Source organism: Perca flavescens, chromosome 9 (genome assembly GCF_004354835.1).
Source record: "Perca flavescens isolate YP-PL-M2 chromosome 9, PFLA_1.0, whole genome shotgun sequence".
Lineage (NCBI taxonomy): Eukaryota > Metazoa > Chordata > Actinopteri > Perciformes > Percidae > Perca > Perca flavescens.
In genome coordinates this window covers 33,874,353-34,018,531 of record NC_041339.1, presented here as the reverse complement: position 1 = coordinate 34,018,531, position 144,179 = coordinate 33,874,353, and the positions used below count along the sequence as shown (strand labels likewise).

Below are 144,179 nucleotides of genomic sequence, written 5' to 3'. Positions count from 1 at the left end.
AATCGTTTTGTAAATATTTTAGGGTCGTTTAATTGCTGTTTCAACATTATTGCAGCTTTTTTTCAACGTTTTTGTTGCTTTTTCTGAGTTTTGGTTGCCTTTTTCAAGGTTTTTTGGCAACGTTTATGTAGCCTTCTTTGTTTGTCTTTTTGCTTTTTCCGAAGTTTATGGCACTCTTTCCAACATTTGTCGTCTTTTCGCTCCTTTTTTGACAATGTTTTTTCAATACATGCATGCATGTCTCAGGACCTTCCCTAGATAGTTGGAGATCTCAACCCCCCCCAATGTTGAAGCCAAAGTTACACCCTTGATAAAAACTATTAAAAACACAACAGTGTTTTTGTAGAGCAGCTCATTTCCTTGCGCCTATACTTGCCCTGACCTTTGCCGCCCCTTATGTCTGTTTATGTGTTAGCTTTTAAGGAACTATGGAAATGAGGGGTGAATAAACACTCCTGCGGTGTTTCAAACTTTTTTTTTTTGTTATACAATTGTATATGGGATTTGAAAAAAAATAATTTAAATGGTTTCAAAAAAGTATCCTGACTAAACTTTGACATATAGCAGTCTGTGATTATCCACTCGACATTCTCTGATCTTAACTATTTGTCAAAATTATTTATAATTTCAGCAATTTGTAACTCAAAAATTAGATATAATTTTATATAAATGAGGTTTATTGACCATGAATTCCAAAAATAAGTGGTAATAAGTTGGTTTGAAAAAAGCAACAAAAATGTCTTCCTTTTTAATTTTGACATAGACGAGAGTCAAATTTGATCAGTTTTCTAAAAGTCTATATCAGAAACATGGGTTTCTTTTTAACTACCTAATTTTGATTGCCCAAAAATAACATGGATGATTCCATACAAAGTGCTTCTCAAGTACAACAAAAGATAGAATCTCTACTTTCAGTGAATTTGGGGTGTTTTATTAAATTTTTTAGCATTAGATTTATTTTATTTTTTTATGTTTCAAAACAGTATCCTCACTGAACGTTGAAACATACCCTTCTGTGATGATCCTTCCTTTAATATTAGTCTAAATAATTCATAATTTCTGCTTTTTTAACTCAAGGATTAGATATGATTTCCTATAAATGAGGATTATTATTGACCACGAATTCCAAAAATAATTGTAAAAGTAGTGGTAATAAGTTGGTGTTTGTGGTGTTTATACATGGTAATGAAAAGAAGCATTAAATGCAAAAAAAAAGCGCCAAAAACATTGACAAAGGGTGCACGGATTGCTCAGTTGGTAAGATTGGGCGCCCATATATAGAGGTTTACTCCTCGACGCAGAGGGCCCAGGTTCGACTCCGACCTGCGGCCCTTTGCTGCATGTCATTCCCCCCTCTCTCTCTCTCCCCTTTCATTTCTTCAGCTGTCCAGTCAATAAAGGCCTAAAAATGCCCAAAAAATAATAATAGAAAGAGACCTAGAAAAAGGTTTTCAGTTTTGACCTGGGAGGACGATGCAAGACAACACAAGGGTTAAATATCTCCATCTATAGAGGGAAAACGGAACTAATTTGTACACTGGAGCGAAAGAACTGAACGGAAAAAATGTGACCCAAAACAGAACAATAACGCCGGCAACAAAAGCAACAACTACCACAACAGCAGCAGCAGCAGCGGTGGTGGCGGTGGTGAAGGTAGAGAACATTATCAGTTAGAGACACAAAGACTGGCCCCAAACTGCCAACATCTCTCACCACAAAAAAACTACCTCCGAATGAAAAGGCAACATGTCAGACAAAGTAGCTCCTCTCTTTCACTAACTCCCTTTAGTTTCTCTCTGTTTCTATACCTCGTCTTCTCTGTGACGGCTCACACCTCTCTGTCACCGAGCGAGGGCTGCCATGACAGTTGCAGCACTCCGTCTGTGTCTCTCCTCCGCCCGCCGCCGCCGCCGCCGCCGCCACCGCCAGCAGCAGCGCTGAGTCTGCACTCCTTCCCCACAAACACTTCTTCATTCTGTTTATTTCTCCTCATCTCTCTTCTCTTCCCGCAGAACGATTCCTCCGCTCGGTATTAAACAAGCTAAATGAGGACATGCTTTTATAAGGCGGGAGCTTTGAGTGTACCCCAGTTTAAGTTACATCGCAGAAGAAAGAGGACGTTGTACCGCCGCTTTCTGTTACTCCGGCAGTCTGTCAGATACCGCTTCCTCTGTCTCTCTCTGTGATACTCGTATTGTCAATTTAATTGAGGAAAACTTTTAGGAGCTACATACACCAAACTTCTACCAACACATGTAGAACTTTACTATACCGAGCCTTGTCCTTAATAGGAGAACCGGCAATATTGGACATTTGGGTAACACTTTACTTGAAGGTATCTACATAAGAGTGACATGACACTGTCATGACACATGAACTCTCACCCTAACCCTAACCCTAACTTGTCATGACAAAAACCGAATGACACGTACTAAAAGAAGCGTTATGTCACAAACGTTTATGACTTGTTTATAATGTTTATGACACGTTTATGACAGTGTCATGTCACTCTTATGTAGATGCCCTTCAAGTAAAGTGTAACCAACATTTGTTTAAATGGTTAAAACAACAACGTGTTTAAGTTTTAACAAGCAACCAGCGCAAGTCATGTTTGTTCCGTCTTATCCAGACTTCTGATTGGCTGTTTACATCGCAGATGTTTCTTAGTAATCCAAATAGGTTAGGTACTCATTGATGGAAACCGATCAAAACTTTGTTGGAGGGAGTGAGAATGAGAACGTCATTCCCTGTGCAAGAGCCGGAACAATGGCAACGGAAAAGTTCTCGCAAAAAGATCGACAGGCTTGAACTAGGTTGATGCAGTCGGTTGTTTTAAGTCAACTTGGAGAAATAGTTTAAAATCGAAAATCGTCTTTGATTGACATGACAAAACGTTAACTCAGAATAAGCTGTAGCGCAGCTTCTGTAGCAGCTGAAAACTACGCTGTCAGTCACTACTGATTGGTTTAGACACAATAACCCCCTCCCAAACGGAAAATAGCTAACATGAATACAGCACCAGACTTAAAAACAAAATGTCAATTTGATGCCATAATCAGGCTAATTCTGATTACATACTTCCGCTCAATTTTCATTTTCCTTGAGTACTCCGTCTGGGTTTGCGGTATAGTCTTGGGTTTTCTGCGGTCAAAGTTTTACCGGTCCAATCAGTGAACAGAGGGAGTGGCTGAGAACGCAACCCGGTCTCACGGCAGTTTGTGTAAATGTCAATGTCTTAATCTATTGATACTTGTTAACGGAGACGTTTTTCTCGTTTTTTGACGTGTAAATGTCACGTTATTTTTCTTGTGTTCACGGAGACGTTTTTCTTGTTTTTTACGTGTAAATGTCACGTTATTTTTCTCGTTTTTTACGTGTACATGTCACGTGAAAGTCCTGTGTTGTTTGACCCATCCACCACCCCAACCAACCTCCGTACGGCTTTTTATATTACTCCCTACCATTTTCGTGCTGTGGCCACAAAATATGCTTCTCATTGAAATACATTACTTCACATTTTCGTGTTGTCCGCCACGTAAAAAAAACGTCAAAAACGTCTCCGTGAACACGTATCAATAGATTACAATAACGTCACATTTACACGAACTGCCATGAGACCGGGCTGGAGAACGATGACATTTTGAGTTGTAGTTCCGTAATGGCGGCGGAGAAAGATGCGAACGAAGCCATTTGGTCCGTTATGGCAACGCTGCCAAATATCCAGAAGTTAAAGCCCGAGCAAGAACAATCTTTGCTGAGTTGTTTTGGTGGTTGATGTTGTGGGCCTCCTCCCCACAGGGTTCGGGACAAGTTTGGTTTTCCAGCTTGCTCCATTAGTGGTGAAGGAGTTGGATAAGGCTAACGCTACCGATGCTAAGCCGATAGTTGTTGTTGTCTCCCCTCTTGTTAGCCTGGTCCTACCAGACAGTATGTAGAGGGCGGAGCCAGGCTACCAGAGTGGCTCTGGGCAGATGCAATAGTTTTAAACTTCAACAGAGTACCCGCCTTCAAGGAAGTTAACACTTGTCAATGGAGAGTGGCCAGACTCTCTGGACAGATGAAATGGACCAGAGTCTGGTAGGACCAGGCTAGCTAATCCCTCTGTCCTCGCAAAGGTGGAAATAGCGTGATGTTGCTATGTGCACATAAAACCATATAAACCATTTGGCACCAGTGAAAAAGTGCGTGACTTTAACACCAAAATCTCTGATGGCTTCCAATCTCCAACCAACAGTAAGCGTTGGCTTCATGTAATCAGGAAGGTGATCTTTCATTAACCTAAACCAAGTGAATTCAGTTTTCTAAATTAACCAAAGCTTAAAAAAAAAATGTGACCGAGGAAAAAGCACACATTAAACAATTTTTGTCATATGGGTCACTGAAGATCATTGAATGCAATGACAAATTATCCGTTTGGCCTTTTAATGCCTTTATTCAATCTAGACTTTGTAGAAATGTAGAAGCTAGTCAAGAATTTAAATACCTATCTTTCAGTGTGTATTATGAAGTCCTAACTGAAATGTGCAGAGGAGAAAAACGTGCGTCAAGGATCTAGACTAGGTTAGCTGTGACGTGCTATGTGCTACAAGTAAATGAAATATTTTATGGACCGCAGATGACGTGAAGTGACGTAAAGGCTTGCGAAGGAGGAATTTTGTCTGTCCATACTCTGCCTGCACGTCCTCCTGCATGACAAACAGGACAAACAGTTAACATACATTACACACACACACACACACACACACACACACACACACACACACACACACACACACACACACACACACACACACACACACACACACACACACACACACACACACGCACACACACACTTTAAAACTTAGAACCACATTCATGAAAACTGTAAATATACACATTTGTCCATCATAACCTGCCAGAAATGTTTCACCTGTTTCTCCCATGAATAATCTGCATTTTAAGTGTCATTTGTTTGCACAAAAGCAATAAAAGTTGACCAATAACAGCTGATATGAAAAAAACCTGCATACTACCCAAATCATATTTTTTTTGACATTCAGAAACCAAGTTTGACCACATCGCCTACATCTACAATCAGTATTGTATATGTAGAATCTGTATGAGGGCACAGGTACTGAACACTAACACCCACACAGACACACACAGACAGACACACACACACACACACACACACACACAGTCCCTCTGTCTGTGGGGGCTACCTTTTAGATGTGCATCAGTCCGGACAGTGTGTGTCTGCCTCTGGGTCCAGGCCCTGAGTGTGTGTGTCAGGCTCAGTGACACCTCAGTCACTTCGACTCTGCAGCTGCAACCGTCGTCGCCACCGTGAGTGCCTGCGCGGCACTTTGCGGGTGCAGAGGGTGACAGGGTGACAGGGTGCGTGACAGGGGCGGCGTCATCCTGGCACTCCCTCTGTCAGCTGTGAGAGTCTGTTTGGCGCAAAGCAAACAGAGATCCCCCTCCATCCCCTCAGGACTTAAGAGGAGTAACTCAGACAAAAAGAAAAACTGATCCTGGGCCACGCGTGACAAGACCTGGTCCGGCTTCATGAAGTGTGACGTTCATACAGCCATGGTGAGAGTAAAGGACAGACTGAGGGACTGAGGATACCACTGGCTGAACTCGCATACTGATCTGAGAGCCCAAAGGGTTTTAAAGTTACGGGGGGGAATAGTTCATCATTGCATCAACTTTTTAGTGGCAAATTTGGACCCATTGAGCTTCAGTCAACAAGCCATGAAAGCACATGTACACTGATAAAGCTGCAGCAGGTATAAGAGCGCAGTGTTTGTGATGTCTTCACCTGTAATGCCCAGCTAATGGTAGCACACCCAACGCAAGTAAAACATAGAAAGCAACGCCCTATATCCTAGAAATGATGTTCAAATTGGAAAATTCTGCACATTACAGTTTTCGTTGAATGCCAACTTTCAGTGCCAAAGCAGTGTAGACATCCTTACAGACTTAAAGCTGGGGTAGGCAGGTTTTTTTAGCGTCAACAATTTCATAATAACCTTTTAGCGTATTGTATTTCAAATTGTCTGAGAGAAAAACAGACTTTTGCACCTGGTCTTGGCGGTGTTTTCAGGCTGTAGAAAATCTTTTTGCCAATCACAGGTCATTTCAGAAAGAGGGCAATCCGATTGATCACGCGCGTCCCTTAAGATGGTGATGATGGTGAAAGCCTGATTCAATGGTGACATGTGCATGCACAACGCAAAGCAGTAAACACAATAAAACACACGTCAGTATCTGCGAAGTGTTTCAGTGATGGAGACAAAGTGTTAATAGTTTAGCCTTCTTCTAACCAAAATCAAAGACTCACGGCTGGGGCTAATTCAAGTTCACGGTAACAGTGGTGGAATACACCAGTGTGGTGCAGGAAGTGAGCCTGTGGTATGGCTGCAGACCAGGCTGAGTGGAATACATGATTGCTAATTGAACCCTCCACTGCCACTGAGGACTGTCCTCTCCACTGCATTGGTGTGTGTGTGTGTGTGTAATCCCTCAACAGCCACAAACCAAAAGATATTATCAAAACATAAATGCCTGTGTGAACTGTGTTGAGAAATAATGACTGGTTGATTCAGACAAAATGCTCAATCACTCTCTTACACACGCACACACACACACACACACACACACACACACACACACACACAGGGATGGGGAAGTGAAACATGAATGGAAGTGATAGTGGTGGTTTGGGGGACTCAGCAGGAACTCGACCCCTTGTTAAAAGGTTGACTCAGTAAATCGCCTCGTGACCACCGTCAACAGGAAATGGAACGGGACGTGATGGAAATTCTCTTCGAGCGAATTCCTGCAGCAAAGACAGTAATGAGCTAAAACTGCACCAAGAAGATATAGAAAACACAAAAACAACCTGCAGCACCATAAACATAGACGTATAACAGCACTTCTTCACTTATTTGTGATGCTGCAAGTGACTTCGATAACAGTTATTCAGCTTAAATACTGGACAGAGAATATCTGGAGGTAATTTTGCCTTTACGGTTCATTTTACCTTCTTTCAGGCAATTTTGTGTGATTCACCCCTCCCCCTCCATCGCCTCGTTGTTTAGAGATCAGCACATCATCCAGCTGGTCTCATTTATTTGTTTGTTTGCCAGTTAGGTTTGTTTATTACTGTATTTTCAAAGCACGGGACACGCTTAGATTTGCTGTTTGGGCATATTTTCTCCTGTGATAGCATGTTTGAATTTGTCTACTCAGCATGCGGCGTGTCAGAAAATGTGTGTGTGTGTGTGTGTGTGTGTGTGTGTGTGTGTGTGTGTGTGTGTGTGTGTGTGTGTGTGACAGTACGGAGCCGGTGTAGGCAGGGCATGCATTCAGGGGTCGCAGCAGCAGTAAGCCACCAGTGCCAAATTGCTTTCCTGGTTGCGTCGGGCAGGGACCGCCGGTGTGGTGGCCCCACAGTCCCGGCCCCCCCCCCCCACCCCCATCCTGGCCCCGGGTCACTAACTCAATCACCAGATCAGGAGTAATAATTATTAATACCCTGTGAGCATTACCAGCACGTAGGTGATTTATCAAATATGTCGATTACATTTTGCGCAGGCTGACAACTTTTTGAAGCTGAACAGGTCCCTGGGGAGGGGGCCTAACTGGAGCACCACAACACTTCTGCAGCACGAACCTGTGTGGGTTTCCGCTAAATGAAAAGGCCTCCATGGCACCAGGGTGGATTTTAGTTATACAGTAGCCAATTCTTCCAAATAAAAGCATTTATCACTTTCCCCCTTCTGCTGCTAAATGAGACAGTTTGGATCATCTGAAGTTTGGATCAAAGACTTCTGGCGATGTAGGCTGGAAGAGAACAAGATGGGGGCCGCCGGGGCAAAAAGCTGCTGTTGGTGTCTGGAGCGCTGGAGCATGGTCTGGCTACAGGGATGGTGCCATGGCTAAATAGATAGCGAAAGGAAAGGAAGATCCCGCACGTGAGAGATGCGCCCGATGTCAGGCAGCACATGTACATCTGTTAAACCAGACTAGAGCCCTGCACCACCTCTACCTCTGGTTTTGGTCTACAGGACCAAATTACTGGATTGTCTTTGTCTCAGTGACCCCTACAGACTGGAACCAGAGTCAATTGAGAATGTAAAAAAGTGGCTGCACATATGATATATTGATTCCAAAAAGTGAATTCAGTGTTCTTTAAATATATTGCACACAAGCTTCATTATTTACCCAAAAACCAACCAATACTCCTGTGCATGAACGCAGTCACAATTTGTGTGTCAGTCAGTTTGTAGCGATTTGATTAAACACAACTTTATTTCGGAATATGCACCATGCAGTGATGAAGTACTCAAGTCCTGGACTCTGACTTGAGTCGCTATTCTCTGGACTCGTGATTCGACTTGGACTCGCGCACTGATGACTTTGACTTCAGAATTTAGAAATCAGACTTGAGCAGACTTTCCGGGGTCAGACCTATGTTCCCACAGCCCAATGTTCCCACATTTCTAAGATTTTTTTTTTTCACTGAAAATTAGGCCCTATGTTCCCATATTTACTAAGATTTTTCTTAAAATTAGGCCCTATTTTCCCACAGCCATATGTTTCCACATTTCTAGGACATTTTCAAAATTAGGTCTTGTGTTCCTACATTGCCCTTTAAGGGTTAGGGGTTAGGCGAACATAGGGCCTAATTTTGGAGACAAAAATCATAGAAATGTGGGAACTGTGGGAACATAGGGCATAATTTAAAAAAAATCTTAGAAATGTGGGAACATAGGGCTGTGGGGACTTAGGACCTAATTTTCAGTGAAAAAAAAATTCTTAGAAATGTGGGGACATAGGGCTGTGGGAACATAGGGCTGTGGGAACATAGGCACGCTCCCGACTTGCCCCCTACTACATGTTCCCATTTGAAAGATGCAGAGGGATGGGGGACTGCGGACTCAAACTTAGGTCACGGTGACTCAACTCACACTCACTCGGACTTGACTGCAACACTGGCACCATACAGGTACAATACAAACTAAGATCATGAATGCTTTAGAACTAGATTTTGACACAGGCCTGTCTATAAGAAAAGGGCCACAACATACGTGGGTAATAATATGGGACCTGACTTTGCTATTGCACTTAGGTTTTGGGGTTTCGGAGGGCAGTTGCCTGTTGTGCCTGGTCGGTAATAACCCAGCGCTGACAACGAAAACAACAGGTAAAGGATGTGGAGGCTGAGGTTATAATCAGTCTTATTAAAAGGATGGGAATCTATGGGCTGCAAGCTGCTTCCACAGTGTTTGTCTGGAGTGTGTGTGTGTGTGTGTGTGTGTGTGTGTGTGTGTGTGTGTGTGGGGGGGGGTTACTGTAGGTAAGCTGAGCCGAAGAGACGCTGACTGTGTTGAATCTCAGCAGCAGCAGCAGCTCCAGACGCCAGAGACACACTGCACCTCTCTCTCTCTCTCTCTCTCTCTGAACGCTATCCTCTCTTTCGCTCCGTCTTTCCATCCTTCTCACTGCTTCACTTGTTTTGTTTCTCAGATGCGGCTCGGATGGACTCTGCCCTGATTTATGAATAGAAAAGCCCACAGTGTAGTCATGGTGATCTCTCTCTCTCTGTCACACACACACACACACAGAGCACATGCCTGCATCCCATCTCACACTCTCAGTGAGGTGATGGCTGTCACACTGCCTGTTTCCTTTTGAGTCAGCAAAAACAGGAAGAGGAGGAGAGGGATGGAGAGGCTGAAAGGAGAGAGAGAGAGAGAGAGAGAGAGAGAGAGAGAGAGAGAGAGAGAGAGAGAGAGAGAGAGAGGAGGAGAGAGATATTAAGAGGAAATTTTAATTTGAGGTGAGAGCTGTGTTTCACCCCAAAAAAAGATTTCATCACTCTGCAATTTTTGAAGTTGGTGAACAGAAACATTATAGAGAGACAGATGGTCTGACTTTAATGTGCTTCATGCAAATTGCACAGATGAGTGTTATGAATAACTGCCTAATGAGTATGCACAGGTAAGCGATAGACATGTGACTACAATGTTTCACATCTGTATTGACAAATTATTTTATGGGACAAAAGTTAGAATGTATGTGTTGCAAGGAAACACATGGGAGATTTCATTAACCACATTTCTGGTAAAGAGGAAAAGGAAATAACTAAAATGCGCCTGTATATCTGGCTCTTTCAGTCACACATACACACACTCAGAGCAACAACTTTAAACAAATAAAAAGATTAAATTTGACAGTTCGGGAGGGTTTCTATATTGAGCTAATCTGACAGCCTGCAAAGTTAGTCATTTTGACATCTCATTTTGACACCTTTTTTTGTGACAGCCTTGCTGTTAAAATAAAAATAAAATAGAAAGTGTTTTAAAGTTTAAAGTGTAAAGATTTCACACACACACACACACACACACACACACACACACACACACACACACATAAACAAGCCTTAAATGCAAATATAATGCTGTGCAGATCAATGACTTTCTTTTATTGACGTCTAACCGTCTACTGGCCATGACCCCCCCCACACACACACAGTGAGTTTTGTGTGCTGGAATTGAGCCGCCACCCACCGGGCTTGACGGCGGTGTCACATCAGCACCAACGCGGTGTGGCATCTGTCTCAATCCGCGCTGCTTCCACCCGGAGAGGAGGAAGGAGAGGACCACTTAATGCAGTTTAGGCCGCGTGCACGCACGCACGCACGCACGCACACACACACACACACACACACACACACACACACACACACACACACACACACACAAGAATTGACATCGAGGGTATCATGCAAAGCTGCCCTATGGAGACACTCAAAACATCCAGTGAGTGAGAAAGGGTTTAGCTCAGCTACGGTGTTGGCAGGAGGAGGCAGAGAGCAGGCCAACTTCATCCATCCATCACCGGCTGATGGGGCGCACTGAGGCCCGCTGACAGGCGGCCAAAGCCGGGGCAGCGGAGCAGGGCGCCCGATGCCTCTCACAGACAATATACAGCCGGCGAATTAAAGAAGAAAAACTCGCAGAAGGAAAGGCGAAAATAAATTAGCGAAATAAGAAAACACAAATTAAGGGTCAAATGAGGACAGGAAATGAGTTATATTTCTGCGTCGCCTTTAATAATAATAATAATAATAATAATAATAATAATAACAATAATCATATTATAAGTAAAGATTCACTCAGCTTTATTAGGCTAAAATATGATTCATAGTAGTCATAATACTGCTACAATGAATATAATATAATGTGGCATATTTAACAATATAATATTATTAGGCTATAGTACATTAATAGGCCTATATAATATTTTCACACTAAATTAAGTTTTATTTTTTTTAAATGTGTCTTGAGTAACTGCGTCAAATTGCTTCGTACTTTAGATTTACCTTTCACAAATATGAACAAAATCATTTATCTAGCTATGAATAATAATTCATAGGGCTATGTTATAAATAAAAAGGTTATTTAATGGGCTGTTGGGCTTTTATTTTTATTTATTTTTTCATAAAGCTGCGATGAAAGTCAGCTGGCCTAAAATAAGAAAAGACATTTGTGAGATTCTTACATAAACCCACAGCTTCAATTATTTAGCGGCAGGAAGCCTTTTTGTTTGTTTCAAAATAAAACCTTTTTTTTTCTTTCCCTGTAACAATGACGGCAGCAGGCAGTGTGACAGAGTTGGGACAGAACTTTTTATTAAACATTATGAAAACAAGATTCTCAGTAACGTTCCACTTTGTAGGTTTTTCACTTGTTGACACGTTAGGACACGTTCATTGAATAAATATAGAAATCATATGTACAGATATACATTAACAGCACTGTGCAGAAGTTTACTCTCCTGTTTATGTCTCGCAGTAATTCATGATGTCATTGATTTTGTAAAAATGACTCAAATATGAAGTCACATCAAACCAAAAGAAATAAAAAAAAATTAAAACAGAAAGTTACTGAAGGGAAACTGTTGTTGCCTCATTTTTTCTTATTTATTTTTTTATTTTGAAAGATAAGATCAGATGGCGTTGCAAGATGCATTTTGATCGTTTTTGTTCTTCTGGCTCACATCATAGATGGAACGTTTTGGAGAGCAATACAAAATAGGATTTGCGGTTGTTTTTTCTGTGGCATTTGGATCTAAATTTGGATCTTTCCAGCCTCTCTCTTTCTCTCTCTCTTCCTGCAGCTTTTCGCCATCCAACAGGTCCAGTCTGAGCATCGGACACTTCTGCACAATATTGCACATATATCTAGGCAGCAGAAACACACACGAACCAGGGATTTCTTGTTAGAATAATTGCATCCAGTTACTCCAAGAACAGTCAAGCTCTACCAGCAGACAAAGTCTCCTCTTTTCAAAAACAACCAAGCATCCTCCTATCAGACAAAAGATCCTATTAAGACACCGGGCTGCAGAATGAACCCGCAGGCCCTAAAAATTCTCGTCTACAAATATCCAAAGTAAAAAAAAAAAAAAAAAACCATTAAACTAAGTATTTTTAATCATCGGGTTGGTGCATAGAGTTTTAGCAGCGAATGCAATCCATGTCCATCTAATAAATGAAGCTTTTCGCTTCATCCCAAATTTACATCCAGGTTTTTAGAGAGTAACAGATCAAAAGGTCCTATCAGTAGAAAACAAAACGCTCGTCCAGTTTGATCTCTTCTTAGTGCAGTATAGGCTCGCTTTTGACATTACACATGTTCAGTAGGAGGAGGATACCATAGACGATTTGCATGCTGTAACATACAAACATTTTGTATTAAGACATTTTTCGAATAATCCAAGCAACGAAAGCGGTTTTTCATTAAAAAGAGAGAGAAAAAAAGGGGTTAAAATAAGACAAGGTAACTGGTTTTCTCTACACATTATGTACAGGTGGAAATAAATACAGTCTAAAATCTGGCTCAGTTAATCTCTTTTTGTCGTTTTTTTTTCTTTTCTTTTTTTAAAACAATAGAAAAATTGATTGAAAATAGCAGTTAAAGACGCATCCATGTTTCGCAGTAGCAGATTGTTTTTCGTCCGCAGTCCTTGCACCTCTCCTGGGGGGGGCTTATGGGGGAAACATTTTGTGTGTTTTTTTATTATTTTGTTGTAGTTGCATATACCCAGGCCTTATTGATGGTACGGAGGACGGAGGAAGAGGAGAGGGAACCGTGGGCCATGCTTTCCATACATGTGGGAGGATTCTGGGAGATGAAGGAGGTTACCATACATGTCCTGCATGCAGGGTTGCAAATAGGGACGGGGAACTATAGACTTGCAATATTGAAAAGGTCTCTTCTCTGCATCACAGCCCGCCTCGATGTCACACAAACAGTCTTGTTGATCTTTCTGGAGCCAAAAAGAGAGGCGGGGGGAGGATGGGGGGGGGGAGGAGGGGGTATTGCTTTTTCTGCTTCTATTTCAGTCCAATCTGATCCTTTAAAAAAAAAAAAACATCTTTCTTTCCCCACTTTTAAGACAAAAATCATCTCTCTCTCTCTTTCTCTCTGAATTAAGACAGTCATTTGAAATGTCAGAAGACTTCTGACCTGCAGGTGCTGTTGCACCAGAGAAAAAAAGTCTACGCAGACTAAGTGATCCCATGTGCCCACCTGACAGGTGAGCGTGTACAGAAGTTTAGCCAAAACATATTTAAGACTCGACAATGCTCACAAGGATTACTTTTGTGCGCATCTAATGCGTTATTTGTTTGCTTGTGTTATTGAAGTCTTTGTCAAAGGGAAGAACTGTAAACAAAATACAAAAACGCAGAAAAAAATATATATAAATTAATGCAACAAGGACGTTTAGGTGGGATTGTGTAATTCAGAGTCTATGCTACCAATCGTCCAGTCTCTCACATGAAGAACTCGGCCTGTTTCCCGGACGGATCTCTCGTGTTCGCGGCTCCGCCGACAGAGTAGGTCCGGCTGGCCAGCTTCTCGTATTTCTCCTTGTAAAGATCCCTCTCCTTGGCGAGGCGCACCACGTCCTGCTTCAGCTGCTCCACCTGGGTCTGCAGGCTGCACTTCTCCGTCTCCAGCATGTGCCTCTGCTGCACGCGTTTGAAGCGGCAGGACTGCGCGTAGCCGCGGTTCTTCAGGGTGCGCCTCTTCTGCTTCAGGCGGATCACCTCCTCCTTGCTGAAGCCCCGCAGCTGCCGGTTCAGCTCCCGCACCGTCATGCTGACCAGCTGCTCGTCCGAGAAGCGGTCCTCCAGGCGCGCGTGGTGGCCGTGGTGGTGATGGTGGTGGTGGTGGCCCTGGTGGTGGTGGTGCGCAGCCGAGGCCGCGGACAGGTCATCCCCGACCGCGTACTGCTGCCCGCGGAAGCCCTCGTAGGCCTGGTGGTGGTGGTGGTGGTGGTGCGCGTTCCCGATGAGGGCCTCCACCGCGTCCTCCGGGGTCAGGTTGAGCGCCTCGGGGTTGATGTGGTGCTGGTAGCTGGGGATCCAGTACAGGTCCTCCAGCTGCGGCTTGCCCGCGCCGCCGCCGCCGCTGTGATTGTTGTTGCCCCCCCCGCCGTTGCTGCTGCTGTTGCTGCCGCCGCTGCTGTTGATGCCGCTGCTGGTGAGGCTCTGGTTGGGCTGGGCGCCCGGGCTCGGGGCGCAGAAGCTCGGCGACGAAGGCACGGACGAGCAGGGGGTGCTGATCGGGGTGGAGGACAGGGAGCCCGACGGGAGGCGGTGGCAGTAGCGCTCGGCCTCCGGGGGCTCCTTCTTCACCTCGAACTTCATGAGGTCAAAGTCGTTGACGTACTCGATCGCCAGGGGGCTGTTCGGCAGCTCCGCGCTCATGGCCAGGTCGGTAGCCATGTCAGTCCATGCGACGACTCCTGCCCTCACAGCCAAACCGACGGCGGGCTGCCCTCTCGGATACAGATTGCGAAGAGTAATAACAGCCTGTACGGTGTGTATGTATGTGTGTGTTTATATATATATATATATCTATATATATATATATATATATGTATATATATAGACACGTGCACAGAGCTGCTGCAGGTCCGGCGGGTGGGAGGAGAAACTTATTAAGGCTGCTTGTCCCAACTTCTATAAATAGTGGCGTGAATATACGTATGCATGTACATGAACTTGTACACCTGCCAGTTTGCCTCCGCTCGCTGCTCTTGTTGACAACGTATCCCCAGGTCAAATGCACGCAGCTTTAATACCAGGAGGAGCCCCCCCGGGGGTCGGCTGAAACTCGAGCGCGCGGTGAATTTGGAGACACCAACCTGTCTTGTCCTCGGTCACCCCTGCAGCCCCCCTTACTTGCCTCCTTGTGATTGACTGTCCTCGGTTTCTAATCGGTCGAGTGACTCGAACAGACCCCCGTCTCCTCCGCTCGGTGTGTTGTTATAAATATTTTCCAAGCATCCTTCTTCGCCCTCCCGCTTTTTATAGGCTACAACTTGATCATGAAGTCCAGAAGCAGAGCGGGTGGGAGAGGGGGGGTGGGGGGTGGGGATGAAATCACTGCAGCATGGCACCGGATTCAAAGTTTCTCACACAATCAGATCACAGCGCACAGGCGTGCGACAGGCGTGCGTAAAAAGTGTGCCAGAAAAAAAGAAATGTCCCAGGAATCCAAATATCCAAAAAATTAAAAATGGAATGACATAAGTTTTCAAAGTTCACATGCATCTGAGATGAATCAGAAGTTGCAGGTAGTGCTCCTACTTTGAGAGACAGGAGAGCGAGGTCCCCCACCGTTGTGGTGCTCGGTCCAGATATTGTATTCAAAGCAGCGGGTTACTGACAGCTTCGGTCCCCACGGTCCTGGTCCCCCTCACCGGGGCGCGCTGTTGACCTCACGTGTTGATGTGTGTAATATTATGCAAGAGGTGATAAATTCCAGTTGGTTTTCTCTCTAACGGGCCCCCCTTACTTTTCTAAGAGCTCCACGGTGCGAGCAGAAAGTGACACTGAGACGCTGCGAGGCAAATGTGCTCTTATAAAGACGGCGTGGCCCGCGACCCTCCTACACAGAGGTGCGGCGGGCCAATGGGAGGACATCACAGCATTTGCGTTCTCCTATAGCAAAGGCTCCGCTCGGGCACCGGGCCGTCCGAGCGGAGCCGAAGGGAGCGCGCAGGCAAGGGGAGAACAGGTGCAGCAGATCCCCCCCTCTAGTGACCGAGCACATGCTACTGCACGGTCCCGAGTAAGATGAGAGCTCCGGTGGTTTACCCAGAGAAGGAAAGGTTTACTCGGAAACAGAGAAACCGTTTTCACCGTTTCAGAACTGCGTGTCAGGTGCGTAATAAGGATGCGTTTAGTGTTTAGACTACACCACGAAGAAAGAAAAGGACTCCAAGGCTGTTCATTTATGGTATTTATCAATGAATCAATTCATAGGGACTTAGAAGTGAATATATTGTATATATATTTGAGTATTATGCAACTTTATTTTTTCGAATTCTGTATTTAATTATCTATGTTAGAAGCTTTTCTATGTTATCATAGTCCACACATTGTAAAAAGTTTTATAGCAAATTCAAGTATTATATAGCCTACTTAGCATAAGCGCAATATTTAACTTACATTAGGAAACTTTTTCAGAAAGTTACATAAATCCAGGTTATTATTATTATTATTTTTTTTTTGCAGTAATATGTTGGTGTATGAGGTTCATGCCTCGACGCAGAGGTCCAGGTTTCGACTCCGACCTGTGACGATTTCTTGCATGCCCCCCCTCACTCACCTATAGCTGTCCTGTCCATTAAAGGCGGAAAAGCCCCCCAAAAATAATCTTTACAAATTAAAAATTAAAAAATTAAACCATGATCAAATTAAGTGGCCAAATATGCATGCCACATGAAAAGGAGAAGGAGTAGCTGTCACTAATGTGGTCCTGTGTAGTAATACAAGGACAAGCTATGTAGGCTACAGCAAATATATACAAATATAGTTATAAACTTGTTAAAGATGAACTAGCCTACTAGAGCCCGCTACTACTACATGTTATTAATGTGAATGTATTAAGGCAAAAGATTAAACGTGGCTCCAAAATCAACCACGTTGCGCCTTATTAGCTTTATTAAAAACAGCTTAATGTATCTATCGGACTCATGGAGGTCTCGGAGAGGAAGCCCGAGGAGGCTTCTGACACCACAAACTACCAGATCTATCAATGCGGATCGATTTAAGGCCGCGCGCCCCTTCTGCCAAAAATCAATCGGCATTTCCGCGAGGCTGAGGAGGCCGCGCTGTGGCTGCGCGCGGGTTAAGTATGATTGGATAGTCCTGGCGGTGGTCTCCGGGCTTTTCATTAGCAATTAACCACAGATCGCATCCCGTCTCATCTCCGCGGAGCGACGGGTAATTAAGAGAGAGAGAGAGAGAGAGAGAGAGAGAGAGAGAGAGAGAGAGAGAGAGAGATGGAGAGATAAAGACAGAGAAAGAGACAGAGAGATAGAAAGAAAGAGAGAGATGGAGAGTCAGAGAGACAGAGAGAGATAGAGATAGAGAGAAAGACAGCAAGAGAGAGAGAGATAGAGAGAAAAAGACAGAGATGGAGAGATTTTTTTTATTTATAATTTGTACAATTTCACAACTAAATAAAGTGCTAATGCATTAAAATCTCAGTTTGTTTACCAATAATATCATCCAGTAAAAACCACAGAACAAACTATATCATCAAAACACCAAGGCTCTTTAAAAGCATCGATGTCTCCCATGGGTTTATACAATCTGAAGAGATGGAGAGAAAGAGATGGAGACAGATGGAGAGAGACAAAGAGAGAGAGAGATGGAGAGAGAGAGAGACATGGAGAGAGAGGGAGAGAGAGAGAGAGAGAGAGAGAGAGAGAGGAAAGGACAGAGGTTTGGATTGGAGCAGAAGCTTGAGCAGGATGTTGATGGTACCATGGGACACGGCTGCACCTGACCCGTTTAGCCTTTTCAGCAGCACCCCCCCCAGAGTCCCATCCACCCACCGATATATGAGTGATATATCTGCGTTATAAAGCGCCTATCTGCGGGGACAGTAAGTTTAAGTTGGTCAGATGTGAACAGGAAAACCTTGCACAGCTGCTGAGCTTAACTTCCAGTCCGAAATGGCCATGAAATACGCTCCTCAAATCTGCTGGCGAGGATGAAAAGAAGAGTAGCCTATAGAGATGAAGGGACGGAAATCATATCGAGGTATTTTAAGTTTAAGTCATAAAGAGGGGTATTTCTTTTTTTTTTTAAATCAAATAAGCAGGAGCTGGCCCTCGAACGCCAAGCTAAGCAGTCTGCATTGAAACGCCACCTTTAAGAAGATCTGCTGTGGTCCATTCATTGTCAGGGGAAGGGGAGTGTCTGCGGCCGAGGGCTCCAGGCATACATTTTTTGAAGTCAGGGTTTTCATTGTGCCTTTGCATATTGGGACTTCGCTTGCAAGTGCACTTCTACCGATTTAAGCAAAAACGGACATCAGCAAGGTGGAGGATCGACGGCGAGCTTTGAGCCAAAGGTAGCCATCATCCATCCCCCTCCGAAACCAAAGAGGGGACCGGCTCCACCGAGGTGGCTCAGGGTTATCTGAGGCCTGGAGTTTTTTTTGTCCCTGGCGTTAAGTCACTAATGCCGCTGTGGAGGAATCAGCTTTAATTGTGTGCAGGGATGTGACACGCACGCACGTATGCATGCATGTGCACGGACAAGCGAAGCTAACAGGAAGGCTTAGTTTAGAAAAGCAGCAGTTTCACCACATGTAGGAGGCCTCGCCTGAATAGAAATCCCGTTTGTTCGCCGGGGCGATGAAAAGACTTGCGGTCTCAAAGAAGCAGGGGAATGTGACGGCACAGAATCTGGGCTGAAAGGAGGCAATGTAGAAAAGTGAACTTAACTGGTGTATCACACAACGGGTGTTACTTTGGTAGTTTCGATCACAGTTTGTTTCGGCGAGGACAGCACTCACCGAAGATCAGGGAACAGGGTGACATCAGTGAAGCTGGGAGACGGAGACTAACGTGAAAACTACAAAGACTGGACAACAACAAAGGTGAAGTTCCCACCATCGCACACAGATGGGTTCCGCTTCGACTGTCCGAAAACGAAACGGGAACAACTAAGTAACACAAAGACAACAGGGTGATTTGCAGGGGATGGGACACACAAACCCATTCTTCATAAAGACCATCTCTTTTATTTATACTGCAGTCCACTCCGAAAGAGGAAAGACGCGAAGGGAAAATGGGAAACTTGGATGAGATGTCTTTATATAGGCTACACAGGGTTCAACGTTCAAGTTCAGGGCTGCAACTAACGATTATTTTCATAGTCGATTAATCTGTTGATTATTTTCTCTGGGCTATAAAACATCAGAAAAATGGTGAAAAATGTGGATCAGTGTTTTCCCAAAAGCCCAAGATGACGACATCGAATGTCTTGTTTTGACACAACTCAAAGATATTCAGTTTCCTGTCACAGAGGAGAGAAGACACTAGAACATATTCACATTTAACAAGCTGGAATCAAAGAATAAAAAAATAAAAAATGACTCAAACCGACTAATCGATTATCAAAATAGTTGGCGATTAATTTAAAAGTTGACAACTAATCGATTAATCGTTGCAGCTCTAGTTTATTTATTTTTTTACTCGCCCCGTCAGACAAGTGACAAAAAAACTCTACTCGCCCGAAGTCCAATTTTTTTACAGGCAGTGTGGTGGCCCAATGGTTAGCACTGTGGCCTCACCGTCTTTCCGGGGCCTTTCTGTGTGGAGTTTGGATGTTCTCCCCATGTTGGCGTGGGTTTCCCCCGGGTGCTCCAGTTTCCCCCACCATCAAAAAACATGTACTAGGTTCTCCAGTCAGTTCCCTTGATCAAGGCACTGGCTCAGATCTGGAGTTGGTCCCTGGGCCCCGGCGCTGTGATTGGCTGCCCACTGCTCCCTTGAGAGATGGGTTAAATGCAGAGAATAAATTTCGCTCCATGTATGTGTATGTGACAATAAAGTACCTTTACCTTTTTACTGGCCCCTAAACGAATTGTGGAGGAGAGGTTGTCGGCAGGTCCTCTTAGCTGCCACGCAAGCGAGATGCTGCTTGCTTTTTATCGTGGCACTCCGGCATTTGTTTTCTGAATGAATGAGTTCCTTTAAAATAATAATCCTTGTACTCAAACTTGCGGCAAACTTCCCAAAACACTGTAGTTTGTTTTTCATCGACACCCTCTACCGCCACCCGAGAAAACTCTCTTCCACGATGCTTGAAACACTCTCTCCCAATGGTCCCAAAGCTCTACGTTCCCACATCCAAAGGGTCCCACAGCTCTATGTTCCCACATTTCTAAGAATTTATTTTCACTGAAAATGAGGCCCTATGTTCCCACATTTCTAGGGTCAGGGGCAAAATAAAGATCAAATCTGATACAAATTCGTGAAAAAGGAAATGTGGGAACATAGGGCCTAATTTTGGAAAAAAATCGTAGAAATGTGGGAACATAGGCCCGCTCCCGGAGAGAAAAGGAAAAGATGGGCTGTAAACTGTGCAGAGGGTTGGAGGAGAGAGAGGTGGACTTCAGGTGAACTGTTTTTGATCAGTTTAGGTTTTACACGTGTTGTTAAAGGTAGTGATTCTAAAATATATGTTTAAAATAATCTCAATAAGAAAATCAGGGGGGTTTGGGATAAATCCTTGTGGGTCTGTACTGGTCCGATGGGGGTTAACCCTTGTGTTAAAATGTTGTTTTAAAAAAATATCTCAGAAATATAGGGTTCTTTCAACCAAATTGCCCCCGAAATGACATGGATGCATGCATGTAACGTTGTGTGCAACCCATGCACAACTCTTCGCAGGTAAACTGAATGATTACTTTCATTGAATTTTGGGTGTTTTGTTAACTGGATGCTTTGTCCATTAATAATTCCTGGATGGGAGGAAAAACCGATCCAGGAATGCTTTAAACCAATCACAATCATCTTGGGCGGCGGACAGAGCCACGGTGCCTCTGCAAAATAGCCTCGGAAAGGAACTTGTTTTGGTGGAACGTGTGTACGTTCAAAAGTAGTTTTAGTCGTGCGACAGAAAACTCCGATTGGACAGATAGTCTAGCTAGCTGTCTGGATTTACCCTGCAGAGATCTGAGGAGCAGTTAACCACAGTCCTCACAAATCCACCGCAGTTTAAACACACACACACAAACCGGTCTTTATCAAACTCTCCAACACACACACACACACTCTCACACAAACACACACGATGAAGAATCACAGTTGACCTTTCTTTTTGTCTCTCCGAATCTACGTGGACAGATGATTTCTCACCTTCTGTCTTCTCTCCGTCTCATGCGTTCTTACTAAAAAATTGAAATATTGATCTTAATTAGAGTTTGCCGAGCTCAGCAGCTCGCGTTGAGGGTTTTAGACAAGAGGCAGCAGACATCTGTCTAAGGCACTTACGCCTTCAGCGCAGGAGTGGAGCAACGTGGGTGAAGAGGAGGAAGGGGGGAAAAAAAAACGTGTGGTGAGAAGAGTGATGGCTCCCTGTCTCCTGCCTTTTCTGAGAAACATGTCGAGCTCTCCATCTCCGCTCGCTGCTGTCAATACATCTGAGAGAAGAGAACTGAACAGTCGCCAACACACACACCCACACACCCACCCACACACACACACACACACACACACACACAGTATGTATTCAAGTGGCAGTATGTGACCATCTCTACATGAACTAAAGTTTTCAGAGTTGCTGCACAATCCTCAAGCCACTGATCTCTCCCTCATGTTAGAGGTCAGGTTCTCAATAAGGCTGATGCATTCGGAAATGCATACACCGCACAAGCATTTTTATTCTTCAAAAGGAGCTTTGTGAAAACAAACTGGATCTTACTACTACTTCCAAAAGTAATGAGAAACTAAAAGGGCACTCGAGAGCACAGACCTCTGTCAAGGCCACCCAAATGAAAATGAAGTTGTGTATCCTCCCTGGGACTCGGATCCGCTCCAAACGGTAATGGCTTCTTCCTTGGCCCATGCTTCGCCCTTCCACCGAGTTTCATGAAGATCTGGCAAGGAGTTTTTCCGTAATCCTGCTAACGGACAAACCAAACTGAACCGACTGCTTTCTTTCTGACCCCACAGTCACATTAGCTTCAAAAGAGAGCGACATGCACTCGCTTGTGGGCGCTCCTGGGCGTGCCTAGCCTACTCCTGGTTGCTTGGCAACAGTAAACAGAAATTCTCCGGTTCTACCTTCGAGCACGTCTTAAAAGTTACTTCGGAGGTATTGTTAAGTCACCAGAACGATGCTTTTGGATTTAAAAGTATTTATTTCTCGATAAAAGTAACAAAATAAATGAGATAAAATGCCAAGCATATCATAAATACAATGTCCTGAAGCGTTTTCCGCCATCTTGAATTAGTTTCCCTCGACTCGAGCCACTGACATACGTCACACTGCCCTCACGCTACCTTTACTCCGATTGGCAGTCGCTTTGTCGCATCGCTCAGCATTTGCATAAAATAGACTTCTTGTCTATTTTGGCCTGTCGCTGGTAAACAGCCACTCCCATTGAAAATGAATGGCAGCCTGTCGCCTTGTCTCGGTCTCTTGTAGCTAATGTGACTGTGGGGTGAGAGTGAGGTGAGAGGACTGATGTCCGTCTCATATCTGGATGTATAGCCTAACTTAACTTATCGCATAAAGACTGGAAGCAAGGGGAAACAGCTAGCTCTGTAAAAACGTGACAACGAAAAATCAGCTGTGTGCAGTTATTGTGTGCAGCTTCCCTTACTGTAAGTCCTCATGTTGCCAGGTTTGATACCATCGTCCCTGCACACAGACCAAAAACCAAAACTTCACAGAGCTGGCAACTAGCCTTTAACACGGTTGGACCCCAGACTGACACGTAAACCATTTCTAGGCATTAGGGTGGACGTAACATCACAATCAGATGTGCCATATTCATAGACTGAATATGAAGAATGGCCACAGCATCGGTGACGTCACCCATTGGTTTGTGGACTGCCATGTTGGCGCCAGGAGTTAGCATTTTGGCCATCGCCATCTTGGTATTTTGGGGCCAGAAGTGACCTTATTTAGGCAAAAATGGGGAGAATGGTCAAAGTTTAAGATAAAAACACGTATAACATCCTAAAACAATTTCAGGTGTATTTTAATGTGCACGGTGTCATGGTTAGCATCGCTAAGGCCGCGTTGAGACTGTCTGCATCGGCTGGCCGACAAAAACGCAGGTCTTTTTATTCATTTTGAATGGCGGAAGTGTGTTTAGGCTGCGGCAAATCGCCACACAAACAAAAGTTAAGACCGACCATAGACTGTATAATATTAATGGACAGAGCATGTGTGGAGGAGCTGCTCACACTCTCCGCTAGGTTACACACTTTCACTGGCAATCAAATCATAGCCACGCCCTAAAACACCCCCTGCTTTATCGCCGATTTTAAAATCGAGACCATAATTCTAAAAATTAACATAATTCTGTATTGCGGAAGACTTGAAACTAGCGATTGAGACCATAAACTCATTATGTTAAAATCCACGTCATGCTGCGGTGGCCAATCATATAACCGGAGATCTAGTCTCGCTTTGCCAGACCATCCGCACGCAGAGGAGGGTCTGGCTAGTCCACACAGCATTCTGGGATGGGAGGAAAAAATGCTCATGTTTATTGGCATTTCTTTAAACCAATCACAATCGTTTTGGGCGGCACTAAGCTCCGCACGGAGCCGTTGCAAAAATAGTTGTGCGAGAGAAAACCGTTGTCTACATCCATGGAGAAAACACAACATGGAGAACACAACAGATTGGACAGATAGTCTAGCTGTCTGGATTTACCCTGCAGAGATCTGAGGAGCAGTTAACCATAGTCCTCACAAATCCACCGGAGTTTAAAATTCCAACACAAAGAAAGCGGAAGGAAACGGAAAATACATGCATCTGGAGGAATTTCCTGCAGCACCGAAGCAATCCCGGAAGTGGAACGTCGAGGATATAGAGTACCGGCGATCAGACTTGTCAGTGTTTTGAGCTATGGTTTGAGGCGGTGTGAGAGTCCCGTAAAGGAAACCGGGAACATCACTGTCTTTATCGCTGCCACAACAAAGTTTTAAAACACTATGAGGGTAAAAAACCCGAATCACAAGCACTGAACTTGTAACAGCCGAATGTTTCCTCACTACGTCTCGCTCGTCTCCTTTCTCTCTCTCGCTCTACTGTGAAATGAAGCTGCCTTCAAGTGCGGTCCGATACGTCATTATCAATAAACGATCTAACGGAAAACTGTGCTTTGTGGTTTGTTACACGACACAACGTCACACAAATGGGCCGTTTCATTGACACCCGCCCCCGCTGCACAACCCCAAATCGCAGATGGCTTTTTGTGGTCTGAATGCCCCGTAAGCCTCGGTCCTGACTGACAGGTCCTAAAGCGTCCCCTACTTTATCGTGTATTTTAAAATAAATGGGACTATATTTTATAAAATGAACAACATGCTGTATTGAGGGAAGACTTGAGCGATTGAGACAATAAACTCATTATGAAAATGTTTACTGAGGTAATACATTCAATATAAGAGTAATACAATCAACTGAGAAGTAGACCCATTTTCCCCATAAGCATCTTATGGATGGAGCCAGTAGAGTCGCCCCCTGCTGGACATTAGATAGAATGCAGCTTTAAGGCACTTCAGCATTGGCTTCACTTTTCAGGTACAGAAGTTGCCGCTTGGTCAACACACACAGACACATGCACACATTCACACATGCACACACACACACACACACACACACACACACACACACACACACACACACACACAGGTACTCTGAAGCACACATCTGTAAATATACAAGGAGGCAGTACATATACATGTTTGTGTGTATCGTGAAGTCCTAGCTGTGTATTAATGCTTAATTATGATAACTGTAACATCTTAATTTTCTTCACTTTCTCTGTGCAGTGTATGATAACAGGTGGCAAATGTGCTATACACCAATAAGTTAATTACAAAATAAAAAAATATGTTTTAGGAGGAGAATTAGTGTCCCCGTTTGGACTGGATTAATTTCTCGAGGGGAGGTGGGGGGGATTTTAACATTACGTGTCAGTGATCTGGGGCGTGTTTGGGTAAATTGTCTCTCCGACCCCGGTAGGGTTAGTGTGATTTTCAGAAAAAAAAACTTCAAGTCAAAATGTTTTCCCTAATCACATAGATGGAAACATATTAAAGGGGAACTATGCAGGTTTTTTAGCTTAATTTACCTTAACTCAGGGGTGTCAAACTCATGTTCACTAAGGGCCATGCTGGAAAAAGAGAATCACACCAAGGGCCAGGGGTTAGGGTTACAGTTCATTGATGTGCTTTTGTTACTGCATGTCACTTTTTAAAAACATTTTGGTAGCTTTTTACCTCATTTTTGTTGCAACTTTTTTGTGGCTTTCTCAGACATGTGTCACCTTTTTGTAAATTGGTTGCTTTTTCTGACATTTTTGTACGCTTTTTGTCGCATTTTTGTTGACATGAAGCCCTACAAAAGTCATCAAAAAGAGTTCCTTAGCCATCATAGAATTTAGCAAATCAATTTTTTTAAACAACAACCTGTTTCTCAGCCTGAATATGAAAACTCTAGCTTCTGGGGGGATTTCTGAGTCTCAGAGTTGGCAAGTCTGCCATATGTCTGCTTTGAATGTCAGGTAATTGCAGTTTAAAAAACACTTTCCTGTGTTTTTGGTTTGGCGCACAACTAGGCGGGCCAAAATTTATTGTGAACCCAAATTGATATATACGGGCCGGATCTAAATCTGTAACGGGCCGGATTTGGCCCGCAGGCCTTGAGTTTGACACATGTGCCTTAACTGAACAGCTTTGGAGTCATTGGAATGGTTATAGGACTTTTTTCGAGTTGAATGGTGGCCGTCTCGATCCCCCCTAGCACCTGTGAGCGAAAAAACACCCTTGCAACTTTCGGCTGGCAAGCCGGTGGCCTCAGCATCCGGAAGTATGGCGTGATATCAGGTCTTGCAATTTAACAAATTGCTTCAAGGAACTGCACACATACGCCCATTCAGGAACCGCTAACAAGGTAGCGATTTTTCACACTATCGTCATGGCTGAGCCAACAAAAAAAGAAGCAGAAAGCTAGGAAACAGAGAAAGAGGAAACGACAGACTGAGCGAGCGAGGAGTCAGACACAAGTAAACATCGGACCTGCTTTTTCAGAATGGCGAGAACTGAGACAAACGGAAGCCTGCTAATCCGATGCTGACCTGGCGTTCCTGCTGTTGCACTTGTAAGTATCTTTGATCAGAAACTTTATCTGCCAGAGTTTCCTGTCAGCTTGATGTTGGCAAACGCAAGTTGCTTCTGCTCCGACAGCGTTCTAAGGCCATTGTAGGAAAAAAGAATAATGTTACGGACCCGGGAGAGAAGGGTAATATTTGTAGAAAAACCTCAGTGGACATGGCTCTGTGTGTTCGCCGGCTTCTTTGAAAACAAATGCACATGACCAGAGGGAGAAGATGGGAGGGCGGGGGGAAGAGTCGCCAACAAGTTTTTACGACAGCGTTGCCAAATATCTATTCTGAAGCTGTAGGTGGAGCTCTATAGAGAAACCTTCGAGCAAAAAATGAGAAAAAATTGCCAAAACTGCGTAGCGCCTCTTTAACGCCAAAGCATAGGCCTATTTGGGAAGTGTAAGCCATAAGGAGAGTAAGAGCTCATCAAGCAGAGGAGAGAAAATAGGTTTACAAATAAACAGTTTGGTTCACTTTTAAGGTACATAAAGTAAACATTTCCAGACTCTCCAAGCTGTTGTTATCACATCCTGGGATTGTTACATTTCAAATATTAAAAGATCGTTTAACATGTGTGATTGTGTAGATGGAATACCAGATTATTATTTCAATTAGCCTATTTCTAACTTTAAAAACCTTGTGATCTGCAAGTGTCTTTATCATTTCAAGTGTTAATTGTAAAAATAAATGTTAGGACTAGGGTTGGATACCGAGACCCGGTGCTAATACGGCACCAGTGCCTTAGCGACCGGTATCTACCGGACCGAATAGCAACGCAGATTTCGGTGCCTCATTTCGGAGCCACCGATATATCTGCGCTGCTCTCTGATGCTCCGAAACAGACGTTAGAGACAACAGACACATCGCTGCACGTAACGCTAGTTAACACTACACCTGACAGCAGCTAACGTTAGCTAGCAAGTAAACACGGTTACATTGCTGACAGCTGAACGGTGTAAAGAGTGACTGTATTTCACTGGAGAGGATTCCCACAGCGGGATGTTAAGCAGTGTGCAGCTTAGCAGTCAGAAAAACAACATAAGGAAACTGGTAGCCTCGCGGTGCATTCAAAGTTATTGTAAAATACCCTTTTCCCATCTGGTGGTTGTTTTTGTCGTTCAACAGCAATTTACTGGTGAAATACGTTATTGTTATAAGTTATAGTTATTACTATATTATTAAATCATTTAATTTTGACAATATGGCCTTAGCAATAACTGTCTGTTGTTTAGTACCCTTCTTTTTTTTTTTCTTACTTTCTTAAAAAGTATCGGTTTAGGCACCAGCACCGTTTTAAAAGTATTGCTTTAGCACCGGTATCAGAAAAAACCCAAACGATACCAAACCCTAGTTGGGAAATAAAATTCCCCCATCTGGGATTAGAAAGTCTAATAATAAGACTCATTTCTGTGTGTACGCACAGTCACATGCACACACACACACACACACACACACACACACACACACACACACACACACACACACACACACACACACACACACACACACACACACACACACACACACACACACACACACACACACACTCGCAGCATGGTGAGGATGAAGTCACCGTCCACTCGTGTGTCTAGTCCTCCAGGCTTTAAAGTGAGTGGCACTGCTGTCCTGTCACCACCTTCCAAATGAAAACTCTCACAAACACGCTCGGCTAATGTGACGACACTGCCGATCCCCAACAGAAACGTATAAACACTCTCACAGCACTGATTTCACATGTCAAAGAAGAGGCCGTCAAAACAACACACAGTTAAGAGTTAAGATATTTTATTTGTCTTTTAAAAAATGTACAAAACCTGATGAGGAAAAACAAATCTGTACTGTAAACACCCAGATTGATAATGTAAAACAGATGTATATAGTATAGGTATAGAAAAATAAAACTTTCAAAGCCCTGAGTGAAGAAATTCAGACACAGATACACCTGTCAGGACAAACCTGGAGCACTGAAATCATCGACCATCGAGCGTTTTCCACGTCCAGTGCTGCGGCTCTCTGTAGTCTCACAGCCGAGGCTTGATCTGCAGCTTTTTCTCTACCGAGAGAAAAGAAGAAATTAAAAATGAAAAGAAAAAAGTATTGGCAGAGATGAAATGAACAAAAAGACAAGCGGGGTGTGTGTGTGTGTGTGTTCAATCAAGTGTAACGGACTCAGATCTTCTGTGTGTCGAATCGTGCTGAAATGCTGAGTGATGACATCTCAGCTGATGAGTAAATGAGGAAGAGAACAGGACAACAGGGATGGATCAAGGTGTGTGTGTGTGTGTGTGTGTGTGTGTGTGTGTGTGTGTGTGTGAAAGATGGCAGTCTGGCAGTGATACATTGCGTCTGAGCTAATTTATGAAAAGTGAGGAGAAGCTTGTTTGGCTGAGTTCCACCTGTAATGAGGCTTTGGGCGCTGCAGTGTGTTACTGGAGGACCACAGTGTCATTAGTAATACTTAAAAGCACAAACCAACCGGACAGAGCGGCTGGAAGGACAGCGAAATGATCACACGTGTGTGTGTGTGTGTGTTTGGGAGTATGTGTCTCACAGGGAGAGAACATGTAAACCAAAAACGTAAAGTAACGCTGCAGCCTGCCAGCTCCAGCTCGGTCGGGTTCAGAGGCGGAAAGTAACAAAGTACAATTAGTCTTAAAAAGAAAAAGATGCACGGTAGAGCTGTAATCGGGCCTTAAAGGTTAGGCCCGACAAGGCCCGAGCCCAACCGAATTGGGCCAGAGCCCGACGAGTACATTTTGATTGACAGCTTATTAAAAGCCCGAACCCGTTTACAGCCCAACATTATTCAAATGTGCGCAAGCACACAGCTCTTTTGCCTTTTGTCAAAGAACGAGTCATTTATACATTTTTTAACATCATTTATTCATGACTAACGGAGGCTATAGGCCACCTGGAAGAGTCCAAAGTTTTCCACACCTCAGACTTTGCTTTCTTAACTAACTTTCTCTACCTCCTCAGCATCATTATTTTTTGGGCATTTTCAGCCTTTATTTTGATAGGACAGCAGAAGACATGAAACGGGAAAGAGAGGGGGGAATGACCTGCAGCAAAGGGCCGCAATTCGGAGTCAAACCCGGGCCCGCTGCATCGGGGAGTAAAATCAAAACGCATCAGCTGACCGCTCCTTTACTGCGCAACCCTGAGCGCAAGGCCGAGCCCGTGTAAAATGCTAGAAATGAAGACAGGCAAAGATCGTCAGCTCTAATGCATGGACCTCAGCTGTCTTTTTCTTTCTTTTTTTTCCCACAACTCTGTAAATAGTGCCATTGTTCAACCACTTTCTTCTTTGCTGAGGCAATTTCAATCTGTAACAACACATCTCGATCTGTCGAGCTGAAATAACACTCATCTGAAAGTAAGAGATAAGCGAGTGAGACAGGCATTTGCAATTGATGTTCTGTCATCAGAATAACAAGATGCATAAGTGCCCAAGAGTATTAAGCCATGTGAGATAGTCATAACTTTAACAGAGAGAAAAAAATGGAGCACTCATGTTGTCATACAGTAGTTTTTCTTTGAAGGCTTCTGTATGTTTCCGTGTCTTTATGGATTTTTTTTCCCCAATTCAAATTTCATCGTAGGAAAAAAATATTAAATAATAAAATAAATAAAAATAATAAAATTACAATTACTCATGTCTGTACTTCTCCTTTTTAAAGTAGTATTTTTTTATTTACTTTTACTCTTACTTAAGTGTGTTTTGTTTGAAGTATTGTTATTCACTACATTTGAAATCACATCCGTTACCGAGTTAAAAAAGAAAAACGCTTGGAAAAAAATGTCACTGCAGTGAATGTTGGCAAGGGTGGGCAGTTTGTGTTCACTAACCCTAAAATCACAAGCAGGATGGAGACGGACGGGTCAGAGACAAGTGGTGCAGACTGAGCTACAAGCAAAACGGCGTTAAATTCTGACGAAGATGAACTTGAATGAAAAGCATTTTACTAAACTATACAAATGTCTTTCTAACTACCACTGCAATGGTACAAGCATTATTTAACGGTTACCTCTACATGTCAGTTTTTATAAGTTGCTAGTTTGGTCTCTCTGGGGAAACACAGCTTGCACTGCATTATAAAGCTGTTGCCTTTCTTGCACTTGAAGCCGAAGTACGGGCAGGGGTTCCCATACTTCGGCTTCAAGGGCAAGAAAGGCAACAGCTTAATAATGCAGTGCAAGCTGTGTTTGCCCAGAGCAACATGGCATCATGACTTTGCGTAACCATACACGCCACTTTCCTAAAGCCAAATGGCGTGCTATCTGTACGCATTTTGAGCTATCCACGTGTATGTCTACGCTGTATTCGGTGAATGTAAACATACACACCACGTGGCGTCACGAAAACGTGCCGTGCTATCGCGAGAACGTCACACGCATGAAAAAAAAAAAAAGGTTGGGTTTAGGAAAAGAACATTGGGAAAGGCTTTAGTAACACAAAAACACCCATACGCCACCACGAACAACCTCCTTTTGTGGACTTCCGTCCTTTCATACTACTCGCTACTGTGAAAATTCACAAATAATGTAGGTCAATGGCGGACGAACGGCAAATGACAAAAGAATTGGCGTGTCATACATACGCCACTTTATGATTTCAGTCTGCCCAGAGAGACCCAACTAGCAACTTATAAAAACTGATATCAAACATGGGCAAGCATGTAGAGCTAACGGTAAATAATACTTGGACCAGTTTTTATTGTTTACGAAAAAAGCTTTTGCTCTAATTAGCCCAGAAGACATCGGTGCATGACATCCGCAAATGCTGGTAGACACTACACCTGCGATACAAGTAAAGACCTAAAAGTGTATGATTCGGTCAAAGAAAGAGTGAGAACATCCGGGAAACGTTGGGTGACGTGGTGCGTGGTAAAAACAGGTTGAGCACAGGTGAAAGGGATTATGTGTTGCTCTGCAGTGCCAGCCAGCCAGACAGCATGCATGTGTGTGGAGCAGGTGGATGGTCGAGCCTGGTGGTGGGGGGGGGGGGGGAGGTTGGAGGGGAGAGGAGAGGCAGCCTCTCTTCTAATCCTCTATCTGTCAAGTCTGTCAACAGAGAGCTCAGCTGTGCCTCTGTCCGGCCTAAAAGCTAAATATTATTACCTCTGTCCTCGGAGCATTACTTCTCCCCTGAGCGTCATTGCGCTCTACAGCCCCGCTCTGATCATCATTATCGGTCTGCGGCTCAGACCAATCACCACTCCCCATTCTCACAGAAACCCCCCAGGAATGAGCCTGCGGCTTTCATGACAAACATGATCCTTCCGCAAAACATATCTGGACAATATGCCAGACGGTCAGCACATTTGCATTAAGTAAAGCACAGTTAGTCCTCTTAAGGAACATTTCATTTGTTGACAACCTGATTTTTCCACTTTTTCCCCCCATAATTCCTCCTCCTAAGGCTGCACGATATGAGGAAAAAATGCGATAACGTTGAATATCACAATAAATGTATTACTTGCGATAAGTAAAACAGCTATTAAAGTTAATTTTAGTACAATTGAAGTTCTGCCTTTCGGCGGCTTTCAGTAGTCCGCTAAAATACAAATCATTTCTTTCATTTTTTTCAACTAACAAAAAAATCTCATGAATCTTTCGCGATATGTCGCAGCCTTTCACGATGTGTATATTGCGCCAGTTGATATCGCGATGACGATAAAAAAAAATGTAAAACGATAGATTGTGCAGCCCTAATTCCTATCAATTAAAACATTTTAATTGATAGGAACACACACACACACACACACACACACACACACACACACACACACACACACACACACACACACACACACACACACACACACACACACACACACACACACACACACACACACACACACACAGAGTTAAAGTGTGTACACACGCTTTCCCGTTAAACTGCGTTTTTCCTGGTATTGTAAAAGACCTAGGTGTGCGTATTTGGGGGGCGGGGTGTCCTTCCTCAAGAAAATGTTCCTTTTTTCAATTAAAAAAAAGCAATTTCTCCGCACATGTTGTGTCTCTTTGTGGGATTTTGTCCCTTTTTGGTGCTTTCTGTTTCCTTTGGGGTTGTTTTGGGTCTCTGTGGTCATTTGTGAGTCGGTTTGTGTCAGTTTAGGTAAACTGCTGATTTGGAATTAAATGCGGTCCTAATGTCATAATCCCTAATGCACAGAAAATAAGTGACATACGGTAAGTAAAAGTTGAACTACAGTACCTTGACTTAGAGCTGGGCAATATATCAATATTATATCGATATATGAGACTAGTGGTTGCTTGTGATTATTTGTGTACTTGTTGTAATAATTGCTGGCTGAACCGGTCCGTGCTCGAAATCACCCCTTCCTTTGTTTCTTTTTAAAGGATTTTAACAGAAATGAGACTGTTCCACAGTTTGATTATTGGTCCCTGACTTGCAGGGTGGTGCCCCGTTTTGATTGTTTGTCGATTTGATACAGTTATTAATAACCATATTCATAACTTTATTAATATTGATAAAACATCTTTTGATAATTTGCCAATGATCAAATCTGTACCCTAAGGGAATCCAACACTAGATATTGTCTTAGATTTTGGATATCGTAATATGACATAAGTGTTGTCTTTCCACGGTTTTAAAGGCTGCATTACAGTAAAGTGATGTCATTTTCTGAACTTACCAGCCTGTTGTAACTGTCCTATTATTTACCTTTACCCACTTAGTCATTATATCCACATTACTGATGATTATTTATCAAAAATCTCATTGTGGAAATATTTTGTGAAAGCGCCAATAGTCAACACAATATCGCTGTGGTATTGATATCGAGGTATTTGGTCAAAAATATTGTGATATTTGATTTTCTCCATATCGCCTTAATAGATGTTTACAATGGACAGATGTTTACAACAGAACAAACTTCATACTTTTTATATTTGTTCTTAAAAACCTGAGCAACATGACCACAGTTTGGTTTTGTGTGCGCCACGGGACTCTGCGCTGCTCTAGGTTTCTCGGGTCATGTGTTTTCGTACCTTTAACCTGCCAGGTCTCAGCCGGCAGCGTGTCCGGTGCGTCGGCCTCCTCTGGGGAGCTGGAGAGGGAGATGAAGGACGGCAGCGCCAGAGGACCTCGGGTGGGTGTCACTGGAGCTGTCTGAGACCCCTGCGGCATGACGACAGACAGGCGGGGCCTAGAGGAGAGAAGAAACATTAGACAGGACACTTGAGGATATTGATAAACTAGTAAAATGAATCGAAATCAGGGTTCAACGCTAAGGTTTTTTTCACTTGTCCTGTCAGGCAAGTAAAAAAAAAAATTTTTACTGGCCGCTATACAATTCTCCCCGCTACCCCCCAGTCAAAAAGCATCAAAAATGTAAAAAAAAACAGCTTACATTTTTTTTGTAAATGCCAAAAGCGTTGAAAACAGCGCCACAAAAAAGCTAAATGTAAAAAGCATAAAATAAAAAATAAAAACCGCTACAAGCACCAAGCACTAAGTCCATTGTTTATTGGTGTTTTTTGTCCCCAATGGCTCCTTCCAGGCAGCGCTGCCTAGAAGGTACACTGGTTATGGTTAGGGTTAGGGTTATGGTTAGGGTTAGGTGCCTTGGAGGGAGCGGTCGCAGCGCTTCCTGGAAGGAGCCGTTGGGGACAAAAAAAAACATCGAGCAACTCAATTCTTGATTGGTCAACGGCACATTCAAATCATTTAAGCATTCTCCGACGCGGGCAAGAGAGCGATAACGTTATATATGATAGGATGATGCCCGGAGGTTGTTGAACCCTGCAATGTAATGATGATTCTTGTCAACGATGAGTGAGCTGTGTGCAGCCTGCTTCCCTGACCTCTTAGAGGGCTCCTTGGTTCGGCCTCTCTTGGCTGAGGCGGTGGCCGTGGCGGTGTTGCTGGCGCTCCGTTTGGCTCGTTGGCGGTGCTGCAGTTTGCAGCGGGCTCCTCGAGGGCAGGACGCCGTCTTAGAGAAGTCTGGACACACCAGAGTGTGTTTCTTCTTACACTGGTAGTCAGAGACATGGGAAAATATGAAGAAACTGGAAGTCACTTACTGCTCGTCACAGAGACACACAGGCTGGGTTTATGGCGGCTGAGTGCTCTGTGCTCTCATTTTTACAGGACAAGCTGCAGCCAATAGAACAAAACAGTGTTCCCTCATGATCATGGCTTTCTCCAAAATGACTAATTCAAAATTGGATGTGTAGTGCCTTTTAAAGCAACAGATCTAAACGTTCACGTTTAAACCATAATGGGACGCTCTCGAAAAGATAATGCTCTTTCTTGTATTCCCTCAAAGAGATGAAACGGGTTTTTTTCTGTATTGAGTAGTGCTCTAATGATCTCACCACACAAAAGTTAAAGGACTTGTGTGGCAGCATTTCAAATAAGCAAAGGAGGACATATCCTGATTTACCTACTTGATATTTTTTCCCGTTATTCCATCCACTCTTTTGTAAGTTAGGACTTCCAAGAGACTCTCTTTCATCACCCTCTCCTTTAACACGCAAGTTGAGCAAGTGTGGGTCACAGTTAGCGTCATTCTGGCGAGCATTGTGCCATGGGAGAGCGAGCTTTCACATGCATGTTTGCAACCGAGTGTGTATGACAGTGTAATACGGGTGTAAATTGGTCGCTTCATTCTCCCCGAGATCCGATCCCTCCCACCTGTCAGAAAAGCTAATTATATTCACTCTGGGGTGCAGGCTGCGAGGAGTGTGTGTGTATGTGTGTGTGTGGAGGGGTAAGGAAAGAGGACATAGTGTGTATATCGGGGGATGTGTGTGTGTGTGTGTGTGTGTGTGTGTGTGTGTGTGTGTGTGTGTGTGTGTGTGTGTGTGTGTGTGTGTGTGTGTGTGTGTGTGTGTGTGTGTGTGTGTGTGTGTGCGTGTAGGGATATTGAGATCGATTACCAGGAACACTATGGACTATGGGTCTACTCTCTCCGGAACCCGGCAGCCCTGACTTGCTGCCACCAGAGCCTCTCTCATCGCCCTCACACCCATGTTCCTGCACCCCTGGGTGCCAGGGCAGCCCGGGGTCAGTTTTCTGTCAAATGTTTCTCCGGATCATCTTATAGGGCTGCGGTTTTGACACAACGTTTTTACTCAACATATCGGATCTGCTGCAGGTGTCAGTAACGTTCATCGTCTTATATTTGGTGTCTGACATCACTGCTGAACCCGTCAGGTCCACATAGGGCCGAAATATAGACTCATATTCTTCATTTGTTTGAGTTGTGTTGTGGACATTTTTACGCGATTTATCTCCCAATTCTTTTTTAACCATTTATGGGTTAGTGAAAAATGTCCATCATAATTTCTCAGAGCTGACGATATCTTCAGACAAAAATCTAAATTATATAAAACCACATTGGAGAAATTGGAACAGAGAATGTTTGGCTTTTTTTGCTTGATGAACAACTTAAATTATGAATAAAATCAAATAATAAACATCTAAATTCTTGATTTACTTTTTTTATGTAGCACAAAGTTTTTTTCATCTATTTGAACAACCAAAAGCAAAAAGTACTTTACATTGTTCCCTGAATTCTTTTGAAAAAAGTGACAGTAGCTTTTTGATGTCCTATTTATTACCAGGCAGTGGAGAGAGTGTCCAGTTTTAAATGTATTGGCACCACCATATGTCAGTCCCTGAAGTGGTGGGTCAACACCAACCTCATTATAAACAAAGCCCACCGGAGGCTTCACTTTCTGCGCCAGCTCGGGAAGTTTGGTGTAGCCAGGGATGCAATGCTTAAATTTTACAGAGCCACAGTGGAAAGCGTGCTAGTCTCCTCCATCGCTGCTTGGTCCGGTAACTCCACCTCTTCAGAGAGGAAGCAGTTGGAGAAGGTGGTGCTCACCACAGAAAGGAACACGCTGATTTATTGGGACTTTGTCTTATTCACCATGTCCCCCAGAGTTAGATAAGTCCATACATACCCTTCTCATCTCCGTGCGTGTCGTAACTCTTTCTGACAGCCCCACCGCTAGCTTAGTCTAGCACAGATCCTGGAGGTAACCGGCTCCATCTAGCCTACTGCTCCCAATAAGTCACAAAATAACGCCAACATGTTCCTATTTACATGTTGTGATTTGTATAGTCACAGCGTGTACAAATTAGGGGTGCACAATATATTGACTCAATATCGTTATTGCGATATCACGTTGTGCGATATTATACCGGAAGTCTTGTGATAATTACGCCATTTTGTTTACATTGCATCCCGCCCGCGATATTACGAATCCCACTATGGCCACGCCAAGACCCGCCCTTCAACAGCGTTCACACACTACTATTGGCCAGGCGTCCATGCTTACATGTACAGGTCCTATCCCCTGACCAATCCCCTAACCCTAACCTTAACCACTCGAGGTGAAATGCCTAACTCCAACCAATCGAGCTGCTTCGTAGGGCGTCTACACTCTTTGATGCACCTCTGGAAAATACACATCACTTGGTAGCGTTGCAATTCCCCGACTCATTTCCTGGTTCTCCTTCTCCATAAACAACATGAAGTCAAGGAGAGGGTTAACTTTTCCAGCTCCAGATTTCCCACCGTGTTCAGAAAGAACAGGGGAGACACTTTGGTTCTCTCCCTATAATGTTAGAGTCGCTACTCACTCCGAAGAAAAATGCCGTCACTCTCTCACTTCTTCCTCGCTCTACCACACACACACACCGGCTGGCTCGACGCACACACTAACGGAGAAGTATAAACAAACATCAGCTGCGTGGAGCGCCTTATTTAGGTGCCACTTAAATGCCTGCGCTTGTCTCTGATGATCCGAAAACGGACCTTAGAGGGAACTGAAACATCGCCGCACGGGAGGCTAGTTAAACACTTGGCATTAGCTAGTTAGCGCTACACCTGACACCAGGTAACGTTAGCCTACCGTTAGCTAGCAGCTAACCGAGCATTTCAACAGAGTAAAAAAATGAGGTAAAAATGCTGACAGCTAAACGGTGAAGAGTGTGTCTGTATTTCACTTGAGATAACTGTAACACACTGTAGCACACTTGAGATAACTGTAACACTGTATATATATATATATATATATATATATATATATATATATATATATATATATATATATATATATATATATATATATATATAAAGCCCCTTTGGCCTCGCCAGCCTCGTGCTGCATTCAAAGTAATTGTAAAATACCATTTTCCCTGCCAGTGTTTTTTTTTTTTTTTTTTGTCGTTAACAGGAATTTACTGGTGAAATAAGATATTGTTATAAGTTATTGTTATTACATTTTTAATAAATCATTACATTTTAAATATACAGTACAGGCCAAAAGTTTGGACACACCTTCTCATTCAATGCGTTTTCTTTATTTTCATGACTATTTACATTGTAGATTCTCACTGAAGGCATCAAAACTATGAATGAACACATATGGAATTATGTACTTAACAAAAAAGTGTGAAATAACTGAAAACATGTCTTATATTTTAGATTCTTCAAAGTAGCCACCCTTTGCTTTTTTTGATAACTCTGCAAACCCCTGGTGTTCTCTCAATGAGCTTCATGAGGTAGTCACCTGAAATGGTTTTACCTTCACAGGTGTGCTTTGTCAGGGTTAATTAGTGGAATTGTTCCCTTATTAATAAAAAAAGCAAAGGGTGGCTACTTTGAAGAATCTAAAATATAAGACATGTTTTCAGTTATTTCACACTTTTTTGTTAAGTACATAATTCCATATGTGTTCATTCATAGTTTTGATGCCTTCAGTGAGAATCTACAATGTAAATTGTAAATACAAAACGCATTGAATGAGAAGGTGTGTCCAAACTTTTGGCCTGTACTGTATGTATATATTATATATATATATACATATATCATTCTTTCAATTCAGGCAACATTTTAAATGTATTGTTTTAGCACTGGGAAATCTGAAATCTATTTTCGATGTGTTTTCCCATAACTTTAATTTTACATATGTTTAAAAATATCGAAATTAATATCGATATCGAAATATTCATTATCGATATCGCAATATTACATTTTTTTTCACTTATTGGGGGCAGTAGGCTAGTTGGAACCGGTTACCTCCAGGATCTGTGCTAGGCTAAGCTACCGGTGGGGCCGTCGGACAGAGTTACAACACGCACGGAGATGAGAAGGGTATGTATGGACTTACAGTATCTAATTCTGTACTAAATGCACCTATAGACTGCACAATCCACTTTATGGGAAGTAGCAATAGCACAAGTTCTTCACAGCTTTTTACTGGTTTGAACTATTTCCACCAGGGCTGCGGAGCTGACTGTAAGATAACTGTGATCCTGACTTCTTGTCGTTTTATTAGACTTCACTTTCTGTGATAAAGACAGTTTACGCCTACTGAGGTGCTTTAAACTGAGTATTTCTTATGAACAGGCACACTGGCTGACCAATCAGACATTTTTAGGCACTTTTTTGCTCACAGACCTGCAAATGTTACCGTTTTTTAAGACAAATCCTTTATTTAGATTGCAAGCTGATGTGTTGTTCTTCTTAATATTATAATGATATAATTCACTTTAATTTATGTGTCTTTAATAAAAGTGTTGATTTGACGTTAAAAAAATGTGTTTTTCTGTTCATTTGATTGCATCCATTCAAAGATTGATGTGTAGTCGTGGATTACAATTATGATCTCAGTATTGAGCTTAATTATTTTTACTTTACAAACCTAAACGCATTGTATTACTGTGCTTGTATTACTTGTATTACATTGTATTATCATGCTCATCCTATGTATTCTTTCACATATCACTCAAGTCAAGACTACCTCCAAACCTACTTTGACTTCAAGAGAAAAGTGTGATGACGGGACAACAGGAGATAACAAAGCCAAAGCCCTTTCAGTGTGAGAAACAGAAAGTGTATGAGAAATTGACTGTAAAAGCTCAGTCTGCTCCATACATCCTCATTTTCATAAAAAGACAGACAGAGAGAGAGAGAGAGAGGAGAGAGAGAGAGAGAGAGAGGGAGGGAGAGAGAGAGAGAGAGAGCTGGGAAATGGGAGGAAAAAGTTAAAGTGGACAGAACATCTTTATCCCACCCCAAGTTAACAATTTTCCACTTGATTTAAGGAATGCTGGGATGTCTCTGGGGCCTATTAGAGAGCTCTCTGCTGGGCCAAAACCAGGAGGAGTCAGCACATTTAACAAGAGGCTAAGAGAATGAGCAAAAGAAGCAAAAGAGAAAGAGAGTGAGGGAGGGTAGGAGACGGAAAAGACAGCAAAATAAAAAAAAGGACATCACATGCATTTACATTTTGGGCATAAAGCCGACACTCACGTCTAGAGCAACTTACAGTGAGTAGAACAGGATTATAAATGAGCTTGGGTTGCTGGAATATTAACATAGAGGGGGTAATGTTAAGAAAATGAAAGTTCACACTGTTACTACTATCTTAGGTCGTGTTCAGACTGACATCAGCAAAAAATATTGCAGCCTCCTTTTCTCATTTACTTGAGATGACAGCACTGTGTTGATGCAGTGGGGATGGGACACAAATGGATCCTTTGAAAAGATGTAACATCATCCAATGCAAAGCAACGTCACTGGGGAACACATCATCATGGCCAATCACGTATGTGCAAGCAATCATTTCAGTTAGAACTCTTTGTAACCACAACTGTAAAATGTTTACTGCATGCTTCATACAGACATGAAAAAGTTACTGTAGCTTGGGACAAGTTACTGTAGCCTGGGACAAGTTTCTGTAGCCAGGGACAAGTTACTGTAGCCTGGGACAACTGACTGTAGCCCGGGACAAGTTAATGTAGCCCGGGACAAGTTAATGTAGCCCGGGACAAGTTATTGTAGCCTGGGATAAGTTATAGTCTGGGACAAGTTACTGTAGCCTGGGACAAGTTACTGTAGCCCGGGACAAGTTATAGTCTGGGACAACTGACTGTAGCCCGGGACAAGTTACTGTAGCCCGGGACAAGTTACTGTAGCCTGGGACAAGTTATAGTCTGGGACAAGTTACTGTAGCCTGGGACAAGTTACTGTAGCCCGGGACAAGTTATAGTCTGGGACAAGTTACTGTAGCCCGGGACAAGTTATAGTCTGGGACAACTGACTGTAGCCTGGGACAAGTTACTGTAGCCTGGGACAAGTTACTGTAGCCCGGGACAAGTTATAGTCTGGGACAACTGACTGTAGCCTGGGACAAGTTACTGTAGCCTGGGACAAGTTATAGTCTGGGACAACTGACTGTAGCCTGGGACAAGTTACTGTAGCCTGGGACAAGTTACTGTAGCCCGGGACAAGTTATAGTCTGGGACAACTGACTGTAGCCCGGGACAAGTTACTGTAGCCCAGGACAAGTTATAGTCTGGGACAAGTTACTGTTCCCCGGGACAACTGACTGTAGCCTGGGACAAGTTACTGTAGCCCGGGACAAGTTACTGTAGCCCAGGACAAGTTATAGCCTGGGACAACTGACTGTAGCCTGGGACAAGTTACTGTAGCCCGGGACAAGTTACTGTAGCACAGGACAAGTTACTGTAGCCCAGGACAAGTTATAGTCTGGGACAAGTTACTGTTCCCCGGGACAACTGACTGTAGCCTGGGACAAGTTACTGTAGCCTGGGACAAGTTATAGTCTGGGACAAGTTACTGTTCCCCGGGACAACTGACTGTAGCCTGGGACAAGTTACTGTAGCTCGGGACAAGTTACTGTAGCCCGGGACAACTGACTGTAGCCCGGGACAAGTTACTGTAGCCCGGGACAAGTTACTGTAGCCCGGGACAAGTTACTGTAGCCCGGGACAAGTTACTATAGCCTGGGACAAGTTATAGTCTGGGACAAGTTACTGTTCCCCGGGACAACTGACTGTAGCCCGGGACAAGTTACTGTAGCCCAGGACAAGTTACTGTAGCCTGGGACAAGTTATAGTCTGGGACAAGTTACTGTTCCCCGGGACAACTGACTGTAGCCCGGGACAAGTTACTGTAGCCCGGGACAAGTTATAGTCTGGGACAACTGACTGTAGCCCGGGACAAGTTACTGTAGCCCAGGACAAGTTACTGTAGCCTGGGACAAGTTATAGTCTGGGACAAGTTACTGTTCCCCGGGACAACTGACTGTAGCCCGGGACAAGTTACTGTAACCTGGGACGCGTCGATCCAGGTAACAAATTTGATAAAATTGCTGTGTTTCTGCAGATACCGATGTCGGGGGAATAGGACAGTGGCCTTTCCCGAGTTAATGCATGTCAAGATGCTGCTAGTGTGGGTTTCCCTTGAAAAAAGAAATAAAAAAAGTACAAGACAGGAAAGGGCAGGTTTTAGAGTACAGGAAGGATAAATGTATCTTTTCTGGTCTGTCACCTCGTCTTCTGTTGAAAGCTGAATGTAAAAGAGAATGGAGCTACCACTAGGTTTTGTACCTGCATGGTAGGAGTAACTCTCAGTAGTTATGTGCGTCTCCGTGTGCATTTCCAAAACAGTTTGTTTAAAATAGTCTCGTCACACAAAACAAAAGGGCCGAGAGATTTAGCGCCAACTGTTAAAAATGTAAATGGAGCTGTAAAGTTAAGTTTTTGAGGTGAAAAAATAAAGAGAAACTGCGTTAAAAAGGGTAAAACCACAGATTAATTTGGCTAAATAGCCGATCAGACAGCTCTCTAATACCGACACTGACACTGTTACAACATGCTGAATCAGTAGCCATTGATAAGCGCCAATAAGAGATGACGCTCTGATGGCTTACTGTCGGCTTATCGTGTCAGGAAGCTGGGATAAAAATGGACCTGATACAGGAGCCACATTTGAGGTAATGAAAAAAGGAAATAATTAAAAAACGTGTGGTGTGGAGTAAAGAAATGAGAGGGACAATTAGGAAGGCAGAGACAGATCCTGCGAGGTGGAGGATGAGCGGGAGACAAAAGCCAGGAGGAGGATGGAGGAGAGGAGCAGACTTAACCCCTGAGCTGCTGGAGTGTCTGCCTGCCTGGCCCATAGTGCCATCCTCAGCAGTTTTCCCATCTATAATTACTGCCTGCTATCCATCATAGAGCCACCAGAGCCTCACAGCACAGCGCTCCATAAACACACACACACACACACACACACACACACACACACACACACACACACACACACACACACACACACACACACACACAAACATACGCACACAGGGGGAAAATCACAGACCTAAGCACTTCAGCTAATAGAATAAATATTAATATCCCTTTTGTTTTCTATATCCTCATTTCCCCATACACTATTTAAATGAGGTCTGACAGTGTGAAAAAGCATCTGTTTCACACTCCACGCTCAAAAAGAGGCAGAGAACGGAGGGGAGAGGGGGAGACAAAGGGAGGTAAAAAACACAGGAAGGGGGGAGCAAGGGAGAGTGTGCTTGAGGTGGATGCGGGGACAGTGTGTGTGTGTGTGTGTGTGTGTGGGGGGGACTCGGGTGTCCTCAGTAATGTGTAGGTGGCTCTCTGTTACCCATCAGGCCTGCAATGTGTCACTCAGACACTACAGTTATGCCATTATGGACTGCCACCCCCTGCAGCTGTTGCTGCCTGTGTGCCACTGTGTGTGTGTGTTTGTGTGTGTGTGTGTGTGTGTGTGTGTGTGTGTGTGTGTGTGTGTGTGTGTGTGTGTGTGTGTGTGTGCGTGCGTGCGTGCGGAAGATTGGTTACCAAACTACTTGTTTACCTGAGCCTCAGTTTAACTTCAGTGGAACTGTATACATGTTCAACAATGTAATTAAAAGTTAAAGTGAACTACACGGCTTAGACAAAGAACTTACAGTCAAGTAATGACGTCAAGACAGTGCTGAACTCCGCCAGGTGTTGCTGAAAAATGTCAATCAGTGTTTCCCAAAGCCCAATATGACATCTTCAAAGTCTCGTTTTGTCCACAACTCACAGATATTGGGCCCTATTTAAACAAACTCAGCGCAGGGCGTGAAGCGCCTGGGGCAGGTGGAATGAGCACAAATCCACTTTTGCTAGTTTAACAGCGGGAAAAAGGGTCTGTGTGCCGAGCGCATGGTTTTAAAGGGTTGTACTTAGTGTCTTCATTAATCATAGGTCTGTTTTGGGCGTAACATGCAATAAACCAATCAGAGTGTCCCCTCCCATTCCCTGCCAGGCGCGTTTGGACCTTGGGACATTGCTGTTATGATGGAGGATTTGCTGAGCAGGAAGGAGAGATGTTCACGAGAAGAAACTGATCTGCTCGTGTCTGAAGTGAAAGCCCGCTAGCAGATCATGTCATAATACTATTTCACATTGTAATATACTGTCTTTTGCATGTTTGTGTGCTGCTGTGCGTCCCTGTGCGTGTAACAAGCATAGCGTGCACGATGCCTAGGCGCATTTTACTAATGCGCTGTTAAAATAACAATGAAACGCTGCGCTATTGACTTTAGACCAGGTTTTTGTTGGTCAATGGCGCGATCACTTTTCCGCTGCCTCAAGATAGCGATACGCCAAGAATTCACTTGAACACACCTCCCTGTAAGACCAGCACGCCCATGGGTGCACAGATGGGCGCAGGTGCCTTTGCCATTTAAACGAAGTGTGCGCTGGACGGGAAATTGACAACTGCGTCGGTCTTAAACTAGCAAAGACACTTGCGTCGAGAATTTGTATCAAAATAGTTGGTGAGACAGATGTAGTTGACAACTGATCGATTCATCGATTGATCTTTGCAGCTCTATTCTTGTGTTCATGTTGTTTGCTTTGGCTGGATAAAAGAGTACAGTACTCATACAGTACGGTCATAATGAGCCTGCCTCAGATTGAATGTCTTCAGTGTGTTTGTGTGGTACCTTCTCTCCCTCAGGACAGTAGCCTTTGACAAAGTCCTCACACACTTCAGCTTTGCGGGACACGTAGACGTGACTGTAGGGACAGTCGCTGTTGTTACAGATTCCCTTCAGGAAGTAGGAACATACCGGCATCTAGAGAGAGTCAGACACAAATAAGGAAGCCATCTGAACACTGTTCATAGCACTTGACAAAGACAGGGTGAAAAGAGGCGTCCTATCAAACATTTAGTACATTCTACAAAATGAAACATTACAGAGCCCTACATGGGGGAATTGGAATACATCATCCCCTTTTGTCATGTCAAAATATAATTATAAATCTGGCTTGTGTTGGTGGGGTTGAAGCTGCCCATAACTTTGTGATTATTGGCTAAAAAGAGATTGAATTGATTTTGGGTATCATTTTGAATCGAGCACTTTTGTTCCTTGGCATTCTTCCTGAAGACATATCAGAGAATAAATTGGGATTTGCATCTGACGGCAAAAAAAAAAAGTCTCCTGGTTGCAACCACAGCCTCCAAATACTGGGCAACAAAAAGAAACGGAAGAAATGTGTTTTGTCGTGGAGGAGATGACACCGATACGCCAGTTAAGAACAGTGCTTCGGTTTCCTTTACACATTTTATTTTCCATTTTGTTTGTGTTCTCCATCAAGACCGCCTCCCCACGAGGTGTGCAATCAAAAAGAAATCAACGTAAAGAAAGAACACGACACGGAGAGATTACATGAGATTATACGAGTTTGTTAACAGACACGCGGTCCTAAAACCACCGCCATGTACCAAGTTCAGACATGTCTCGCGTGCCAAGCAATCCGTCACACTGAGCAGTTAAATGACCTTAATTGCAGTTGACAGCGGCAGAGTGAGAGTGAATGTGTGTCGGGACAGCACGTGTGCGGTGTGTGTGTCTGTGTGCAGAGAGATCTACTGTTTGGTGTGCGGGGGCGAGTCTTGTGGATGCCGGTCTAATATACCTCAGAGGGAGTTCGGTGAAGAAAGATGGGGGAAGGCGTGGAGTGTGAGTGGGACTCCTCCTTGTTGGGACGGGATCAGTTCTACCCAATTAACTGCTACAGAAATATTTATCCAGGCTGCAGCTCGTCCAGCTCACATGTTGTGTTTATGTGCTCTGGATGTGGGCACAGCCCGGGCCAGTGGTGGAGGGAGGGGGAATGGGGGGGGGTGTCCCCCCGTGTGTGTGTATGTGTGTGGGGGGGTAATGCTAGGGGATTAGGCTTGGGGGTGTCTGGTTTAGAGGTATTTGTGGTAGTGTGGGGGCAGGAGGGTGGGGTGCAGGACTCAAGATTCTGGCTCACCTATCCTCACTAGTGCCCGGATTAGGTTCGGATGCCTGATGGATGCACCCCACTCCACCCCCACCTTAAAATCAACCCCACTTCTATCCCAAGACCCCCATACAGTTCTGCTTAAGGGCTCCACGTGTAATAAGAGCAGGAGTATCCTGTGGAGGGATGGGCCAAAGGTTTTGGGGTGAGGGGAGGCTGTTGGAGAGGTGGCATTACAAACAGACAGCTGGGCTCTCAGCACTTACAGGCAGCACTGTGACAACCAACACAGGTGCAGGGCATTGTGTGTGTGTGTGTGTGTGTGTGTGTGTGTGTGTGGAGGGTGAGGCAGAGCACCTGTTCTAGGGTTGTTTGTCTAAAGGGAAAAGAAAAAAGAAAAGAAAAAACGCTTTCCCTTTTTAAGTGGCTACACTTTCCCCTAGACTAGCAAGAGTGCTGCTGACACACGCACACACACACACACACACACACACACACACAAAATATCAATATGATTAGTTGTTGAGATATTCAAGATCGAGTTTCATTTTGCTGTATTTTCAAACCAGCCCGACACCCGTTCTTCACTCACACATTTGATTAGTTTTTTTTTCTTCTTTTTCTTCCAGCAGTGCACACTCACACAGCTACACACTTTGACATGATGAGCGAGGGGAAAGCAATACACCTGCTAGTGTGTAGATTGAACAGGTGACCCTCAGTCACCAGCTCTAACCTCCAGGCTGCCCGTCTACCCGTAAGAAACAGAATCAGATTTATTGCCAAAGTAAGTTTTCACTTGCACGGAATTTGCCTCGGTGTGTTTGGTGCATACGATACATCCAATGAAATAAAGAATAAACAATAGAGCAAAGTACTGCAACAGTTAAGGACAAAAATATAGAATATAAATATTAAAACTAAACAATGCACGCATGCAGGAAATCGTCACATGTCTGACTCAAACCCCGGACCTCTGCGTCGAGGCATAAGCCTCTCAGTATATGTGCGGCTGCTCTACCCACTGAGCCAACCCGGCCACTCAATGTGTACAAAATATTAATGTGGATGTGCAAATGTTCAAAGTATACTATATATAATACGTGCAATGGTCAGGGATAGTGTACCAGGATGTGTATTAATGTAACATGAAGTGAGTGTGGGTGGGGGGGGTTGAGAGTCTGTCAGTGGGGGTCACCAGGCCTTGTTGATGAGGCCCAATGCAGCCGGGAGCCCCTCTCTGAACCCTGCATCAGGACAAGTCTGCCTCACGCCTTCCTGTATCATGGAAAAAGGAGCCGTGCCAAGAACACAAATAGGATCCATGAGGACTGTCCATAATAGTGGGTCACCCTATACCGACGTACACACTGCAACCCTGCAAGGAAAACCTATAAAACACTATGTTGTGGAAACCTAAGTGTGCGTGTGGGAGCACCTTACCTTCTCCTTAGCCAACTTATGGGAGAATGGGCAGGTCCCGTCTGCCTGCTTGCACGTTCCTCGCAGAAACCTGCACAGAAACAACAGGAAAAAGAAGTCTGACAACGCAGAAACTAATACAGAGGCAAAGTGAGAAGAGCTGCTGGTTTTTGGAAATGTTTTTTGTGTGTTTTAACTTGCCATTTGAAAGTTTTTGTTTTGTTTTAATGATATCTTCAATGTACCTCAACAGAGAAACACAGGCATCTCATGTATAATCATAGACTGTAAAAATAATGGAACATTTTTCCAGGGCTGAAAAGTAAAGCCAATACAGAAGTGCCTTAACCCTTGTGTTGACTTCGGGTCAAATTGACCCGTTTTCAATTTTTGTTTTATATCAGAAAATATGGGACGTAGAAATAAGCGCTGAAAATGTGTAGAAGAAAAATTTTACAATTTAAAACGTGGGAAAAAGCAAAAACAAAAGGCATCAAAAACGTCAGAAAAAAGTTTTTTCACAAGGGTTAAACCTGCATTAGATCTAGTTTCCAGCAGGGGGCGACTCTACTGGTTGCACAGACAAAAAAAGTCTGTTTCTACTGAAGTCTATTTATTACCTCGGTAAACATTATCCAAACGATTGTATGGTCTCAATCGCCAGTTTTAAGTGTTCTTCAATACAGTATAATAATAATTTTGTAAATTATGGTCCCATTTCTTTTAGATGATAAATCTAGACGATAAAGCTATAGGACCTGTCAATCAGGACAGAGGCTTGGGCCCTGTGAACATTAAAATATCCGTCAACTTGTTTTTGGACGTTGTCCATGTTTTCGTCTTAAACTTTGACCCTCTCACAGTGTGTTTTTACTGGTGTGTTTAATTGGAACATTGGGTTGCCAAAAAAATTTCTTTCATTCTGGTCAGAGTTAGGGGTACATGATATATCGACTCAGTATCCTTATCGCAATATCACATGGTGCAATATTATATCAAAAGAGTCGCAGTAAGTATGCAATATTTAGTTTATTTTCTTTTTATTTATTTATTTATTTATTTATTCATCTTGGACCAGTCCAATATGACAGTCAGTTGAAATAAACCTTGTGTTGTAAGAAAACTTGTTTTATTTGATTTATTTTCATGCGTTTTCCCGTAACTTTTGTAATTTTACATATGTTTAAAACTATCAAAATTAATAACAAACCGCAATATTCATAATCGATATCGCAATATCAGATTTTGTCAATATTGTCCAACCCTGAGTTCTGCCAACCAAGCTAGCAGCGTTAGCTGCTAACCTAAGGGAAAGTCTGCCGATTTTCAACAAGCTACGTGTACTGCTGGTTGAAAATCACCAACTTCCCCTCTTTAGAGTTTAGCTTAGCGCAGCGCCATTGCAACCACAAACCCTGGCTTGGCCGCGTCATCCTACCCGGCTCCACCCTCTCGTCTAAAATCATCACATCCGGTTGCAAAAAAAACAAGATGGCGATGCCCGTATCGCCAAACCTGAGGCTTCAAAACGGCAGTCCACAAACCAATGGGTGACGTCAAGGATGCCACATCCACTATTTTTACAGTCTGTGTGTATAATGTGCTGTAACCGTCAGTTTACGTTACAGCCATCAGTTTTAATAATTCCGAATTTATTTTTTTACTAAAACATGTATTTTTTTTTTCCCTCAGTTCGGTGTAGGTGAATGGCTCTAAACACTACAATACCCATGAGCCCACCAGAGGCGCTGGTTAGAGCCGTACCCAATTCAGACACTTGCAATCAGGAACAAAACACGGTGTAATTGTAAATGTAAGTGAACTGATTTGAACCCTGAATATATTTTTTTCCAAGTGTACTAAATGTAATCTAGTAGTGTTGGCGCATCACACACAAATCTTAAGCCTAAGGGTCGGATGTTTGGTACCAAAATATTCTTTGGAGCCATAGTTACCTGACTTTAAAGCCCCCACTCAATATGAGTGTTTTGCTTCCCGTTTCCTCACTTAGATGTTTGAACGTCTCTGTACAGCATGATACGAGTTAGAGACTGGCAGGCTGTTTTCCCATTCATCTGCTGATGGAGGAAACCGTCCCTGTGCTCGTCTTAAAGCTCATTTTAAGACATGTACATGCCTTTTGTGACATCACGACTAGTTGGGAAGCCAATCGTGGTCCGGTATGCCAATCTCTAGACCATGACTGTGGAAACCTGAAGCATCGTTCTCAGTAAAGTCAAGCCATGTTGTGTCCAGCAGCTGAACGTTTGAAATCAACAACATATTGCATATTCATAGATTCTGGATTTTTAAATGAGAAAGAAGGAGTAGATACATTTTTAACTTTAACATATTTTAAAAGGAAAAACAAGAAATGCAATATTGTTTAAAAAAAAAAAATGTCTTCTTCAAGATCCCATCTGGAAATGTTTTCTGTACACAGACATGTTGATTTTACATTTACTGTTTAACGCAGCTGCTTATCTGAACAGAAACTCAAATCTCACAATATTTTTGCAAAGATATTATAGGCTTGAGTATATTTTTGAACTTTCACAAAATATTAACACAATGAGAGGTTTGACAAATGATCAGAAATGATGTGGATATAATGATTAAGAGGGTAAAAGCAAATAATAAAACCGCAAGAACAGTCTGGTAAGTTCAGAAAACTGCATCACTTTACTGTAATGCAGCCTTTAAAACCAGAAAAAAAACAACACCTATGCCATATTATGATATCCAAACTCTAAGACGATATCTAGTCTCATATCACGATATCGATATATTGCCCAGCCCTAGCCTGGTTAACACCAGACCCTTCTCAGCTGTAACCTGCAGAGCAAATCTCAAATTTGCTGGAAGTGCGTCAGGGTTTACCCAGGCTAGCCCAGCCCTACACTTGACGCCCAAAATTACACTTCACAACTCTATTGGTACAGTGGCAATGGAAGATTGTCCGTGTTTACTGAGGACCGAAGACCAGAACATCTCCCCACCCCGAGCCTTCACATATTACAAAATCAAATCACATGTTCTTGTTTGTTGCCTGACTGTTACCTGGTGCAGACGGCAACCTTGTCTGGGTCGTGGATGTAGGGACAGCTGTTGCCACGGTTACACTTGCCGAAGCGGTTGTAGTACATGCAGTACTGCTTCTGCTGCTTCTTCTGATGAGCATGTCTGATTATGGCTAGGCTCCGCTGGACTGCGCGGCTTGTTTTTAGAAAACACAGACAAACCACAAGTATCCACAAATCAATAACAAGCAGCTTGTAGTAACCAAAGAGGACAAATTGTGCCAGGATAAAAGTTTCAACTGTCACCCCTGTGAAGTGCCGCGGGGAAATGTATCCGCCATATGCTAATTTTAATCTTAAAAGATTACTTCAGGCTTTACAGCCCTCAGTTGACAGTGATGAAAGGCAGTTAATGTTGGGAGAGAGGAGGATCAGATGTAAAAGTCTTGGCTGGATTTGATTTCATGATGGTGTTGTATGAAGAGAGCCAGCAGGATGGCCGCCATATAACATTTTTAAAAAGTTGTATATGTATGCAGAAATGCCCCCACTACTTGGTAGAAAGTGCTTCTGATGAGAACCGATTTAGACGGGTTGGTTGTGTGAACAGCTTACCTGGCTAAATGACGAGGGCTGAAAGGTCGGGCGGAAGCAGGACTCGTGGATGAGACCTGGGCGCTGCTGAAAGACCTTCCTAAATGTGGAGAAAAGGGTAATGTGAGCAATTTGAATTAAACCTAAAAAAAGATATCCTGTGTTCTGTACTCCCTTACAATAATCTCCACAGTAAATAAACAAAACTGGTAAAGCAATAAACTCCTAAAAGCTCTGACACACCGACCCGACGGCCGACCTTCGGCAGAGAAGGCAGTCGGACTGACCGCCTCCCCGAGCTGGTCTGAAAAGTGCCTCGGAACACACCGAAGAGACGCTTAGGTACAAGGTAATGGAGCCTTTTATACATTGTCATAGTTTCTTTAGAAATAAACAATGGACAAATAGAGTCTTTAAACGCTTCAGATGTAAAGTTATTCGCAGTCAAGTGACGTAAAAAAAAAAATGGCGGTCAGTGTAATGCTAACAACAGGTGATCGCTTTGTAGCAACAAAATGGCGCCATCGGAGGTTCGCGTTCTGAAGCGAAGCTTACCCCCTTGGTAATACGTCTCCATAAAAGCAGGCGGCGCTAATCTGTATTGTCGCCCCAAAAATGAAAACCGGCAGCTGATTGGACGAGCGCGTCACGTGGGTCTGGCTGCTCCCGGATTTTACAACCGGGATATACGATGAGACTACGATCTCGTATTTTACAAAGATAGTTCACCGAAACGTGTTTCTGAAAACATTTTAAGCGAGAAATAGGCCGTGCAGTTGATGAAACTGTCATTCATTCATTTCAGATCGACAAAGGTCAGTTTAAAAGATTTTGGTCAGATTTTGAGAGGCTGTTCGTCGCAATCATCCCGCTTGTCATTTCCGGGTTAGCGCTCCACCAATCAGATTGGCCATTGAGTCCAATGTGTGTGCATTAAGTGAAGTATTTCGAAGCATAGTCAAGAATTTTAACTAACACTAATCTGCAGCTGTGCATATTTTTACACTTTGCCTTTATTACCAATATGACACAATATCCAGGAGCAATTTGAGCAAGCCCTACAATGCATCAACTCCTCCTAAGGGACTTATGTTGTGAAATGTTACCACAAAATTACAAGCAACTAGTTTGGCATGGTGATGAAGACATGGATATGTGTTATCTAACATAAGTCTCTTCTAAAATAAAATAAATAAATCAAAAACGATAAAACTAATTAGATATGACAGAAGTGAAGCTGTCTGAGTGTGCGTTTGTGCGGCCAGATTCAATAACAACCTGACATGTGCCTGGTTATTTATACGGTGGTGGTTTGACACATTGGTGCCAAAGTCAAACGTGACGTCCAAAACACTATGTACCCAATGCTGTGCACAAACACAGGAGGGGAAGGTGTGTGTGTGTGTGTGTGTGTGTGTGTGTGTGTGTGTGTGTGTGTGTGTGTGTGTGTGTGTGTGCGTGCGCGTGCGTGAAGGGTTATTGGAGGCCATGAGTGAGAGGAGTTGAGAAGAGGACAAGGAGACAAGCAGGTTGACGTTACAGATGACAGTTGATCTTATTTCGGACCTCTAATTGTGGAACAGTTTTTGGCCATTGGCTCTCATCACGTGCGTTCTATGGAGCGATTTAAAGTGATGGTTCGGAGTAATTTACCCGAGGGTCCTTTGCACCATGACCTCGAGCCAAAAACCCCCCCAGAAGCTTTTTTCACCTGGGTCTAACATTGGGAGAGTTAGCGTAGAGTAGCGTTAGCAGCTGAATAGCTTAGCGCAGGGGCTAATGGACCCACGTTTGTATCTCGTAAATGACTCCACTAATAATGCCCGAAATGATACCAAACTTCTACACTAGTACAAATAGGTTATGCACTCTTGGAAAGTTTGTAAGTACACCAGAAGTTTATGAACACTTGCCTGCTCTCTTCTGCTCTCTGCTGCTGCTACCTGCAGTTAGACGAGTGCTTAAATTACTACACCGAAAAGAGATGCAACAAAAATATTTATTAATTTAATGATTAAATAAGGTAATGTCTCCAAACTTACCTCAATTATTACTTGTCTCCTGCTAGTTATATTACAGCACTTACTTAAAAAAATAAGTTAAATAAAAAAATATTTTTGTTGCATCTCTTTTCGGTGTTGTAATTTGTAGACGTCCCTAAGCACTTGTCTCACAGCAGCAACAACAGCAGAGAGCAGAAGCCAGCAGGCAAGTGTTATTTACATAAACTTCTGGTGTACTTACAAACTTTCCAATCCATCGTTTTATGAGTGCATAACCTATATATACTAGTGTAGACCTTTGGTATCATTTCGGGCATTATTAGTGGGGTCATTTAAGAGATACAAACGTGGGTCCATTAGCCCCTGCGCTAAGCTATTCAGCGGCTAATGCTACTCTACGCTAACTCGCCCAATGTTAGACCCAGGTGAAAAAAGCTTCTGGGGGGGTGTTTGGCTCGAGCTCATGGTGCAAAGGACCCTAGGGTAAATTACTCCGAACCATCACTTTAAGCAGTGCAGAATTACAGGCCGGTGGCTCCAGATTAAGAGCAAAGGTGAAGCTCGCAGAGGGTAAGATATAAAAAAATCACAAGTCCTACTTGGAAGACACCTGAGGTGTGTTTCTGCAGGGGGGGGCATGGACGTGTTTGTTGGGATGCCGGTCACGGGTCTAACAGATTGGAGGGCTTAAATTTCACCTGCAGGTGTAGTTGCTACAGAATGTGTATGAGAGAGAGAGAGAGAGAAGCGTGATGGAGCTAGAGGCAGATCCGGGCTTTAATCTGCACCGTCCAGTTCTCCGGACCCTCCCCCTCTCTGCTCTGACAGATGACAACTTTATTATTTCAGATGGCAAATCCAGCTAGCTCCTGTAAGTCTATTAGAGAGCATGTGGGCAGAGCCGCAGCCACAAACATGAATAAACACTCCTTTATCACCTCGGGGGTGCACACAGACTTACTGGCCTGCACTCGCAATCCATGTCCAGAATGTGGCTGGGCACTAAACCTCAAATATTTGGTACAAACTATCAAACGCTAGTATTAAATAATCAGGTTCATACTCCTGTTTGCTTATTCTTTGGTCAGACAGATGCTGAAATTTACAAATTAGTTTTTTGTATCCAGGCGACATTCTTGTACAGCTACAGTACTGGGTGGGGAGACCTACTCTATCAGTAAAGTGTCCTGAGATAACTCCTGTTTGACACTACAAATATAATTGAACTTAATTTTTAACTCATCCTAACTAATTAGGAGCAGTGGGCAGCCATAGTCCGGTGCCCAGTTGTAATGTCAGTACGTAAGTAAAGGGCGTTGGCAGGAGTTACCCAGCATGCATGCATTTATGGTGGGAGGAAACCCGAGCACCTGGAGAAAAGCCACGCAAACAACCACTGAGCCACCGTGCCTCTTGATGAGTATTCAAATTTAAAATTGTCCACGCCTTAGCCGTGAATGATCACAGTCCTGTAATTGTCGTCTTTGACCGCAAAAGAGCGAGAAGATGAAGGAGGAACGAGCTCGGGGGTTGACACCGGAACTTAACACTAGAGATGGCCCGATACCATTTTTTGCTTCCCGATACCGATTCCGATACTTGAACTTGTGTATCGCCCGATACAGAGTACCGATCCGATACCAGTGTGTCATATGTTTTATTATGTTTACTAACTGTATACTACTATCCCTGTATGGATGTGATATTATTTCTATCTTTGTGAAACATGAACAAACACAAACAATGAACGCCACAGAACTTTCTTGTATTGTCCAGTTTGACAGTCAGTTATAACGGAAAAAGAACATAAATAATCTACTTTAACATAGATTTTCTTTAGGGCTTTATTACGTGGTATCGGATCTGTGCATAAACTCCAGTACTTCCCGATACCGATACCAGCATTTTAGGCAGTATCGGAGCCGATACCGATACTGGTATCGGTATCAGAACATCTCTACTTAACACGTTGGCTAGGGTCACCTCGAGGTCACAGGTGACCTTTGTTGGCGGTCAGTAAGGATGATATAGAACTAGTCGTTGTGCCACACGTCAACTGTGGGCCTGCACACCCAAAAAATCTGGACAGTCAGGAGTTTTCAAAAGTCCATTACAGTGACGGTCAGAGCACCTGTTCGGTTGATGGACATGTTGGACGCCACGGTGCGGGACAGCTTATTGGCTGACACCCGGAACAGGGACCCACGAATCCAGCACATACTGCTTCCTCTCCAGTGCTGATTGGCTGACGGGTGTCGGTCGTGGGGAGCTCGCAGACGGCTCTGAAGGAAACTCCTGAGAGGAAGAGGCACAGAAGATGAAAAACAGATGGAGATAAATAAATGAAATGAGGGATAAGAAAATAGCTTTGGAACTCCTATTAAAATAAACTTAAAAGTTATATATTCACTTAAAAGGACAATTGTGTTTTATTACAACTTTGAACGATTAGAATGTGGGCTGTGCAATTTAATCAAATTTCTATCACGAGTACTATTTTGGCTCCCAACGATCACAAAAACAATGTAATCGAGAAAAACGATTACGTTTTGCATGCAAGCTCTTATTTTGTCTTGTGTTCACCGTGTTTTTAATTCAATAATTGCAACATCTTTCCAAAAGTCAATGAGTAATCGTGTTAAATAATCGTGATTTCAGTAATTGTTTTTTCCCACAATCGAGCTGCCCTAATTAGAATTATTCACTCCGTTTAGAAAATGTGTGAAACATGCCGTGCCATTCTCTGAGGTGGGATAATATTATCTGCTCATCCCTCCCTCAGTTCCACCCCTCTTTTGCCTGTCTTCCCTCAAGCTCTTTCACTACATCTCCCCTCCTCACTTTGTTTCCCATCCTCTAGTGTCCCTCCTCCCTCCCTCCCCCCTCCCTCCCTCCCTCCCCCCTCCCTCTCCCTCCCATGTCACAGCACTCTGTTAAATTGCTCCTCTAATGGAAAGGACGGCGGTGTGGAAATGGAGAGAATTGAAAAGAGGAGAGGAGGAAATCAATGAGATAATAGGCAGGGCAGGGGGCCAGAGCAGCGAGGTTGGCCCCTACACTGGAGAGAAGAGACCACACACACACACACACACACACACACACACACACACACACACACGGTACAGTATGTACAGTACACACAATCACAGGGCCTCTACACACACACGCTCACCATTCAGAAGTCACTGGGTAGACTTGTGTATGTGTGGGGCGGCTGTACGTGCGATCCGGCAGTGTGTATGAGGCTGCTGGGTGGTGGTGGGGCGGTGCAGGGGTTATGGCGATAAATTGCGCTGTCCTGTCACTTCTATTTGGGGCGGATTGGGGCTGCTGTGCAGTGTGCCGCTGGAGGTAATTTGCTGCCGTATTTCAGATGGGCTGGAAATGAGTTTAGAGCGAGAGTTCATGCCTCCCATTATAGAGAAAAAGAGAGGGTTACCCCGAATGCACAGCGCGCACCAAACAACTGACACGGACGCTTAACACGCTGCCGCCGGCGGAGAGCTGCTGCACTGCTGCAAATAAGTAAAAAAATAAGAGCGAATATCAGCCATCAGCTGCGTTTACGTACACGGTCTACCTGACTGCGCGCCATAACTCAGCGGCGCAGACACTCAGTTTCACCGATACAAGATCAGTGGCTGCCCTACACAGGGCAACTGCAGCCAGGGGAGCTGTAATGGAGGCTAATGTTGGAGCGCTGACTGCCACCCAGGGAGGCTTAAACAAGGACCGCGCGGCCTGGGGAGCCACAATGGAGGTTAATGGGGATATGACATGAACAGTTAACACAGACGGCAGTTAACCCTGACACAGGGCTGCAGTCTGGGTGACCGAGACCCAGACCCAGTCTGTTGGGATGTGTTCTCACTGGGTTTGTATGTTTGAGTCTGAACATCAGAATGATTGTCCTGCTGATCAGGCTCACACATTTGTGTTACTAGTGTTTCAATTTGAAATAAATGTCCTCATCAAAATGCAGTTGTTCATCATTGTCGCCAGGTATCGTTGATGGCAGTTGTTTTATGCTATTGTTCAACATATTTGCCATGAATAACGTCTCTGCAAAGATACACGTAAACAACTGTGGGTCGCAGAAGAAGCTTGTAGAGGAGCCAACACAAACAAGGCTCAATGTGTTCTGCAGCTCTGCACGTCAAACACATTGACTGGTTAATCCAACTTCATGTTGGGAGGAAAGGGTCAAAACCACACTGGAACTGAACAGAACACGCAGGTGTTATACACAAAATGTGAACAACAGGGGCGTAGTGCTATTTTTTGGAGTACCAGAGCATACCTATGTTAAATTGTGGCTTGTTACAAAGGTTGTTTACCCACTGTTGCTACGGAGGCAAGTTTACATACAGTAGTCAACTATACCTGTAAAACAACAAGGATGTTTTGCTGCCTTGTCATCTTTACTAGTTAGCTATAGACTGAGAAGAAAATAATTGAATTCACATTGCCGCTCAAATGCTACCTATAACACTCATACACACTTCCGGTCCGGGTTGCGTGTTGTATGTGGAGTTGTGTATACGCTGGAGGTTTTTTTCGATTAAAAAACATAACAAAGAACAAATTTTAAGACAAAAAAGTACACTGAAGGATAATTTTGTATCCAGCTTGGTTAACGTGTCAAGGAAACATCAAATATAACCAACAATGAGTGAGAAAGGTGGAAAGACGCTGAGAAGCAACGCTGACAGAAACACGGAAGCAAGCGAGAATCAGGCTATCACACAAGAGCTACGAAAATTGAGTGAGCGCATTTCAGGAATGAATGATAACTTGGAGAAGATGCTTGATGAAAAAATCAGAAGTCTACATGTATCCCTGGACAAGAACTTCAATAGTAAATTTGACAGTTTCCGTGACTCGATGATAAAGATTGTAAAAGACAATCAAAATGCCCTAAAAGAAGAAATTGAAAACAAAGTTAGAGAAGTGTAGAATAGCCTGGAACTGTTTCTCGGACCCACCATGCTTAAGATTCCATTTCTTTAGTACGTTGGAATGTTAACGGATGGACTGTAGGTAACTGCAAATTAAGAATTCTTATTTTGAATACTTTAAACCCGGATATTATTTCGCTGAATGAGACGCATTTATCTGATGACAAAGTAATCAACATGGAAGGTTATATATGGTTTGGTTATAATTAGAGATGTTCCGATACAGATACCAGTATCGGCTCCGATATTGCCTAAAACGCTGGTATCGGTATCGGGAAGTACTGGAGTTTATGCACTGATCCGATACGTTAAAGTAGATTATTTATGTTCTTCTTCCGTTATAACTGACTGTCAAACTGGACAATAAAAGAAAGTTCTGTGGCGTTCATTGTTTGTGTTTGTTCATGTTTCACAAAGATAGAAATAATATCACATCCATACAAGGGTAGTGGAATACAGTTGTTAAAACATAATAAAATATATTACCCACTGGTATCGGATCGGTACTCGTTATCGGGCGATACACAAGTTCAGGTATCGGAATCGGTATCGGGAAGCAAAAAATGGTATCGGGCCATCTCTAGTTATAATAGAACAAAACATGTTAAAGCACCTAAAGGCTCCTGTGGGGTTGGGTTTTTTGTTAAAAATAACTTGGTGGAATTGTACAAAATTGATGTTGTAGACAAACAGTTGGATGGTATTCTAGGTTTAAGATTTGTGCATTTGAAATCAGGTTATAGTTTTGTTGTTTTTACTTGTTACCTGCCACCTGAAACGTCAGTATGGGGAAAGGATGCCTCTTTTTTCTTTAATCATGTTATGAGTCAGATTTATCTATGTTCAGAAGTTGAAGCAATTCTAGTGTGTGGCGATTTCAATAGTAGGATAGGTGCTTTTGATGACTATCTAAAAGAAGTGGATGCGATGCCACCTAGAGCTTTCTTGGATGGTTCTGTAAATAAACATGGAGAATCAATGATTGAATTCTTAAAGGAATCTAAGTTATGTATTGTTAATGGGAGGATATGTCCTCTAAGTGATAACTTCACATCGGTATCTATCAAGGGTAAAGCAGTGGTTGATTATATACTTGTACCATATGACTCCTTACAAATATGTGACTCTTTTGAAGTTTTAGTTTCAAATCAATTAATTAAAATGGCAAATGGTATGGATTTGATTGGAGAAAGAAGCAGAGTCCCAGATCATTCTTTACTGAGGTTAAAATTTCTTATAAAGACGGAGGCTCATTGTCATGTAGCTTACCGGGAGAGTTTACAAAATGCATACAAAAAAAGGAAAGTTAGCAGGACTTTACCAGTTAACTTCTTATCTTCGAGTTTACAACAATCAACCCTGTCGAAAATGAAGAATGACATACAATTATGTTTTAGAGAACAAGAAAAATTAGATAATTGGTATGTCAGCCTTTGTAAATTGATTAAAGAAGATATAGAGTTTGATTTTAAAAATGGAGACAACTATAAGGTTACAAAAAAGCCATTCAATACGAAACCTTATTGGAACAAAGAGTTGAATGAAGTGTGGCAATCTATGTGTAAAATAGAAAAAATGTTTCTTAAGTGTTTAAATAATAATATAGAAAGGAAGAAACTATTAGAAACATTTAAGAAAAGTCAGAATAGGTTTGATAAAAGATACAGATTCTATAAAAGACGTTATCAAAGAGAATCCAAACATCTGACCCTAAGAGATTTTGGTCAGAAATTAATAAACTAGGGCCAAGGCATAGTTGTAAAATACCCATGGAAGTGCTGGGGAATGACGGTAGTTTAGTGACTGGGCTGTCTGATGTAATTAATAGGTGGGAGAAAGATTTTAAAGATCTTTTCTCTTGTGAGATGTTTGATTTTGATGGAGGGTATTACGAGGATTTATGTCAGAGGAAAAATGTAATAGAGAGCATTTTACAAGGGGAATATTGGATAAATAAGGATCTTAATAACGGTCTTACAAAAGGAGAAGTTCAAATAAGGCTAAATTGGGAAAAGCGACAGGGGTAAAAAATATCCCAAATGAAATACTGAAATCACCCAAACTATTTGATATTTTGTGTGATTTATTTAAAGGATGTTTTGAATGTGGCAAAATACCACCTATGTGGCTTAAATCAATTATTAATCCGATACCAAAATCCCAAAATGAAAATCCAAGGGTGCCCTTAAATTATAGAGGGATTAGTCTAATGAGCACAGTTTATAAATTGTATTCTACAATACTTAATGAGAGGCTCATGTTGTATTTCGAGAAAGAAGAGCTTCTTGTGGAAGAACAATATGGATTCCGTAAATCAAGATCATGCTTGGATCACATTTTTGTATTGTCTACAATTATAACTAATAGAATAAGTGAAAATAAGCCAACATATTCGTGCTTTATCGATTTTCACAAAGCTTTGGATATGATCAATAGGGATCTGTTGGCATATAAGCTCATAGAGTATGGGGTAAATGGACATTTTTATATGGCACTGAAGTCTGTTTATCACAAGCCCATAGCATGTGTAAGATTGAATGAACTCCATACCAACTGGTTTCCAACATCATCAGGGGTAAAACAGGGCGATGCTTTGTCTCCCACATTATTTGCAATTTATATAAATGATTTGGCAAAGGAAATTAAAGCATTGAATTGTGGGATAAGATGTGGAAATGAAATAAGTATTCTTTTGTACGCGGATGATATAGTACTACTGTCTCCATCTGAAGATAATCTGCAGCGCATGCTCTCTTATATTGATGATTGGTGTAATAAATGGAGATTGTTCATCAATAGAAAGAAAACGGAAATAATTCACTTTAGAAAACCTTTAACTACTCGCAGCACTTATGAGTTTAAAATTGGGTCACACAAGCTGAACTTTGTAGACTCATAAATATCTAGGTTTTTATATTGATGAACATATGAATTTTAGAAATGGTGTTAAGGTTCTTGCTGATTCAGCACGTAGAGCTTTGGGAGGAATTATTGGTAAAAGCAGGAATCTGAAAGACATACGTTTTCAAACGTATTCTAAATTGTTTCAAGCCTGTGTGTGCCCTATACTTGATTATATTGTGGGTGTTAGAGGACTTAGGAATATATCTAATTGTGAATTAGTGCAAAATAGTGCTATAAGATATTTTTCTGGGTGTGCATAAGTATAGCCCTACATTGGCGATAGTGGGAGACATGGGATTGGAATCATGTGAGGCTCGCTGGAAGATATGTATGGCCCAGATATGGAATCGTCTATTAGATATGGACGCAAATAGGTTGACAAGGAAAATATTTCTCTGGGATAAACACATTCTTGGTCTTTGGTCTAACGACATATGCAAATTGTTTTGGGGATTTGTTTCTTAATAATGAAAAGCTGAATATCGGTTTGTTTAAAGACAAAAAGCAGTGGGCTGATGATATATGGGCTAAGCCAAAATTGCATATTTTTGTAATGATAAAACCAGAATATGGCACTGAGAATTATGTTGTATATAATTTGTCAAAAAGGCAAAGATCCTTATGTGCTCAAGTGAGATCTGGTGTTTTGCCTTTGACTATTGAAACAGGACGATATGTTAATGTAGAAGAGGAAAAACGTATCTGTCCTATGTGCTGTTTGAATGATGTAGAAAATGAGTTCCATTTTGTTTTCTATTGTCCTTTTTATTGTGAGCAGCGTGATTTTTTGTTTTGTAGGATAAAAGCAGAGATTGATTTGGTAAATATGGATGATGCTCAAAGATTGAGATGGCTGTTCACATATGAAACATATAGATTGGCTAATTATTTAGATAAAGCCTGGGAGAAGAGGAAAAAAGCTCTTTATCGAGTGTAGATGAGAACTAGTTGTTTGTGTGTGGTATGTGTGTACGTGTATATACATGTATGTATGTGTATGTCTATATATTTGTATTTATGTATTTGTTCGAAGGATTTGTATATGCAACGGGAAGATGTTTGTTGAATAAGTGAATTTGTGGTGTCTTGTAATCCCATGTGGGATGGGCCAAGATGTTTGGCATGACACAGAAATAAAATATAACTAACTAACTAACTAAGCTACCGCCGGCAGATACTGGCAACTGTTAAGGTGGAATGTTTTCGTGAATCAATCGACACAACTTCGCCTTTCTGAGAATATAGTTCCCAGTATGTATACGGTTAGAAGATGGCTGTGTCTCATGTGACCTTGTTATTTGTACACACTGTGACTTTACAAATCATAACATGTAAATAGGAACATGTTGGCGTTATTTTGTTACTGTAGGCTAGTTGGAGCTGGTTACCTCCAGGATCTGTGCTAAGCTAGGCTAGCGGTGGGTACGTCAGACAGAGTTACAACACGCACGGAGATGAGAAGGTTATGTGTGGACTTATCTAACTCTGGGGGATACTAGGGGTGTGCAAAAAAATCGATTCACATTCAAAATATATATATATACACACACACACACTTATACACACAGTGTATATATATATATATATATATATATATATATATATATATATATATATATATTATTTTTATGTCTACTGCAATAACATGGGAAAAGGATCTACATTTACATACTGTGAATCGTTTTTGAATCGAAAATCGATTTTGAATCGAATCTTGAGCCTGAAAATTGTTATCGAATCGTGACATTTTCTGAATCATGCACCCTTGGGGGATACGGTGAATAAGTCGATGTGCACCTTTAAATGTCAATATGACAATTTTGACCATTACATTTGTTTTCATATTTTTCATTTTATGTCTTGCATGACATACACGTGAGTGATTATTGGATCTGTAAGTGCTTTTAAAAAAAGTGAATTTTAACGGGATTATGCAAACTGAGAATATTCTATGCCCTCACTTGGTGAAAAAACAGTGGTGGAGCTTCATTCCAGCGCGCTCCGGCAGCACTACACACCTGGTGTACAAGTATAAAAGCTAACAGACATGTGAAAGTAAAAAGTAAAAATAGGTTCAAAGCACTGGTAACATGAAGAAAATAAGCACATATTAAATACAACTGTAAACATAGTGTTTTTATTTATTGGACTTTTTCAGTGTGCTGTAAGCCTCATTTGTGCACAAATGAAGTTCTCAGAATTTCCCCCTCAGGCCGAACACCATTAGTGAAAACTGCGTCTGTAGGAGCAGATTACCTTCACAATAAGGTAATGTGGCGGTAATGAGAGAGGGGGAGAGGAAGGACAGAACAGAATGAAAAGGGTGGAAGCACCATAAAACCCAAACCATCACAAAAGTAATAAGATCATTTCAAAAGGAGTCGGTGTGTTCTCCGTCTCCAGACTCTCCTTGGCCTGTTCCCAGTGATGCCCTTGACCTTGCAGAGGGATATCTGTTATCAGAGACCCAACAGGCCCATCTGATGCACAAATCCTCCACAGCTGGACAAGCAGGTGGGGGGGGGGGGGGGGGGGGGGGCTTTCAATGCTAAACACGTGCTGTACACTAAGAGTGTGAATCTTCACTGGTCTCACAATTCCATTATGATTATCATGTCAACGATATGAATCGATTTAATGTCCAGATGCCTCACAACGCGTCACCTCCTCAATATGATTATATATTGCTCCACTTGGTTTTAATCAACAAATTCAAGCAGTAAGATGTATATGAACTCCCCTTTTTATTGTATCTGATCTTAAAAAAAAGACGTGCTAAATCGTGCTAAATCGATACTTTTAAAACGGTGCCGGTGCCTAAACGGTCCCCGAACCGGTACTTTTCAATAAAGTTAAAAAAAAAAAAAAAAAAAAAATAAGGGTAGTAAACAACAGTCAGTGACTTGTTTATTGCTAAGGCCATGGTCAAAATTAAAGATTTAATAATAATGTAATAACTATAACAATAACTTATTTCACCAGTAAATTGCTGTTGAACCCCAGATGGGAAAAGGGTATTTTACAATTACTGTGAATGCACCACGAGGCTACCTGTTTTAAGTGAATCTGTGTTGTTTAATTTCGACAACGGCAGCTGCAAGGGAACGCACCATCTGTGTTGTTTAATTCCGACAACGGCAGCTGCGAGTGAACGCACCGTCTGTGTTGTTTAATTCCGACAACGGCAGCTGCGAGGTGTTGTGTAAAGTTGAGCACCGAAATGAGGAACCGAAACTTTCGTTCTTATTCGGTCTCGTTACTACCGTTTACGTCGGCACCGGTTCCCTATTGGCACCGAGTTTCGGTACCCTACCCTAATTGCCACTGTACACTGCTGCCTTCCTTTTTTCTACAAGGGCTGAAGGACATGTCCATACAGTCATCATACAAACAGCTAAACTATTTACAGCTGCACTAATAATCAATATGTTCTATATTAACATGGGATAAAACAACATGTAGTTCAAAATGGATCACTCATAGTTAGGAGCCCAGGTGGAACTATCACCATTTTCAGCCTCTATTAGCTCTTTCTTTTGGTTTTAAAGTGCTCATGTTATGCTTTTTGGCTTTTTCCCTTTCCTTTATTGTGTTATATATCTTTTTTGTGCACGTTATAGGTTTACAAAGTGAAAAAGCCCAAAGTCCACCCCAAAGGGACTTACCATCTCCAACAGAAAACACTGTTCACAAACTGCTCCAAACAGCTCTATTGTAGTCCAGTCTTTACTTCAGAGACAAACGTGGTCACTTTGTAACACACGTTATAATGCTCGCTTAGCTGATAGTGTGGCACGCCTCATACTCTGCTTCTGACTGGCTAGTAGTCCTTACCTAGCTACTGAGCATGTGCGAGTCCCAACAAAGATGGAACAAAAGTGTGATACCTCACTCTGTAGCTAAAACGGAGAGCTCAACACATAGGGTGAAAAGAGGAGCTGCAGCAATGTGGAGTACAACAAAAATATGATGTTTTATGAAAATTAAACCACATAAACCTATTCTGATATAACCTCTAAGAGCGTTCGCCCCACGGTGGCTGAGTCCTGCAGCGGTGCAGGGTTCGAATCCGACCTGCTGCCCTTTTCTGCATGTCATTCCCCATCTCTCTCCCCCTTTAATATCGATCCACTGTCTAATAAAGGGAAAAAGCCCCAAAATAATCTTAAAAAAAAAAAAAAAAGGTCCCATGGCATGAACATTTCACTTTATGAGTTTTTTTAACATTAATATGCGTTCCCCCAGCCTGCCTATGGTCCCTCAGTGGCTAGAAATGGTGATAGGTGTAAACCGAGCCCTGGGTATCCTGCTCTGCCTTTGAGAAAATGAAAGCTCAGATGGACCAATCAGGAATCTTCTCCTTATGACGTCATAAGGAGCAAGGTTACCTCCCCTTTCTCTGCTTTGCCCACCCAGAGAATTTGGCCCACCCATGAGAGAGAGACATCGTGGCTTTCAAATGAGCAAAGTGGCAGTTGGTCAAGGACACACCCCCACTCTCCACCTTGCCCCCCCTCCTCCTCAATAGCTACAGACACAGAAATGGCACATCCTAAGGAAAGCTCATTGTGGGACTGGCTCTAGTGGCTGTAATTCTGCAGCAAGGCTGAATTTCGGGAAAGAGACTTCAGATACAGTATTAGGGGACCACTAAGGCCTATATAAAAGAGACTTCAGATACAGTATTAGGGGACCACTAAGGTCTATATAAAAGAGACTTCAGATACAGTATTAGGGGACCACTAAGGTCTATATAAAAAGAGACTTCAGATACAGTATTAGGGGACCACTAAGGTCTACATAAAAGATACTTCAGATACAGTATTAGGGGACCACTAAGGTCTATATAAAAGAGACTTCAGATACAGTATTAGGGGACCACTAAGGTCTATATAAAAGAGACTTCAGATACAGTATTAGGGGACCACTAAGGTCTATATAAAAGCATCCAAAGAGCACCATGTCATGGGACCTTTAAAACTTTTCTTGTTCTTGTTTCCCGTTTACTGTACGGGACTCTCACACCGCCTCAAAATGGGCTGTCTCAACTTTACGCTGCAGGCCGCTGCGTTTGTTTTCGGCTCCACCCTGCGGGCCCCACCGATGCAGCCTAAATGCAGTACCCCCCATTAGAAATGAATGGGGAAGGTCTGCGTTTTCGCTGGACAGCCTGATGACCAACACAGTGAGCGTGAACGCAGCCTAAGGTTCAGTCTCAGTGCGCTTATCGTTTTTGCTCTTCAAAATTCAGAGCAAAAGAAGCTTAATAAACCAAATTTACATTATGATCAGTTCATTATCAATTAATCCCAAAGACTTTTGCTTACTTATAGCCTATTCATAATTTGGTCTATAAATTGGCCCATAAAAAACGTGCCAAAAGTTCCGTCTTCTTATTTCTTATGTCTGAGTCCGAACAAAATATATTGAAATTACAATGGTACATAAAAGAAGCTCATCACGTTAGATGAGCTGAAAGCAGAGAATGTTTGGCATTTTTGCTTTTTGTCAATTGATTTATCAACTAACTCTGCCCTGAAGTAAAATCAATGTACATTATTATTTATTTAGTTGGGTTGTAAGACATAAAGACAACGACTGGAGGTTGCAGTAAAAGAACATTAATTCCCCAAAAAGAAAAGGTAAAAAATGTTGAGAAAAGAAAGAAATAACGTAGGGGGCAAAGGCATACAGAAACTCCCCTGTGACTAGTCTGCATACGTATGCACATACGTGTGTGTGTGTGTGTGTGTGTGTGTGTGTGCACTGCTCTGACCATGCGATGCACAGATAAAAGGAGAGGGCGATTCAGCACTACAGGCGCTGTTGATGAATGATCTGACTTTTGTTTTAGTGACAGGGAAGAATTTGGAGGGTCGCGCGACTGCTCCGAATAATGCTGCCCTTGTCTATTTGTCTGCAACCCAAGCATTAGTAAGCTCATATTGGGGAAACAGTTACCCTTGAAACGGAGCGCAGCAAAAACAGTCGTCTGGCTAATTCCAGCGGTAAGGACCGCTGCTCTTCTTTAGGCACTTAAAGGAATCCAGAGCAATGTCATTACGCATCACAATCCTATCAAATCCGACCTGAAGGGAGCCGACTGTAATGAGCAAAACCCTTTCTTAGTGTTGAAAATCACCTTAAGAAGCAACCCAGAGAGTATTTGTGTGGCGTACGGCGTGAACAGCAGCAGAGCAGGATCACAACAGACGAGTGCAGGTGACGGGTAGATGACTAATGTGATAAGTAATGAGTAAATGAATGAATTGGGGTATAAAAAAGGGGATGAATGAGGGAGTGAATGCAGGAAAAGGAGGAGCGAAGTGAAGAAGAGGGAGCGCTGCTTCACTTTATTGCCCAGTCTCCTACATCCTGTACTGATCGATACTGAAGCACTAAAGGAGATGAGCGCCTGGACAGAGAGAGAGAGAGAGAGAGAGAGAGAGAGAGAGAGAGAGAGAGAGAGAGAGAGAGAGAGAGAGTGTGTGTGTGTGTGTGTGTGTGTGTGTGTGTGTGTGTGTGTACGCCCAAAAATAGTATACTTATTTGTGGGTGGAGGGTCCCTCCATGTTGGGGGCTTTAACATTTATGCAAGGTAGAAAAAGATAGACTCAAGTAGAAGCCAAGAAATTAGGGTAATAATTAGAGGATTTCAAACGTGCGATTACACATGTACGATGTAACAACAACAAACATCCTATTATATCTTATTTAATAGAAAGAGAGAAAACAAAAACAAAGAACAGCAACAGAGCAAACACATTAGAAAATGAAAGAAGGGAAAGCGGAGAGAGAAATAGGGAGGGTGTGAGAGGGACGAAGGGGAGGACCAGGCTGTAATTTATCCTTCAGTGTGCATGCTTTATGGCTTTCTTAATTCAACTCCTGCTACTATTAATGGAGTTAATGTTGAGATTATATCTATTTTCTGGTGGCGGGGGCTGAAATACTGCAGCCGATTCCCTCGCTCCTTCAAACTGCCGCCCGGCGCTAAATCACCTGCCGCGCTCGTTATGGCTGAAAACAGGTAGGAGCACAGCATGCTGGGTAGCGAAACCGCTTTTCCTTAAAAAGATCTTAAAATTTGGATTTTCAATTTAACTTTACAAGTGATATTCACCCTAGTCCTACTTTAGGCATTATAACTAATATAATGTCATTCCAAATCCATACAGGCTACCCAGAATCGCTGGACCACCATGCTAGGCTGGATCTGTTTTATTTTTTTGTGTGTGAGGGGTTCAGCTATGTGCAGGCACAGAGATAAGAGCTTAGAACATATGAGGACAGGGATCAGTGGGTCTGATAGGCCAAAGATGAAGAGCAGCACTCACAGTGGTTAAGAGCAGAGAATATGAGCTCATGCTCCACTCAATAGCTTCAAACAGATAAAAGTGGAGGGCCTTTGGAGTTTAACAGATAGATAAGCATGAGAAAGGAGTACATGGGTGGGTGGGGGTGGGGGGTGGGGGGGGGAGGAGGACGGGGGGTAATCCACCATCCCTGGGGACCCGACCTGTTCCCCTCCCTCCCTATCTCTTTCCTCACTTCTACACACTTGGTGATATTTCACAAGATGTCACGGGGCTCAAATTGAAAATCCCTTGATGAATCAATATTTACTGCAGCAGCTAAATGAATAGTAATAAGTCACCAGAGGCTGAGTCCAGAATCGGTCCTGGCCCCCCTCTGTCTCACCAAATCTGGATTACACAAATGAGCCGACACACTCGCAAAACACGAAACGCACAAAAGCACACAAATGCTTTAATTAGAAACCGCTAGCCATCCATATGCAACCCAAAGACGACGTAAAGAGCATGTTCATCCTAATTACAAAAGAAGACAAACATTTGAACTCAACGCAGCAGTAAGTTTTATTCCTACATGCGGATGTTTTGGGATATCTGCCTTGGAGATTTTTATGCAACTGCAATATAATGTGAGTGGGTGGAATTTAGTTTCATTGTTTCAAATTCAGGATTCGGCTTCTGCCAGATATTGGGCTTTTTGCCGGTGTTTGGTTTCTGCCGAACCTTAGAATTTCTCCCACTGAACCGAACCCTACGCTTGCACTATGCTTGCGCTACGCTGGTCGATGTAATGACGCTGCCGTTGATTACGGGAAGATGTTTACATAGATGGAGCATTCAATGCAGTAGGCTGTGAGAAAGTGGAAATGGAACTGGTGAGCAGAAAAGTTTGGCAGTACTTTCAGGCAAAAGAAGGCCATTCAAGTCCAGCTACATGTTCAATTTGTAATGCCGATTTGTCTCGTGGTGGCGAGGACCCTAAACTATACACAACATCGCCACTGTTACAACATTTGCGTATGTAACATCTGAAAGAATACGAGTTGTGCATGAAGGAATCTACAGACAGCAGCCAAAACACAGCAACTTCAGGTAAATAAAATGAAAAATACACTGCTGTAGACGTTGTTTACTTCATTAATGTGTTTACTGTGTTAATGGACTGAGGATGGGAGTAGGATTTGGGTATTCGGTTTTGGATTCAACAGAATCTGAACAAGGGGATTCGGTATTTGGCCGAACCCCAAAAATCTGGATTCGGTAGATCCCTAGTTAAAGGATCAAAATTTGTGCCAAACCATTCTGAATTAAGTAGAGACGTCCCGGCCTACAAATCGTATCCATAAGAGTGGGATTCATAGACTTAATCCTCACAAAAATCACACTATAAATCATTCTAATTTTAATATTTTTCAATGAAAACGAGAATAATGATACAAAAATGATCATTCCCTCCAATATCGTGAATCAATCAGACAAAATAACCGCAATTAGATATTTCCCTCATATCGTGCGGCCCTGCTTTCAACCCATGTGTAGTTTATGTGTGACAGTCTAGTCATACCAAAGTCAGCTTCCAGGAAGAGCTTCCTGTTAATTCTCTACACATTAACAGATCATCAAACCCAACCACAACAACCTGTTCAGAGCGTTCACACCAAACAGTATGGAACCCCTGCAGGAAAAAAAAAAAAGCTCAATACCACTGTCTTTTATTTTTATTTTTAAATAGTGATACAGCAATGAATAAGGCATTAAATGAATGTTTGTAACCCAATAATGACCTCCTCATAAACAATAATTAACTCACTGCCCTCAGAGATGATCTCATCACCCACGGAGACCACAGCTGCTTTAATCAACTTGATAAATTACTATTTGACTGACCTACTGAGGAGACCGTGTTGTGTAGCAGATTTTCATAATTGAGGAGTGTGTGACATCCTTTGTTTAAATGTTTATAGTTGATTAGGTAAAATGAAAGGGACAACGATGGAAGCAGGGGAAATTTTAGGAAGGTGTGTTCAGGTGCATTCTTGGCGTATTGCTATTTTGAGGCAGCGGGAAGTGATCGCGCCACTGACCAACAAAAACCTGGTCTAAAGAAAGTCAATAACGCAGCATTTCATTGTTGTTTTAACAGCAAATTAGTAAAATGCGCCTAGGCTCGTGCGCAGAGTGCGCACACTATGCTTGTTACACACACACACACACACACACACACACACACACACACACACACACACACACAGCAGCAGCACACAAACATGCAAAGGATTAAAAATATTTCAGTGTTAATAGTATTATGATATGATCTCCTAGCGCGCTTTCACACACGCACGAGCAGATCAGTTTCTTCTCCTGAACATCTCTCCTTCCTGCTCAGCAAATCCTCCATCATAATAGCAATCCGCCAAGGTCCAAACACGCCTGGCTTTTAAAGGGAATGGAATATGCCCAAAACACACCTATGATTAATGAAGACACTAAGTACAACCCTTTTGAACCATGCGTCTGGCACACGGACCCTTTTTTCCGCCGTTAAACTAGCAAAAGTGGATTCGTACACGCCCTAAACGCACCTGCGCCAGGCGCTTCACTCCGTGCGCTTAGGTCGTTAAAATAGGGCCCCCAGTATCATTATGTACTCATAGTTTATCTACATTGGAAGAATTGTAGGTACTTAATTGTCTTTTCTATGACCTCACTGATAAAAAGAAACAACTGAAGGGAGGGGAAAGAAAGAGATGTTGTAATGACATTAAGAAACACTTTCTCTCTTTCTGTATCTGTATCCCTGCTGGTGTAAATTAATGTGAGGAGCACGGTGGTGTAAATGGTTTATTCTCCGGGTTATCTACTGTGTAAAAATGAGCGTCATAAATTTCTAACCTCTTCCACTCATGCTGCACATGACAGTGACATTAAAGACACTGCTCTGCACGGAAGGATATTAGAAACTGGGACACATTAAAGCCAGACCTGCAGGAGGTGTGTGTGTGTGTGTGTGTGTGTGTGTGTGTGTGTGTGTGTGTGTCTTCGTTAATGTGGACTACCTGGCAGACTGGATCCTCTTGGCTCTCCAGGAGAGGGCGGGGTTGTAGTGGAGGGCGTGCGCGGCGCTGGAGCTCGGACGGGTCACCATCTTGTAGCGGCTCCTGAACACCCGTTGGGGGGAGGCGGCGGGACCTGAGGACAGCAACGTTCGCAGATCAGTATGAAAGTCTGCGCATTACAATCTGATCACACACACGCAGGAACAATAGCTAAGGCCGGCTACACACTGCCTGCGTGGCGTGAGCGTGGCGTTCCTGTTGCGTGTCGGCTGCATGGCGTTTTCTACGTCTTTACACACCAGAAACGTGTCTGACGCGGTGCTGCTGCTGCTAGCCTTGTCTGGACACATGGATGTTTCCCATTGATAAAATAAAATACCATGTTAAACATAAATATCTACGGATCTGATTACAGCAAAGACAATGTCGGCAGTATTGACGGCAAAATAGGCTACAGAATATTTCGTTCTGTATTGACAGATGCAATATTAGACAATGCAACACTTACATTTTTTTTTTTATATCTGCATTTATATCAAAACCTAGAGACTTTCAAACATCAACATGTCATTTATTAATATGTATTCGTGTCTAAATGACATATAAACATCTTTTCCTATTCTATTTTGCCTGGAAACGCTTCCAACATGCTTGCGTGTCGCGTGAAAAACAGGCGTCGGTCCTATTTCTAGCGTGCACGCGTAGCGTGGAAGCTCTAACCTGTTAACATGGGAGCCAAAATATAAACGGACACGCCGCGCAGCTGACACGCTCACGCCACGCAGCCGGTGTGTAGCGGGTCTGAGCGTCCAGTCAGTATGTGAACACACATCACTGTGAGCGCATACAACTGTGCATACACACACACAAGTTTATCTGAGGACTCTGGCAGGTGTGCTCTTTAATAAGCCTCACATATAAAAATGAGGGGGAATAACAAAGGCAGAATTTTTATGAGCCTAATAAATCATATCCTCTGTCTCTTTCCTCGCTGCCTTCATCCCTCCTGCCTGGCCTCGCTCCCTCATCCTCGCTTTAAGTCTCATTCGTTATAACATTTTACAGATCCATCAGAAGAGGCGCAAGGGTAGAGAGATCGGAATAGAAAAAAAGAGGGCAAGTGTTTTTATTTATTTATTTATTTGGCTGTGTATCCATCACGTTGTTTTATGATGGCCTGCGCTGGCTGAAGTACTCGCACAAAGAATAGAATTTGCATCGTGGGCTTTCTAAATCCCCGTTCACATCGGTTCGAATTGAATTGAATTGAATTCAAAGACCAAAGACTACATTGGCCAAGAGGCTCTCTGCTGAGGTCGGAAACTCAGGACAATCCAGGATAATTGTAGAGGTTTGGGTCAAAGACAAAGTTGAGAGAAAGTTCAGTTTACCTTAATGAAGGCATTCACACTTTTTACTTCTACCACTCAGAATTTGCCTCGACCATTCGGAGCAATATTCCTATACGGCTCAAGGCGCAAAAAAACCCCCATAAAATGATGACAACATGACATACATATCCACATAACTCTTCAACTTTTTCCTATTGTGCTCACTATATCAAATACATTCATATTTAATAAGTCTTTAAAAGGTCCAGTGTGTAACATGTTTAGTTGTTCATTATCTAAATCTGTGTTGCCCGTGCCTGTGTTACCAACTTGTCCTTTTTCATGAATATTTACCTCCACCATCAATTCCAAGTATTCCTATTGGCTTGGAATTTTATATTTGCGTTTGCTCACTGGGGTAGACCTTATATATATATATATATATATATATATATATATATATATATATATATATATATGTCAATGGGGTAGACGCTCCATATTCATGCACCATCTTGATATACGTTAGCCGGTAAGGGACATACAGGACATACTGCTGCACCTTTCGCGTTTTCGCTGTCACACGATAACCTCACAGCTGCTGCTAACGGGTATCGTCGCTTCCCGGCCCCGGCAAGTTTGAAGAAGGAAACGTGGAGGACCACACGTATTCAAAATCCAAATTTCACAAACAGGAGTCTTCTTCAGCCCAGAAAAAGAAAAAGGATATTGAAAAGAGCAAAAGACGCACTTTTTGAAGCGTGAAGGCTACCGTAGCTGGAATACGTACTTTGAACTGCGCGGTGTGAGGGAGTTGATTGCGATATATGATCTCAATGCTAAATAGGAGAAATTCCCAAACACTGGACCATTAAGCCCTTCTTTTAAATTGGTCTTACCTGGCTGAGTGAATGAAGTCTGCCTAGCCTGTGGGTTTGATTACAACCTGTCTGACTGCTTGTGTTTCTTGACCCATCGGACATCTTGTTTTTTTTGTTTTTTTAGGGACGTCACCATGTTCCCAGATGTCAGCAGTTTACTTGTTGTCTACAATATTATTCTTACCGACAGACATAGTGGCCAAACTGACAGAAATAAGCTCAGAGATACAATAAACATCTTCATTAGCAATATTTCACAGACGTGGAACATTGCATTTGTAAAAAGCCTTTTGTAAATTAATTTGCCAAAAGCTGCATCTTACTTCAGAAAAATGTAAAAACCTTCCACTACTACAGCCTGAAAAGCAAGATTTAATGAAACATGAATTAGTTCCTCACCCCCCCACTCCCCCCGAAAAAAAATAAAAAAATCTTGCATGTCATTATCTCTACTACCTCTTCCACTTATACCAATTATTCACTGTGGTGGTCAGGGACAGCACTCTGTCTTCCTAATGAGTAGAGAAAAGACAGAGTGAAGAGAGGTGTGAAAGAGGGATAAAGAATGAGTTTATGCGCCCGATGAGGAGCTCATTTCCTATAACCTCTTTCACAAGTCTTTAATTGCCAATTGCCAGGATTGTGGCTGTTTTAATTAGCGTCCAATAACACACCGTGACCACGAGGGCCGCGGTGACAAACAATAAAATGATTCGATTTCCACTTCTACACGTTCCACTCCTCCCCCCACTCACTTTTGCCCCCCCCTCCAGGCGCTGGTTTCATTTGTCAGCCGGGATGCAGCTCTGAATCAGCTGGAGAATTCATCTCAGACAAACGTTTACAGTTGAACAAATCACTGCGAGCTGGGGGGGGGACTGCCGAAATACTGACTGCAAGTTTAGGACACACACACTCAGGCAAATGCACACATGACATGTATGAAGGTTCTATATGGCAGTGTTGTAGTACTCGAGATCAGTCTTGGCCTCGAGTCCACTTTTTGAAGGTTAAGATGAATTTATTTGCCATAGTTCCTTGTGTACTTACATTCCTAAAGAAAATGAAAAGACCATTCTCCACCAGCCACTTGCAGTGCAACTGGAAAAGACAACAATCATACAGACGTACGTAAGAAAACATACATAGACTAAAACATATTAAACCAGATGAAAAAAACATTTAAACTAAAGTTTAAACATTGGACGGTATGGTGTGTTAAAGTGCTGTAGTATGTAGTTAGCAGGGCAGTGTTATTGTGCTAAACACAGCATATGTAAAGTGGCGATGTGCATTTAGTACAGTCCTTTTGGATCAGAGGCTCTGTCTCATCTAGGAATTTGTACTCTGTCTTGTCTTGGTCTCAGATAAAGAGGACTCGGAATCTTAAAGGTGCTCTAAGTGATGTCACGCGTTTTTTAGGCTACAATATTTTTTGTCACATACAACAAACATCTCCTCACTATCTGCTAGCTGTCTGTCCCACGAACACAATGTAAAAAAACATTTCCTCAATATCTACTAGCTGCCTGAACACACAGTAAAAAAACGCGGCCTCTGTAGACAGCCCAGGCTCCACAAACCCCAACAAAAACAAACTGTGCCAACCTGCACCACCAAACATAAACAGTCTTCCGGCCAATAACAGACAAGAAGGAGTTGGGGGGAGGGGATTGGGGGGTTAGTGGGCAGAAGGGAGGGGGAGGGGACGGGATGAGAATAGAAAATAGATTCATAACAAAATCCAGGTTTATTTCAACTGACAGTCATATTGGACTGGTCCAACATGAATATATAAGGGCTGGGTCTACAGAACAGGACATGTTTTACTGGTTGGACAGTATAAAATAAATAAATAAATAAAGAGAACAGGACACAACTTTTCTTTCGCTTCTCTGATTTGTTCCGTTTAGTTCTCTATTTCTTCACTTACACTGTCACTCTGTCGAAATATGCACACACACGTGGTACGCTCCATAGGGTTTGTCACGTAGTGGACCCGTGCGCTGGCGTGCACTAACATGTGCAAGTGGCACGGTAACTGGCCAATGAGACATGATCATTATAACGTTTCAAGCTCTAAATTAAACACAACTAAGCCACGCAGCCAACGGACGGGACTCAGCGCTCCACTAAATAAACTACATATTGCATACTTATTGCGACACTTTCGATATAATATTGCGCAACGTGATATCGCGATAACGATATTGAGTTGATATATCATGCACCCCTACTTTTATTGTACACTCACAGCTTTCCGGTGCAATGTGGGGTTATTACCAACATTTCATGTGTACTCGCTTTCTATTTCCCCTCCAAAAAAAAAAGAAAATTGGTTTCCATAAACTGATCATTCCTTTCAGCGATGTTACCACGATACCCAGATCCCAGAATGTTTTCAGAGCGGATAGAAACGAGAAAACTATGGAAATAAGATCCAAGTTGGGATGAACTGGAATCTTCTAAGGCCAGTGGTGATTTCAAACAAATAAAACTCTATCTTCAGAAACAATACAGTTATTAATATAGGGTTACAGATTTCAACCATATCTCTAGTTATGTGGGTGAAAAGGGTGTGTGTTGGGTTAAGAAAGAGAAACATAGTAAAAGGAAAAAGACACAGCACAAGAGAGAGCGAGCGAGAGTATATGGGCGCCGGTGGGGAGGGGAGGGGGTTGTACAGGATTAGTTGCCTGGCTTGTAGTCACTTTTTCTCCCAAAATCCATCCGTATTGCAGTCAGAGCTATTTGGGCGTCCTGGCAGATGACAAATAGGGCTTGTCAAAGGTGCTGCTGCGATTCCCACCCTGCAACCTCGTACACCCCCCCACCCCTCACATCCCCCCTGCATCCCTAGCCTGCGCCTCAATCTGCCTCGAAACCCTTCGGACCAACATCATGACACCCACAATGTCCATGACGCTGTCACACAGCTGTTCCGCCTTGGCTACTATTTAATGACATCTATAGTGAGCTGTAGTTGGTGGGGTTTTCCTTAGTGTGTGTGTGTATCCCTCACTGTGTGTGTGTGTGTGTGTGTGTGTGTGTGTGTGTGTGTGTGTGTGTGTGTGTCAGCAGGGATGGATGGACGGTGTTGCTCTGATTGTAAACCACTGCCGGTTGTGTTGGTTGAGTGGCTCTGGGAGCAATGGGGTCTCAATCTTCTACCATAGGACCATGACCAATGAGCATGTGAACACACACACGCTCACACACAAACACACACTTACTCACACACACATATACACCTGGGGTCTCAATCTTCCCTTAATAGACCTTTGACAGTGGCCTGCCTTGCAATGTGGGGGGAGCGTGCAAAGTGGCGCCCTGTGCTGCGAAGACAGCGTTTGCAGACGCACGCAGCTCGCACGGCGTCCATCCATCTCTCGCTGACTCGCTGCTGTGAACCCACAGATGATCTACTCTAGTCGCCACGCGCTGCAAACGTTGCTCCTTGTGCGAGTAACCTGCCTTCCAGCCTCAGAGCCACATTAAAGGGTCGCTTCAACATATTTTCCCACCTCCTGTGGATCTAGCCATGCAGATAGTTTTGGTCTTTATTGGCTCACATTTAGAGATATCCATTTCTGTAATGCTATACAATACAATAAGGGTGAGTGGAGTTTGTTTGTTTGTGATGATCACACCTAGGGATGCACCGCTCCAATCTGCTGGATCAGTTTCAGCGCCTGATTAAGCAGATATAGATATAGATAAATATCAGCCACTTGTCCAAGCCACATGAATTAACATTAAAAAGTCCCATGGTAGGAACATTTCACTTTATGAGTTTTTTTTTTTAACATTAATATGAGTTCCCCCAGCCTGCCTATGGTCCCCCAGTGGCTAGAAATGGTGATAGGTGTAAACCGAGCCCTGTGTATCCTGCTATGCCTTTGAGAAAATGAAAGCTCAGATGGACCAATCAGGAATCTTCTCCTTATGAGGTCATAAGGAGCAAGGTTACCTCCCCTTTCTCTGCTTTGCCCGCCCAGAGAATTTGGCCCACCCATGAGAGAGAGACATCGTGGCTTTCAAACGAGCAAAGTGGCAGTTGGTCAAGGTCACACCCCCACCCTCCACCTTGCCCCCCCTCTCTCCTCCTCAATAGCTACAGACACAGAAATGGCACATCCTAAGGAAAGCTCATTGTGGGACTGGCTCTAGTGGCTGTAATTCTGCACCAAGGCTGAATTTTGGGAAAGAGACTTCAATTACAGTATTAGGGGACCACTAAGGCCTATATAAAAGAGACTTCAGATACAGTATTAGGGGACCACTAAGGTCTATATAAAAGAGACTTCAGATACAGTATTAGGGGACCACTAAGGCCTATATAAAAGAGACTTCAGATACAGTATTAGGGGACCACTAAGGTCTATATAAAAGAGACTTCAGATACAGTATTAGGGGACCACTGTATTACAACCTGTCCAACTGTCTCAGTGCATCGGTTTCCATTTACCTCCATTGTAAAAAGGTAGAAGCAGAAGGCAAATAAAAACACAACAATCTGCTTTGCTAGAAACCACTCAATTCAGTTTTGGTGAACCAACCATTCAAAATAAAATCAAAGGTTATTTTATTTGTCATTCATCCTCTCTATGATATATATATATATATATATATATATATATATATATATATATATATATATATATATATATATATAAACGGGTCTGATCCTCGTCTGTTAGTCCAACTGAGGAATCCACTCAAAACCTGTGACAAATCACTAACATAAAACGGCAAATGTACAGTGACACTCCCAGATCCACTTATGTGATATAAGTGGATCTGAACCAGAGTCCCATCCCTAAGATGACTGAGCCTTGTCTAAGCGGTGTGGACTAGACTTTGAGTAAAGTTGGCAGCCACTTCAGAGCTTTGATACGTCAACGCTCTCTCTCTCTCTCTATCAGCCCTCTGACTGGGGCTACTGACAGGCTACTGCACCACACCCCCGCCCCATCCTCAGTCATCTTAGGGATCCCGCCAGTGATCCCCCTTCCATACCTGACGGCTAATTCCAGGGAACAGCGGTCTCCGTCTGCCCCCTCACTGGCACAACCCGATGGATAATAAATCTTATTATTGACAGCGACTGTTCCCCCTGCCACCCAATGCTCCCGTCCCCTGGGGCTCATCTCCTGACACCCACTGCTCCAGCGCTCTGACGGGCGCCATGCTAACATCAGACTTAACAAGGGAGTTACCACAATTTAATAACCTGCTGGAAGCCAGCGTGGTTATGATAATATGATCTCCGCGTGTTTGACACCCAGTGATACTTTCTGAAAGAGTTTGATGCCCCCACCCTGCCAACAGGGAACTGCATGCCATGGTTTTAAAAATACTGCATCCTGTAACTCATTGGAGAACATCATGTACTCCTTGAGTATAATACTAGAATGTCAGCTTTGCAGGAGATGTTGCATGTGAATTAGTCTTAACATTTTGTTTCAGGAAAATTGAGATCAATGCAGGAGGCATGACTTCATGTAAACCCTCCTAGCGTTCCTCTTTTTTCCCCAAAATGATAGACGAGGTCATTGGATTCCCTGCTGCAGGATGTGGATCCAATTAGAATTCCTGACCTGCTGTCGGACAAAATGTTTGTGCAATTAATGTGTCATGTAGCGGCTTGGTACGTACGCAACTAGTGCAATTCTGGACCCTTTTGGTCAGAATTACATTGCTAGGAAATAGCTTGGGTCCAAGTTTAGTTCCTGTTAGCTGCTGACATTTAATAACGTGTTGCACCAGATGGTTTGTTAACACAGAACCATCTGGGAAGCCGTTGCTGGAAACCGTTTGGAAAATGCCAGCACTTTCAAAAAAAAACCTGGCAGTTTGATTGGATGAAGCATCTGTCTATCACGTCCGCCACTGTTGTTTTGACCGAACAGTTGTGAGTTGTGGAGCTTTACGTTACAGTACACACATCCTTTAGGCAATACTAGGGCTGCACGATATGACCGTAACATTTTTTTGTCCTTATAGTTCATTGGCAAGGTTTGTACTGTAAATAGGCTCAAATATTGAAGGTGAGATATTTTTTCTAATTCAGAAGTGCTTATTTTTGTAATCTTAAAATAATTGATGGAAACACACAAAGCGGGAACTATTATGGCTTTTTATTGAAAATATATAAAATTGAAATGAAAGCCCACACTGCTTCAAATGAAAATGTCTTGTGAAATAAGTCACATTTTAGTTGTGTAAAAAATTATCAAAAATTATCGCCATGGGAAAAATATGTCGATAACAGCTACAGAATTTCGATGTCGATATATTTTCGATTAAACGTCCAGCCCTAGGTAATACTGCATATTATGACCTTAGTTCATTCCTGTAGACTAAAAACAGAACTGCCTTCAGGGAACTGGTGTAAATGTAAGTGTGATGACATTACATTACATTACATTAATCAATTGCTCTTCAGTTCTGTACCGTGTCATGACCAAATTAACACTTGCCGGCAAGTTAGACGCCAGAGAATAAACTGTTATATTTAAAAATGTATTTCTGTGTGATGGACATGCTAACCTCTTTTAGAGAGTACTCAGGGGCTCCATTAGAGGATGGATACCCAACCCGAGCCCAACGGGACAAATATTTAGAAATGATGTTCGGGTTTGGGTCGGGCTCAGTCACATCAGCGTGATAAAGCATTGAACATTGTGTGTGTGTGTGTGACCTGTGTTAACGTGCACTTGTTGCCCCGTGTGCTCTGATGCATCATCTGTTGACATTTCCGAATGCCTTCCTACAGTTGCTTAATAAAAGTGGGCTTTCCACACAAACAAACGTACATGTGTCATTAGTATGAGGAGGAAAAAAAAAATATTTTAACTGTGTCGGGCTCAGACATAAATATCTTAATGCCTGTCGGGCTCGGGCCGGGTTCGGTTGCTGCTCTGTCGGACGCAGGCCGGGCTTGGACAGAAAAATGCGGCCCGATCCGCACTCCAGGCTCCATCACTGTGTATTTGGATAAAGAGTTGACACAGACTGATGGCTGCGTGGGGCCACATACTGATGGCTGTGTGGGGCCACATACTGACACAGAAGGCCCCTGGTGTGTCACCTTTCAGCCAGTGTGCTGGCGATGTCACCGCAGAGAGGCGTTTTCAAAAGGGAAGTGTGTATTTTGGGTAGGAGGGTGGTGGTGGTAGTAATAATGCGGGGGGGGGTGGCTACTGGCTTGTGGCCTCGTCCATCATCGCAGTGGAGCCATCAGCTGTAACATATACCAGCTGACCCAGGGAACCTCAGGCTGACCCGTGGAGGGGGAATTCTTCCACTCAGCCTCACACACAGGCAAACAAAAACACAAATGCATGCTGGTAGGTTGTGACTATGGCCATTATACATAGTGTTAATGAATATGATACCGATACTATTTCATAGAAATAACAGGGTATTAGAGGTCTACAAAAACATCATTTTAGAAATCATTTCAGCTAGTGTGCAGTAGGACGGTATCGGTTGAAATTCTTAATACTAGTGCCACTAAACCTAACCCCGAAGAAATCCACAAACTCTTATTCTTACTATTCTATTGGTGTCAGTCTTTATGCTAAGCTAGGCTAATCACCTCCTGTCTTTAACCTCTTGCATGAGGGTGATACTGAGCTCCTCATCTATGTATTTCCCAAAATGTCCAATATCACTTTAACAATAGAATCAATTAAAATGTTTAATGTTGGATGCACAGCCCTTCAAAAATAAATATATAATCTAAATCAAAAGATAAAATAATGTCCACATGTTAAGAGCACAATCCACGTCTAAGTATTTTTCCAATTGTTGAACAATATGCAAGGAGACTTGACAACATCCTTGATGAATAATTTAATGATAATAGCCCCTATATGTGTTTTTTCCAGAGTAGCCATATGCTCCTGTAGCCATAAAGCACATCAATAACGTAAATAAGATATGATGAAAACATACATTTCCTATGAACTCAACCTTGACCCTGAACCCAACCCGGACAGCTGACAAAATCTGTTGTGGTGATCAGGAATCCGTCAGGTTGGGAATCGGCGCAAACAGTTCATGTGTGTCCCATGACATGTGTGTCAAGCACACAGTGTCGTGTTTGGTCCAAGGGATGACTGTGGCTGTCAATCAGCAGATTCCATTAGACGCATCAAGAGGAAGAGCCTGGGGCTTTGTCCACTTAAGGACTGCGATTATTACATACGTTATATGTGCATCTGTTTGTGAGTTTGTGAGAGTGAAAAGCTTGGGGGGGGGGGTAAGCATGTCTCACAAAACCTTTTCCAAGTGTGACTGGGGCACTTCAAGGTTAAGTGAGTGCAACCCTAAAGGGCAACACAAGATTCCACAAGGGATGTGAACCTCTGCCCCGAGCGATACACGTCAATACCCCCAAGCAAGTAAGCTGCCCTGGGAGCGGGGGTGGGGTGTGGTGGGCTGGCGGCAGAAAGACAGCAGACTGTGAGTGAGAGAGGGCAAAGAAAGGGGAAGACATATGGACATAAGAGTAGGCTATCAATGGGTCTGAGAAGTTTTTTTATTATTATTCTGATTTAGTTTTTTTTTTTTTTATGTTATATTGACTATGACACAGAAATCTTTACAAGGTCTGAGAATGGAAACGGAAACTGTCAGTGATATTTTGTTGTTGTCGTCGTATTTACTGTTTTCGTTTTCTAAATGTATTTATCTAAGTTTAATTTAGTTTGTTTTTGTTTTTCATATATTCAGTCATTCACTTAGCTATTTCATTATTTCAAAACGGCTGATATTACCAGCCAATTTTCAGGTTATCACAGATGTATCAACTCGGCGGATATATTAAATATGTATAGATATGTTAAAGCTCATTTAGAAACAGCTTGGCCATTACATGATTTGGCCACCAAAAAAAAAAAAAAAAAAAAAACTTTATTTTTCAACTACACTTCTCAGTACAAACTGTATCTTCGTAACAATTTTTTAATACCCAGATTTAAGGGGTCCTTAATAATAATAGTTAATACGTTTGTTTAAATATATATATATATATTTAAACAAACGTATAATCCATATATATATATATATATATATATATATATATATATATATATATATATATATATATATATATTTATTGTTTGTTTTTAAATTATTAATTGATATCGGTATCAGCTTTAAAAGTGTACTTTCGGTGGAGCTCTAGTGTAGTCTTCACCTGCCATCAGACTTGTACTGCTCTGAACTTTGTTGACAAGAGTTGTTGTTACACCCAGAAATAGTGTCTTGGATATCTTGGTTGACAACATTCTTGCACTGGAATAAAGTAATATTGAGAAAGAGGAGCTGGTTGACTTTTATCATACTGAGTGATGGGTTGAAGACACATGCAGGACCCTGCAGTGCTGTATGTGAGTTCCCACACACGCGCACCACCACCCCCACCCCCACACGGAGCAGAGGTGGCTCAGTGGTGTAGATTTAAACCAGGATTGAGCTTCTGGTTGCAGATGCCAGTGTGGTACACATCCATCATCCTGCTGATTCTTTTGGGCCAGTGAGTGATGGACCCCAGTCAGCCGGTCGAACACCCTCAACTTCTGTTTCAGCCACTGAGTGAGAGACAAGGAGGTGATGTACAAGCCCCCTGGGGGGGGGCACACAAGCATGTGTCAGTGTTAAGAGGACGGGGGTGGGGGGAGGGGCTACGGGAGTGTCGAAAATGATGGCGCTGCCCATACAGAGTATTGAGGTGTTCCATACACTCGACTGTAAGCGGAGGTACATCTTTCTGGGGATAAAGGTAAAGGTGCTGACACAACAGGCAGACGGCCAAGAACTAGTGGCCTCATGTCGCATCACATCTCCTGTGACTTGGGCAAAACGTTGCACTTAAACACATCGTAAAGACGATGTTTGGCGCCTGTGTAAGAGGAAATAACTCTCCATGTCAGCAGGCGGAGTTAATGTATTCGTCAAACAAAAAAGGAACCCAGATATATAAACCGTTGCTATAACAGTGGACGATGAGAAGATCCTTCTGTGTAAACCCTCTTGACTTAAGTCGTCGGATTGCTTTCCTTACTACCGCTTATTTTCTTTTCTGTATACACACAGAAAAGAAAATAAGCAGTAGTATATGTCATGAAATGTTTTAATATTGTCTGATTAAATATTGTTTTGGACCCCAAGAAGACTAGCTGGTCGTCAAGGCGTCAGCTAATGGGGATCCTTATAATAAATACAAATGTTGTCTTGCACTAATTCGCTGAAGCTGAACAGTTTGAGTTTGAGAACAGTGAGAGATTCCTCTCACCGACGCAACAGCCTAGAAATCTAGACGCACCCTAGCGGCAGCAAATTTATTTTGCAGCCAGGGGGGTGTGGGCACTCTCCGTTGGCTTGCGAGCTGGAAAAACCGGGGGGCTTATGGCTGCTGCTGCTGGTGAACAGCGGTCTTCTGGAATACTTGGAGTTCAGCTTTTCTTTGAGAAAAGAACAAAGAACGGCAGTGAAGTCATTCTTAAAAAAGGAAGATGTGTTTTGCCGACTGGATACGGCAAAAGTTTAATCTATCAACTAGCTCTGCTACTTTCTTCGTTGCTCTGCCTGGTTGTAGTGCTATCCTATTACGTGCAGAGAGAATTTGAAAGTCAACAGTTTATCCAGCCCCACGGAGTGAGCCCTGTCAATGGTGAGTTCCCAGACCCTACATCTTGATGTGGGTCTGGCTTGTCAGGCTAGCCAACAAGGGTAGAGGACAGCCATGGTGCGTGAAACACCGCAAAAAGTAGAGCGATGGACTAGGGATGTCACGAGAACCGGTACTTCGTTACCAACTTGGTACCAAAATTCTGAAAATGTGCCGGTACTCATTTTTCCACAGTACTGTAGGTACCGGGGGATGCAATCCTTCCTGAGCTGACGGGGGCAGTATATACGCCTAACGTTAAAAATGTTCTAGACTGCTGCTAAATGCTGAAGAAGAAAACAGACAAGCACAGGAAAAAAAAAAACAGCGAATACCCCCTCATCTCCCTGTACGGCTTGACCGCATTCAGCTTCTGGCTTTACCGTACATCTACGGCGGCGGCTTTCACAACTTCACCTGGAACTACCAAACCGCAAGTGAGTCTATTTCTCTCTGCCGTTGTTTATCGCAACCTGACGTGTGCTCTGATAGCGCTTGTTTTAATGGACCTCTATAACATCAGTTAAATTTAACCAGCCCAGTTCTTTGTGAAAAACAACGGCACAGAGAAACACACGTAACTACTGTAAACATGCTTGCTGTCTGGGAGTTCTGGGTGAACTCATGAAAGACGTTACCGTACGCTGGCTGTGTGAAAGACAGTACCATACACTGGCTGTGTGAAAGACAGTACCATACGCTGGCTGTGTGAAAGACAGTACCGTACTCTGGCTGTGTGAAAGCTGTACCGTACGCTGGCTGTGTGAAAGACAGTACCATACGCTGGCTGTGTGAAAGCTGTACCGTACTCTGGCTGTGTGAAAGCTGTACCGTACGCTGGCTGTGTGAAAGACGGTACCGTACTCTGGCTGTGTGAAAGACGGTACCGTACTCTGGCTGTGTGAAAGACAGTACCGTACTCTGGCTGTGTGAAAGACGGTACCGTACGCTGGCTGTGTGAAAGACGGTACCGTACTCTGGCTGTGTGAAAGCTGTACCGTACGCTGGCTGTGTGAAAGCTGTACCGTACGCTGACTGTGTGAAAGACGGTACCGTACTCTGGCTGTGTGAAAGACGGTACCGTACTCTGGCTGTGTGAAAGACGGTACCGTACTCTGGCTGTGTGAAAGACGGTACCGTACGCTGGCTGTGTGAAAGACGGTACCGTACGCTGGCTGTGTGAAAGACGGTACCGTATTCTGGCTGTGTGAAAGCTGTACCGTACGCTGACTGTGTGAAAGACGGTACCGTACTCTGGCTGTGTGAAAGACGGTACCGTACTCTGGCTGTGTGAAAGCGGTACCGTGCGCTGGCTGTGTGAAAGGCGGTACCGTCGCTGGCTGTGTGAAAGACGGTACCGTACTCTGGCTGTGTGAAAGCTGTACCGTACGCTGGCTGTGTGAAAGACGGTACCGTACGCTGGCTGTGTGAAAGACGGTACCGTACTCTGGCTGTGTGAAAGCTGTACCGTACGCTGGCTGTGTGAAAGACTGTATCGTACTCTGGCTGTGTGAAAGACGGTACCGTACGCTGGCTGTGTGAAAGCTGTACCGTACGCTGGCTGTGTGAAAGACGGTACCGTACGCTGGCTGTGTGAAAGACGGTACCGTACTCTGGCTGTGTGAAAGCTGTACCGTACGCTGGCTGTGTGAAAGACTGTATCGTACTCTGGCTGTGTGAAAGACGGTACCGTACGCTGGCTGTGTGGTGACACCAGGCTTCAAAGCAATGGGCTGTTGTGTCCAAAAGACTGACATTTTTGTTTTTGTAAATCACGCTCTCCTTGCCCCCTCCACTCCACACCATAACAGAAAGTTGAAACTAAAAGAAAACCCTGAAAGAAAAGTGACGTGACGCTGCCTCTTTAGCTTTACATTACTCACTGAGGTGGTCTGATCAGCTCCTTTTTACAGGTCCCTATAGCCTATTCGGAAATTGGAAAAAAAGAGCTTTATGTTAACAGCTTATTTTGATTGCAATAATTAACCTGTGCAGTCACTCGTTGTCCTTATTTGGTTTATTTAAGAATGCGGTTTTCTTATCTCAAACCCAAATTGATTGGTGTCTTGTTATTATGTGATCACTTTTACTTTGTGTGCTTGTGGCTATACTGTGGATGTAATCCTTTACTCTTAGTTGTTTGTTTTATACAGTAGTAGAATGCCAGTTGTTCCATTCTTATTGTCAGCATTTTGCTATTGTAGCTGACATTTTCTTTTTGTTTTCCTTTTGTTTTTGTGTTCTAATGGTACGCCATCCAAAAGTGAGAGATATATATATGTGTGTTAGCCCTCTGTTTTTGTTGCTTTTACTCGTTACAGTAATGACAGCATTTGACGGAAGCATCAGGACAAGAAAGTGGCCTTCTCGTCTCATAACTGTAAAGGTTTGCATGTCAAATAATTTATGGAGTATAGACTTACAGATGACCCTTTGAAATGGCATTGCTATTTGACCTTTGAGTCTCCATGTAATGAAGAGTGCCTTCTGGAATAACTACAGAACTTGTGTCTGACAGTTCACTCTGGCCAGGGGCCATGGTCAGCTCGGTGACAGGGGGGCCCGGCTCTTGACATGGCAGTGCATTGACCAGGTGGAAAGTGAGGGTTCGGGGGCTAAAGGTCGGGAGGGATAAAGGGGGACAACGGCATAATAAGGGACAGTCAGGTCACTTGTCGGCTTGGGCGCTAATTTGGTGAGGGCAGGGGGCCACTCGCCACTTTCCAATCCTTTAGAAGACCAGCAGGTGCTCTAAAGAAGACAGGCTCCAAATAAACACTTTCCACATTCCTCTTCTACATCAACAGCTGTCCATTTTTTGGTTGCTTTCTGCTCACACCAAACTCTCTTTAGACTCAGTATTGGACTCTTTCTGTAATAACTCAGTGATGTTATTCTCCACTGCTACATGTGTGTCCTTAGCTCTGTCTGCCCTTCTCTTGTGCAGCATCCTCACCTACCCACAGCCCCCTTATTCCATGGTGGCATTCTGGGTGCAGCTGCCAGGGCCTAATTGGTCCCTTTGGGCCAGGGAAGAGCTGGCAGCAGCCCGCTAAATTGCTGATCGTAACCAGGAGAAGCGGGCATCTGCTCGGAGCGGACACCGCTGCTGAACCGCTGGCATGGTCCGCTCACAAACACATACACCAAGGCATATGTACTAATAAAGGTCCTTCAAAGTCAGGGCGGCTGAAAGCCTCAGTTCAATAACTTTAAGAGTAGACTTACAAAAGTCAAGTCATCCGCTACAAAAAACATATGGCATTTATCGTATCTTCACATGTTCAGATTACTGAAGTTAAAATGTAGAAAAAAATGGAACTACTTCATGCATGATGTCATAACATGGCTACAGAAAATAATGACAGATTCTTTTCTATGTCAAGTCCAGCTATTAGATTATGACCGGCCAATAATTCTCCAAGTCCAGCTATTAGATTATGACCGGCCAATAATTCTCCACACCGTATGTATTTAAAAAAAAAAAGTTGAATAGTTTGGCACTGCCTATTATTAAAGGTTAAAGGTGTCTTTTTTGTCATTCACAGAGAAATTAAATTTGTCATCTGCATTTAAACCATCCCACAGACCCTTTGCACATGCACATGACCACGACCACGTGACGACGCCATGACGGACGGCAGAATCGCCGGAAGCACAAGCTAAACAGTGTAGTAGACGAGTGGGAAGTTTCATTAGTTTTTATCGGTTTAAAATAAATAACACTAAATAAACTGTAATACTACTATCTTCTTCTTTATGGCTTCTTCTATTGAACAACAAGTTGTCGTTCCGTTATCGGTCGAGGTAGGGCATCTGGTAGGTGCTCACACAGAGCAGTATGAGAATTTGGAGATTGCAGGATTGGATACGGACCCTTACCTTCTTCCTCCGTTTCCATGGACTTCATTAAATCGCCAAGTCTGCCCGTCTTCAGTCCACACGATCTGTACCACTATGTGGTAAACAGGATATCCCCATACACTGGTGCTGATCTCAAAGCTTTTAACCACATGGAGGATTATGGCGTTTCATAACAACAAGCCAGTTAGCTGCCTTCTGAGCCAAGCCAGCTACTGTATAACACAGCTTTGACTCACACGACAGATCACGATCAAACTGTAAATGTGACTAACTTGTACTGACATTTGAATTTCCCTTCGTATTAAAGGCAACCTCTGAGCAGGCTAGTGTGTTTCAATCTTGGAAGCTAACGTTAGCTAGCAATCACCTGTTGAGTCTGCAGCCAGCAGCAGAGACAAAATCCAACAGACGGGACACAGCGCTCCACAAAATAAACTAAATATTGCATACTTATCGCGACACTTTCGATATAATATTGCGCAACGTGATATCACGATAACGATATTGAGTCGATATATCTTGCACCCCTAATAAATAAACCTTGTGTTGTAAGAAAACTTGTTTTGTTATGAATCTATTTTGATGCGTTTTCCCATAACTTTTGTAATTTTACATATGTTTAAAAATATCGAAATTAATATCGATATCGCAATGAACAGTGAACATGTGCAGAGCCCCCTCTGCAGCTCACTGACAGGAATTCAACAGTAAGATCTCCTGGTGCTCATGCACGTGTGCGCACAGGTGCAGGTGTGTGTTTGGATGTGGTTGTACACCCTGACCCACTCACAGGTAGTACTGGCCCCCGATTCAGTGTGGGAAATGAACATTTAGAATATATATTATATAAGATTATTTCATGTATTGAGTTTGATGAAGAGTAAGTTAGTTAACTGTCAACTGAGACTCAAAGGATCATGTTTTCCTGACAAATGGTTAGGAGGAGACAACACCGGGGGATGGGGGGCAGTGACTACACATTAATAGGGTATTGTGAAACACATTATGATGACTTGTGATTTCAGGAAGGCCTCAGGAAATACTGCATTGCCAAACTAAATCAACATAGTCATGAGTTGGGCGCCCGGGTAGCTCAGTTGGTAGAGCACTGGACTGCATTCAGATGCCATGCAGCATTACAAAAGACTTGAGTCATCACACCAGTGACTCTGGTGATTTTTTTTTAAGAGACAAACAGTAGGATCTGCCAGGGCTCATGCACGTGTGCATGCAATACATACGAAGGTGTGTGTCCTCATCTGGCGGTACACCCTGACCCACTAACAGGTGAGTATAAATAGTACTGGCTCCCTTTTCTGGGTTTTCCAGCCAAGTCTCTCCTGACCTAAGAAGACGTGATGGAATCGAGACCAGCAGCTGTCTCCGGGCTCAGTGCTGCGGCCTGCCGCCGTCTGCTGTCGCCCAATGTGGGACCGCAGTCAAACCAGTTATCACTGCCAGCAGACTCTAACCACTGATACCCTACCTTCCCACCAGCCAGGCTTTAAATTTGAAACAGATCAACTAATCATCAAGACACCATTAAATGAAAATTCATGTTTGACTGTTGTTCAGCTGTGATGTGGAATGGCGCTGAAATGATTAGTTGATTAAAGCAGATCAGAACCACAAGTCTTAATGCTTAATTTGGATTTTTTGCTCAGATCCGATTTTTTGTTTGGCTGTTCACATGACCTTTTAAAATGTGGCCTATATCAGATTCCAGTGTGAACTGTTTGCGGTTTCGAACTGACCCGCATGCACAAAACAACAATAACAATGACATCAGATGCAGCACGCTGTTGCACTAAAGTTAGGGAGGTTATGGAGGGAGTCAGCATTTTTGCTTTTATTTCAAAATGTTTGTGTAATGGCAGCCGTAACGTTAATGAGCAGAGAGAAAGAGAGCCAAATTTGCTATTTTGGCCTTTTGCGGGGTTAAGGCTGCAAATTGACTACAGAGGTCTGTGTGGATGCAGAGACAAAGCCAGGACTGCTTTGTGAATAGCTTCACAGAGACGCAGTTTATTCAAAACGCAACTTTTGAAAAAGTGGACCTGGGTCTGATTCAGGACCACATATGGAAGTGGTCTAAATCTGATTTGAAGAAAAAAAAAAAAGAAAAATCTGATCTTGGTGTTCACACTACTTCTGAAGAAGTCTAACCTCGTCATTTGACCCCAAAAAAAGAAAAAAATTCTGATTTGGGCCACTTTTGCCTGTAGTCTGAACGTAGCCAAAGTCACAGTAGCCAGTGTCAATGTCATGCAACTCTAGTATGTATACGTATGTATGTATGTATGTATGTATGTATATATATATATATATATATATAAATAATTCTTGTTCTGTTGACATCACTCAGATCCAATGGAATTAGTTACACAATCCCCATCATTGTGGTAATTCAACACACGTTGCTCCAAACGTGTCATTTATATATACAAACTAAATAAAGCAGGAATGCACTGACCGACGAGCCTGGATGTTAGAGAGATAACTGTACTGCAGTATGGTAATCCTCTCGAAAATACACAAGGGGCTCTGACCTCTAGGACACCCGGTATCCCGTGCACACATGCAGGCATACAGTGAGATGGGCTGCTATAAACTGGGGGAGTTAGCAGGATCTAATCTATCTGTGCAAGAGCCGGAGACAGAAACAGAATGAAAGTATGCAGCCTCTTTATTTCACTATATGACCTGACCTTTTAATCTAGTCATAGTATAATGTGATGGACATGGAGTATATATACATGACATAAAAGACATGGGACTTGATAGCTTTCACATGACTTATAGCACATCATAGATTTTTGCCTACATGGATATCTCCTATGTCTGCTGAATAGATACTTTTTTGATTAAGATGGCACACTAAATAGTTCTCACTTATTTTCGTCATATATTTAGTTGTCTTTTATATATGGTTAGATCTACAGACTTGCGCATGTTAGTTTGTCCCTGAAAATATGCTGTTTCTGTGGTATGTCTATATACTAAAGAGGGATAAGGAAATTAAAGAGTGATGTAATTTATCTTAGTTTTTTGTTCTTTTACTTTTTCATGATTGTCCTTTCTTTTATTTGGAGTATTAGGCCAGAACGTAGATATCTAAAGGGTCTGATGGTCAACAGTGGGAATCATTTTAAATGGGAAAAGAAAAAAAAAAATCACCAAACATGAAAAAAAAAAACCATTAACATTGTGGTTTTCCTTACTTTCACTAGCTCACACTGCTTTTAATTTTCTCTGTTTGCATTTGAGTTTATATTGTTAATGGCGGCTATTTGGCAATCAGTCCAGCATTACTGTCATCAACAAGACGGTCAATGATATCAGTGTGTGTCTCCATGGAGACAGAGTGAAGTATTTAACAGCTAAGGCCGAGCCCCCCCCAAAGACAGGACACAAATTAACCACACACACACCACAGACATACACACATGTGGCACACCCACACACAGAGCGAGAAACCTACCGGACAGGAGACAAATTAACCACTTCCCACAGAGCAATTCACAAGGGAATAGGGGACAGTAAACGGCAAATGATCAATATAGCTTTCTTCAGGAGCGCCCACACAATATTAGCCCCACATGTAGATACATTTGACCACATAAACATATCCCAACATGTGTCCAGGGGACAGTGTGTTAATCCTGTGCATTAACACACTACTTTAGACCCAGATGAGGACAGTTTGATGCTGCTGTTCCTGTGTGACTGAGGAAGTCCTTGTGTTTGTGATGCTCTTGTCCCCGTTAGACAAGTGGCCCGCCCGCCCCCCCCCCCTTTTTTTTTTTTTTTTTTTTCTTTTTACTCCTCTTTAACTCTGAAGCTACAATGACAGGAGACAAACTAGCTATTTCCCCCAGAGCAACTCACCGGGGACGGCAGAAAATGAACTGCCCCAGATCAATACTATACTCTCTTTCACAGTCACTCTGTGCTCTCCTCCACAGATACACAGCAGCGTGTGCCCCCCCCAGGAAAAAGACACTTACGGTTTGAGTCAGAATTGAAGAAAGAGAAATAAGAGAGAGAGTGTCTGCATGCACTACGTTAAAAACGTTAATTAGAAAAAGTGCACCTGTGCGAGTATTTTAAACCACTGGTGAGAAATAGGGACACTGACGAAGACCATGGAAGACTACTCCTATATATGTTTATATTCATAACACAGCCTGGCTATTTGTCATACTGTGGTTAAGGTCAACCTGCTTACATGCCGCTTAAATATGCTGCAACTCAAGATCCAAGCTTCCATGAAGAAACCAATTCACCTGGAGCAACATGCCTGCAAATAAAAAGATCCACCAACAGAATAATATAAAAAAAAATGCTATGTTATTGTTGACACATAATAATTAATAACTACCTCATGTTCTGTCCACTCCATTTATCACTCTTTGCAGGTTATACTATATATGATATGTAATGCTGTCAAGATTCTTCTGTATGATGCATAAAATGTTTTGTTTGCTGGATGTAATTTAAATGTATTCTGCTTCTTGCATTTGCTTTCATCACTAGCGCTTACCTGGTCTCTTTATTGTAATATTTGTGCGTGCCTGGTGTGCTTTGCTGTACGCCGTTTGCCCTAAGAGTCCTAGTTACTATATCCCAGCATTTATACAGACTGTCTATTCTGGCATATTGTATTATTACTGATCTACATCACTTCATAGACCACCATTTGCACTAACTGTATTGTCTCTTCTCTACATTCAGCATTTATATTACTGCTTACTGTGTTATTACCGATCTACATCACTTAATAGACTGCAACTTGCACTAATTCTATTTTGACTCTTTACTACACTTCAGCATTTATCTAGACTGTCTATTCATATACATTGTGTTACACCTGATCTACTTCACTAACTAGACCACTAGACTAACTGTTTATTGACTCTTTACACCATCTCAGCATTGATATAGACTCTCTGTTCATGTATATCGCACATCCATCGACTTACTCACACCTAACTATGTTCCGGCATTTGTAATGCCCACTTATTCTGCACTTTATGTAGCATTTTGTATTCTATATTCCTGTACTGTATTGAATGTGAAACTATTTGTTGTCTTGCACGCCTACGCTTTTCTTGGCCAGGTCGCCGTTGCAAATGAGAACCTGTTCTCAACGGCCTACCTGGTTAAATAAAAAATAAAAATAAAAAGAGTAAAAGTTTGAAAGCCATCTTTTTTAATCAAACCTAAGACTTTTTTGTTAGATAGGCAGAGATTTCTATCTCATTTGTGAGTAAGTCAAAAAATTTGAAATAATCTGTGACTGAAACAGAACCAGCTGAATGGCAGGCAGGAATGCATCTCTTTTAACTGCGTCACACTGCCTTGAAATTATGTTTCTTGGTCATCATTTTCCAAACTTTTTAACTAAATAAAGTTAGGAATCAAGCTGAATACAGAAAATCTGTTGACAGGGTTGCCAATAATTTAAGATGCCATAAGTGTCCAATATGTACACCTGCATTTTTGAGTTAAGCTGACGCTGATGTGAACAGGGGAAGGAGTTCACCAGTTGCTCAGGTTGCTGAGCCAGCAGTGAACATGTGCAGAGCCCCCTCTGCAGCTCACTGACAGGAATGCAACAGTAAGATCTCCTGGTGCTCATGCACGTGTGCGCACAGGTGCAGGTGTGAGTTTGGATGTGGTTGTACACCCTGACCCACTCACAGGTAGTACTGGCCCCCGATTCAGTGTGGGAAATGAACATTTAGAATATATATTATATAATAGGGGTAAGGTGCGTTAGTTAACACATTATGATGACTTGTGATTTCAGGAAGGCCTCAGGAAATACTGCATTGCCAAACTAAATCAACATAGTCATGAGTTGGGCGCCCGGGTAGCTCAGTTGGTAGAGCACTGGACTGCATTCAGATGCCATGCAGCATTACAAAAGACTTGAGTCATCACACCAGTGACTCTGGTGATTTTTTTTTAAGAGACAAACAGTAGGATCTGCCAGGGCTCATGCACGTGTGCATGCAATACATACGAAGGTGTGTGTCCTCATCTGGCGGTACACCCTGACCCACTAACAGGTGAGTATAAATAGTACTGGCTCCCTTTTCTGGGTTTTCCAGCCAAGTCTCTCCTGACCTAAGAAGACGTGATGGAATCGAGACCAGCAGCTGTCTCCGGGCTCAGTGCTGCGGCCTGCCGCCGTCTGCTGTCGCCCAATGTGGGACCGCAGTCAAACCAGTTATCACTGCCAGCAGACTCTAACCACTGATACCCTACCTTCCCACCAGCCAGGCTTTACATTTGAAACAGATCAACTAATCATCAAGACACCATTAAATGAAAATTCATGTTTGACTGTTGTTCAGCTGTGATGTGGAATGGCGCTGAAATGATTAGTTGATTAAAGCAGATCAGAACCACAAGTCTTAATGCTTAATTTGGATTTTTTGCTCAGATCCGATTTTTTGTTTGGCTGTTCACATGACCTTTTAAAATGTGGCCTATATCAGATTCCAGTGTGAACTGTTTGCGGTTTCGAACTGACCCGCATGCACAAAACAACAATAACAATGACATCAGATGCAGCACGCTGTTGCACTAAAGTTAGGGAGGTTATGGAGGGAGTCAGCATTTTTGCTTTTATTTCAAAATGTTTGTGTAATGGCAGCCGTAACGTTAATGAGCAGAGAGAAAGAGAGCCAAATTTGCTATTTTGGCCTTTTGCGGGGTTAAGGCTGCAAATTGACTACAGAGGTCTGTGTGGATGCAGAGACAAAGCCAGGACTGCTTTGTGAATAGCTTCACAGAGACGCAGTTTATTCAAAACGCAACTTTTGATTATCTCTGTCAGATTGATGTAAAAGTTGCATCAAATCCGCCTTGGTTGTTCACACTGCGGCATTGAAGAAAAAAAAAAAAAAAAAAAAACTGGACCTGGGTCTGATTCAGGACCACATATGGAAGTGGTCTAAATCTGATTTGAAGAAGAAAAAAAAAGAAAAATCTGATCTTGGTGTTCACACTACTTCTGAAGAAGTCTGACCTTGTCACTTGACCCCAAAAAAAGAAAATAATTCTGATTTGGGCCACTTTTGCCTGTAGTCTGAACGTAGCCAAAGTCACAGTAACCAGTGGTATACATGTGCCAACAGAGCACTGGGACTCCTGGAACGTTCAGCTTCAGTCATTTTGATCAGAATGCAGGGCCAAAGTGTTGAGCCTCAATTACAACACCAAAGACGATCAACAAAATCCTCCATCATTTTAATTTTTTTTACCTGTATTACCAGTTATTGATATCACAGCTAGAGTTCATAGTCTGAGCACTTCACCCATCGCTGCTAATTCCCCTTCCCCCCCATCCCGCCCTCCATGCCAACCCTGCTGGCATAACGCCTGCTGGAAGGGACCACAGCTCCAAAACGGTCACACCTTCCGCTACCACAAATGCCAACGGCGCTAATGCCAACTCACTGACAGTCACGTCGAAGCCACAGTGCTACTGTAAATCATACGAGTGTAGGGGGGACGACTTCATGCTGCGATTACTGTACGCGTGGCGGATACACACAGACACACACAAACACACTCCTTCCAACTAGTCGAGGACTCAATTACTCTGCTTCTGTTCTGAGCAAATCTCACTAATTAAATAGGTGAATCATTAATTATTCAAAGAAAGAGAGAGAGAGAGAGAGAATGAGCGAGAGAGAGAGAGCGAGAGAGAGAGAGAGAGAGAAACCCTTGACGAGTGGGGGAAACGGGGGCGATGGTACTGAAGGAGCATGGGAAGGGTGATGGGAGGGGGATGCAGCGCTCTTCTCGAGCTATAAAACAACCCACACCCGGCGCGGCTAATCAATACAGCCCTGCTGGAATTAGCACTTATCTTAAAGCCCTTTAAAAGAGCGTAGTGACTGACAAACACAAACAATCATCCATTACTAAATACCAAAACACAACCGAAGGCCTGTGGAGGAGGAGGAGGAGGAAGGGGGGGGGACGACACACACACACTGAGGGTAAGAGTGGAGGAGGCTGATTAGGTGTGCGATTGAGGAGCAGGGGAGAAACATATTAATGAAATAGAGAGAGAAGGACAAATGAAAGGATAATTCCACTTTTTTTAAACAACTTGATTCATATTTTCATAGTTTAGAAAAATTATACTCGCCAGACTAATTGCGGAGGTCTGGGAACACAGATCTTAGAGCTCCTAAAATAAAAGTTCAACAGGACAACAAATATGAGCTGCCAAACAAACAGCACCTTATCTAAACCCCTTAATTTAGCAGGAAAAATAACAAGTAAACAAACCTAAAATCTGGGGGAGAATCGTTTATCTGTGTTTTAAGCCCCCGACGTCTCTTTCCAGGTAGGGCTGCTCGATTATGGAAAAAAATAATCACGATTATTTCGGTCAATATTGAAATCACGATAATTTGACACGATTACTCGTTAACTTCTGGAAAGATGTTGCAATTATTGAACTTGAAAAACAGTGGAAAAAGTTAAATAAATCAACAGTAAAAAAACACATCTGTGAAATTTGCCTTTATGCTTTTCCTATTTGAACTTTATTTTTTCCTTTCAGAACACAAGAGAAAATAAGAGTTTACTTGCAAAACGTAATGAGCTAAATAATTGTTTTTCTCGATTATTATGTTTTTGTGATCGTTGGGAGCCAAAATCATAATCACGATTAAATTTCGATTAATTGCACAATCCCTGCTTCCAGGCAGCGCAGCCTGGAAGGCACTAGGATTAGGCTATGGTTATGGTTATGGTTAGGTGCCTTGAAGGAAACAGTCGCAGCGCTGGAGACATTGGGGGCTTAAAACACCATCGAGAGGAAGAATCCCTCATTGTACAGGACACTTGTTCATCCAGAACTTTGGCAAGTACAGTAGAACAATGTCTGTCTGTAAAATGGTGAACAGACCATTTGGGCGATCATTTTACTGTTGCCTCCATCTTTGTTTTCTCTTTGATATAAGTATGGCTAATCTGGGGATGTGTTTAAAACCTGTGGGATTGTCCGATTGCTCAAATTTCAAGATTTAAACTGCATTACAATATTAAGATGTACAAGTGTGCTTGTTGCAACAAAACAATATTTACATGATGCTGGCTACCAAACTAGGGCTGCACGATATGAGGAAAATATGCGATTGCGATTCTTTTGACGGATATTGCGATATGATTCACGATATTGGAGGGATGGATCATTTTTGGATAATTATTCTCATTTTCACTGAAGAAAAAAAAAAAAAAAAAAGGTTTAAATGATTATAGTGTGATTTATGCGAGAATCTATACCAAACAAAGATTTTTTTCATTAGCCTGTAGGATATGATGTGTAGGATGGAACGTCTCTGGAGCCCCACAATACCTAATTCAGAATGGTTTGACAGATATTTTGCCTTTAACAAATATTGCGCCCGCCCCTGCGATTTGGATATTGGGATTTTGATAAAGTTGTGATTAATTGTGCAGCCCTACTACAAACTATACAAAAGTAATCTGGAATTATCCTTTAAAGAGACCAAGAAAGAGTGGCTGACAGGACCAATCAATCATTCAGTTTACACCTGTGCACCGTGTCTCTGTTGAACAATCTGCTCCACATTTGTTCCCAACACTGACAACATTATCACTAATGGTTAAATCTGGGAAACACCTGTAGGGAGGTTATGTTGGGCTTAAAGGGAAATTGGTGCCTTCTAGGCCAAGATAAGACAGAAAATGTGTTTTTGGCATATGGATGAAAGACACCAAATCCCAGAATGCACTTGCTTTGCTGCTGTATGAGGCCACTCCCAAGCCACGCCTGCCCTTTACAGACAGACAGGGAGACAATCAACTCTGCAAGTGTGTTTTATTGTCATTTCAACCATATACACGAAAAAACGTTTCACCGTGGCTCAAGTGGTGTTACACATTTAAAACATGCTTTTTTCGGCCACAGCTGATACATTATCCGCACTTCTTTCAGCGGATTGATTGATAGCTCCAGAGTGAACAGAACTGTGTCCATGGCAACGCTCTGCTATGCATGGCAACGGTGTGTTATCCTTAGCAGCAGTCTGTTGTCAAGAAATAACAGACCGCATTCTACATTAGAATTCAACCAAGCAATGTAATAAAAGAAGGCTAACTCATAGCTACTAGCATTAGCTCTTGGTGGGCTGTGGTTTAAACATCGAGTATAAACACAGCCGTACATTTGCGTGGGATGTAGCTAGAATTGTCGGCATTTTACAGTCACAAACTCCACCAGCAGTTAGCAGTTAGTTGGATACAAATCACCCCATTTCTGCAACAGGCAGTCCGGGGTAACACAGCCCACCTCCACTAGTAGTCTTACCCGGTGACAGCAGGCTGGATTGTCCACAGCAATATTTCCACAACAACAAAAACACAGCACAGCAGTCTCTGAACTCGCGTTGGGAGTTTCGTTGAAGTTGGATGTAGTCCAGTTTGTTTAATGAGCGGACACTTGCAAGCACGATTGGTGAACAGATGGCCGGCTAGCGTTAGCTTTCCACCGGCACACTCGTTCAACGCTCCCCACTGATGAGGTCACTTTACCGGCTACAGGAATCGAGCACCACCGCTGGTCTCCGTGCAGGCAAAGCTTGCGTAGTGTGTCGAGTATTGCGTCCGTAATAAAGTGTCCTGCAAATTCTCCAATGTGTTCCAATGTATCCCGGTGGTACACGTGTGTGGTAGTTTGAATGCACATCATTTTTGTTCTAAAATTTCCAAGACTGTATGGCTGCAGCCTGGAGCGTCCCATATCATGCCGTCCCGTCTACTTTTCAAAATAAAAGCTTGCGTCCCAAAATTTCCATCGGGATGAACAGTTTCTGATCCTGCTGAGAATCTAAGCGAGGATTCAAGATGGCTGACACTCGTTTTTTCCTCAGCAATCTCCGGAAAAAGACGACAGTCCAACCCCCTTTGGGCTATGCGGAAGTGGCTCCTAATACACAATGAATACAGGCTGTAGTCTTTTGCCTCTGGGCAAAAAAGCCTCAGATGACGCAAAAATCGTCATTTTGCGTCATCTGAGTTTTTGTTCCAAACCCTCAATACAGAGATCTCCCCTCTCAGGGGGACATGAGGGAGGGAAGCATGGTCATTCAAAAATACTACCGGGGTTCTACTGATACAAAGCTTAATGCTAATCGGTGAAGTTTCCCTTTAAGAAGCCTACCCTCTGTCTGCAAGCAGAGAGGTCAGGGACATAAGGGAAAGTCTGCATGCCAATCATGGCTGGAGGCACACAGTTAAAAACCTGGGGGGCCCCCCAAGAGAGTGGACAAAACTTAACTTTCCCCATGGGAGGGACACAGATGCAAAGGAGAGAAAGGAAAGGAGGGGACAAGTGTTGTCCAAGAGGGAAAGAGGTACTTAAATGGGAGGGAAAGCAGTAGTGGGGACTGGAGATAGTAGAGGGTCACTGAATAACTCAACAAGACCAGAATAGACTTGGGGGGTTCGGGTGACCAGTCCGGTATGACTGAAATGGAAAGTTGGAATGGCTGGGGAAAAAAAAAAATGGCAAGATGATAAGGGGTCAGGTTTCTCCTCAGCCTGGGGCCTTGACCTGGGGTTGGGATGGAGAACCAGATGGAGTAGGCGGGTGGGAGCGGGAGGGCGTAAGATTGAAGTGGGGACAGAAAGATGGAGATAAAAAAAGATAAGAGCTTATGATCATAAAACCTGAGTACTGAGCAAGAAGGGATTATCAGTTCACATGACCATACAAAATTCACTAGCATTATAGGAATATGGGTCTTGGCCCCTACTTGGCTCCACCAGCACACTGAGACTTGCAGCCAAGACATTCATTAGGGAAATACGTTTAATCCCTGTGGACAGAGAGGAAGTAGAGCGATAGAGTGATGGTGCTGGGGAGCAATCACAGAATGTGACTGCAGATAGAAGACCAGAAAGAGGAATAGTGTAGAGAGAAAAGTGTGGAATGTACTGAGAACAGCTTGTGCACTGTGTGTGTACGTGGGCATGTGTACGTGGTCAGTGTGACCTCTGCAGTGCTGGCACAACAACATACATCTACTGCCTAAACATTCATGGCCCTTTAGAAGCACTGATGCAGGGTTTCTGCAGGTTTCACCAAGTCAAATTTAAGACTTTTTAAGACCTTTTTAAGACCCTTATGAATTAAATTTAAAGGTGCTCTAAGCGAGGTCACGTGTTTTTTAGGATACTTTTTTTTTTTCACATACAGCAAACATCTCCTCATCATCCCACTAGCTGCCTGTCCCCTGAACACACTGTAAAAAAACGCGTTCTCTGTAGACAGCCCAGGGTCCACAAACGCCAACAAAAACAAACTGCGCCAACCTGCGCCACCAAACATAACAAACAGTGTTCTAGCGTTCCAGCCAATAACCAACGAGAAGGACTTGGGGGTGGGGGTTGGGGGGTTAGTGCGCAGAAGCACGGCGGAGAGCGGACGGGATGATGAGGAGGAGGGAGGGGCGAGCTTCGAACGTCAACAAGAAGTGACATCACCCAACATCGCTTAGAGCAGTGGTTCCCAACCTTTTTTCCTTGGCGCCCCCCCTACTCATGTCTAAGAAAAGCTGAGCCCCCCCCCCGCCCGAAACCGAAGTTGAGGTAACTCTCGAGATAGAGCCTTACTTTCTTTTTTGATACAGAGCAGTTATCAGCACTGTTACGTTTCTCCGCCAGTGTTAGGGTTGTAGCAGGGAGGAGTAGGGAATGGCGGACCCAAAATGCAGAGAGCAGGCAGGCAAGCAGGGGAACGTTTGAAGTGGAGGATCTCCGTGAACCATCACCTTATCGTGGTGGAGAGGTTTGTGTGTCTCTGTGAACCTGAGGGCTGTGTTGTCTGGAGCTTTGTGCTCCTGGTAGGGTCTCCCAAGGCAAAGTGGTCTCAGGTGAGGGGCCAGACAAAGAATGGTTCAAAAACCCCAATGAAGAAGCAAGGTAGAGATGGAGTGACCCTGCCCGGAGGAAGCCCGGGGCCCCGTCTGGAGCCAGGCCCAGACGGGCGGGCTCGCCGGGCGAGCGCCTGGTGGCGGGTTTGCCACGGAGCCCGCCGGGCACAGCCCGAACAAGCTACGTGGCTCCCATCTCTCCAGCCCATGGGCCCACCACCTGTGGGAGGAACCGTTGGGGTCGGGTGCGATGCCACATGGGTGGCAGTGAAGGTCAGGGGCCTCGGCGGACCAGACCCGGGCGGCAGACGCTGGCTCTGGGGGCGTGGAACGTCACCTCTCTGTGGGGGCAGGAGCCGGAACTGGTGCGGGAGGTGGAGCGCTACCGGTTAGATCTGGTGGGGCTTACCTCTACGCACAGTCTCGGGTTCTGGAACCATACTCCTGGATAGGGGTTGGACTCTTTTCTTCTCCGGAGTTGCCCAGGGTGTGAGGCGCCGGGCGGGTGGGGGATACTCACAAGCCCCGGCTGGCGCCGCTGTGTTGGAGTTTACCCCGGTGGACGAGAGGGTCGCCTCCCTACGCCTGCGGGTTGTGGGGGGGAAAACTCTGACTGTTGTTTGTGCATATGCACCAAACAGGAGTTCGGAGTATTCGGCCTTCTTGGAGACCTTGACTGGAGTCCTGCATGGGGCTCCAGTGGGGGACTCCATTGTTATGCTGGGGGACTTCAACGCACACGTGGGCAATGATGGAGACACCTGGAGGCGTGATTGGGAGGAACGGCCTCCTGATCTAAACCAGAGTGGTTGTTTGTTGTTGGACTTCTGTGCTAGTCATGGATTGTCTATAACGAACACCATGTTCGAACATAGGGATGCTCATAAGTGTACCTGGTACCAGAGCACCCTAGGCCGAAGGTCAATGATCGATTTCATAATCGTTTCATCTGATCTGAGGCCGTATGTTTTGGACACTCGGGTGAAGAGAGGGGCAGAGCTGTCAACCGATCACCATCTGGTGGTGAGTTGGGTCAGGGGGTGGGGGAAGACTCTGGACAGACCTGGTAAGCCCAAACGTGTAGTGCGGGTAAATTGGGAACGTCTGGAGGAGGCCCCTGTCCGACAGACTTTCAACTCACACCTCCGCGGAGCTTTTCGTGCATCCCTGTGGAGGCTGGGGGCATTGAACCCGAGTGGACAATGTTCAAAGTTTCCATTGCTGAAGCTGCGGCGAGGAGCTGTGGTCTTAGGATCTTAGGTGCCTCAAGGGGCGGTAACCCACGAACACCGTGGTGGACACCAGTGGTCAGGGAAGCCGTCCGACTGAAGAAGGAGTCCTTCCGGGATATGTTATCTCGGAGGACTCCGGAGGCAGTTGCAGGGTACCGAAGGGCCCGAAGGGCTGCAGCCTCTGCCGTGAAAGAGGCAAAGCAGCGGGTGTGGGAGAAGTTTGGAGAAGACATGGAGAAGGACTTTCGGTCGGCACCAAAGTGTTTCTGGAAAACTGTTCGCCACCTCAGGAGGGGGAAGCGGGGAACCATCCAAGCTGTGTACAGTAAGGATGGGACACTGTTGACCTCCACTGAGGAGGTAATAGGGGCGGTGGAGGGAGCACTTTGAGGAACTCCTGAATCCGACTAATCGCCCTCTATGTTAGAGGCAGAGCTGGAGGATAACGGGGATTGTCGCCGATTTCCCAGGCGGAAGTCACTGATGTAGTCAAACAACTACACAGTGGCAAAGCCCCGGGATTGATGAGATCCGTCCAGAAATGCTCAAGGCTCTGGGTGTGGAGGGGTTGTCCTGGTTGACACGCCTCTTCAACATTGCGTGGAAGTCTGGGACGGTGCCAAAGGAGTGGCAGACTGGGGTGGTGGTTCCTCTTTTTTAAAAAAGGGGGACCAGAGGGTGTGTGCCAATTATAGGGGTATCACACTTCTCAGCCTCCCTGGTAAAGTCTACTCCAAGGTGCTGGAAAGGAGGGTTCGGCCGATAGTCGAACCTCGGGTTGAGGAGGAACAATGCGGATTCCGTCCTGGTCGTGGAACAACGGACCAGCTCTTCACTCTCAAGGATCCTGGAGGGAGCCTGGGAGTATGCCCAACCGGTCTACATGTGTTTTGTGGATTTGGAGAAGGCGTATGACCGGGTCCCCGGGAGATACTGTGGGAGGTGCTGCGGGAGTATGGGGTGAGGGGGTCTCTACTCAGGGCCATCCAATCTCTGTATGACCAAAGTGAGAGCTGTGTCCGGGTTCTCGGTAGTAAGTCGGACTCGTTTCAGGTGAGGGTTGGCCTCCGCCAGGGCTGCGCTTTGTCACCAATCCTGTTTGTAATATTTATGGACAGGATATCGAGGCGTAGTCGGGGTGGGGAGGGGTTGCAGTTTGGTGGGCTGGGGATCTCATCGCTGCTCTTTGCAGATGATGTGGTCCTGATGGCATCATCGGCCTGCGACCTTCAGCACTCACTGGATCGGTTCGCAACCGAGTGTCAAGCGGTTGGGATGAGGATCAGCACCTCTAAATCGGAGGCCATGGTTCTCAGCAGGAAACCGATGGAATGCCTTCTCCAGGTAGGGAATGAGTCCTTACCCCAAGTGAAGGAGTTCAAGTACCTTGGGGTTTTGTTCGCGAGTGAGGGACAATGGAGCGGGAGATTGGTCGGAGAATCGGGCGCAGCGGGTGCGGTATTGCATTCAATCTATCGCACCGTTGTGACGAAAAAGAGAGCTGAGCCAGAAGGCAAAGCTCTCGATCTACCGGTCAGTTTTCGTTCCTACCCTCACCTATGGTCATGAAGGCTGGGTCATGACCGAAAGAACGAGATCCAGGGTACAAGCGGCGAAATGGGTTTCCTCAGGAGGGTGGCTGGCGTCTCCCTTAGAGATAGGGTGAGAAGCTCAGTCATCCGTGAGGAGCTCGGAGAGAGCCGCTGCTCCTTTGCGTCGAAAGGAGCCAGTTGAGGTGGTTCGGGCATCTGGTAAGGATGCCCCCTGGGCGCCTCCCTAGGGAGGTGTTCCAGGCACGTCCAGCTGGGAGGAGGCCTCGGGGAAGACCCAGGACTAGGTGGAGGGATTATATCTCCAACCTGGCCTGGGAACGCCGGATCCCCAGTCGGAGCTGGTTAATGTTGCTCGGGAAAGGGAAGTTTGGGGTCCCCTGCTGGAGCTGCTCCCCCCGCGACCCGACACCGGATAAGCGGACGAAGATGGATGGATGGATGGACAAACAAACCAAGGGAGTCCTGTTAGCTGCAGCTGGCAAAAACCGATTCCAAAAATGAAGACAAAAGGTATCAACAAAAACCAAGGGAATCCAAGAAAACAGGAATAACCGGGAGCACAGAAATAGACGAGGACTGACACTGGGGGACACAAAACACACAAAATGATCTGATACTGGACAAGGGGAACACAAAGACTAAATGCACAGACTAATGAGATAACACAAGACAGGTGACACAAGGGCTGGGAAACAGGTGAAACACATTAGGCTGGACAAAGCAATCGAAAAAGGAGGGAAACACAAGACAGGAAGTAAATTGGACAAGACAGAAAACCAGAGACTTTAAAATAAAACAGGAAACTGAGCAAAAGACAACACAGAAAACAGACTACCAAACTAAGACAACACCAAAACCATAACAGCCATGTTTCATTCATAAAATAGTGATGCCGTGGCGGCAGGAAAAATGAGGATACAACAAAATATATAGTTTTCATACAGACTTTTGTATACATTAGATATTCTAGTGTATTATCATAATTTGTTTAACGTGTGCAAAACAATTTTTTTTACCTCAACCTCAAACCAGATAAAGACTCGCGCCCCCCCTGTGATCTTTGCCGCCCCCCCTGGGGGTGCCCGGACCCCAGGTTGGGAACCACTGGCTTAGAGCACCTTTAAGACCTTTATCACAACATCAACTAAGCCCTAAATGCAGTTGTTTTTCAAGCCAAGTACTGCTAAACTTGCACTTCCCCATAGCTGAAGAATAAAATCTGTTTAATGTCTGTGGTACAATCCGAAAGAGACTCGCGCAATAACACGAAAGCTGATTGGCTGCAATAGAAGTTGCATGTTGGTCTCATTTGTAGTCGTAATGCAGCGAAATTATATTTGGACTAGCGAAAGAAAGAACTACAACACCACAGAATAACAAATGAGCATTAGGAGGTAGCGTTGCATGGATGTAGGAAAAAAAAAAGACCTGTTTAAAATTATTTAAGACCTAGAACACAATACTTCAGCGAATTTAAGACTTTAAGGCCTAAAATGCATGGCGCTTTTGGAGAAACAGCTTAAGTTGATGAATAAAGTTGATGAATATTTAACACTTCGTAGAAAACGCCTAATATCAGTTATTTTTTCTGTTGACCAATCAGATGAAAACAAGAGGAACCAGACTTGTTGTAAGCAAATCAAAATGTTTCTGCAAGCCAAGAGAGAATGTCATGATAAAGGGCATCAGGCATGGAAAATTGCAATCGATATTGGCTGCGTGGTTATGTTTTTCTTTTTAAACTTTTCTTTGAAATTGTGGTTTAAGATAAGTAATTATAAGATAAGTAAATATTAAAACGTTAAAACTGGGAGAGAAAAAAAACATCCACACAACTGTGTGGTTGTGATTTGATAAGAATAGATTAACACTAGCAAAAACAAGCCAAGAACATGGCAGAAAATTTGTGTTCATGTAGGTGCCCGTGGCTCAGACTAAGAATCTAGGTAAGAAAGTTCATTACTTTGAGTTTTTCATGGCCTTTGAGTCACAAAGTGTCCCTTATTAGTCAGCTAGAATGAAATGCCCTACCAAAAAGGAAAACCTGGAGAAGTCTAGACCCAAAGGAACTGGAATTTCCATTGACTGCTTTAGATTAATCCTCACTTCAACTTTGGCTCTATGAAACTAATACAGAGGTTCCAAAGACAAGCCCTTAAAATTATGCGATTAAACTGAACAATTTATAACCCTTCTAGAAGTCATCAACAAGACCCTGAAGTCAAAAAACAATCCCAATGTTAACAGCCATGCTCAAGTGCCCAGATAACACTGCCCTGGCCATAATGACCAACCAGTGTTCAACCCCCCTCCCCCCCACCAATCCCATTAGTCATACTATCCCTTCTGTACCATGTGTCCATGTCCGTGTGTGTGGGACATAATTAACATGCCAAGCGCTCCTCAGACTCTTTGCTCTTCTTCCCACGTAAACGACTAACCCCCCAATAATTATTATGGTAACACGTCAGTGTGTGCAGACATATGGAGGGGAGCTGGGGGAGATAGGGTTACTGTCATAGGGACAGGGGGGGTACAGCAGGGTGAGGGGCTGGGCGGCTATACCAGCCTGCTTCCCAGCTGACAAAAGGTGAAGATTTATGGAGTAGCTCCTAATGGCATTGTACTTTCCCCTCCCTGTTACCAGAATGCAACACAACAAGACCATAACTGCACAGCACTGACCCACACTGATTGATAGAATTAGAGAAAAAGTTTAAGAATTAACAGAGCTTAGATGTTGCTCCGTGACTATGTTGAGTTTAGTGTAATTTCAACATTGGAGACTTTTAATGATTTGAATCATTACTTGAACTGTATACATAAGATTACACCAGTGGTCCTCAAACTAGGGGCCCGAGGACCACCAGGGGTCCTTGATTTTGGTCATGGGTATTCATACACTTTCTGTAATACAACTTTTAATGCAAAAGTCCTATCAGATGGGGGACCCTGGGATGAAATCTTATCAAATGGGGGTCCGCGGTAGTCTGGCTATCACCAGACCAAGCTCAATCTTTTAAGATTGAACATTAGTCTGGGGAGTCTGCTCTGTATTTTCTACTGCACAAGAGGCGGGATCATCGGGCATAGTTCAAATGACTCTGGGCGCAATTGGGTAGTCCTTTAACCAATCAGACCAACGATCTGGGTGACGTAGCAGCGGCGGCGGCATCAATGGGTGGCCGCCATGTTGAATGTAAACAAAAAGCTGCTTGCCATCGCTTCCCTATCGTCATCGTGTTAAACCCGCCAATAGCGCGCCAGGTGGATAAGCCAGTTTGTGATTGGTCCCCGCAGATTTGTAACGGAAGCAGGATAGATAAACGTACAGGTTTCCAGCCTGAGCTGCAGGGAGAAATCAAATCGCCGGCAGATCGGGCTGGGTTCACCCAGTCTAGGTCCGCGGTCTGTTGTGTGTCAGTTTAGTGGTCCTTGACATGGAAAAGTTTGGGAGCCACTGAATTACACCACAGTCTCTAGGCAGAAGACAAAGTCATGAGGAATTGGGCATGTGTCCGTTTAAACATTGGAAACTTCCATTATTGTCAGGATTCATACCCCCCCCTTCCATAGCCAAAGATGGCAATGAACTCAACCCCAGAAAAGCCATTTACCAATAAATGACACCGGTATTGCCTGCCATGTGTTCTCAAATAATTAGGAAGGCTTTGCCTGCGTCCTGTTAGGTTTCTGATTTATTCACACAGCCTGGCACATGGGCCACTCCTCTGGATACCAAGAAAACATTTACCCCCTTAACTGGGAAGGAGTCACAGTCATCTCAGGCTAAGGTTTCTGGACTCAATAGTATTGATGACACATTTCAACACTTGCCGCTCATCCCCCCCCCTCAAACGTACGTAGGATAAAAACTCTCCTCACAACCCCTCAGGATGGCAACAGCACTATGAGCTCATCTTGGAGTTCTGTCAAAAATACATCAAAGACTGTTGGAACATCTAGAACCATATAAAACAGGTTTTTTTTTTCTTAATGACAATATGTGAAACCTGTTAAGCAATTTGAAAAGTTTTCAACAGACGTTATTCCAGTCATTTGAACAGGTTTAGTGTGTTCACTACTCTTTGTGTGTCCTTGAGGCCAGCAAGGTCCATCTGCATGTTGATCTCGAATGAGTCTGAACTTTAATTATGGCCAGTTGACAGTTTGATGAGAGTCCATGGAAGGAGGAGGGGTCTTACAATACAGATGGTTATGAGTTACAGTTATGTGGACATAATGTATACAGGGGTCTGATCACTGGCCTGCACTGCTCCCTGGGTCCTAAGAGGTTAATCAAAATGCCAAGTGTTACTGTGCACCGCGTCAGAGAGCTATACTGAGCCCATCCTGCACAAGATACCATCTAACATGAGAAACTGAATCATTCACGCAACCAAATAGCCATACTGTTTATAGCAGGCACAAAGATATATGCATGCAGGGGTTGAAGCTACTTTTTCCTCCTGAATGCTAAAACATACGCAGAAAAGAAACAAAAACTTGTGTACCTCTCCTACTCTGTCGGCAGTGGCAACAGTAGTTTTTGCCTAAATCATTATGGTAATGCAACAATTCTGGATGTTTGATTTGTTTGCATGTTTGTGGGAGCATGTGTCCTGCAGACGTGTTTGCGCGTGTGTGACAAATGGTGACAGATATAAAGAGAAAGAAAGAAAAAGGACACCACAGACAGAGACACAAGACAGAAAGAGAGGACACAGGTCCACCTGTCAGACACAGAGAGCGCGAGAAATTGAAAAGGAATGAGCAGAACGCCAGTGTGTGCACGGTTGAGTGTGTGCGTGCGCTTTTGCATTTGGTTAAGGTCTGCACAGTGCAAATGCGTGTGTGTTGTTTGACTGATAATACTATGGGAGCACTGGAGAATGGCATTCAGAGAACGGTATGTAGAAAGACAGCTGATGGGAGAATCACTCACTCACACACACACACACACACACAAAATCATTTGACCAATAAAAAGTTCTGAGAATAATCTGTATACACGTACATTAGCTATCGAGTGACACTTCCAGTATGCACATAACTACAACAGCTGTGGGCTGTGATGTCCAAACAAACAAATAAATAAATAAGGAGTTCATTTCCTCTATAAGCAGCCTCTGGGTGTGTGTGTGTGTGTGTGTGTGTGTGTGTGTGTGTGTGTGTGTGTGTGTGTGTGTGTGTGTGTGTGTGTGCAGGACAAGTGCCTGTGGTGTGAAGGAAAAGTGGGAGAAACTGGAGAAAGTGTGAACCAAATAGTGATGCAAAGAAAAACAAACAAAAATAAAACAAGCGTGTGTAGCGCCAAGCTGCAGTCAAAAAAGGGACAGCCTGGGCTTTAGAGTGCAGTCCAAAGACAAACTCGTTGGCAGTGATATATAGTGATCTTTGTGTTTTCATATTCATATCATCATCAAAAATGTAATGACTTTATGCCAACAAATATTGCTATATTCTTACTTCCTGGACAATAACATGGATATCGAAGGTTTACCTACTAACAAGGTTTAAGAACATGAAACGTTTAAATGATGACCTACTGATGATACTCCAAGACTCTGATTAGCAAGGCTGAGAGAAGATCAACACAAGTCAAAGACAGCAGAAAATCACAATGTACAACTGCAAGGTCGTAATGTAGCAACAGCAGAGGTAGAAGTACATAAATAGGTCTGCAAGGATGGCAATGCCAAAACAGGTTTCCCCTTTGTGCAGGTGCAGCCGGCAAATCGAATATTCATTTAAATGCACCTTCACTGTTCTTTCACAGTTTGGGGTGAACCGTCACTTCCCTCCATGTTTAATAATGCACTACTTTTGTCTGATTTTTTGAAAGTCAAAAAGGTGGGCCTAAACTTCATTTAGGTCAGCAGTGCGTGGTGTAAATGGCCAGATGGCAATGTAATCATCTGCTGTAATGACTGCCTGAGTCCTATTGGACTGTTGGCATATTTACTTAAAAAGGAAGTTTGTCTTAAAGCAGACAAGTCGACATTTATATGTATGTGCAAATTAAAATGGTATCTTAACATTTCATTTGTGGTTGCATCATGTGTCGTACATACAGTACTGTGTAGCCTACATGCATAGCACTGGAGAGAGTAGGACCCCGATGCAGAGCAGCACATGTGATTTATGGGTGAAATAAATGGGATCACTGTAGGCACGGTAACGGGATCCCTGAAGGGGTAGGGGGTGGGTCATGGGGGGGTTGAGAAGGGAAGATTCTTTAGTGGTGGTAATGGGCTCCATGGTATCAGAGGGTGGAGGGGTGGGGGCAGCACATTGGTAAGCTGATGCTGAGAGCAAAGGTGTAAGAGAGTCACTCCTACTACAACACACAAACAATCTGACTGTGTGTGTGTGTGTGTGTGTGTGTGTGTGTGTGTGTGTGTGTGTGTGTTTTATGATTTACGTAAACAGGGCTGGGGACCAGCTGAGCAGTAAAACTCGAGTAGCCAGTGGGTACCCACTTCTAAATACTATCACACCAACAATCATTTCACCCTCAGCCGTGACAGTTGCAATGTAAACATGCCATTAATGTTACGAAGACATCTACAAAAGGAAAGTGCACCTGCAAATATTTGATTAATTAGAATCAACAGCACAAGGATAAATGATAAATTGACTTCCAAAAAATGTGAGTTGTAAAAATTGCAGAGCTCTAGGTGCATGTGTTTTTTTTTTTTTTTTTTTTTTTTAAACAGTGTCTTAAAGGGATAGTTGAGATCTTTTGAAGTGGTGTTGTGTGAGCTACTTCTCCATAGTCAGTGTGTTAGCTACAGGAGATGGTGGTCGGCTTGTCCCCAGTTTGGAGAAGCAGGCCAGGAGTACAGACACGGAAGCTAAGCAATGTCCTGCTGTGGATTATCGAGAACGCAATCAGCAGACCCACCGATAGAGAAAATAATCATTATTTGCAGCCAAGAGTTATAAGTTGCCACGCTGTGATATTAGACTTTGACACGAGTGTGATTTGCTGATGCTCATTTTTTTACATTAGCTCTCTCAATTTTGGTTTTCAGAAAAGTGATTTATAAATTCGAATGAACTCTCATCACATTAAAGTTCAGACCTAGAATAAGATTATACAGAAAAAAATGCCTGTAGTCTGCAAAGTGATATGCAGTACTGGGCTTAAAAAAAAATAAATAAAAAAAGTCACGAGGCATATTAGCGGAGCGGTGAAGACTGCCACGGAGAGGAAAAAGCCTGAGTGAGACTGGATGAGAGATGGTGAGGGAGGAAAGAAACCGGAGTGAGATAGAGACCTAAAACGCTCCAGAAGCCTGTCACATGGGGCCTGAAGCCGCACAGCTCAGCACTCTTCCTCTCTGTGTTCTGTCCGCTCCTGACATTTATCTGCTTTATTAGATTATCTGGGCTACATGGCTGTCTCCAGGCCCATGCAAGCACACACACACACACACACACGCACAAACACATATATATAGCTATATACATTCACACACACACCTCTGGATTCATTACAGCCCTAACTGCTTACTTAGGTTTATGCCCGCTTTAAATTAAACCACAGATAAGCAAGCACCTCAGAAAACAGGACCCCTAACGCGGAGAGGAGAGGCTAAAGCTGGCCATTGAGGAGGAAATTAAGAAACATTGTTTGGGAGTGTATTATCACGCATGTGTGAGTGGTCATAAGGTTTGTTTGGTTTTTTAACGGGCTCATCTATAGGGACTCTGCTTCCCATCATTAGTAATTCAATTTGCTCTTTATTAGCGGCTCTTATCGGAGGCACAGACGGCTACGAGCAGCTTTCCTCACTCCATCTTCCCCCTGCGCTCACCCCCTGCTCCACCTTTCCCGTGTCTCGGATTCTGAAAGCCCGTCTTTAATTAGAGACGCGTGTGTTCCTGCTGTGGGCCATTCAGGGTCTCCGCATGACATAGCATACACAGAGAAATGATGAAGAGGAGGGGAAGAGGGGGGGGGGACGTTGGTGGTGTGAGGAAGCATAGAAAAAGTTAAAGAATCAGAAAAAGAGAAGCAGACTGATAAGACGCAGAGCCATGGGGACGAATAAAGGCTTATGTTAATAGGGATGGCTTTTCTAATGTCTTCTGACTTCATTGAGTATGGGAGATTGCACCAAGATGGGCATGAGGCGTGTAGGGTACACGCAGTATGACCGGAGGGTTGGAGGGGCAAGAGGAAAGGGGGTGAGGTGGGGTGAGGGAGGGGGTGGGACTGTAAAAACAATGATTGCTTTCCATCAGGTTAGGCCTATATTCTACAGTTCGTTAAAACAATCCAATTTGCAAAAGGATAATTATGCATTAGCTCCTTTTTATCTACTGGAGGGAGAGCGGTGCCTGGGCTTGATAGCAGCGACGCCGCCTGCCTCCACCTCTGCAAATTACTCGCTATCGGCACTTGTTCGCCATCACGGCTGAATTGGGCAATCAATTAACCTCGCCCCTCCTCCTCTTTAGAGTGTGCCTGTTAAGCCTCTCCAGTGACAGCCGGCAACACAAAGCCCCGACAAGGACTACATGGGTGTGAGCTGCTGCCCTCTGCTGGAGATGGACCGAACAGCAGCTGTCAGAGCCACAGCTGAAGGGCCACCTACTTGTTCGGATTGTCCCGATTCCATAATGCATACCAATTACAAGCAGGTTTTAGGTATGTGGTGTTAACACTGAAAACATAAAAGTATACAAGTATGCGGTAAAAAAAAAAAGCTTGATTTGTGAGTGGTTGACATTTTAAGTGGATTAGCTCAAATGAATTGCAGATGGAGGTAAAAACAGCTCCAAGAATATCTTGGAATATATTCAGAAATATTTAAGGCTTTTAAATATATAAAGATTACATTTTTTACAAAATGGTAAAATACACAGATTTCTTGTGAAATGACTGCTAAAACAATGTACTACGACAATACGTTTATACAGTAGTACATACTATATTCTACTAATATGAAGTGGGCAGTAGTCTGAGGACATGGGTTGTGCAAAACTGACACAAGCACTGAAGGACACATGATGCCAAAGTAGAAAGAAAATGAAGTCAACTAAAGCAATAAACTGACTCAGAAATTCCACCAACTGCGGACCGGCTGCGTGTCGGCTCCGTGCTCCGCCGTCCGTCAATACAGGTCCGGATTTGTTGCGGCAAGGCTGCGGCCACGACTGACAGCTGTAGTCACGAGGACCCACGAGATCTCGCAAATGCACGTAGAATAGAACCTCAAAACCAACAACAGTTAGTTTCCATCCAGAGGAGTAGAGGGGAAACAGCTCTGTGCTGTGTTTTCAAGGTGTAGTGCAGGGAGATATGATCCGCCGTGAGCACGGTGTATTTTATTTTGAAACTTAACCGGATATTTATTTTGTTTCTGTGCTCGACTTCCTGTCCCGCATTATCTGCCGTGTGCTGAATTGCTGCGGAGCTCTCCGCCGTCCGGCAAAAATAGAAGCTCTGCGTATATCTGCTGCGGAGGGGTGCGGACCGGCGGAGCTGGGACGCAGTCGGAACGCAGACGTTCCGCAGTCAGTGGAAATACACACACTGACCTCCTCTGTGCTGACTTTGATGCATTAAACACAGTGAGACTTGGTGATGTTTTGGGGTGGGGCTTGCGGATATAAGAGATTGACTGAACGCGCTGTAGCAGACCTTTTGTAACATCAATCTAATGAAAATATGGAACAAGTCATGCATACGATCCTGTCATCAGGTAAGAGGCAAAATAAAGGCCGACCTCACAGATAGCAAGACTCCAACACAATCACATAGATTAACAAAACCTCCAGAAAAGAGCACCCAACATGACGTTTGGCAGAGAGCACAGTGTAACAGAAGGCAGCATCGCCTTGATTGGATTTGGGCCACACTTGTAGTGGGAAATCTAGTGGACATGCATTTGTCCTAAGGGCCTGTGTCCATATCACATTTTCCTCTGGCAGTAAAGCGCTGCGTGAGCTCTGAGCACCCGCACAAAAAAAAGAAAATCAGAGCGCTCTGAAAAAAAAGACGCTGAGTGCAGCGCATTTTCTCTGCGTACACTCTCTGGCGCTAAGAAATACACGCTTTATATGGACACTTAGCAGTACACTAATCACTAGATTTATTGTGACTAAAATCTCACAAGATCCTGCAGGACCTGAGAATTAAATGGTGATATAAAGTTTTTGAATGCTTGATGGCCAGTAGGCGAGTTATTGGCCAAAACACCATAGCACCACCAAATCGCCGTAGAGGGTAATTCTTATTAACTAAGTAGTGGGTAGGGCTGGGCGATATGGACCAAAAGTCATATCCCGATATATTTTGGCTGAATATCGATATACGATATATATCCCGATATTTTTTCCGCAAAGTGAGAGCAAATGTTCAGTCAAAGCCAAAATCAAATATGACATGTCACATGTACAGTGGGGGAAATAAGTATTTGACCCCTTGCTGATTTTGCAGGTTTGCCCACTTACAAAGAATGCAAAAATCTACAATTGTAATCATATGTACATTCTAACAGTGAAAGACAGAATCCCAAAGAAAATTCCAGAAAATCACATCATATGAATTTATTAAAATTGATAACCATCTGATGAGGAAAAACAAGTATTTGACCCCCTGGACAAACAGCATGTTAATATTTTGTAGAAAAGCCATTATTGACCAGCACAGATGTCAAACGGTTTTTATAGTTGGTGACAAGGTCTGTGCACATTTCGGCAGGGATGTTGGCCCACTCCTCCCTGCAGACAGCCTCCAAATCATTCAGGTTCCGAGGTTGTCGCCTGGCAACTTGAATTTTAAGCTCCCTCCAAAGATTTTCAATCGGTTAGGGTCGTTGTCGTGCTGAAACACCCATCCTCGACCCATCTTCAGCTCTCTCACTGAGGGAAGGAGATGTCGGTCCAGAATTCCACGATACATGGCCCCGTCCATCCTCCCCTCAATACGATGGAGTTGTCCCGTCCCCTTGGCTGAAAAGCACCCCCAAAGCATGATGATGCCACCACCATGCTTGACGGTGGGGATGGTGTTCTTTGGGTTGTACTCTGTGTTCTTTGCCCTCCAAACACGACGAGTTGAGTTGAGGCCAAAAAGTTCTATTTTGGTCTCATCTGACCACATCACCTTCTTCCAGGCCTCTTCTGAGTCGTCCAGGTGGTGAATGGCGAACTTCATGCGGGCCTGTACATGTTTCTTCTTGAGCAGGGGGACCTTGCGTGCACTGCAGGATTTCAATCCATGACGGGCGTAGTGTGTTACCAACCGTTTTTTTGTAACTGTGGTCCCAGCTGCCTTCCGTTGATTCATCAGTTCCCCCCTTGTGGTTTTGGGATGATTCCTCACCGTTCGCATGATCAGGGACACCCCACGAGGCAAGATCTTGTGTGGAGGACCAGACCGAGGGAGGTTGGCGGTGGTGTGGTGCTTCTTCCATTTCCTGATAACTGCACCGACAGTTGATTTTTTCTCTCAAGTTGCTTTCCGATTCTCTTGTAGCCCATCCCAGCCTTGTGCAGATCAACAATCTTGTCCCTGATGTCCGTAGAAAAGCTCTTTGGTCTTGCCCATGGTGGTTATGTTGGATGCTGGTTGTTTGGGTGTTGACAGGTGTCTTTTATACAGGTAACGAGGTGAGGATGGTGTATTTGATGTAGATAATTGGTTCAGATTGGGGCTGTGTCTTAAAGAAAGACTAACTGGCTTGTAGGAGCCAGAATACTTGCTGTTTGTCCAGGGGGTCAAATACTTGTTTTTCCTCATCAGATGGTTATCAATTTTAATAAATTCATATGATGTGATTTTCTGGAATTTTCTTTGGGATTCTGTCTTTCACTGTTAGAATGTACATATGATTAAAATTGTAGATTTTTGCATTCTTTGTAAGTGGGCAAACCTGCAAAATCAGCAAGGGGTCAAATACTTATTTCCCCCACTGTAGTTTCATAGAAACAGTTGCAAAATCAAATAAATAATAAACCGGTTTCTTCACCTGGTTCATGATTAAATGCTCAGCTGTTCAAATAACAATAAAATGTAAACCTAAATACTGTATAACAGGAGTACCTTTTTTGAAATCAAAGCTCCATATTTGTGATTCGTTCCAAAGGTCAATTAAGCTTTTGATATTAATATAATCTACTTTGTTCAAAATGTAATGCCTCATGCCTGTAAGCCTAGGTTTATAGTCCCATTCTTCCACTTGATACTGCTTCCACTTAAGTAAACTAAAAGATGAACTATCGACTACAAAACAAAGAAACTAATTAATGTGTTAATACAAAGAATATTTATTATGATCGGTTCACAGATCTGAGTCCAAACGGAAACTTCACCCTTCTGAACTAAGAGTTTCTGCTTCAAGGTGAAGTTTAAAACAGACTGAAATGTCCAGGCTCATTCCTCCACTATTTATTTCTGTATGTATTTATGCGTTACATGTAATTTTAACGGGCAGCAGACGGTCTCTGCTGCCCCGCTGTAGCTTCTCTCCGTCCGCCTGCCGCCGGCAAACTTAGTGGAACTTTCCGCCGATATCGACATACAGGTCGTCCTGGACTACGTGTAAGATCCTACCGATCACCACTCTGTCTTTGGCTGGTCCGATTTGGATCAGCGGGGACCGGCGCAGCAGCGAGGCAAAGCTGTGTTTTGCCCGGGGGAAGAGACGCTGCGGCCGGCCACGGAGCTCTCCGCCTCCCGCTGCCGCCGGAGCTCAGATTGCTGGTCGAAGGCGGCATACATAATCATAAAACACATTGTCACCTGTTAAATGTTATTCATTGCGGTTTGTTCTTTTCATTTCCTCTATCGAACATAATTAAGCAGTACAAAAGTCCGGCATCTTTAGCGTTGATCTGAATGCTTCGGACCCCTGTTCCAAGATGGCGGCGGTTTTGACGTATGTTTAGAACCTCAAGGCGACATCTGTGTATATATCTATGGGAGCAAGGATCACATTTGAACTATATTGATATATGCGATATGGTCTAATTCCATATCTCATTTAAAAATATATCGATATATTTTTTATATCGATATATCGCCCAGCCCTAGTAGTGGGTGAGAATTTGAACTGGATGGTAGCGGAGATCCACATGCTTCTAAGTTGGGGAGAGACCACGGACAACACGGTCGTAACCCAACTAGCCAAATAAGTTTGATATGTTCCCTCTTAACTAGGGCTGTGCACTGGCAAGAATCTGGCGGTACGATACGTATCATGATACATGGGTCACAATTCAATATATCGCGGTATATTTCAATACTGTGCTTAAGGCGGTATATTGGGATTTTTTTTAGAAAAACTAATATAAAAAAAAAAAAAAAAAAAAAAGACATGATGTGCATAAAAGTCAAAGAAGTTTACTTTACTTTATTGAGTATTGCGATTGTCTCTTCCTTCTCTAACAAAAACAAAAGTTGAGTAATACACTTCTAGAGACAATATATCATGAGACATTTCTAAAAACTAATAGTTTTCTAAGAAGAATGCACATCACATGTCAGTCAGTCTGACATTTATTTCATTTGTAAATGAGAACATTACATGGATTTTCTGTTTTGCTGGAAACGGATGTGATGTAGTCGGCATCAGAGGTACCGTACAAACAGAAAATATCTAGGGGAATCATTGGTAAAAATAAATACAAAATATTAGTTCTAGGGAAAAGATTCAATTTTAAAAATCGGCACAAAGAAAATCACGATACTTAGGATTTTCGATTGTTTTTCCCACCCCTACTACAGTATATCCACTATAATGTGAAGTATGTGCTTCTTACTTGTCCTTGATGAGGTGGGGGAGAGCCGCCTCAGCTTGTGTCTACCAAAAGACACAAGCTCCCTGGAGGGGGTCCTCCGGACTCCTATGGGACTCCTGGTGGAGCTGTGCATCCGACCCCGCAGGGAGTACCTCACTGCTGACGGGCTGGTCCCCTTCTCTGAACCGCCTCCACTGTGGTCACAGGACAGCGGACAAAGGAGAACAGCGTAATCAGTAATTCACTAGAGCACATACATGTGTCCAACTTAGGGCCCGCGGGCCAAACCTGGCCCCTCGCAGGTTTTAGTCCGGCCAACTTAGGTTCACAATACATTTATTTTATTTATTTATTTATTTTTACAATCATTATTGGGGCATTTCAGCCTTTAATATAGAGAACAGGACAGCTGTAGACAGGAAACGGGGGAGAGAGGGGGGAGACATGCAGCAAATGGCCGCAGGTCGGACTCGAACCCTGAGTCGCTGCGTTGAGGACTGAGCCTCTACACATGGGCACCTGCTCTACCAGGTGAGCAATCCGGGCGCCCAGGTTCACAATAAATTTTATCTAGTTGTGCGCCAAACCCAAAAAGACAGGAAAGTGTTTTTTCAAACAGCAATTACACAACACTCAGAGCAGAAATTGCCCAATTTGACAACTGACAAATCCCAGAGAGTCTTCATATTCAGGCTATGAAACAGGTTGCTGTGAGTCGGCCGTGTGGTGGCCTACTTTTGAAAATGTATTCGTTGTTTTCTTTGATTTGCTAAACTCTATGATCGCTAAGGAACTTCTCTGCTGACCTTTGTAGGGCTTTAGGATAACAAAAATGCGACAAAAGTCGAAATAAGTGACAAAAGTGTCGGAGAAAGCAACAAAAATAACAAAAGTATGTGACAAACATATTAAAAAACAAAAAAGCCACATGCAGCAATACAATCAAAGATATTTGACTTTTCTTAATAAAAGCATGTGAATGAACTATACTTGTCTGGCCCTTGATGTGATTTTCATTCAGAGTGGCCCTTAGTGAAAGTGAGTTAGACACCCCTGCACAAGAGGCTACTATTAAGAAGAAGAAGAAAATTCTATTTAATTCAAGTATTCTGCCATACTTTGCTGCCACCATCTGGCAAAAGACAGCTACTGCAAAGAAACTGGAATAAAGAATAGGAATTGAAATGTAATGTAAGTGTATTGTTGTATGTTGTTGTATATTGTTGTAAGTGTAAAGTGTTGTACGACCCACAATTTTGTATGCTGTGTATGCATATTTTAGTTTTTTTCTATAATAATAAGCTATTGTGAAGTAGGGGCAGGACTACAGTGGCACTCATAAGTTTATGAACCCATGCTAAAGTTGACTAAAGAGAGGAATGAAAAAATGAATGCCTTAATTTAAAAAATGAGGAAAAATCCAACTTTTAAAGACACCAATTTTCTTGGTATGTATGGAAATGGTGAAGAGTATGTGATGGTGTGGGGGGGCTATTTTAATTCCAAATGGCCAAGGGAACTTTATCAGGATGCATAGTATCCTGGATCCATGAAATAACTGGCCTTTAAAAATAAAACTCTACCTGCCTCTATGGGAATTTGACATAGGAGTGTGTATACTTATGCCCCCTGTATTTTAAGGAAGAACATTTATTTATTTACGATACATTATTCAATCACAAAGAAAATTGGTGTCCTTAAAGGTTGGATTTTTCCTAATTTTTTTTAATTAAGGCCTTAACATCAATTTCCAAAAGATGATTTTTTTTTTTTTTTTTTTAGTCAACTTCAGCATGGGTTCATAAACTTATGAGTGCCACTGTATACAAGCATTACTTTGGTAAAATTGGATTGGTTTGTCTAAGTTTGTGATTTTATATTGTGGTTTATATTGTTTTCTTTTTTTTTTTCCAACACACTGTTGATTGATGAATAAATACAAATCAAAACAAATTGAAAAGAACATATGTGGAGAAGGTGTCAGAGCACAACGTAAACTAGAAGAAAAATCTGATCATGCCCATGTTACTATTACTTACCCACTAGCAGATCTCCTAATGATTTTCATCCTGCTGCGGAGCTTGAACCCAGAAGGAGAGGAGGAGGGCATGAAGGAGCTACGTTGGCTCACAGATGGCAAAGCAACTCCTTTCACTCCTTTGTTGCTTTTTTCTGACGTCCAGTGGAAGGCGGATCTACGACGGGCCACCGCTGTCCCTGCCGCCGCTGCCGGGGAGGTACTCGGACCCCCAGCCTTCCAGCGGTAGCGGCTACTGGTTGAGGAGTTGGTAGAGGAACCCGCGATTCCCTTTCTCATCTTAGCAGAGGGAGTGGAGGCTGCTCTGAGTTTCTTGGTAACCTCGCCCTTCTCCAGAGCTCTCGGCGAAGGAGCCAGGGCTTTGGGCGATGGAGACTTTCGAGGGACTTTAGCTTGGGCTCCAGCGGAGGAGGAGACCCATCTGTATTTGGAGGTCTTGGGGGCCACACTGATCGAGCTTAGCTTTCGGGGTAGCTTCTTGCCAGGCGTTCTCTTGTTTGTGCATAATGGGGAGCTTCCACTGGCAACTCCAGCTTTTGAGACTGACGCCGGGGCAACAGCCAAGGCTTTGCCTTTGGGTGAGGAAACAGGGCTAGCTTGTGGAGGGTCCACTCCTCCCACGTTGCGGCTCTTTACCCAAGTGAACTTGGATTTTTTCAAAACAGACGCGCTGACTTGGCCCCGGCTGGTGTGAGACGTGGGTTTGACGGAGGGTTGTTTTGATACTTTAGACACAGAAAGAGGTGGTGCGGTATTACCAGCCATGAAAACTGCCGGAGTAGTAATAGTTGGTTTAGTCTCAGTGCCGGTTTTGCTTGAGAGGGAAGGTTTGATCAGTGCCGGAGGGCTGCTCTGCAAACTGGTCGAGGCGTCGGCCCGAACTGAAGACCGCACTACCGAAGAACCACTGACTCGGTTTTCTGGCAAGACGTCACGGCTGCTTTCAGTCCTCCCCTGCAGATCTTGAGTCCGTCCGTGAAGCGGTTCACGTTGGGCAGTAGTAGTGCCTGTTGAGCTTGAATCTCCTGTTCCTCCTTCATACTGAGACACAGCCGCTCCGGTCTTTCTAACAGCATCTGCGTTTTCTTTCTTTGCCGCAACTCTCCCCGCGATACTGTTTGTATGTCCCTCTCTCTTCTGCTGAGGGATCCCTGATGATGTTGTGATTCTAGCACTCTCCTCTCCTCTGCTGTTGCTGGGCAGTGAGGTGCTGTAAGATACACCGTAGGAACTGGACTGATGGAGAGAGGAGGAGGAAGAAGCTGAGGGACGTCCGACAGAGGACTGGGAATTCTTGTTGTTCAGCGAGTACGTTTCCCTCCAGCTTCCACGTCTCAGAGGAGCATACAGTCCCCCTCTGGAGCTGCGAGGAAGGGTGACAGATGTGCCGTGACCTCTGCCTCTGGCTGACATTGGAGCTTCTGGATGCCTCTGCTCATCTCCTGCAAACGGGGTGTCGCCATGGACACTCTTATGTTCATTGATGAGATCTGGGAAATTAAAAACAGGAGTCATTTAGCTGTACAATCCCATACAGAGGGATGAACTACAAGAAAACAGAAACCATGTAAGAGTGTCGGTTTACCCAGCAAAATATATTTCTCACTTCACTTTAATTGCATTTAGTCATGTTGGTTTAGTTTAAAGATGAAAAAATAATAATAAATAAATAATAATAATAATAAACTGTCTCTTTGGGAAATGACCCTCTAACGTTGCACTACTGTTCTATCTAAACTGATCGGACATTTGGGAGCAACGTATGAGTCTTTCACCACCAGCATTATCGTCATCAAATGAGGAAATATCTTTCAGAAGAAAATTGTTAACATCTGCAGAGTTCCAGGCTCTTTTAACGTTAATCTATGACACGTGTCAAACTCAAGGTCTGAGGGCCAAATCCGGCCCCTCGCAGGTTTTGATCCGGCCCACATTTCAATTTAGAGTCACAATAAATTCAGGCCCACCTACTTTTTGTCGCTTTTTCCAAAGTTTTTGGTGTTTTTTTCAATATTTTTGATGCCTTCTCTAGCAGTTTATTTTCAATGCTTTAGGCACTTTGTTTTAACGTTTTTGATGCTTTGCTCAATGTTTTGCCACTTTTACAGAGTTTTTTTGGCACTTTTTACGATGTTTTTGGCACTTTTCAGACAATTTTGAGGCCTTTTTCAGCACTTTATTCAACGTATTTGTCGCTGGCTAAGGAACTTTTTTGGGGCTTCATGATGTCCCAAAATGTAAGTGAGAAGACTACAGTATATGAGACATGCAATAATGCAGTCAAAATATTTGACTTTTTCTCATAAATAAAAGCATGTTGATAAACTCTACATGTCCGGCCCTTGATGTGATCCTCACTTCCCAGTGTGGCCCTCTGGGAAACTGAGTTTGACGCACCTGATCTATGATAAGAAGCACTGACGCTGTTCTGGCGGATTGTAATGGAACAACAATTTACACTTGGTGTTGTGCTATCCTGTCATTGTCACCCAGCGTTACTGTGTACTCTACACTGAGGCATATGTCGTTAGCTAAATACAGCCAGGTGTAACGTCAAGTGGAAAAACGGTTTTCTGTAACGTGAAGGATAGCTAATTTGTTGGCTGAACCGACCATTAGCTAACCGTTAACGTTATTCCTCACAGTTAGCTAAGCTAACCTGTTGACAGCGAACTAGTTATTTACTTCCACTGCAAATTGAATACAGAATATATCAGCTAACTAAAGCTATGTATCTAAGGTTATAGCTACATGTCGTATATCATGAGGAGTAGAAAAAGGAACCAGCGTCTCTCCGGAGACGTGTGGGCAGTTTGTACTGGAGGCAAAGCTAACGGTTAGCCTAACGTTCATTTTGGAACCCTTCAAAACGCGTGTCCACATCCACACGACAGCTCTGAATGTAAAGAGCGTAACCATTAAAAACATTTTCTAACCCGGCTGCTTCCAAATGAACCGACAACATTTAACAAGAGAGATTTACTTTGCAGAAGTTCAATTTGCCTCTTCAGTGCCTCCCTCTCCTCCATGTTTACAACTGAATCGTTTGGTCATCAAACTACGATGAAAATGTGCGCTTTCGGATGACGTGTTTTATACAGACCAATCACAGAACGAGGTCTGCGATGACTAGAGGTTACAAAAAAACCCTGAGTCTTGTCTTATAGGTCAGAATTACGTTTGAGTAGGCTCGTTCGAGATGAACTGCGCCTCGCCTGCAAAGCGGACGAGAGCAGGCGGCAGCACCCGGGGGCGGTGACAAAAGTCCGCCCTCAAGTCGGACAGTTTTCCAGCTGATTCCAGCAGCCTTCAGGCTGAACAGGAAGTGACATAAACACTGTGGTCCGATTCCGATTTAATAAAATGTTATCAGACCCATATATCAGCTTGTACACAGTCTCCAGTTGATTTTATTATGACAGATTAGCTGTCAAAATGCTCTACATGTGATCTGTTGCTGATTTTAATTAATAACAGACTGTAGATGATACGTAATCTGAAGAGATTTAGTCTCTCTGACTTCTAAACATAACTATCAGCCTCACAACAGGTGTTCTGTACAGAATAAGCCTTTAAATGAGACAAATAGCCGTTAAAATTCCTCCGATTCAAAATCAATAAAACGTTTATATAATACGTCGTCATGTTAAGTCGATTCTGAACCAATCAGCTGAGAGGCCGGCGTTTCCCAGCATGCCCTGGGTCCGCCTGCGTCCGCCTGGCTCTTGCAGTTGGTGAAAAGCAACTGCGCTACCTGCGTCTCAAAACTGCGGCCGCCTTGGTCTCGTGAGATTATCGTTGCCCACGTGTGCATGACGTCAGAGCAAGTCGGGATCAAGTCGGACAAGAATCTAACTAGCATGAATTGGGCGGCGATCGCCGGTGATCGATTCTGCGCAGATCTGGCTCATCTCGAACGAGCCTAGTGTCATGTGGTATATGCAGTAACATTTTTTATTTTATTTGACAGTATTAATTGGTAGGCTTTTATAGACACTCAAGGTGTTGAATATTAGTTTAACAAATAAGACATTTTGAATTTTTTTTTTTTCAATTAGGACCATGCTTATTGACACATTAACTGGTTTCAGGCTACAGGTCGTTTCTAAATGTATTTTTTTCGGATGACTGTTTTTATTTATTTTTTATTTTACATTTTTATTCATCACAAAGTCAATTGTCTGTCAATCAAGGCAAGTCACTTCTTTGCCAGAAAACGGTTCCAGTAAAAACTGTTTAAAAAATTAATTTTAGTAATTGGGTCAACTGTTCTACAGAAGACAATTTGCTGGTGTGTATTTGTTTATTTTTTAAATATTGTACGCACAACAAATAAACTAATTCTCCTCCACTCTGTATGTTGGGGTCAGGCAGATATCACAGAGAAAAATATAAAACCTCAGCACCTAAACTATCTGCATGGATATATACCACGAAGTGTTAGGTAAGTAAGAAACCTTTACATCGATACGCTAGCTTTTTGTACTTATATAACAGGATTTACGTGACTAAACCTTCTTGCTGGATGCCTGTAAGACAGTACGGAGGGCCTAATTAAACCATTACATAGCAAACGACCTGCTGCTGGATGTCAACTGATTTGAAAACAACAAACTTCGTCACTTTAAAATATTCCTAACATTTAGCTAATGACCCGTTTTGAAAAAGTACGTTATTGGCAGCCATAGATAAATACGTATATATATATATATATATATATATATATATATATATATATATATATATATATATATATATATATATATATATATATGATTGGGAGCAAGCCAAACATTTCTAAAGTAATTTCTATTGGAAGAGCAAGCAACGCCAGTGACGCCGCTGTGAAGAGAAATGAAAGGGGAAGTAAAACTTAACGCAGCTGGTTTGGACATAAGCCCAGAAGAGCGAAGATTAAACAGAAAGCAAACTTTAAACTTGCTACACAACTGAAGGCAAGGCTAACTTTGTCACGAATGTTTGAGAGTGTATTGGGAAACAACCCGAACTATTGTCGGTTAAGGTTGTTCCAATTACGTTACTTTCAACGTTTGTTATGATTTCGACGATTATAACGACAGTTAGCTAATGTTAGCTAGTTCAGTGCTGTAGCTAGTTAGCGGGCTAGCTTGAGTGTTGTCTGCAAAATTAATAATAGTCTTATTGTTATTGTAGTAACACTTACGTGTGTGTGTGTGTGTGTGTGTGTGTGTGTGTGTGTGTGTGTGTGTGTGTGTGTGTGTGTGTGTGTGTGTGTGTGTGTGTGTGTGTACAGTATTCTGCTCAGCAACATGACGTCAACAAAAAACCTGTACTTCATCATAACAAGAAAACCTGAATTCCCGGGACACATCAGTGCTGGCCGCATATGCTACATCAGTGAGTACAGGCACGGGTCATTACTCAAAACAAGATCAAGATCTCGTTCGCCCATAAAGTTGCCCGTCTTAGTCATGGGCTCACTTTCAACAATAGATTATGACCTAGAGGTGAGTAGCATGGAAGAGCTGAGTGCAGAGGAAGCAGAGTTGTTGCTAGCCCTGTCTGAGGATGCGGAGAGGCTGAAGTGGTTCAACAAGAGAGATGCTCTTCAAACAGCAAAAGGACTCACTTTGGGTTCTGAAGTGACTGTGGAAGAAAGAGGATGGAAGCTTCGAGGCATCCTTCGCTACATTGGAAGACTTACAGAGCCAACGTATTCTGCTCCCTTATCAGGAACGTTCTTCGGCATTGAACTGCAGGTGAGACTTTAACCCTTGTGTGGTCCTTTAGGTCCTTGTGACCCAAAGGACAAAACAAGGGTTAATACAGCACCTTAGTGCTTGTTTGTACAACATTTTGGCCAGCTTAAACTGTGTTTAAATGTGCTCTAGAAACAAACTTTCTTACTTACTTTACAAGAGACAGGGTTTAGTGAGCAATTCTCAACAAAATAAACGAAGTACATAACCCTTGTGTTGTCCTTTGGGTCCCGGTGACCCGAAGGACAACACATGGGTTAAAAGTGTTGGTGAAACTAAAATCCGAAAAATACATTTTATTTACTGCTTTCCCCTTACTGGTATCTGTCCATGCTCATAGCTTTTGCTCCGGTTTTGAGGTATGCATCTCTGATATTGCCTACACAGTGGAGGTGAATGGAATTGAGTTTGTGGTGTCCACAGAAATTAAAACATACAGTTACATTTGGTGTTTCTTCTTCTGCCACAAGGGAGAAGACAAAAGGAAGGTGAAGACGGATGGGTCCTACCAAAATAAAACCTCCTGTAAAAAAGATTGTGACATTTTTGTCCCATTCTCCAGAGTCAGGCCTGTGGTGCCCAGCTCCTTGTCACCCTCCATGCCTGCGCAATCCCAAACAGAAGAGCTCAATCCTGGAGATAGAGTCACTTACTTTGTCAATGATACATGTCGGCATGGAATGGTTGTGGATGTGGATGTGTTGCTAAATGTTGTCCGGATCTCTACTGTAAGTAATATATGCATGAAAAAAATCCAAATATATAAATATTATTATTGTAATTAGTATCACAAAATGAAATGGGGTGTTTCGCTCCTTTAAATTATGTTTTAAAATGCACCCAGTGCTTGGTGCGCTACTCCTTTGGTAAATAAAACATACCAGTCATGTGTACTAATTCCTAATATTTGACCAATTGTGTTTGCTGTTGTTATTTTAATGAGAAAATGACTTTATTAAAAAGGTCTTAAAAGTATTCAAATGTAAATGAATTAATCTGGCATCCTGGCATTGTTCAAACAACATATTCTGTGACTCAGACTTTGTCTTTTTTCACAGTTGCTCTTTCTGGCATCCTTTGTATAAGGCGATGCTTATAATTCTCATATCTGCACATACTACTTGTTTGGGATTAGCCATCCAACGCCATGTTGTCGCAGTTTATATGCTTCTGCTCATCTTTGAGTTCTCTTATACCACCAAACCTTACGATTTGAAATTAGTCACTTCCTTCAGTACATAGTTAGCAGTACATTTATAATTTGTCTTTGTTCGTGTTTTCAGGACAAAGATGAGAATGGGAAGAGAGGGGGCGAAGTTGACGTTCCACTGGAGTCGGTTTTTAAGGGGGAGGTGCCTGCAGGTTTGAGCAACTCTTGACATGATGAAGTGTAAAGCTATTACCCGCATTAGTAAGAAATCTAACCCAAATCTATTCCTCACTGTAGAGCCAGAGAGCATGGATGTTGATACACCCCCGGTGGAACCAAACACCGATGATCTGTACTTGGATCTGAGTGTGAACTCTTTGGTGGAGGTGACCTTAGCCAAAGGCAGTTCATATGGAATCATCCGCTGGATCGGCAGTCTGCCTACTCGGCAGGAAACCATGGCTGGACTTGAGCTGGTAAGATATACTAACGTGTTACTGTGGAGATTAAAATCTATGGATATGGAAATATTACCTCAGTGGGCTCAGTTTTCTGCGACAGATCATTGTTTATAGATTTTTTTCCTTTCATTTAATCTTATATGTAATGACATTTTTCCATCTTTGTATATCTGTCTCCAGGAGGACGACAGTGGAGTGAGTGATGGTACCTTTAAAAGTCAGCGTTTCTTCAGTTGTCCCCCCAAAAGGGCTCTGTTTGTGAAGCTTAGCTCCTGCCGTCCTGACCCACGATTTCAGAGCCCATCAGCCAATCACAGCGAAAGGATGCCAAAACCGGAAGACCGAGGTGAGAACAACACAGATCCTCTCCTTCAGTTTAATCTTGAGCATATCCTTCACATTTTTGTTATGTTGTTGTGTGCTGTGTTCTTATAGAGGACAATTCTAAGTCCGTTAATGCCCCCTTGTGGAAACCGTGGTGCTGTAGGCCAGTGGCTCCCAAACGTTTCCATGTCAAGGAACCCTAAACTGACACCCAGTAGACCACAGACCTAGACTGGCTATCACCAGACCAAGCTCAATCTTTTAAGATTGAACATTAGTCTGGGGAGTCTGCTCTGTATTTTTTTACTGCACAAGAGGCGTGATCAACAGGCATAGTTCAAATGACTGTACGCAATTGGGTAGTCCTTCAACCAATCAGACCAAAGATCCGGGTGACATAGCAGTGACAGCGGCATCAACGGGTTGCTGCGCTTCGGTGGCCGCCATGTTGAGTGTAAACAAAAAGCTTCCAGCCGTCGCTTCTCTATCGTCATCGTGTTAAACCCGCCAATAGCGTGCCAGTTGGATAAGCCAGTTTGTGATTGGTCCCCGCAGATTTGTAACGGAAGCTGGATAGATAAACGTACAGGTTTCCAACCTGAGCTGCAGGGAGAAATCAAATCGCTGGCAGATCAGGCTGGGTTTACCCAGTCTACCACGGGCCCCCTCCATTTGATAAGATTTTGTCCCAGGGTCCCCCAGCTGACAGGATTTTTGTTTTATGTTTTATTACAGAAAGTGTATGAGATCTATGCGCAAAATAGTTATACTTTCTATCTTCTGTTACTTATGGATGGCATTATGGTGAAAAATAAAAGTTGCCCCTATTGCTGGGGACCCACTAGAATCCCACTGGGACCTATTTTTTTTATTTGAATATAATGAAATATCTTCAAGAAAAATATGTCAGCTCAGATACATTTTATAAACTGAAATACGAAGAAACATTACTAATAGGGAATAACACCGTATGGCCAAAAGTATGTGAATACCGGCACAGTTGCACATTTACACCCACACGTGAAAGTTGAACGTTTCCTTCCAAAACCAGCAGGGTTGAGGTCAGTCAAATTCCTCCACACCACCCAGCCCCAGACCAAAAATACACTTCCGTGTGTAGACCTAGGTGTTCACAAACGTTTGACAATGCAGTAAATACAGTATTGGATGTTTATAGTTTCTCTAACAACTGTACAAGAGGTGACACTTTAGCAATCATCACCAGCTGCACATGCATATTGTGTTATTTTTTCATTTATTTATTACAGGGACAGTGCATATTAATAAACATTTCTGTCACTATGCCAGAGTTAGCCAGAAGGCTATTTTTTATCTGCAGTCCCCCTAGACAGATGGTAAAAGTCACCCTAAAAGAAAGTCGAATTACATATATGTTATGGTTTTAAGTGTTTACATACATTGTGTGTGTGTGTGTGTGTGTGTGTGTGTGTGTGTGTGTGTGTGTGTGTGTGTGTGTGTGTGTGTGTGTGTGTGTGTGTGTGTGTGTGTGTGTGTGTGTGTGTGTGTGTGTGTGTGTGTGTGTGTGTGTGTGTGTGTGTGTGTGTGTGTGTGTGTGTGTGTGTGTGTGTGTGTGTGTGTTACTTTAGAGAGAGAGGTAGAGCACAGTGCGGGGAAGCTGGAGACTGTTCCTCCAATCAGCACCGAGCAGGTTAACCAGACTTTGCTTGGACGAATGAAGGGGATCCAAGGCCACTGCAACTCCTGCTACATGGATGCTGCCCTCTTCAGGTCAGGATGGGGGAAATATGACAATAAATAATGCACATTTGAAGGTCTTTTTAGGAAGTTCAGCTGGTTTTATCCCATTTACTATACACATGTATGTTACACTCACCTAAAGGATTATTAGGAACACCTGTTAAATTTCTTGTTAATGCAATTATCTAATCAACCAATTACACGGCAGCTGCTTCAATGCATTTAGGGGTGTGGTCCAGGTCTAGACAATCTCCTGAACTCCAAACTGAATGTCAGAATGGGAAAGAAAGGTCATCTAAGCAACTTTGAGCGTGGCATGGTTGTTGGTGCCAGACGGGCTGGTCTGAGTATTCCACAATCTGCTCAGTTACTGGGATATTCACACACAACCATTTCTAGGGTTTACAAAGAATGGTCTGAAAAAGGAAAAACCTCTACTATGCTGCAGTCCTGGGGGGCGAAAATGCCTTGTTGATGCTAGAGGTCCGAGGAGAATGGGCCAACTGATTCCAGCTGATAGAAGATCAACTTTGACTCAAATAACCACTCGTTACAACCGAGGTATGCAGCAAAGCATTTGTGAAGCCACAACACGCACAACGTTGAGGCGGATGGGCTACACCAGCAGAGGACCCCACCGGGTCCCACTCATCTCCACTAAAAATAGGAACATGAGGCTACAATTTGCACAAGCTCACCAAAATTGAACCGTGGAAGACTGCCTGGTCTGATGCTTCTCAATTTCTGTTGAGACATTCAGATGGTAGAGTCAGAATTTGGCGTAAACAGAATGAGAACATGGCTCCGTCATGCCTTGTTACCACTGGGCAGGCTGGTGGTGTAATGGTGTGGGGGGTGCTATCCTATCAATATGGGCCAACATTTCTAGAGAATACTTCCAGCACCTTGTTGAATCAATGTCACAAAGAATTAAGGCAGTTCTGAAGGCGAAATTAGTTCCTAATAATCCTTTAGGTGAGTGTACATTTATTATAGACAACTGTCCAAATCACATCACAGACAGATGTGAATTTCTGTATGTTGTAGAATTCAACGTGCAAAGACTTTACACCTGCGTCCATTGATAGACTGACCATATTTTTTGGACCAGTAACACTACAGACAGTGGGAATACACTCGGACCATTTTTGCATTCAAGGATGCATCGGTGTCAAATGTTTGAGATTCATCTGCTGAACAGTAGCCCAAGCAACTCAAGCATTTTAATCTAAACCGAGTCGGTTTCTTTTTTTAGTCTTCTGGATTTTGTTCACAACCCAGCTCATGAAGGCAGGGTTTTTCTGGCTGTAAATTATACATTTTAAAATGCTGAGTATCCCTGAAATGAATGCTGTATTATTTACTGTACTTAATTACCATTCTCAAGCTAGTTTCAGATCTCGGCAAGTGTATTTTTTTATAGCACTCTGAGAGGAATAGAAACTGGCTGTTGGCAATATATGAAACCAAATGTAAAACTCATTCATTTTGCTGTAACTCTTGTTTCTGCCTGTGCTTTCAGCTTGTTTTCTTGCTCCTCTGTGTTGGACTCCATGCTGTTTAAATCAACAGAACCTCAAGATGCCCCGATTCAGAACACATTGCTCCACGACATTGTTAATCCCCTCCGCAGGTGTGTGCTTTTATGTATTTTGCAAAACACTGAATTCTTTTTGTGGTCATTTTAGGGCCGGGTATCGTTCAAAAAACGTTGACACGGTGACGATAGCAGTTCCTGAACAATTTCCAATACCAGTTTTTTGTTAAAATCCATTTTAACAAAAAGAAGTAAGAACATTACACATTACCGTACAGTTTTTTTTTTTTTTTTTTTTTTTTTTTTACACCAATGTACACTTTTTTTTCAAGACTCTCAAAACCCAACAGCAAACACACGTGAGCCCCGTCTCTGTGTGTGACGTAAAGTCTTTCCTGCATGTTTCTACGACGTGTAGACCGCAAATCATCAGCATTATTAGATTTTGGTAGTAGGGCTGCACAATATATTGTTTTTTTTATCTTCATCACAATAGGCTGCAACATATCGTGATAGACACAAAACAGATTCTTTGTGTTAGTTGAAAGAAAATATCAGTAGAAAACTGCACTTTAAAATGTAATTGTCACTTCTTTTTTAGAAGTGCCTTTTTATATTCATTGTAGTGTTCAATTTGTCCATAAAAGAACGTTGGAAATTATTTCCTTTCATTTGTTTTAAATTGAACAAGCAGTTTGTTGTATTGTAGGAGAATACTGAAAGCAGCAGAACGGAGTACATTTTAATATCTGTTTATTTATCGCGAGTAATATCGTTATCGCGATATTCAACAACATTATCGCATATCGCATATTTTCCTCATATTGAGCAGACTTACTTGGTAGAAGCATGCTGCGTGCTTATTGGCTCACTTACGCTGATGAGTTTTACTCGTCAGTAATTGGAACTGGTATTGAATAACAAGGCATTTTTAAATACGATGAAGTAGAGCTGGGCAATATCGTGATATTAGACTAGATATCGTCTTAGATTTTGGATATCGTAATAGAAGTGTTGTCTTTTCCTGGTTTCCAAGGCTGCATTACAGTAAAGTGATGTCATTTTCTAAACTTAACTGTAACTGTTCTATTATTTGCCTTTACCGACTTAGTCATTATATCCACATTACTGATGATTATTTATCAAAAATCTCATTGTGTAAATGTTTTGTGAAAGCACCAATAGTCAGCACTACAATATCGTTGCGGTATCGAGGTATTTGGTCAAAAATATTGTGATATTTGATTTTCTCCATATCGCCCAGCCCTACTATGAAGGCAGTTCGGTTGGTGCCTGAAAGTATCCAAGTTGGGTGACCAGCCTTATGTAATTTAATAATGCATACATACTCTCATGCATGTTCTTTGCAGTAAGGGCTTTGTGGAAGGGCGGCACATCATGAAGCTCCGGAAACAGCTGCAGAACCACGGCTACAGTCACTCTTTCACCACGGATGAGAAAGGTCAGTTTCATCTGGAATCTTTCAAAAAGCTGATTTGGGTTTTAGCGGGACGGTTGATGTGACTGTTCTCTTTCAGATCCAGAGGAGTTCCTTACTGTCATCATGCACCACATCCTCGCACTGGATCCTCTACTCAAACTGTACAGCTACACCAACGCTGCGTACCTATACTTACCGCATAGCTTGAATACAAGGAACGTTTTAAGGAAGTTCCATTCACGCTGCCCATTTCTCTCCCTCTCCCGTTTAGCTCAGCGGCCGGTAAAGTGCAGGAGAGTTACTGCTATCAGATCTTCCTGGACCAGAACCACAGCCTGGTGCTGCCGACTGTCCAGCAGCTACTGGAGCATTCCTTCCACACAGCAGGACTCAAGCTGGCAGAGGTGAGATCCCGGGGATTTCTGTTACACTCTTCTTATACAGTAATGCCAGTTAACCACATTTGATGTCACAGTTAGCTTTAGTAGTGGCATTAGTCTATATCCACGACGTTCCACTTCCGGAATTGCTCCGGGGACGGATGTCCCTCTTTTGAGCCCGATGTCCGTTTCTTTGTGTTGGCGTTCTAAACTCCGGTGGGTTTCTGAGGACTATGACTAACTGCTCCTCAGATCTCTGCAGGGTAAATCCAGACAGCTAGCTAGACTATCTGTCCAATCTGAGAGTTCTCTGTTGCACGACTAAAACTACTTTTGAACGTACACATTGTACATTGAATGTAGATGATTGTGATTGGTTTAAAGAAATTCCAATAAACCAGAGCACATTTTTCTCCCATCCAGGAATGCTACTTTTTCCTTGCAGGTGTTGCATATTGCAAACTTGTTATCTTTTGCACACACGCTGAAGAATTTCCAAACAGCTGACATGTTGCAGGTTAATTCACGAGGTTCCCTACGCGCAACACATGGCGGAAAAGTTGAGAGAATGGAAAAAGTTGTTTTCTTCATCCTTTTGGTCAGGAAATGTTTTTTTTTTTTTATCTGATGCTTTCCTTTGATCCTCCAGCAGAGGTCTCTGTTGGACAGTTCTCTCAGGCCTGGAATGAGTTGATTTTTGTGTGTTCTGTCTATGCGGTGGGTGAGCTTCTTTTTTTTCCTTCCATTGTCAAATCATTGCAGGTGCCATCCTGCCTCATCCTCCAGATGCCTCGCTTTGGGAAGAAATTCAAGATGTTTGACAAGATCATTCCCTCTCTGGAGCTGGACATCACTGACCTCCTCTCTGAAGGTACTCACACACACACACACACACACACACACACACACACACACACACACACACACACACACACACACACACACACACACACACACACACACACACACTCTCTCTCTCTGGGAATACAACATGTGGTGTTTGTGTGTGTTTCAGGTCCTCAGCAGTGCATGCTGTGTGGAAACTTGGCCCAGATAGAGTGCCCCGACTGTTTCACAGATCCTCTTTTCAGCCGGACGGGATTCAAAATCTTCTGCAAGACGTGTTCATCTCAGGTTTGTATCATTGTCTGGAGACCAGAGTCATTTTTCTCTTTCTTGTGTTTGTCTTTAGCATAACTCCTGGCTCGTTGAGTATTGAGGGTATGGGTTGGCACTTTCACATGTAGTACAACTAGGGCTGCAAATAAAGATTATTTTCATCGTCGATTTAATCTGTCTATTATTTTCTCGATTAATCAATTTAGAAAATGTCAGAAAATGGGGGATCATTGTACCCCAAAGCCCAAGATGACGTCCTCAAATGTCTTGTTTATGTCCACAACTCAAAGATATTAAGTTTACCGTCACAGAGGAGAGAAGGAACTAGAAAATATTCACGTTTAAGAAGCTTGAATTAGACAATCTTTTTTGACTCGAAACAATTAATCGATTATCAAAATAGTTGGCAAATAATTGAATTGATTAATACAGGGGCAAACGCCCCGCAACTTAATGGAACGCACGCAAATAGACAAAACCCAAGCAAATTAAGAAAACATCTTCATCAATTTGACAACACATGTACAGCATTTAGCAAATGCGCTGCAAATACACACAGCACAAGAAAAGCAGTGTGCAGTGCGTTTGCCCCTGTCGGCCACCGTCGAGTAATCTTTGCAGCCGTAAATAGAAGCCACCTCATCACCACTTCACCAGCTCTGGAAAAAAAAAGAAGAAAATATGGCTCAATTCTTTGTGCAGAAAGAAATCTGTTGTTGCAGAAAGTGGTTCCCACCTATTACAGTGTTTTGTTACAGTTTGTGAAAGCACACGAGCACACGCTGACCCAAAATGAAACGTGTCGTTAGACGCGGCCCTAACTGCACGTGTTTTTGTTCCAGGTGCACTCTCATCCTCAGCGCCAGTCCCATCAGCCAGCTGCTCTGGACATCCCCGAGGGTTACTCGGGCCGCGGCACACCTCACTCTCTGATCCGAGACAAGCTGGAGCTGTTCGCTGTGCTCTGCATCGAGACCAGCCACTACGTGTCCTTCATCAAACACGGTCGCAGCAGCCAAGACTGGATCTTCTTTGACAGCATGGCCGACAGAGAAGGTGAGCCGCCTGCTTTTGTATGCGTTAGCTGTGTTCGAAACGGTTTCCCTATCACGTATATAGTGCACTATATAGTGTGTGTTTGCCATTTTGGAGTGGCGTTCAAATTCTCAGTGGTTAATATCATTCACTATTTGTTTTCTTTATTGTCATTGCAATATGAACTTGCGCACAAAAGGCTGCAACATATCACAAAAGATGCTCAGAGATTGTTTGCGTTAGTTGAAAGAAAACATCAGTAGAAAACTGCACTTCACGGTCATTCTTTTTTTCAGTGCTGCCTTTTATATTCAATTCTATGTTCAATACGTTCAGTAAAAGAACGTTGGAAATTATTTTCTTTCATTTGTTTTAAATTCAACAAGCAATTTGTTGTATTTTAGCAGAATACTGAAAGCAGCAGGCCTGAGTCCACTTTAATATCTGTTTATTTATAGAAAGTAATATCGCGATATTCAGCAACGTTATTATATATCACATATTTTCCTCATATCATGCTACTTCATAGTCCACTATAAAATACTTGAATGGACATACGATGTACCCTACATTTTACCCCTGTATACCACAATACAACACCGGTGTGTTTTCCCGGAGGAGAAGAAGAAAAAGCAATAGGACCCGCGAAAACTGAAAAGGAGAAATGGAATAAAAAGTCTAGTATAAGCATTTCCCGTGTTTGACACGTTAGTGGCTTAGCTTTTGAACATTGTTAAACTGTTGTAGCGCTGGGTATCGTTAAAATTATTTATTATTTATTATTATTATTAGATACCAGTTCCTAAACAACACTTTTTTTTTGATACCAATGTTATAAAACAAAAAGAAATGACATTACACAAAAACTTTGTATTTTCGTTTTTCCTCCGCGTCTCTACGACGTGTCACATTAGACAGCCAATCACAAACCTTAATAGATCTTGGTAGAAGCATGCTGCTTGTTTATTGGCTCACTGACGCTGATGTGATGTACTCATTAGGTATTGAATGACAAGGCATTTTCGATACTAGATACTTAAGAGGCAATTCAGTCGGTGGCTAAAAAGTATTGAATTCAGTACCCAGCCCTAGTTGTAGGACGTGTTACGTCTATTTTTGTTTCCGTTTAACAATTCTGCTGGGCGCGTGCCACTTCCATCACACAAATCTCTAGCGTCCAGTGACGCAACAATGTTGAGGACGTTTTTAGTGTAGTGTCTGAAATCTCGTTTGGGCATTCCCTATTTAGTTCACTTTCTTATAAACACTCTGGGTCCTGTCCTGCACCCGGCACAGCGCAGCGCAAAGCCCGATGCAAGTTTCTTTGCTAGTTTAAGACCGACGCAGTTGTCAATTTCCCGTCCAGCGCTCGCGTCATTTAAATGGCAAATGCACCTGCGCCCATCTGTGCACCCATGGGCGTGCTGGTCTTACAGGGAGGTGTGTTCAGGTGCATTCTTGGCGTATTGCTATCTTGAGGCATCAGAAAATGATCGCGCCATTGACCAACAAAAGCCTGGTCTAAAGTCAGTAACGCAGCATTTGATTGTTATATTAACAGCGCATTAGTAAAATATGCCTAGGCTCGTGCACAGCGCGCGCACACTATATGTTTGTTACACACACAGGGAAGCGCAGCAGCACACACACATGCAGAAGATTACAAATGAAAATATTACGATTCCTCCATCATAATAGCAATGTGCCAAGGTCCAAACGCCCCTGGCTTTTAAAGGGAATTGGAGAGGACACTCTGATTGGTTTATTGCATGTTACATCCAAAACACACCTATGATTAATGAAGACACAAAGACTACCCTTATGAACCACGCCCCCGGCCCCTTTTTTTCCGCCATTAAACTAGCAAAAGTGGATTTGTACACGCCTTAAACGCACCTGCGCCAGGCAATTCGAGGCGTGCGCTTAGATTGTTAAAATAGGACCCTCTATATGGAATAGTGAGTGAGTGAGTGAGTGATGGAACGGTTTCGATCACAGCTATTGTCTCATCACATGCACGTTTTACACCTGTACTCAGTGGCTCGGTGGCTGTGTTGTTTTCAGGGGAGAGAGACGGCTTCAACATCCCGGAGGTTCGCGCCTGCCCCGAGGTCGGCACATACCTGGAAATGTCTCCCGCGGAGCTGGCCAATCAGGTTCCTCGAGACATGAAAGGCGTGGCCAAACGTCTCTTTTGTGACGCCTACATGTACCTGTACCAGAGCACCAACATGTGTCTCTATCGCTGAGCGGACGCAGTCCCGCAGATTACTCTTTGCACAAAATGTAAATTGGGGAAAAAAAAAAATAATGTTTTGCCTTTGCTGTCCATGTAATTTTCTTTTGTGGCTTAGTGTGTTTATTCTTTTATGAATGTGTGGAAGTACACGCATGAAGCTTAAAAAATGTGTATATATATAGTTTTTCTGCCCTTGTGTTGGGAAAGTATTATCAGGCTTAAATAATTTATAACAATATTGTTTTACTTTACTTTAAGAAAAAGTACAAACTGAGGTTGCGTGCTCAACCAATTTGCACTATTAAGACAAGAAATTGACAATCACTGACGTGTTAAAGGATAAAAGTTGCACTGTGATATGATATGTAGTTTACTGCTTCCTCTTAGTGTTTGATAATTATCTTTAAAAGTTCTACTTACAATTTTTATACTGAGAGTAAATGAGTGTTGCAGATAAAATAGTAATGATTTCAGAGTGGCCTGTTGTAATAAATTAAACTTAACAGTAATATTATAAATACAATGCTATTAATTTCCTCAGTAAGCATTGTACCTTAATGTTTTTTCTTACTAATAAGGGTTTAGGCTGGACCGGTTGCTTTATATATTTCCGTAGAATTTATTCCTATTATTTTTAAGATTGAATATGAAAATGTTCTTTTGTATCGCTCAGCATCTTAACTGATGTGATGTTTGGGATAAAGTTGGGAAAACTGCACTCAAATGGCTACGTAGAGGTCAAGGCTAAACTTTTCCATTTATGCTGTACGTTTATTGCAACTGGTTCTGATATACAAGAAAATACAATTAGTTATTGTGATAAAAACGTATCCCTAGTCCATCACACATCACGTGTTTTTATTGAAAGAGCAGGTGATACATTTCTATTTATAGATGCATAGCTATTTTTGGTTTGTAGAAAGACCACAAAAAGGCAAAAGCCTAAAAGAATATTTTATGTTCTGATATATAAAGAATCAGCGTTGCTTTATTTATCATTCTCTCAGGAGTCTTTCAGCATGCAACTGTGCCCACTTAAAACCAGGGTCATACTTTGGACTTAATTATTTCCAAGGACTTTACTATCTGTGCTAATGTTGCATCATTAGATCCCTTTATCGTTTAACACCAGATATCTTCCTGATAGAGCCAAAATTCTTACACTTTTTATATCATTATTTTAGGTACAAGACTTCAGAAAAGCTTCCTTATTGTAAATTAATCGCAAATCTAACTTTAAAAGTACTGTAGCAACTGTGGCTTTCTAAATTCTTTGTTTAAATTTATTATTTTTTTACTTAAATGAGAAGATCTGACGTCCTCACACCAGACCTTAGATCTCTGATTTTAGACTTTCAGTCAATTTTACTGCCAATGATTCATTTTCAAATCGGTTTCTGCAAGTACAGACTGGAAAGCAACCCGGGAGGTTTCAAACATGAAACGAGGGTCAGCAACTCTTCCAAATGTCTCCGTTTTAGGAGCTCGGAAACGCCGGAGCAGTGTGGACGCGAGGTGTAAACGTTGCAAAAGATATGCGTATTGGTGTGGATGTGGCCTTAGTGTTTCCTTTTGAAAACAGGAAATGAAAGCTATAGTGCGTCCCCCATGCGGAATTCTAAGTTATGAGAACAAAATTGTCGGCGCGTCCACATGATGCAAGCCTTCGGTGATCGCGTACCTCCCCCACCCCTCCTCCACGCAGTTGCTAGTAGCCAAGGAGGACACGGAGGAGTAAAAAAACATGATGGACTCTTCAGAAGAGGTCATTATCTTCACTTGATTTTCTGCCCGCAAAATTCGCCGGACGACACAATCTTCTGTACATAGCCATACTGAGAAATCCAGAGAGAGTTGTGTGGCGCTGATAGTCTTAATTAGCTTTGTAGCAACTCATTTGGCAATGGCTTGAATGTAACAGACGTTCATTAATATAAAAAAGTTACGCACTAAAGCAGGGATCTTCAACAGATCCCCCCCTAGGGCGTCCTCCAAATACGTCCTCCAAATAAGTGTTAATTAATTAAAAAGTCCCAACATGAATCCAACAAATTATTAGCAAATAGAAATCCCCACTGATGATAGGCTCAGTGGCCTATAGGTAAGAAGGTAGTCACTAAGTCAGGGGTGTCAAACTCAATTTCACTAAGGGCCACACTGGAAATGACGATCACAATAAGGGCCAGACGTGTTGAGTTTATTGACATGCTTTTATTTAACAAAAAAAGTCAATTAACTTTGTGTTATTGAATGTCTCATATAGCTTTCTCCCAACAGTTTGGTTGACCTAAAACAATAAAAAAAAGGTCCTTAGCCATAGAATTTAGCAAGTCATGAAAAACAAAAATTACATTTTTAAAAGCAGCTGCCACCCAGCCGACTTACAACAACCTGTTTCACAGACTGAATATTAAAAAAACTCTCAAAGTCTCAAAGTCGGCAAATCTGTCAAATTCTGCACGGCAGTGTCGCATAATTACAGTGTGATGGCCTAAGCCACACAGGTTAAACAGCCAGCTATGAGGTCCTTCCTGATGCAGAAAAGGCGTGGCCAAGGGTGAAGGACTGTTTTATACTATGGCCTGCCAATTGGGCCGTACCATTAGATGCCATGCTGGAGGGGGGTTTAGGTTTAGGTTGGGATTTATTTGTATTAGTTTCAATTATGTCTATTTTAGATTTCCCCTGTGTGGTTATTTGGTTTGGCCCAGTTAGTATATATGTTCCCTGTTGTCTCATTCTTGGAGGGCAGGGTTTTGATGTGCACATGTATTTTTTGTTATAGTTATTTTTGGTTTGAGTTATATTGAGTTTACCTATTTTATTGGTTTATATATTAAGTTCTTGGTCTTATATTGTTGCATTTTTTGGGTAAATAAAACCCCACTTTTTTCCAACAAACTCCTGTTATCCTAATTGTCTAACTGCTTGGTCCATGACATACAGTATGAAAAACTGTTTCCAGATTTTTTTTGGTTTGGTGCACAACTAGTCGGGTCAAAATTAGCTGTGAACCTAAATTGAAATGCGGGCCGGATCAAAATTTGCAAGGGGCCGAATTTGGCCCCCGGGCCTTGAGTTTGACACACGTGCACTAAGGTAAACCATCCACAGATACAGTTAATCCTCAGGATCCACTGTGCCACATGTATGTTTTAACATTTATAAAATTATGCCAACAATTATTATAGGCTATTTTAAGAGCTTAGTATTCTATGCAAAAAGGTATGTGTAAAGGCTTTAGGCTGCCCTACACGTTATTGTAGGCCCAGTTCATTATGCATCTTCATTTTATACAACATGTAGTAGGGGGTCCCTGCTCCATCTCTCTCAGTTAGGGGGGTCCCTGGCTTAAAAAGCATTGAAGACCCATGCACTAAAGCTTTACCGTGTTGCACACTTCATAGTCATCCAGTCCCATTCATAGCCTTGCTGAAATGAGAAACGTATAACAAAACGCTGATTTTTCGGCTGTGAAGTGGGCTTTCGGTGTCACGCCAACCTCATCTTGATCAGTCCAGCGTTGCACGCGCTACAGTTTCACGTGATGGGAATACACACCAAGGGTGATTACATTAAAGTGTACATCCTTTTAGCCCTCACTCTTTCCGTCTCATCCTTTTTTTTCTTCTTCTCCAAACGATGCCTCAGTGGATATTTGTCTTCATTGCAGATGCTTTTGATCCTGCTGTCCACCGTGTTTCCCCCCCTCCGTCTTGCTGCGATCAGCTCTGCGGATGACCTCTACACCGGTTCGGAGTGCTGCGCTGTGCTCTGCTCAGTGATGACTTTGGTTCTTTTTTTTAATACACCCGAGGGCACGGTCGGCTTCAGCGAGCCGAGCAGCCTTGTCTTCGTATACGGCCCTGCAACTCAACAAAGCAGCCTCCCTTTTAATCTGACAGGCTTAGCATTTTCAAGCATATTCATCATTATGCAAAAAAAAAGAAAGGAAAAAAAAAAAAGTGTGTTTACATAAAGGGGAGAGTTGTGCTTGTCTGAGCAGTATAGTTGAACTTCTCCTGGGTTTGTTGAAAGAAGATAATGTCTGCATAATAAAACACAGAGCCCAAAGCGGCGGACCTTTTTCCACATCAAAGTCAACCTAACATTTCGAATCTCGCTACTTTGGAGAAAAAGATGCTTTTTTTTTCATTGAATGTGCAGACAGTCTGGAGTTACTCTGTCCCGTCCCCTGATACAGTGACACACATAGCTTGTTGTAGATTAAATCATGCTAATTTGACTTAGCTATGAATGAATAGAATAAACAAAAACTGAAATTGAAAGACATAAAAGTAGTTCACTATGAAAAGAGAAAAAGAAAGAATGAGCAAAATAAATAAATAATCTTGTCCGAAAGGGAGTAGGAGGAAGTCAAATGCTATTTGAGTCCTATACCCTTTAATGAGGCTAGAAAATAACCCTTATCAAAGTATTTTCGTTCTATCTTTTCTCAATATGCTACCATGCAACCTTGTAACAGAAAACATTGTCAAAATCCCAAAACGTGCAGATCAATCAATTGATCGAGTTACTATTCCATAATTTCCTAATTAAATCATTTATGCATGTACCATCCTTGAGCTACGTTCCATCAAGTATATTTATCTAGCACAATTCAATTCTAAATAGATCAGAACAAAATTGCAGCAAGTAATACAAAATACAAACATCAAAAAATGAAAAATGAATGAAAGGGGACTCACAAAATATCAAGAATAAAGAATAAGATCACAAACAGCAAACATAAAAACATAAATACATACAGTATACGCTGTGAAAAGTTCTCAGTTGTATCAACTTAAAATAACGAGTGAACTATTTTGAGTTTTAATAACTCTTTCTGGATTGTGCTGCCAACGGAACAATAAAAGTTGAGGGTACAAAAATTAATTTGTCCCTCCAACTCATTCCCAATTTTGTATAACAGCTGATATCAACGGGCAATAATAATAGTCAGAACAACGCAATGTTTCAAGTCCCTTGGACAAAATATATATTTTTTGTTGACACAACATGAAATATCATGTATCGCTGACAAATAAAAAAATGAAAAAACTTTTTTACAGTGTACACACACACACAGTTTGATGAATAAATTACTGGCAGCATCCAGGCCATGAATGATTTCAAATCACTTATTGATTTATAGTCATTTGGAGACCATCACACGAATACAAGCATAATGGCTAAGCCTAAAAACTTAAAGCCACTGAGGGGCTACTATACGGACTTGAAACAAACAGTCCATGGCTAGTAAACTAGCTGGCGCGCTCTCTTCTACCTTACACCGCTCAGTAACCTACTGTTGAAATCATAGACTCCAATAGTCGTGGCGTTTTGATGTTCATTTATTGATCACAATGGTCTTCGTTTTGGAACGTGCAAGAATCCATGTCTCCATTAAGCGGCATCAGCAAAGATTTACATATCCACGTGTGTAGCGATTTGATGCGGTCAAAAACTATTTGTGCTGGGGCGGCCTCCAGTTACAATCTTTTTGTAAACCGAACTAAGTAGTTTTGGTGCCTGAACCTAACCAGTGTTTCACAACGGTAAAGACGCTTTCAAAATCGCGACCTTTAACCTGCAATATTAACGCGACCGATGTTTTACATTTGATGTTGTATTTCCGCCACCTGTGGGTCGCATTAGAGCAGATGTAGGCTTGCTTTGCCAGACCTTCCTCCACAGCGCTGCGTTCCTGGATGGGAGAAAAACGTGCTCTGGTTTATTGGCATTTTCTTTAAACCAATCACAATTGTCTTGGTCGGTGCCAAGCACCGGAAAAAGCCGCAGCGCCTCTGCAAAATAGCCTCGGGAAGGAACTTGTTTTGGTGGAACGTGTATGTTCAAAAGTTTTTTAGACGTGCAACAGAAAACTCAGACAGATAGTCTAGCTAGCTGTCTGGATTTACCCTGCAGATCTGAGAAAAGCATAAATCGACTGGGTTGTAAAATGCCGACACAAAGAAAGCAGAAGGTAATGGATATCCGGCCTAAATGAATAAAAATCTGGCGGAATTTCCACCAGCAACGGAGCAATCCCGGAAGTGGAACGTCAAGGATATAAACTAGAGCTGATATATCAAACTCAATATTCCGCGGGCCAAACCCGGCCCCTCGCAAATTTTGATTCGGCCCTCATATCAATGGCCCGCCTAGTTGTGCGCCAAACCAAAAACAAAACAAAAAAAATGTTTAAACTGAAATTACGCGAGCAAAGCAGAAAATTGGCAAATTTGCCGACTTTGAGACTCAGAAATTCTTACAGAATCAGAGGAGTTTTACGATCCCAACGTCTCCTGCTCTAGTATCGATTCTCATATAAAAAAATCGATATTTAAACTCAGTAATTTGGAGTGAGTGTTTATGTTATCATAAGTAAGTTGTTGTCACCAGAAAAGTCTAATTATATCCGGTTAGGGGAAGGAACTACTTCTCCTTCCGCCGGTCAGTTGTGTGTGCACTGCGGCTCTGTGACGGAGCTGGCCAGGGGAGCCTATTTTTATTTAATTTTTTTGTAAACATGAATGTTTTGTGAAAACAATTTGAGTTTACGGTTTTCAAGGGTGCCTGATTTACATGTGTTGTGAAGAACAGCAAAACGTGGATATGGAATATTTTGTGACAAGGTTAAGATGTTATTTTCAACCTGTTTTACTGTACAAGTCTCTGAGATGAGAGTAGTTTATTGTCTTGTCATTATGCAGCTATAATTTGGAATTGGTAAGCCTACAACCTACTTTTTTACTTTAAACTAGTTGTCACATCACACTACAAATAAAATATGTAAAAAGTAATGGTATTGGTATCGGTATCGGCAATACCAGCCTGGGTATTACTTGGTATCGGGTCGAATAGGAATGAAGTGGTATCGCACATCACTAGTAGGGAACAAAGGAGCCATATTGTTGTATGATTTGGAGGGCTGGTTGGCTGAGGGCTACACTGTGAAGAAGACTAAACTTCAAACTAAAAACAGAAGTGTTCAGAGTGCCACAAAATAGTGAATCAATGTCAGAACAGATTATCTTAATGACTGGAGAGGTGGCAGCTGAAGCCATAAACAAGAACAACCAGAAAATCAATAAAAAAGGTATGCATATGACCATATAGGCCTATATATCAAAATACAGACATATACATTCATAAATGACAAAGATTGTTCCGATGCATCGGTTAATATCGGTGAGGGAGACAAACTGGCAGACGTTGAAAAACTACACTCATATAACACTAATAATACCTCTGCTGATCACTACAAATATGAAATACTGCTCTGAAATATGCTGTGTCCTTGTTATCCTTTTCGGATCTGAACACACTCATCTTGGCTGTGTGCAGTCAGGAAGCTTCCGACAGGAAAGGGAACAAATGCTATCAGTCCTGATGGACTGGAAGTCAGGGTGACGTCTTTCTGCTGGCGTCAACCCAGATTCTGATAAATCAAGCCAGATTTACAAGAGACGTTGTGCTGTTCAGGTAAACGTCACAAAGTCACTTTCTCACTCTGTTTTATAAAGGCAATTACTTGCAATACTTCCAATTCTCATGAACCATACTTTCGAAAAGCTACGAAAAGATAGGCACTGTAATTCGAATAATTTCCACGTTTTGTTTCGCTGTATCCACCACATTGACTGCTGCTGTTTAAGAACACAGCTGGCTGTGCAGAGAGGAGTTTGGGGTGGTGGGTGGGCGTTAACACGCAGGACTGTCAAGCCAGGAAGCGAAGTTCGCATCCCGGGGACAACAAAATACTGGAACCTGGAAATGTGTGTTCCTTGGGAGTGTTTTAATACAAACCACAAGGTTTTTCCTAAACTTAACTAGTCGTTTCGGTGCCTAAACTTTACTTTTCGATCATTACGCTCACTTTTTCTTGCCTATACTTAGCTCGTGGTGCTCTGTGCCCGGCTTACAGTCACCTATTCTCAGTAGGGATGCACCAAATCCAGATTTTTGGGGTTCGGCCAAATACCGAATCCACTGGTTAAGATTCTGCCGAAACCGAATACCGAATCCTATTCCCATCCTCAGTCCACGAACACAGTAAACACAGTAATGAAGTAAACAACGTCCACAGCCTCTAAAATAATTAAATGCAACAACTTAATGTTGAATTCACACGCTCTTTTCACATCGTAGGAAAGCACATCGCTATCTCCG

General features: G+C 43.0%; 3 protein-coding genes across 4 annotated transcripts; 1 reads left to right on the top strand and 2 right to left on the bottom strand.

Annotated features, from left to right (window-relative positions):
* Positions 1–13,359: 13,359 nt before the first annotated feature.
* Positions 13,360–15,439, bottom strand: mafaa (MAF bZIP transcription factor Aa). The gene has a single exon (XM_028587386.1). The coding sequence runs from the start codon at positions 14,789–14,791 to the stop codon at positions 13,835–13,837; it is 957 nt and encodes a 318-aa protein (XP_028443187.1). The 5' UTR covers positions 14,792–15,439; the 3' UTR covers positions 13,360–13,834.
* Positions 15,440–27,993: 12,554 nt separating this feature from the next.
* Positions 27,994–121,930, bottom strand: zc3h3 (zinc finger CCCH-type containing 3). Its single transcript, XM_028588197.1, has 12 exons — positions 121,842–121,930; positions 118,860–120,348; positions 116,842–117,014; positions 70,592–70,724; positions 54,489–54,652; positions 50,376–50,454; positions 49,801–49,956; positions 46,762–46,831; positions 44,031–44,162; positions 34,059–34,228; positions 33,243–33,400; positions 27,994–28,278 (listed from the first exon to the last, which is right to left on the bottom strand). Exons 1-12 carry the CDS (start codon positions 121,885–121,887, stop codon positions 28,247–28,249), a joined length of 2,802 nt encoding a protein of 933 aa, XP_028443998.1. The 5' UTR covers positions 121,888–121,930; the 3' UTR covers positions 27,994–28,246.
* A 1,302-nt stretch (positions 121,931–123,232) lies between these two features.
* Positions 123,233–136,850, top strand: cyldl (cylindromatosis (turban tumor syndrome), like). 2 transcript variants are annotated; one of them, XM_028588307.1, is made up of 15 exons: positions 123,233–123,302; positions 124,134–124,599; positions 125,070–125,327; positions 125,883–125,961; positions 126,047–126,225; positions 126,391–126,556; positions 128,142–128,283; positions 129,776–129,886; positions 131,161–131,252; positions 131,329–131,392; positions 131,503–131,635; positions 132,374–132,482; positions 132,627–132,745; positions 133,573–133,786; positions 135,830–136,850. In XM_028588307.1, exons 2-15 carry the CDS (start codon positions 124,150–124,152, stop codon positions 136,012–136,014), a joined length of 2,301 nt encoding a protein of 766 aa, XP_028444108.1. In that variant the 5' UTR covers positions 123,233–123,302; positions 124,134–124,149; the 3' UTR covers positions 136,015–136,850. The 2 variants fall into 2 exon arrangements, with proteins under 2 accessions (XP_028444108.1, XP_028444107.1); XM_028588306.1 differs by lacking the exon at positions 123,233–123,302 and adding an exon at positions 123,646–123,813.
* Positions 136,851–144,179: the final 7,329 nt, after the last annotated feature.

Coding starts and splice junctions, on each gene's coding strand:
- zc3h3 (XM_028588197.1), bottom strand. CDS start 121,887: ATGGAGGAGAGGGAGGCACTGAAGAGGCAAATTGAACTTCTGCAAA. Junction 54,653..70,591: donor AAGAGGATCCAGTCTGCCAG/GTAGTCCACATT, acceptor TCTTCCTCTCAG/GAGTTTCCTTCAGAGCCGTC. Junction 34,229..44,030: donor ACTGTCCTGAGGGAGAGAAG/GTACCACACAAA, acceptor TCTGACTACCAG/TGTAAGAAGAAACACACTCT.
- mafaa (XM_028587386.1), bottom strand. CDS start 14,791: ATGGCTACCGACCTGGCCATGAGCGCGGAGCTGCCGAACAGCCCCCTG.
- cyldl (XM_028588307.1), top strand. CDS start 124,150: ATGACGTCAACAAAAAACCTGTACTTCATCATAACAAGAAAACCTGAA. Junction 124,600..125,069: donor TCTTCGGCATTGAACTGCAG/GTGAGACTTTAA, acceptor TTCTGCCACAAG/GGAGAAGACAAAAGGAAGGT. Junction 126,557..128,141: donor GCCAAAACCGGAAGACCGAG/GTGAGAACAACA, acceptor GTGTTACTTTAG/AGAGAGAGGTAGAGCACAGT.